A 141,227-nucleotide genomic window follows, 5' to 3' on the forward strand; every position below is an offset into this window, starting at 1 on the left:
CCTTGAACTCAGGTGTTTTTTTCTTGCAGCTTTTTTTGTATTTTCCCACATTTCCATAATACACATAGATTAAGAGAATTGTAACAACCGTTAGAAACATGCCATAGGTATGCAAAGCATTTATATGTCATAATAATACATAGTATTCATGTCGTAATAGGTGTTAAAAACGGTACTACTCTAAAATATTCGTATTTGTGCCATTCTTTTGTCAGACTGTGCTCCTAGAAGCAGGAGTGTTTCGAGGACTTGCTTCTACAGTTTCTCTCTCTGCAGAATCAGGAAAGAATGAAAAGGGATTGCCACCGAATCCCAAGAAGCAAAGTTCACCAAAAAGTAAGATTTTAGTGGTTGTCATAAGGGAGACAGAATACAGAGTAAATCAGTCAGCTTCCCAAGCAGGAAAAGTTTACTAGCTACATAATTGGACTCTTCGTTTCTAGCAGTGTCCAGGTTTTAATCAGACATAGGGTCTGTAACAGGCTTTAGACCAAACACATCAGTAACATAACAGTTAACTCTGTTAAGGCTGAACTCAACGATTAGCCCTGAACTGTTCTGTCTGTATTTTCTAACTGCCAAACTCCACGGGTAGCAACGGGACGCAGAGTATGCAGGCTCTGTGGCATTTAGGTGGCCCTAATACCGATCCCGTACTCCCGTGAAGTAGCTGTGAACCCCACCTTTTTTTTCTTCCCTGATGGTGACTTTTCAGTGTCTCTGGGACTTACCCGTAGTCTCCCAGGCTTTGCTTGGTCATAGCCCAGGATTGCAGGCATCCTTTTATGACCGTGGAGAGAGAGTTAGGAGCAGTCACCGTTTTCCATTATGACTCACTTTGGTGACGCATGATTCTAATCTGCTTCCAGCTCTTTCCACAGTCATTTTGACTTTTTCCCCTGAATCCAATGTAGTGTATCCTCATAGGAGGAAAACAGGAAATGCAGCAGTATAAACCTGATTATAACCCAGGTCTATTGCGTTTAGTCTTAACTGATGAAACCCTAGTTAACTCTTAATATATACATATGATATATACAGTCTCTTTATAAATCTTTGACTGTATGGGGTTTAGAATGATAATTTGAGTTTGTCTTATTTTCATCAAAGTATCATTTCCTCAGTTTGAATGCTTGAAAGTGTGTAGACACTTTTGTTTAGTCCCCCTTCATCCGCCCACGGAGACGTGGGCAGCTTATAAAACATCCGCGCGCTGTTGAGAGAGCCAGCCACCCACTGCCTTTCACACGCCATCCATCCACGCTGAGGAGGCGTAACCCCCCTGTGGTGTCTACGCGCCCCTGTCCGACTTCAACAGGAACGTTATTGTTTTCTGTCCTGTACCTGCTGTGTTTTTAAAGCCAGTATTCCGTTTTCATTTTAATCTGTATGTTTTTAAACAGGTATCTTAAACATAAGGACCCTTCTTCTTTTTTCCAAAGATCCCCCTTTTTACAAACGTGCTTCTGTGTATGAGTAGAAATGGAATACTTCATCCTGTGGCGGTTTTGGGTGCAGTTACGGGAAGGGAACACTGAGCTGGGAGTTGGCCTTGGGCTCATGTAGCTTCTGCCTCTGGGTGTCGCAGGCCCTGCCGCCCTCGGAGTTCCTCCGTGCTGAGTGGGATCAGCGCACCAGTCTTGGCCTAGTCGATGTGAGACTGATGAGCAGCGTGTCACGTGTATGTGCTGTCAGGTGGGAGGACAGTTTTTAGAGCTACACCGTCTTTAATGCACATTATGTTTGTATCTCAGAATTTAAAAAATAATTACAATCCCTCCATGAAGAAAAAGAAATGATGCTTCTAAGTCAATATGTGCAGGCCTCAGTATTTCTCCCGAAGTGTCAGTGATCGGTGAGTGTAAGATACAGAAATGCCTTGGCCCGCCAGTGGCGCATTGCCACTGTGGGTGGCTTTGGAAGCTCTAGGGAAAGTTTCCTGCACGCAGACGGGGCCCTGAGCGCTCACCCTTGGGTTTACATCTAGTCCGGGATCTGCATCCGGGGTGAACACGCTCTCCATTGTTCCACCTGGGGCGCCAGCCCATCGTAGCCACGCTTCCTTCCTGAGGGGAGCCGCCAGCACGGCGAGCACAGACATCAGAAGCCGGGTCTCCAAGCGGGTGCCTCCCCTGCACAGCTGCCTGGCTTGCCAGCTTTGATGTTCTGGTGAATTCCATCACTAGGCTGAATTTGCAATAATCAGTAATAAACCATTGACTGGATAACTCCTATGTCGCTTTTTAAAGACTCTGTCAAGAAGCCAAAGTTAATTATCTACTTCAAGTCCCTGTTCCAGTTTGAGAAATGAGGAATCTCCGGAAATAGGGGTTTGGTGTATTTAATTCTAACCAGCATTGCTAGGCACTGTTTTAAGCACTCCGTATCTCCCCTCCACGCCCTGTGAGAAGGTACCATTAGTATCCCTGGGTTATAGATGAGAAAGTGGGGGGGGGGGGGGACTCCTCAGCTGCCCAGGGTCACACAGACGTCGGTACTGGAGCCCGGTCTGAGCCCAGGCAGTAAGGCCCCACGGCCCGTATTTATAAGCAACGTGCTGTCTTGCCTCTGAAAAAAGTCTCAGTTCTCGCATGTTCATTAAAACCAAAACCAAAACCAAAAAAAAAAAACTTTTTTTAGTAGTAAAAAACATGTAAAAAGAGGTTTTAGTTACCATATAGAATTTGAATAACTGTATTCTTTCACATCTTGTTGAAATGCACCTTTGTTTCTGAATGTGCTTTGTTTCTGAAATTAGTTTTGTGACCCACTGACAAGATGTGGCGGTACTGTAAGGCTGCTGATCTGTTTCAAACACCAAAGTCATTTTTACTTTCAGTAGGGGACTACTAAAAAGTTGAAGGTCATGCCCTCCCTTGCTTTTCAATGAGCAGAAAAGAAACTCAGGAAATTCAAATTGAGAGGAGATAGAGAAGCAATAAGAGAACTCCTGTCTCTGCGCTGTCACTAGTGTTTGTAGACCTTTATTTACGTGTGTTGTGATGGTCTCTGAGGGTTCGAAACCGTCCCTGAAAGCCCTCCTCTTGTGCTGGGAGGGGTGTCTCCATGGCTAGTCTTATTTAAGTAGCTTTGTGTTTTTGTATATTTATCTTTCAAGGAAAGTCACACTGAAACTAAAACGTTTTCAGAGTATGCAGGCATCCCGCCTCTAGAAACGCAAGAGGTTTCATGAAAACAAACAGGTAAAGTCATACTTAATATTCAAAGTGAGAGCCATTGTTCCTGTACCCGATGGTTGTGTCTCCAGGTGACATCATCCTGCACTGTTGAATGCAGGTGTGGTGTCCACACTGGCACTTTGGCACAGAGGTCACTGGTGGCGGCTACAGATCATCGTGGCAGGCTTCCTGCTGAGTCACAGAGGACGCTGGGCCTGTGCTGCAGCAGGGCAGAGGCTGGCTCTTAATAGAAAGCAGATATGCTACTGTGGTTTATTCTGTTAGCCTTTCCATGGAATTGTCCCAATAGCTAAGCCTGAATAAAAGATATTTTAAAACATTAATGTTCTTATTAACATTATATGTTAATGTTAATAAGAACATTAATGTTCTTATAACATTAAATAAGACAAGTTTCCTTTTTCAAACAAAATAAACTATATCATTTGAAATTTTCTTTCTGTTTTCAATAGGTGATAAATCAAACTCTAACGTTTTAATAACTTACTTACGTTTTTTAAAATCTCCACAATAAATTTTAGAAGATTGAGGCATAATAATTAGATAGCAGCCTACCTAAAATAAGCCTTATTTTAAGTTAATTTTTTACACTTGGGAAATTCATGCTCAGCATAAAAGTGGATTAATGATACAGGTGAGCAGGCTAGCAGGGTTTGGAGACCAGCCTATGTTACCCATTGCTTATAGGAATTTCTAGGCTATATCAGGTATAGTTTAGAAAGACAGAGAAAGAGAGAGTTCAAGTGCATGTGCATGCCTTTGCCATGTTTTTATGTTTAACATGATCCTGGAGCTCTGTTCTGCTCCTGCAGTCAGAATGCAGATTCTGGGGTGGCACACGGCCACAGAATCAGACAGGGCGTGGAGGAGGGGGTGGTGATGGGGGTGGAGGTGATGTGGTGATGGTTTTTTTAAACGGTAACCCACTGCTCTAGCTGTTCAGTCGTATCCCCTTACACTGCCCATTAACCTCTCTCTGGCCCATTTCTGATTATTTATGGTTATTCCTCAGTTTTCTTTGACCATTTTCTATCATTCTGTTTTATATATAGAGAGAGAGAGAGAGAGAGTTCCTGAGCTCAGAAAACAATTAGAAACTTTTTTGGATACCAGTAAGATGGTAAGGTTAGAAATACATTTTTTTCCACTTTAAAGAAGTAGTATACTTTTTAGTATAAAATAGACTCCTAGACTTGAAAGTAAGGAGTGCATTTAGAGTTTGCTCATCTGAAATATATTTTTTAAAGTTTTGCTTTAGATTTGAAAAGTAATTTTAATTTATAAAAACTTGTCCTGTATTCTTCTTCTAATCTGTATGGTTAAAAAAGATTTAGCACCTGAGAAAATTGAATGAAATGAGCTCTCATGAATGTACTGTGGTGGGCTTTCATTTTTTTTTGTAACTGACTCTACAAAGTCTAAGACTTTTATATCAGCACCTTTTTGTAACAGCTTAAAACTCATTGTTTCCAATGATATATATGATACTAAATTATTTTAGACTTTTCTGGTCTTGTAATACTTTTCCTTGGCAGAAGAAATCCCCAAATGATACGATTTTGCAGGACTTTTCTTCCTCTCGGGGCACCTTCATTTGAATCACATTATCCCCTCCGTCTGATCTCCCACTCTTCAACTCATGCATATGCTCACCCCAGACCCAAACCAGGCTACTGTCTCTACTTCTGCTTTGCTGTTTTGTTCAGAAAGTTCAAGTTCATACAATACGGGTAATTTTTTAAAATATTTGAGGTGCACCCGTTTTTTTAGGGATTTAAGAAACGATACATTTCTAAAACTTCATCATCTGAAAATATCTTTATATTACAGTTTATCTTAAATTTAGATGAAATAGTAGCTTAAAAAATAATTACCATCCAGAAGCTCTCACTGTGAAAAATGGAGACAAGATTTTTACTTCTACTGGTAAAAATCCCATCTTAAAAAGTTTCAGCTACCAAGAAGAACATCTGCCTTTTTTTGCTGTTCTCTGTCTTGTGTGGCTTGCCTTTCACTTAAGAGTGGGTTTCGACGGAACAGTTCCTAAGATGATTATGTTGAAGATATTATCGATAACAAGGTGATACGTAATGAAATGTCTGTGGCCTTGGTGAATTTTCACTGTTTTACTAAATATTAAAAATAATCTTCCTCTTTATGCCATTTCCTAGATGTAGTGGAACCAAAGGAGAGGGGCCGCCAGCTAGCCGCCCCAGCAGCAGATGAATTGTCTAAAAACGTACCTTCACCCACTTCTTCCCCACCAGTTGTGAACCAAGGCAGGGTGCTAGCTGGCCCTAACCCCGATGCCAGCATGCCGCTCACAGACCGAGGGGTTCTGAAGTTTTTGCCAAGAAAGACTTTGGTAGAGTTTCCTCAGAAAGTTGCACCTCCATTCGGAAAACAGGGTTCTGATTCAGAAGCAACCCAGCAGAGCAGGAAAGGGACAGATGATTCATCTTCGTCTTCATCTTCGTCCAGCTCCTCTGATTCAGAGTCTGACGAGGAGGGTGACAGCTCAGAAGCGGGTCCTCAGGCGAAGAGCAAACGCAGAGGAGGGTTTCCCGTAGCAGAGGCCTCCCGCTCCTCTGCAGACGGGGCCCCCCAAACTGAAATATCTGCACAAGAGAAGAGTGTGTCACAGCAGCTGCATCCGGACCTCGTCTCTGCACAGAGGCCCCACCAGGCAAAGAAGAAAGGGGCCTCCAGTCAACCATCAGAGGACAGAAAAGACCCCAAACCAAAGACCACAGCACCCAAGTCACACGCAGCTGAAAAGTTTATGGAGCAAAATGTAAAGGAAAAACAATGGCAGCAAGTATCTACATCAAATGAAATAGGTAAAGAAAGCCAGAAGCCACTCAAAGTTAAAAAAACCTTATCTGACCGTACGAAATCAGGATTATCCACGCAACCGAATGGCAGCCCAGCGCCCACTCAGTCTGCAGAAACCAGAGCAGGAAGACGGCTGCCAGCGACTCCTGAGACCGAAGAAAGGCTTTTGGGAAAACAAGTACCAGAACCTGATGCGGAGGTGGCTCCTTCCCTGTTCAAAAAAGAAAATCTGGGAAAGCAAGTAGCAGAAGGAATCTTGAAGGCTAAGGAAGAGATTTTGGAAGATCAGTTACCAGTGAAGAATGTGAAGCCAGTCGCTCTTCACAATAAAGACGTTTCTGATGAAAAGACAGCAGTACTAAAGCTTGAGGAGAAGGGCGGAATCATCGAAGACTCAGCGACTCAGATGGAAGGCCAGGACGGCACACAGGGTATACCTTGACTTGTGGCCGAGAGCTCTTGTCCTGTGGTGGTGGGTGAGACTCTGAAGAGCCGTGTGATCTGAGGAAGCATTGCGCTTGATCAGATTCTGTGGTAGGAACATGGCCTGTAGCACTGTCTCAGATAAGCTGAGGGATATATGTTAATTATGGATAAACGTTCCTGAAACATTTAAAATTTATATCACAGTGGAAGAGTATGCCCTCGGCACTCTTGGACTGTCCCTTAGCCAGTATCACTTGTGAAAATAGGCAATTTAACATCATCACCCTTAACTTCTGAGGGTGTTTAAGTGTTCATTTCTTGAACCTGCAGAGCATGTCACCGAGTGGAGGGGGGCTGTCCTATTAAACTCCCACAGGTGAGGAGCGATAGTTACACTTGCAGTGATGGTCTTCAGGTGAGCCAGACAGGCTGTTGCTTTCAGCATCTTTATGCCTAAGGGAAAATCGCATTTTAGGGAGTAAAGCCGTGACATGAAGGCAACCATGAAATGCACGAGTCTAATTTACACTAGACGTTTCCTGCTCCTAAAAAGCACAACGGGCTGCTTTGTTTTTCTATATTGAATTTTTATGAAGTGCTTTTTTGCTACCCTAAATTTTTAAAGGGAAACTTTATTCCTGTTATTTTACCATTTTCTTGCGCTTTGAACTTCATAAAATGCAGTGTGCTTTAGGTGGATCATGGCAAAACGGTAAAGCAGGTGGCCTGTTTTAGGATCTGTGGCTCTTGAAAACGCATCACTGACAAACCCCGCTCCTTCCTGTTTGCTCTCTTCTTTTTAAAGCCCCCCCCTTGCCTAATTTACATTCCCTGTAATTATACTTACTGGTTGCACTATGTTGACAGGATTTATGTGTCTTCTTCCCTCTCCATCTTCTCCCTCTTTCATAAATATGCGAAGTGCCAGCGCCTGCCAGACTTCTCCAGACATCAAGAACCACTTTCCTGATGCTGCTTTTGTAGTCATTCTGCTGTAAATTTGTAAAACCTTCAGGATGATAACAGAGAGAATTGGGTGTTTTCAGACTGCAATCTTTTTGAAAACAATTTGACTCTACTCTTTCATGGTTGTGTTATTTTTCCAGTATTCTCTTTGCCCTTCAGAGGCTAAAGACACTGCCCAGGAGTGCAGCTCACTTGCAGGGGGCAGCGTCTACAGGGGGGCCGACTTCGTAGCTCTCCCAGCCCAGCTGCCTGGCTCCTTGCCCTCCAGGGGGATTGGTGTTGGACAAGAGTTCCCCAAACCCTCGTTCCCTCCAGTCAGCACCTTCCCCACTTGGGCTGTAAGAGTGCATCTGCTTGGGATGTCCCTGCACCACATCGAAGATACTCTGCTTGTTGCGATTGGAGAGATGTCACTTCTTTAAATAAGACATCATTTATTTTAATACAACCAAAAAAATGAAAACCAGAACTTTTGGTATGAATCCAAATAGTGGAAAACTAGTTATTTTTTGTGCCGCATGAGTAGAAGTGGCGCGAGTCCCAATGGCAGTGGTTTAGGGTCAGTAAGAGCTTAACCAGCCTGAGCCGCCATCCCACACCAGCTTTGCTGTGCCTGCGTGTCGCGTGTCGCGTTGCCGGAGAGCCGGGTGTCTTCTGCTTCATCCACGCTCTTAGTTTTAAGATCACCAATTGTGTAGGTGTGTGGATTTTAATTCTTTTTTCCACTTAGAGAAATAAGGCTAAGTATTTCTTAGTCTGTGAATCTGAAGTATACCAACAACTTCTTCAAAAAAAGTTAAACGAGAAACTACACATCTCATTTCCAGTTCCCCTTAACTGTGTCATTATTATTAAAACCGCTGGGCTTTATCTGATTTTCTTGCGTTTAGAGACTTAAAAGGCTCACTTAGTTTCTGCTTTTAAACTTCTCTTCTGTGAATGGTTTATTTCTATTAGAGACAGATTTTTAATAGATCTGCTTTTTTTCTGCACCTTTAAATGACCTGAAAGTCCCTCCATAACTGTTCTTGGCATTTTCAAGTCTAGAGGTATACAAAGTTAAGATGTTAAGACACGTGGTAAAAACTATTCCATTTCTTAACATTATTGAGTCTATATGTTTTAGTATAAATTTTCAGCTCATTTCTTTATTTTGCTTTTGAAGACACTGTTGCTTTATGGGCTTTTCTAAGTAGACAGTGCATTCAGGAAGGGTTCATGTAGAATGCTTGGTATGCGAGTGTGTGTGAGTGTGTGTGTGTGTGTGTGTGGAGAGAGTGTGCGCTGACTCATTCAGAAGCTCCCTCCCTGTCGCAGGTCCTCACGGGCGCTGTGTTTCCCCCGCAGAGTCCCCGCCGGCCGCCACCCTCGCTGAGCCATTTGACAACACCACGTATAAGAATCTCCAGCATCACGACTACAGCACATACACCTTCTTGGACCTAAACCTGGAGCTCACGAAGTTCAGGATGCCTCAGCCGTCTTCAGGACGAGAGTCACCTCGCCACTGAGAACTCAGTTTAAAGATTAACCTTTCGGTGTCTTTCTGCATTCTTGCGTGCGAAAATAAAATCCGCTCAGTGGTCATGAGGCCTGGTGTGTAGGATTGCTTTCCCTTCCACACCTTTCATAGTGAGTTGTGAATTGGCAGCGGTCCTGCTGATGATGTATTCACCATGTGTTTAGACGCATCTATGTGCAGGGAATTTTTCTTTTTTTTTAATTAAAAAAAATTTTTTTAATTTATTTATTTTTGGCTGTGTTGGGTCTTCGTTGCTGCAAGCAGTCTTTCTCTAGTTGCGGCGAGCGGGGGCTACTCTTTGTTGTGGCGCGCTGGCTTCTCATTGTCGTGGCTTCTCTTGTGGCGGAGCACGGGCTCTAGGCGCACGGGCTTCAGTAGTTGTGGCACATGGGCTCAGTAGTTGTGGCTCGTGGGCTCTAGAGCTCAGGCTCAGTAGTTGTGGCGCGTGGGCTTAGTTACTCCACGGCATGTGGGATCTTCCTGGACCAGGGTTTGAACCTATGTCCCCTGCGTTGGCAGGCAGATTCTTAACCACTGTGCCACCAGGGAAGTCCAGGAATTTTTCCTTAATTATAAAGTATGGCTCACTGGACAAATCCACATAATTAGAGAATTGTAGGTGGTTTCCCTCAGTGTGATTCTGCTGTGCTGGGCCCTTGGTCAGTTTAGCGTTTTCTGGTTCACCAGCAAGGTGTTGATAAGGGCAGCAGGACCTTCTGATTTGGTAGACCTAGTTCTTGATGAATTGGAAATAGGAGTTTTACACATTTTAACTAGCTGCTGCATTGCAAAGAAATGATTAAATTATGGCATTTTATTATGAAAAGGATCGGAATTCTTTTGCTCACTTGAATCAGGCATGGGATGTAAACTCGGGGAAGTTTCGAGCGGTGGCATTACAGACAGGAGAAGGTTGTATAGGGTCCAACAGCAGCTGGGTTCCCAGGTGGCCCAGCAGACTGAGCTTGTTTAGCCACGGAGGGTTTCTGGGTTGGCCAAAGAACTCCGTCACTCGCGGGAACCTTACCCAGGCTTGGGGCCGTGCGCCGTGCGAGCAGGGTCCCGTGTGTCACTCGGTGCCTGCACCAGGCCCCTGTGAGGCGGGAGTAAACAGTCCGCTCTGAGAAGTAACAAATCCAGATGACGTGTTGCTGGGATGAGAGACTGCACCCATCTGTCAGGGCCTCGCGTCCCCCACCCCCGAAGCAGAATGTCCATCTGCACACCGGGGACGTTTCCTGGTTTGCCTGTTCTCACACTTCCCTGATGTTTATGTGCCCAAACTCGTGGGCCTTATTTCATTTCAATTCTGGTTCTTGGCCTCTAGTCAATTTATAGCAAACAGTACGGTGTATTATAACTTCTGACTCACATTTCTGTAATCCTGCGTTTCTTAAAATGAGTCCAAGTAAGGATACCAGGACTGAAAACATGGTGTTGAGAAGTAATATTGTGATCGTATGTCTCAGATTTTGTTATCACCCCAGAGGCTTAGCAACTCTGCAAGATTCTTCTAATCACATTTTTTATTATAATAGCACTAAAACCCCATTACCAAAAGAAAGAAAATGGAAAATACTAAGATTACCTAAAATCCCCTCTGCTAACCCAACCATTATTAACACTGAACAGGTTTTCCTGGTGGTGGTGGTTTCGTTTAGATACGACCATATAATGTATGTATGGTTTTCCATCCTTCTGGGGGTTTTTTCATTTGATAGCTTGCTTCTCACACTGGCCCCCAGAAGCCCTGTGCTCTGTGGTGGCGTGGGCGGGGCCATGGACTCTGCTGCCACGGAGTGTGTCTCCCTGGGCTGTTAACACCACGGAGAGTTGTTCTTTTTACATAAAAACCAGTCCAAATATATTTTAAGTTGCATGAAGTTTTCCCTTGGAACCAGTGCTGTTGGGCTCATCTCTCAGTCTCTCTGGGAGTTTGGTGTCCTCTGCCCCGCCGCCTGAAAAGGCTTCACGCAGCCACGATAAACAGCACCGGGCATGGCTCTGCATTTAGACCCCCAGATCCTCCATCTGGGGGCAACACCATGGTTACCCGCCAAGTGCAGCTTTTTGGATTTGTGTAATTTCCCATGTTCTCCTTTAAAGAGTGCTACCAGAAACATCTTGGTGAATGTAACTCATTTTGTATTTTGTATTGTTTCTTGAAGATGAATTTCCAGAAACCGAGCTGATGAATCATAAGTGATCCACGAACACACGTATTGCTCTCATTTCTGTGAGATTTTTAAACCGGCTTAATAATGTTTTTGAGTTCAATAAGGTAATGATTCTGCCTCCTTTTATATTTTTCCCATCACGTCACCTGAACTCTGACATCTTCCTAGATGCTGGTTCTCTTACACCTGTTACAACACGTACCCTGGGACTGCAGGAGGCTGTAGAGAGACCCTCAGTCCAGGCCCTGCTTGTGTGGACCCTGGTTCTCATGCTTACCGGCAGCTGCTTAACCTGAAACTCAGCAGGTTATCGTGTGGCTTTTCTGGTGCTGCTTCCAAGCCCGAGGTTTGTGTTTTGATAGTTTCTATATTCTCCTACTTGTCTCCCAACCCAAGACAGCGCTCGGCGGCTCCCTCGCTCACCCCCAGCGCTGTGTGACCGTGGCCCCGTACCTTGCGTGTAGGATGCAGGCAAAGGTTTGTAAGATGAGTTCGCCGACACCACGATGTGCTACACCCTGCAGGGAGGCTGCATGAGATAGAAACGATGCACACCAATTCAGCCTGTTAAAGCAGGGGTGGCACGCTTTTCCAGAAATGGGCCGGATAGTAAATATTTTTGGCTTTGACACATACAGTCAGTGCGGCTCAGTCATTCTTTTTCTTCAACCCTTTAAAGATGTTGAAAACCATTCTTGCTGTGGGCCTTACAGAAAGAGGCAGCGAGCAGGGTTTGTCTGAGGGCCGCAGTTTTAAGTATTAACACCCCAGTATTACGCGGCGGCCACAGATCGTTTGATTCAATGAAAGGCCAGCCAAGTGGTGTGCTCAGCACCCCAGTTCCACTGCCTTCTCCCCTGCCCTCCTCTGGCCTTTATTCTAGAAGGGATCTGACACGAAGCCTAAGATGTAAAATATTAACCACCAAAGCGATGCTCCTTTCGGAGTAGTTTTCTCTCTCGCGGGCCTGTAATCAACATCAGTCTAGATGCCTACTCCGCGCTGGGCTCGGCTCTGGGCCTTGGGTTCACAGGTGGTAAAGGCCGCTGGCTCCGCCGAGGTCACAGCCTGAGAAGGAAAGGAGGCGTGTGAGGCACGTTGCAGGCCACGTGCCGAGTCTCAGCCACGAGTCAGCTGTCTGGAGAAGAGGTGAGGGTGGGCGTTCATCAGAGAAGGCTCTATGGGGCGTGATGTCGCACCTGCACGCTGGAAGGGGGCCAGGGACCCACCGGGGCAGGTGTAGCTGGTGGAGGGAGCCCTGAAGGTCAGTCTCCTAGGCGCGGGGGCTGGGGGGTGTGATGCACGGGCCTGGATGTTGGAAGATAGTTGTTTTCGGGAAGCTGTAAGTCCTTTGGCATTGCTAATGTGGTAAGTACTGGCGCTGAACCACGCAGCCAGGGCTCCGCCTGCCACGGCAAAATGCAGCAGGTTCAGTGGCTAAACCACACCCATTTACTGTCTCACAGTTCTGGAGGCTGGACGTCTAAGATCAAGGTGCCGGCTGATTCAACGTCTGGTGAGAGCCCTCCTCCTGGCTTGCACGTGTCTGCCTTCTCCCTGTGTCCTCACATGGCAGAGTCAGAGAGCAAGATTTCTGGTGTCTCTTTTTATAAGGGCACTATTCCCATCTTGGGCCCCCTACCTTCCTGGCCTCTCTAGCCCTAATTCCTCCCATCACATCTGGGGTTAGGGCTTCAACAAATGAATTTGAGGGGGACACAAACATTCAGTCCACAACAGGCTCTGTCCTGTAGGAGAAGAATTTCACCGTCTGGTTTTATTTATTTTTTTAACTGGTAATTTGTTTGAAATATTCTGACAAAAAGTATGGGAAGAGGGCTTCCCTGGTGGCGCAGTGGTTAAGAATCCGCCTGCCAATGCAGGGGACATGGGTTCGAGCCCTGGTCCAGGAAGATCCCACATGCCGTGGAGCAACTAAGCCCATGTGCCACAACTACTGAGCCTGCATGCCGCAGCTACTGAAGCCCGTACACCTAGAGCCTGTGCTCCGCAACAAGAGAAGCCACTGCAATGAGAAGCCCACGCACCTCAACGAAGAGTAGCCCCCGCTCGCCGCAACTAGAGAAAGCCCACATGCAGCGACGAAGACCCAACACAGCCAAAAAAAAATAAAATAAATAAATTTATTAAAAAAATAAAATAAAATAACTTAAAAAAAAAAGTATGGGAAGGGCTGAGCTGCAGAGATGATAAAAGAATGGGAAAATGATAATTGCTGAGCCTGGGTGATGGGCACATGGTAGTTGACGATTCTGTTCTCTGCAACTTATTAAGTCCTTGGGAACTTTCATAATAAAAAGACTTTTACAGGGCTTCCCTGGTGGCGCAGTGGTTAAGAATCCGCCTGCCAAGGTAGGGGACATGGGTTTGAGCCCTGGTCCGCGAAGATCCCACATGCCGCGGAGCAACTAAGCCCGTGCGTCACAACTACTGAGCCTACGTGCCACAACTACTGAAGCCCGTGCGCCTAGAGCCCATGCTCCACAACAAGAGAAGCCACCGCAATGAGAAGCCCGCGCACCACAACAAAGAGTAGCCCCTGCTCACCGCAACTAGAGAAAAGCACGCATGCAGCAACGAAGACCCAACATAGCCACAGATAAATAGATTTATTAAAAAATAAATAAATACATTTCCTTTTCTCTTTCTTTTCCATGTGTTTGGACATCTAGCCTTCGGTGATAGCATTTCTGTCTGTCCCCACATCTACCATCTTCTAACTCCTTTCTCCAGAGAGTATATCACCCCGCGCCCTTGGTGGGAAAAAAACTAGGCAGTGAAATCCAGCTGCTCGGACATGAATGAGCTCGTTTCCGACCCAGGGATTGGAGAGCACGGAGCGGGCCGGGCTGACCACACAGCCCCTCTGCACGGAGCTAGGACAGGGCACGGGGTCAGGGTGGCAAGACCACGAAACTGTCACGAACCCCAACTAAGGAAGAATCAAACAAGCCAAGGGGTCTGGAGGAGGCAGGGGGGTCGGGGGGAAGGCTGAGGGGGTGACTTAGCCGGACCTTCAGAGCAAGGTAGCCAGGGCCTCGAGCAGAAACTTGGAGAACAGCCACGGGGCTCTGCAGGGCTCACACGGGCTGTTTCTCGATTCAGTGGGATTTTTAGGAATGAGTGTCTTGAAAAAAAAACGTGTTTCTGACGTTTAGGAATTCCTTCTTTTTTACGTCAATTTCTTTCCATCTGTTAAAATTTAATAATTTAATGCTTTTTAATTTTGAAAGTGTCAGATGAGTTCTTTTATGTCTGACAGATTCTTGTACAGAAGAGACTTTTTAAATTAATACTACACTTTAAAAAATTTTTTTTTAATTTAAACAAATTTTTAAATTTTTTGAAAACATTAAAGTTTTTAAAATCCAGTATTCTTAATAAAAAACTAATTTTTCTTAAAGCATTTTTTTACAAATCTCAGTAACCTACTTATAAAGTCCAATTTTAACAAACACTTCTAAACTTATAAAGTAAGTTTTTACTGGATACGTATTTCTTAGTGATTTGTATTGAAACTATTTTTTTCAATTAGTTCCTATATCCATGAATGACTATTACTTAAGGCTAGAAGAGGTTCAATGAAAATTAACAGAAAAAAAAAAAGAAAGTATAGACCACTCTTGAGGATTGATTCAGGTCTTGTGGGCCTGAATCTGACAGAATATGGAGAGCTCTTTTAAATAAAAATAATGCACAATTATGAATTCAAAATTAGGTATGAAAGTGATATTACTTAGAATGAGAAAAAATAGCTTACAAATTTTAAAATTTGGTAGATACCATAAACCTCACAAAATCCAGAAAAATCAAATGATATTTTGATTAATGGCTTGACATACCTCTTTATGTGTCAAGCAGTTAATAAAAAAATAATTTTTGGTTGCATACTTTTTGATTGCTTCTTCACATAGCATTTTTATAGTACTATTTTGATAGAATAGAAAGATAATTCAGTCCACCTGCAGGGTTGATCAAAATTTGTTTTTGATAGTCTGGATACATAAAAAATGTGACCGCACACAGACATCCTTGCTGTTTGTAGTACTGCTTCAAGCACAGGAATTCTGATAAATATAATTTCACATGATTCCCATCAAAAAAGAGAAAGCAAGGCCTATGTTTAATTGCATGTACTGTATTATGGAGTTCGTTCCCCACGGAGAGAAGTTCTGTTCATCTAGGTATGGAGGGGAACCAAATCCTGATACCATATTTCATGATTTAAAGAATTTTCCATGACTAGTTTCTGGCTCCCTGCATTTCAAAATTTGCTTCTCAGGACTTCCCTCGTGGTCCAGTGGTTGAGGCTCTGCCTTCCAATGCAGGGGACTCGGGTTCAATCCCTGATCCGGGAACTAGGATCCCACATGCCCATGGGGCAACTAACCTGTGCGCTGCAATTACTGAGCTCACGTGCTCTGGAGCCCATGGGCCACAACTGGAGAGAAGCCTGTGTGCCACAAGGAAAGATCATGTGTGCCGCAACTAAGACCCAATGCAGCCAAAAATAAATAAATAAACATTAAAAAAGACAAAAACTTGCTTCTCCTCCTTCCCCACCTACTGCTGCTGCCAAACCTCTCAGGACGTGGTCACAGCTCATGTCACGTCACATGTTTATAAGCATGCTACATGTTCACGGTCATGGGACATGGTCATAGCACGTGTCCGTGATGCTCATACTGCAATCTCCCCTCTGGTCACCACCTTCACATCCGCGTGCCTGGCGGGTCGGCTCGGTGGGAAGCAGGAGCGTCCCCGGAGGCCGTGCCCACGGCAGACAGCTCTCAGTAGCTCGGCCACACGGGAAGTCGGTGTGAACCCACAGACATGTCTCTAAACCTAGACAAAGAGTGCCCCCGCCAGCCACTCCAAGCCGGCCAGGAGGAGAAAGTGATGGGGGACCCTGGAGTGGAAAGAGGCTGTGGTTTGGTTTTGTTTTTTTGGCACATGGGATCTTAGTTCCCTGACCAGGGATGGAACCCGTGCCCCCTGCAGTGTGAGCGCAGAGCCCTAACCACTGGACCTCCAGGGAAGTCCCAAGAGACTGTGGTCTTAAGTGATTGTGGTCAAATACCTTCCTTTTGCAAGTCTGACGCCACCTGACTGTGTGAAGCCTTGGCCGGCCCCTCCACTACTCCCGGGAGGGGCCTGAGGCCTGTCTCCTTAGCCACGGGAGAGCCGCCCCTGGGCTGGGGTCAGCGTCCAGCTTGCACACGTGCCATGATGATGGCCAAGTGCATCTTCACACAAAAGCCTCAGCACTTCCCATTCAGCTCATTTAAATATAACACATACGTGCGGGCAGGAGTGAGTGAGAGCAGGCAAGATTGCCCCATGTCAAAAAGAAAAAAAAAAAAAGAGTATGGATTTATAGTACCCAATTATCTTCTGGCAAAAATCAGTGACTGTTTTCCCAAGTCTGGAGAACACATGAAACATTCCATTTTCTCCAGTATCTGTTTCTTTTACTTGAGGATGTTACCTTTATCTGTCAGAAGTGAGGACTTCTCCCCGCCTCCCTGAAATCATGAAAACTGTGCAGCTGAACCCCAGTTAGTGCGAGCACTCACCACACACTTCCTCGTGGGAAACGTGCAGCAAGCGCCCCTGCATCCTGCAAATACTGAGTATCCCAGCTCCGTGATGGACACACGGCTAGGTGGGATCTCCGACCTGCCAAAGGTTATCGCCTGGATGAAGCCGGGAGTCGTGCCCTCGAGCCAGGGGAGGGAGTCTGACTTTGAGTCTGCTCTGCTCTCTGAGGACCCTTGTCCTTCTTCCCTAATCGGAGGTGGAAGGGGCCCAGCTACATGTGACCACTGTTCTCAAGACCCGCCCCCCCACCCCAAATACCCAACATCCTGACACAGGCCAAAATGTCTGTGTCTGATGCTACATTTTGTTCATAACAGAAATACACATACAAGCCCAGGGAAGATGGGAGCCCCACTTGGGGTCCCGGGGCCTTGATTAGTGGGGCGTCCTCCGACATTGCGAGTTGTTTCTTTGTGGGGTCCCCCGGAGATTTCTTTTTTTTAACATCCCTGGGATGACGTAGCCGAGCAGGCTCCCAGATGAGAGAGAAGCCAGCCTTTCCTCTGTGGGGGGAACAGGGTGCTGGTGAAAGGGGAGATGGACAGGGCAGGCACCCACCACAGGCCTCTCCAGACATCAGGGCACAGGAAGCGCCAGGGGAAGGTGAGGGGTGCAGACTCTGCCCTCCAAACCACCCGTGCCCTGTGCCCCGAGCAGCCCCTGCTGCCCAGCGCATATTAAAATACCTTCCATTCATACCGGGTTCGACGCTTACAAATCAAGTATTAACCTAAGTAATGTTGGGAATGAAACAGTAAAACCGAATCAGCCCCTCGGCCATTGTGGGGCTGGGTGGTGGGGTACCTCGGCCGGGCGGAGGGTGAAGACGGAAATGGGTGTCCCAGAAAGTGGGCTGTTCGGGATCTGGTTAAGCAAGGTCTACCCACACTCAAGGAGCGGACCTTCCACAAAATAGATACTAGGGCAGCATGAATGATTAGGTCCATGTTAGAATTATGCCTGTGACAGATGGAGACGTGGGTTGGAACACAAATTCTCCATGTATGTTCCTTTTATCCATATGGATTTTTGAAGTATGTGAATTTATTACTTACTCAAAAATAAGATTTTAAATCTTTGGGAAAAAATTTTTAAAGAAAGAAAGAAAGAAGCAACTCTTTCTACCAAATGAGGCTGAAGCTATTTCTTCTGTTGACCCTGCCTGCTGAATCCCCAGCTGAGCAGGGATGTAACGGATGGAACAAATCAGGGACAGAATATGGCCAGGCACAGCCGTGTCAGTCTAAAGTCTAAAACAGGCAACCAGGCAAACACATTAAAGGGGCAAACTTGGGCAGCCTGGAGAGAAGCTTCTTTGTGCTTTCTTAGGTGGTCGAGGCCGACCGACCACCTGCATCCCCTTGACAAGAGCTGCCTCCAGGCTCTGAGGGCCACGGAGCGGCTTCCTGGACCACCACGCTCTGTCCTGGGATGCCAGCCCTGCCCCGGGGCGGGACCAGCCCTCGAGGGATGGAGTCCGACCTGTCACCTGGGCTCCCCCAGTCCTTTTTTCTCTCTTTTAAGCACTGGCGTTAAAACCTTACAAAATCCAAACTAATCAGAGCCCAGGTTACAAGAATATCTTGATGTTTTTAGTTCATCAGAAGCCTTGCCAAGGTTTTTAAAGTATGGGGCTTAAAATACATCATCCGCTGCTCCGAGCCAGCTGGGGGAAGCCAAAGGAAGACACCGTCTCCCTCGGAACATATGGCAAGTCGCTGCTGCCGGAATAGGGAGAAATCAGAAAAGAAAGGATGCTCTGGCACAAAAGTAAAATGTGGGTTTATTGCAGGGAAATAGACAAAGCTTCATGCCACCAAATGCTGTTTTCAGAGCGAATTTTTTTTTTTTTAAAGCTGAGATTTCTTTTTTCTTTATTTATTTTTGTCTACACTGGGTCTTTGCTGCACATGGGCTTTCTCTAGTTGCGGCAAGCGGGGGCTACTATTCGTTGCGGTGCATGGTCCTCTCATCGCGGTGGCTTCTCTTGTTGTGGAGCACGGGCTCTAGGGGCGTGGGCTCAGTAGTTGTGGCTCACAGGCTTAGTTGCTCCTCAGCACGTGGGATCTTCCTGGATCAGGGCTCGAACCCGTATCCCCTGCATTGGCAGGCGGATTCTTAACCACTGCGCCACCAGGGAAGCCCTTTCAGAGAGAATTGTTAAATGATAGAGTTGATGAAAAAAAGAAAGGGGGAAAGGCATTGCTGAAACCTCACGTGGGTGCTGGGGACCCGACCGTCCTACCTGAGATGGCGACCGGAAGGGAAGGAGATGGATCTGAATAGAGCTAACATGTGCACACTGCACAGCGAGGTTCGTGGGCAGGACGAGCTCCAGCCTGGGCCTCATGGTCCTCCAAGCAGATCCTTTTCTTTCTTTTTTTTTAAAATGTATTTTATTGAAGTATAGTTGATTTACAATGTTGTGTTAATTTCTGCTGTACAGCAAAGTGACTCAGTTACACTTATATACACATCCTTTTTCATATTCTTTTCCATGATGGTTTATCCCAGGAGATTGGCTATAGTTCCCTGTGCTCTACAGCAGGACCTTGTTGTTTATCCATTTGAAATGTAATAGTTAAGCAGGTCCTTTTCTGGCTCGTGGCTTTCAGTTCCCACCTTCCCCCTTCTCACCGTGCCACCGGGTCCTTTAAAGCATCGTGATGGCATCAGCAGGTGTACTGCTGCAAACGAAGTTCACCTGCACGCAGGGGACAGCTTAAAGAGCTTGTGGTGCTTGAACCATATTTAAGGTTTATTTTTCAGCATCTTTGGATGTCCCCTGTATTTCTGCTCAGTCTTTTGGTTATTTAATCTAAAACGCATAATTCTCTTTTCCACACTTTTAGCATTCCTGGGGTTTCCACCTCGCTCTCCTCCTTTCACTGAATGTTAGACTTGTTATTGTTATTAAGGATTTGACAACAAAGAAGGAGGAAATTTTATGTAGTGTCACTGGGTAGTCAACGTTTTACTACTGGAGTTGGAGCGTCCTTAGGAAAATATGTGTGCAACAAAAGACTGTTGGTGGTGTAACTGTAGAGGTATTAGGTTAATATATAATGCATAAGTCTGTGTCATGGATCGTTTTTATTCATCATAAAATTTTCAAATGACTCGAGGAGGTGTGGCCCTCGCAGCTGTTCCCCCGCGCTAACGGCCTCGGGCTCTGACTCAGAGAGGAGTTCTGTGCCAAAGCACCTGGCAGCCACCACAGTTCTTGGGATACTCCCAGGGAGGCGATGACTCGTTGTCAGCAGGGGTGAGGATGACAAACCAATAAAAGGCTGCGTGGGGAGGACCTGGTGAGGATAGAAGTCTGGGTCCCTGGCGTGTGAAGAGGCTGTTTTGACCCCAAAATGCTTACCGTTGATTTACTTAAATCAGTTTCTATTTACGAAGTCTGATTTTTGCCCCCTGGAGCAGATCGGAGAGGCCTGTGAACACGAGTCCGAGAACAGACCTGCATGTGGAGAGCGGATCCCCCAGCCTGACGCCCGCGTGCCCCTCACCTGGCAGTGCACAGTGTCTGCCTGAGGTCGGACCGTGCAGCCCTCGAGATGCCCTGAGGCTGCTGCCTCTAGGGCCGAGCTGCTCAAACTTGACCCCGTAGGAATCGCCCAAGGGCGCCGGTGACTCCTGGGCCCAGGGTGGGAGCTGCAGGGACAAAACAAACGAGAGCGGATATTGATTTTATTCAGGCTGCTAAGGTAAGGGGATGCCCAAGATCAGAGCGTCTCAGTGGAGGGGGCCTGCCTCGGGCTTTACAGGCAGGGCCGTCGAGAGACGGCTCAGTGCGCTGAACGGAAATGTTTGTCTCTGTGTCCAGCTGGTTTCACAGGGACAATTCTAATCTCAGCTCACCCTTCACAAGACAAAGAACGGGACATTGGAGGGCCTGTGTGTAAAAGGGCCTCTTCTGCGAGTCCTGCGGGAGTCGTGAGGAAGCGTGGACTTATCTAAGTCGTGTGGGGCAGGAGGGTTTCCTGGGGCTCAGCACCAATAATCCGCACTTTAGACAAATGCTCAGTGACTGAGAGGCAGGTGGGACTGGACCAGACTTTGAGAAACTCCGCTCTGGAGCGTCTGAGAGATGCGGGAGGGCCCGTGTTGCCCTGGTATCACCTTCGACATCTTCTGGTCCTGTGATAACCTGAGACACCGGGGTGCAGGTATCGCGGCCTCTCCAGCGTTTGCTGCTGTCAGGCCATGAGGTGGGTCTCCCCCATCTGACACTGGGGGGACCCCAGGCCCACGAAGGAGGAGGGGCCTCCCCGTCCCCGCCGCACAGAAGGTCTGCCAGCCTAGGGTACCTGCCCTCTGCCCTCTGTCCTCAGTGACCTTTGTGGGCCTGTCCCCTCTCACCCCAACCTGGTCGGACCAGAACCACCCGGGCTTCCCCACCATGACCCTCAGTGCTGGGCGGATGGCGGCTGCTCCCACAGGGCGTAGGCTGCTTTCTGCTGCCCCCTCCCTGTTCCCAGCGGGACACAGTCCCAGTCATCTGAGGACACTTCCTGCGGGCACTGGCTGCGAGCTGGGGCCAAGGGACGAGGCACCGCTGGTTCCTCCCATGGGGTCATGGAGAGCTGAGAGCCCCCAGAGGGAGGGCAGGGGAGGGGCGGTCCCAGAACCGGGGAGGCAGGCAAATGCATGGGGCTGTGACAGCGGGCGAGGGGGCGAGGACCCTGCACCCATGGTGACCCAGGCATGACCCCTCGCTCTCCGCAGACCCTCTGCCTTCTGAAGGTGCCCACGTCGGCCAGCCCACCCGGGAGCCAGAGGAGGATCCTGGGGGCAGCCAGTGCGATGGTCCCTCAGGGCACAGAGCAGGAGGGGGCAGGGGGAGGGCTGGGGGCGGGTGCAGCATCCCCGCCTTCCCTGCGGGAACCAGGCCGGCCTTCCTCCTCCCCTGAAAAGGGCACCCCTTCCAGGGCACAGCGAGAGCCCATGCGGACACTGGGGGTGTTTTCATTTATCGGCGTCTACATTTTTGTTTGCTTCTATATGTGAGCTTTCAGCGATGTGTGTTATTCGATAATAAAATCTAATACAACTGGTCCGTTCCCAAACATACACGAAGCGGTGACAGGGGGAAACGTTAGGGCAGCTGGCCCATCCCTGACCCATCCCCGGGCTTGCGTTTGGGCTGGAGGTACTGCCTCCTCTTAGGGGGTGGCCCCCAGGCCCCCGAGGTGCCATGTTGAGACCTGGGGGTGGTCGCCGGACTTATCTGGACCAGGTACCTGGGCCCAAGGTGAGTGGGCTGGGGGTGAGCGGTACGACTCTGACACCAACTCCGGGGTCAGTGCAGACCCTGCAGGTGGAGGACATGGTCCCGCCACAAGACCGTCCTCACTCCTGACACCAGCTGCACTTTGGGGGTTTCAGGCCCCTCGTGCTTCTGACCAACCGGCTACAAATTTGGGGGTTCCCAGCACCCCCTCCAGTTCCATCGGTCGCCAGAATGACTCACGGAACTCAGGAAAGCAGGTCCTGATGACTACAGGTGAGGTCCGGGAGGGCCCTCGGGTGCGCCCTCCGCCCATCAGCACAGCCACGTGAGTCGCTGATCCAGACGCCCATCTGAGTTTCCAGCGCCTGGAGTTCCTAGGGGTTTGTTACATACGCATGATTGAACCACTGATCTTGGGATTGAATCCAGTTTCCAGCCCCCCTCCCCTCCCTGGAGGTCAGAGGTCAGCCTGATGTCACTCGACACCAGGTCCCCACCCTCTAAACCCTTGTCTTTCTGGCACGATGGGCGCCCCCCAACCTGAAGCTCTCAAGGGGCCACGGTTAGTCACCTCATTAGCATAAACTCAGGTGTGGTCTGAGGGGTGGAGCAGGAACCGGAGACAAAGATGCCAAATTCTTGTTGTACAACAGCTGCCCAGGGGGTGCCTCGAGGCGCCAAGGAAATTCCTGAACTGGCCATCTCGCCTCTGGGAGCTGCCCTGGAAGCCCCACCCCTGTGGGGAGGCCAGAGAGGGGGACGCGTCTGGCAATGTTTCCTCGATGCCCCGGCATCCAAAGCTCAACAGAAAACCCCAGACACGCAAGATGTCTTGGCGGGAGATGGTGTTTGCTGTCATTCTCCTCGCAGGAACGTTGGAGCTGCCAGTGCAACAACAAAAATAAGTATTTTTAGGGTTGCAGTTAAACAAAAGGTCACACACATTTATTCTTTATGACTCCATATGTTTGGAATTTAAATAACATTCTTCTGAGTAAATGTAATTCGGGGCATTTAGCTTCCTAGTTATTCCTTAGAGGGACTCTGATTTTTACTTTCAGGAAGTAAGCTCTTAATTTATTTAAATAGTTGTGGGCTGAGATAAATCTATCCATGTGATGGATCTGGTTGAAGACCTCTGTCCCAGCTGACACTGTCCTGGGTGACACGCTCTCTACATGACCGAGTCAATCTGTGTGTGGGATGGCTACGTCAGTTTGCAGGAGCACAGTTAGGATGGAGGGAAGTTGGCTTCTGGTACCTACCTTCCCCCACAGACTCAGTGTATCATTCTGGGTGATACTTTTCAGTGCTTCTATTTTCCCATAAAGTGGAATTATTAACACTTGCATCCTACTGCAGTGAAATAGCATGATGTCTGGGATTTGCTTTAAACTATGTAAGGGGAACAAAGGATGGGAAATAGATGAAACAAGATTGGCAAAATATTGACAGATGAATGAATAAAGAAGATGTGGTGTATATATATAATGGAATACTACTCAGCCATAAAAAAGAATGAAATAATGCCATTTGCAGCAATGTGGATGAACCTAGAGATTATCACACTAAGTGAAGTAAGTCAGAAAAAGAAGGACAAATACCATATGCTATCACTTATATGTGGAATCTAAAAAAATGATACAAGTGAACTTATTTACAAAACAGAAATAGACTCACAGACATAGAAAACAAACTTATGGTTACCAAAGGGGAAAGGGTGGGGAAGGGATAAATTAGGAGGTTGGGATTAACAGATACACACTACTGTATATAAAATAGATAAACAACAAGGGCCTGCTGTACAGCACAGGGAACTATATTCAATAACCTGTGATAAACCATAATGGAAAAGAATCTGAAAGAGAATATATATATATGTATAACTGACTCACTTTCCTGTACACCAGAAACTAACACAACATTGTAAATCAACTATACTTCAGGGAATTCCCTGGTGGTCGGTCCAGTGGTTAACACTCCATGCTTCCACTGCAGGGGGACATGGGTTCGATCCCTGGTCAGGGAACTAAGATCCTGCAAGCTGCATGGAGTGGCCAGAAAAAAAGAAAAGAGAAAAACCTGCAATAAAGAACTGTTTGTTTGGGGGAAAAAAAAAGAAAGTGTTTAAAAAAGATTGGCAAAATGTTGATAATCTTACAGCTGAATGATGAGTCCACACAGGTTCATGATACTCTTCCCTCTACTTTTGTGCATACAAAGAATTTTGTGAATTTTTGTGAAAATTTCCAAAATGAAAAGGTTAAAAAGATAAGAGTAACACCTGCCCCTGTGTACCGCACATGAGCTGTCCTTAGAGCACCTTGTATCCCTTGGAGAAGGATGCCTCCTAAATACAAGACCGAGTCACTACTCCGTGGCCCTCAAATTAATTGCATCACACCTTGAGGTATCGTTGACGAGGAGATAGAAAATAGATTAGATCCCACGGGAAGCATGGCCACGAAAGAGGAAGACAAAACTTTCAAAGCATCGGATGCTACGAGGGAAGAGCTCGTCTTCAACTGACAAACTGGAAGGCCATCTGGGCAAATCGTTGACGTGGGAGGTGCATTTGCAATACATCAAAAATATGTTTCCCGGTCGCTGACAGTTTATTTCTGGAGTTCCATAAGTGTAACATTTCTGATCTCGTAAATGATAAATAATAAATGTTTATTTATAAATCACTGGTTCCCAGAGGCGGATGAGCACACAGAATAAAAACAAGCTGCAGAAGCTGGTTAATTCCCACCAGCCTGACTCACGGTGGGGATTCACGAGCCCGCGGGAGAGGCCAGTATACCCAGGAAACTGTGTTCATCACAACACCAAGGCTACCAAGCGTGGTCGGCGAGGCACGTCCTTGCAGATCAACAAACCTGCCCCTGCTTGGAAAGATGCATGTTTGAGAAGATGTCGTTGGCTTCTTGCAAACCCCTGGGCTTTCTGTGATAGGAGACAGAGCATCAGCTAAAGATTGGTGCAAAAAAAAAACCCTGAAAGGAAAAGAACGCCTCACGGTTCTATCAAGAGCACCCTTCCTCGGTCAGGGTGTGCGTTAGTCTGTGTGAGCTGCCGAACTGGCTGCCGGAGGCGGAAGCAGTTTATTCTTCCAGGCCTGGGTGACAGGGACCCACAGCTGTTTCGAGAAATGATAATCGTGGAGAAAGGTGACGTGGCTCTTGCTGAAAATGAGCCAAAAATGTCCCCCAAATTACTCTGTAACTCAAGGCCTCCCTAATTTTTAAAAACAGCTAACGTGTCTTTGGGAATGCAGGATGGCTGAGGATTGGAACAAGGCAGGAGTGGAAGCTTATCTGAGTTAGCAAACCCTTTGGCCATGAGATAATAAGATGGTGTAGATAAGCTTATAGCGGAATCAGAATAAGTAAGAAATGCTTTTTTAAAGGCTTTGAAAACTTTTACATACAATTGGCAAAAGCTTAGCTAATTTTAAGTGATTCCACCCCATTGTTAAACAAGCCTTCTGAATCCTTACTGGGGAAGCGTTTGTGTTCTTTGTTCACTCTGAAGGCAGTAAAAGAGGACGCCCAGTTAGTTAAGCCCTGAAGAGCACTGGCTGGGATGAGGGCCCGGCCCCGGCTTCGTGGTCCTTCGGGGCTGCTGAGAGCCCTCAACTTGTCCAGACAGTTTTCTTCCCATAAAAGGACCCAGAGTTTCCTTCCAGGTCTCTAATTACATGAGCACTTTCTGTTTTCGGGTAACAAATCTATTCTTTAATCTTTCCCACTGATCCTGACTAATATTTGCATATAAGAAAAGTGCATTGATTTGTATGATCTAAAAGCGCATTTACATAGCGCAGGGAGATCCAGCTTGGTGCTTTGTGACCACCTAGAGGGGTGGGATGGGGAGGGTGGGAGGGAGGCACAAGAGGGAGGAGATATGGGGATATATGTATATGTATAGCTGATTCACTTTGTTATAAAGCAGAAACTAACACACCATTGTAAAGCAATTACACTCCAACAAAGATGTTAAAAAAATAAAGTAAAAATAAATAAATAAAAGTGCATTTAGATAATGTCATACATGGTGACGCGGCCAAACAAGAGGCCACGGGCAGTGAGAGGGCGGCACAGCCCCTGAGGGCGGCGAGCTGTCGGCCAGCCCACCACCCAGCCAGGCTTGGTCCTTTCTTTTCTTCTCATTGAAAATATGTTGTAGAAACAGCAGCTCTGTTCTCTGATGTCTCAAGAGATGGTAAACATTCATTTCAGCAAGATCAGGAAAAGAGCCAAGAATGAGGGGGCAAGAAGAAAAAGAAACATTTTTTCATTTTAATGCTCCTTTTTGTGCTAATTTCGTGCCGCCCCGAGGGCGGGAGGACAGCGTGCCAGCCCCGCCTCCCTCTCCCCTTGAGCCTCCATCATCAGCCTCCCCGGATGAGCCGCAGAGACCCCAGGCCCTGCAAAGGCCAGTGCAGCCGGCCGGCGGGCAGGGGTGGGAGAGGGGCCCGCAGCCAGGCCACCATCTCTCTGTCCCCCCTCATCCTCTCTACCCACCTCCCCCACCGCTCCTTCTCGGCCAGGTGGGCAGCCAGAGCCCCTCCAGGCAGGAGGGCACCCTTCCCAAGGACACTGATGGCTGTGGGCAGAGAGGAAGCAGGACTTGAAAGCATGTCTTCTGAGGCTGAACCTCAGCTGTATCATCCCTGTAGGAAGAACCTGGACCTGAGCCTTCCAGGGTCCTCCCACGGCCGCCTTGCCATCCACGGTAGGGAAGGACGAAATGGTGCAGCAAATAAATGAAGCCTGCCTGTTCTCGTGGTGACCTCAACGTGCCATTCTAAGGGCCTAAATAGAGACAGAAAGGGGTCCTGTCTTACTCAGGGGTCTGCAGAGAATCAGAACCAATAGAATGGAGAGATAGATAGATAGATAGATAGATAGACAGACAGACAGACAGACAGACAGATAGATAGAGACATACAGCCACACACATAGAGAGACAGACACAGAGACAGAGAGAGATTGATTTTAAGGAAGTGGGTCATGCCACGTGGGTACTGGCAAGCCTGAAGTCTGCAGGCAGGTTGGCAGGCTGGAAATTCTGGTAAGCAGTCGGCTGGGAGAATTCCTTCCTCCTCAGGGAAGCTCAGTCTTCTCTCTAAAGGCCTTCAACTGGTCGGATGAGGCCCACCGCATTACGAGGGTGCTCGGCTTTACTCCAAGTCAGCTGATTCAAACGTTACTCACACCTGACAAATACCTTCACAGCAATATCTAGATGGGTATTTGCCCACACAACTGGGCACCCCAGCACAGCCACGCTGACACGGGAAACTAACCACCCCAGGTGCCGAAGCCCAGGAAATCCTGTCCTGACCCAACGCAGCTGAGCCCACGCCCAGTGCCAGCTGCACACACTGGGTCATCTCACAGCTCTTGCCTCTGTCTTCCTCCGGCCTGAGTGCGTTGTCTCTCTCTTTTAAAATAAAGCACAATTGGGCTTCCCTGGTGGCGCGGTGGTTAAGAATCCGCCTGCCAATGCAGGGGACACAGTTCGAGCCCTGGTCCGGGAAGATCCCACATGCCGCGGAGCAACTAAGCCCGTGCGCCACAACTACTGAACCTGCACTCTAGAGCCCGCGAGCCACAACTACTGAGCCCGCGTGCTGCAACTACTGAGCCCGCGTGCCTAGAGCCCGTGCCCTGCAACAAGAGAAGCCACTGCAATGAGAAGCCCGCGCACCGCAACAAAGAGTAGCTCCTGCTTGCCACAACTAGAGAAAGCCCGCGCGTAGCAACGAAGACCCAACGCAGCTAAAAATAAATTTAAAAAAATAATAATAAAGCAAAAGTATTATTCAGCCTTAAAAGGAAGGAATTCTGACCCATGCCACAACACAGATGAACCCTGAGGCCACCATGCCCAGGGACATAAACCAGTCACCAAAAGATGCGTCCACTCAGACGAGGCCCCCGAGAGGCAGCGACAGAAGGCAGAACTGTGACCCCCAGGGGCTGGGGGGTGTGCGGGGAGCTGCCCTTCCAGGGCCCAGAGCCTCAGCTTTGCAAGACGATGGAGCGCTCTGGATGGGCGGTGATGACAGGACTACAGCGCGTGTGTGCCAGGCCACTGACCTGGACGCCTGCAAACAGTTGGAAAGGCAAACCTCGTGTTATGCGTATTCTACCCAAGTGTGTAATACGGTTTCCAAATATTGGGGGTTTCCCATTATCTCTCTGTTACCGATCTGTAGTGTAGTTCCATTGTGGTGGGAGGACGGGCTTTGTACGTCTGGAATCCTTTTAAATTCCTGGACACCTGAGCGCACTTGCTGGCTTGCTCCGCCCTGCTATTGTTGCCATGTTTCCACTGCTCAGTGACCTCCTCAGCAAAGGGCCTCTTACAGGATTACAGAATCCAGTGATTTGCAGAACGATTGCAGCGGACACGATATGACGATATTTGTACGGTTCCCGGCGTGTGGAGGGAGAGGCCCTGGAGGGGTGTATGAAACGTGGGCTCCGCTCAGAATAAAAAGAGGGAGCGTCACACCGACCACTGAACACCCGCACGGGACCTCGCACCCCGTGGGCTCTCAATTACAGGACAACAGCAGGTGAACGATGGAAAGGAGGAAAAGACATTGCTGAAGAGGTCCTGCGGGGAACTAACTAGACATCAGTTTCAAGGACGTCATTCTTCCGTGCGGCACGCATGTCTAATCAGCTTCTCTCAATGTGTGGCCCATGGGCCCCGAGGGCCCCCAGACCCGTTCAGGGTTCAGCAGTTCAGGGTCAAAGCTACTTTTATAAATTAGGAGTTTGGGATTAACAGATACACACTACTATATATAAAATAGGTAAACAACAAGGACCTACTGTATAGCACAAGGGACTATAAATCACTTATAATGGAAAAGAATCTGAGAAAGAGTAGATATTTGTATAAGTGAATCACTTTGCTGTGCAGCAGAAATTAACACAACATTGTAAGTCAACTATACTTTGGTAAATTTTTAAAAATCTGAAAAAGAATATATATATGTATAACTGAATCACTTTGCTGTACACCTGCAACTAACACAACAGTGTAAATCAACTGTACTTCAATTAAAAGATAACTGATACTAAAAAAACTACTTTTCTAATAATACTAAGATAGTCCTTGCCTTTTCGCGGGGACATAATGGTACATACATATATCACCATCTTTATCCATTCACCTGTTGATGGATACCTAGGTTGTTTTCATATCTTGGCTATCGTAAATTATGTTGCTATGAACATTGAGGTGCATCTATCTTTTCAAATTAGTGGTTTTGTATTCCTTGGGTAAATACTCAGATATGGAATAGTTGGATCATATATGGTAGTTCTAGTCTTAATTTTTTGAGGAGTCTCCTCACTGTTTTCCATACTGGCTGCTCCAAGTTACCTTCCACACAACTGTGATTTTTAATATTGTCTAGTGAAATGGGTCAACATTTGGAATAACTGCATAATTCAGTGAATTAATATTTTCCAAATGACCAAATGGCCATGTTACAAAATCATGTGTGGGTAATAGATCCATCCAAAGTGCCAGAGAGACCAGTGGGTTTTAGTCTAACAGCAGGAAGGGTACATTGCAGTGCTGCTGGAGTCCACATTGCAATGAACCTGTAAGGAACATTCATGTGTCAGTTTTGGTGGAGAACCTATATAAACGCTCCTCCATTTTCCTGCTACACATCCCTGCGAGGTCAAATTTTCTTCACAGACATTAACTAAAACAATATATTACAAGAGACTGAACACAGAAGCAGCTATGAGAATCTAGCCGTCTTCTATCAAGCTAGACATTAAAGAGATCTGCAAAAATATGAAACAAGTCCCTTGTTCTCACTAATCATTTTTTGAAAAGAATGATTTTTCATAAAATGTTATTTATTGTTGAGTAACATGGAATCAGTTTCTTATTGTAAGTTTAAATACATGAATAAAAATCTTTTAAAAACAATCTTTTAGTCTTAATTTCTAATATTGTATATGTTTTCATGAACCGAAAGCCAGCTGTGAAGTGGGACAGGGCAGGCTCTGGCTGGGAGAATTCAGGGTGGTAAAAAGGGACTCATTCCAATCCCTCTGGGAAATGTAAGTCTAAACTTCCCAATTCCTCATTTTTAGGAATTTCTTTATCTTATACATTTAACCTCTTAAGTATTTCATAAGGTAGGAGGGGAGGGAAAGACAGCTAAAGAAATTGGGAAGCAAAGGAGTCTTAAAAATCATTGATACCACCTCACACCCACGAGGGTATAGACCCAAAAGAACTGAAAGCAGGAACTCAAACAGATATTTGTACATCCATGTTCACAGCAGCATTACTCACACTAGCCAAGGGGTGGAAACAACCCAACTGTCCACTGAAAGGTGAATGGATGAACAAGATGTGGTCTATCCAGACTATGGAATATTATTCAACCTTAAAAGAGAAGGAAGTCCTGTCACCTGATACAACATGGAGGAACGTTGAGGACATTGTGCTTGGTAAAATAAGCAGGGGCCTTCGAGTAATGTTTAAATCAGACCACTCTTCATAGCAAACAATAAAGAGAAGTTGGATTCTGCTTGTTAGTTCCGTTTCTCCGACCAGGAAGTGGATGCACAGCCCGGCTGGATGCTTCGGGCAGAGGTGGGCTTCATCCACCCACCACCCTGGACCCCCTACGCCGGTGGCAGCGATCAGAACAAAGTGAGCTCGGCCCTGCGAAAGCTCGTGTTGTCATTACTTTTGTAACTCCAACGAGAAACAGATTTTTACATACATGACATCACAGACCATGCCTCTTGACCGTTACCCAATTTAGAAACTGGCCCGATCACAAAGGAAGCTGAAGCAGCAGCTGGTTTGGGAAAGTCGCTGGTTGCAAGCGAGCAGCTGGGTCACTGTGCCACTTGCAGCTGCGTGGCCCGAGGAGGTCTGTTCTGGTCCTTCTCAAAAGTCGCCACCTGGCTCCCCTCGGGAGCAGCCAACTCCAGAGCCTGTGGTCCATCTGAGGGGTGGGCAGCCATCATGGTGTGACCCGCAACGAGACCGGGGAGAGGGGACCGCTGTGAAATGGGAGCTGCGGAACGAAGCTTCGTGCCATCGACACAGCTGCACTGGGGCAGGTGGTTGGAACAAAGCTCTTTCACTGGCAAAGCTGTCCAAAGGCTGTGCAGTCAGAGGAGAGCCAGGAATCGTTGTCCTCTACCACGGTGTTTCGTACTCTTTTTTTTTTTTAACTGGACAATATAGTTTAATGTAGCAAAAATCTAGGGAACGATCCAGTATTTCAGTTAAGGCTCTGGGTGCCTGAAAATGATAAGGAGAAAATTGGTTTCACGGCCTAAAAACATGAGGTTGCATCAGGGAACGTGTTTATGTAAATAAGACTGAGTTTAAAACCTTGGTTAATAAAAGGTCAGGATAAAACCAAGAGGAAGTTGGCTTTTCACTGTAGCATCTGCTGTTTGTTTACTTGTTTTGACTGGTATTTTGTATCCTTGGCTTCATCTCAGGGGAGCATGCCTGGCCAGGAGGCAAGCCTGGGAGACAAGGGCCACCGCAGCGCCCCTGTCCCCAGAATGCCTCCTCAATAAACATTTTCCTGATGAGCAGATTTTCAGTTATTGACAGAGAGTCATCCCAAGTAAGCTGAGTCATTCTGGTGCCAGGGCTGGAGCCCACTGGCCAGGAGAGGCCTTGGTTTGGAGGTGTGGTGACCAATCATAAAACGGCCACGGGACCATGCTGACCTATGGATGGGGAAGGGACCCACACAGCACGGACCTGGTGCGATTTGATGCTGCGACCAGAGCTCAGGCCCTAGTCCCCCTCACAATTCTGCCTGGCCAGCTGTGTTTCCAGGGTAGGATTTCCTGGTGTGAGGGTTGGATTGTATCCCCCCAAAATTCATATGGTGAGTCCTAACACCCAGGACCTCAGAATGTGACTGTATTTGGAGATACAGGGGTCTTTACCAAGTTACAGTGAGGTCACTGGGGTAGGCCCTAATCTGACTGATATCCTTAAAAAAGGGGGGAAACTGGGCACACAGAGGCACACAGGGAGAACACCACGAAGGCAGAAGTCAGGGTGATACTTCTACAAGCCAAGGAATGCCAAAAACTGCCAGCAAGCTACCAGAAGCTAGGGGAGAGCCTGGGACAGATTCTCCCTCACAGCCCTCGGAAGGAACCAACCCTGCTGACACCTTGATCTTGGACTTCTGGCCTCCAGACTGAGAGAGAATAACTCTCTGTTGTTTAAACCACTCAGTCTGTGGCACTTTGTTACGGCCGCCCTAGCAAAGTAATACACCTGGTGTAAGGACACCTGGAATAAGCAAAAACGTTTGCTGGGCGTCTCCAGTGGGCAACTATGCATTCTTTAGAGCTCACCCTTCTGGATTATCTGATTCTAGCTTTTCCTTGCCTTTGAGCTATCTTACACTTGTGGAGAACGGGTGACGATGCAAATTATTTCTGTCTATGGACTCTGTGATGGAGGGACAACCCTCACCCCATGGTCCCCAAATCCTCCCACCCAGAGCCAGATTTGCACAATTTGCAAGTTCACGCCAATATTCCTGCCTATATAGGTGTCTGTTCTTTGCATTTTCCTTTGAACTGGCTGGAATGTCTTCCCAGTTCTCTCACTCAATTAACTAGCTCAGGAAGCTGTTTGCCACCTGCTGATTGCATGTCCGCCTGAGAGTCACAATTCTTTCTTTGGTCAACATTATTTTTTAACATTGGCCATGGCTGCCATTTCCCTGTTGTGTTGTGCTGGGATCCTTGAGGAGGAACTGTCACAGCTGGGGGCAGTGTCTCCCACCCTGATCTTTTAGGGACTTAATTGTTGGAATTGTCCTCTTTAGAAAACCGGGGCTCCGGGTGGGGGGGTGGTGGCGGTGGGATGAACTGGGAGATTGGGATTGACATATATACAACTAATATGTATGAAATAGATAACTAATAAGAGCCTGCTGTATAAAGTGAATAAATAAATTAAATAACCAGTGGCAAAAAACCCCCCCAAAACAAAAAAAAAACCCCAAATTGCTGACACAGGTGAAAGTAAACAAATAAAATTATTGTTAATTTTTAAAAAAAAATTAAAAATACAATAAATAAAAACAAAACCATGAGCCATGAAATAGAGACACAGAGAGAGATAAAGTAGATAGAAAGATAGGAAAGCACCTCTTTCTTCAGCGTTCTAGCGACTGCCCCCTCTCCCTTTCCCTTCAGCCTAAGAGTTCACAGTGGTTTGTTGTTAATTAGTCCCCTGGATACTTAAGTATCTTTTTAAAATAGTACTTTTATTAAACTGCTCTTGAAATCTTCCTGATTGATACAACTCCCAAATTTGTATCTCTACCTATAACCTCTCTCACAAACTCCAGATTTGTTTACAAAACACTCACTTGTTATTCTCAGAAGTCATTGTGAAAATACCTCAAAATCAGCATGCACAAAACTGAACTTTTGAATTTCCCCCAAATACCATCTCTGCCAGAGCCTTCCCCATGTTATTTAATGGCAACTTCATCTGGGAGTTGCTTTAGCCACTCATTACATCTTATGATCTAACAATTCTTTATTAGATGCACACCCCTGAGAAATTCTTGCACGTGTACCCCAGGAGACATGCAAAAGAGTATTAATATCATGTCTATAATTCTTGCAAAGCAAGAACAGTCTAAATCTCATTAAGAGTAGATTGGAGAAAATGCTGGAGAGGGTGTGGAGAAAAGGGAACCCTCCTGCACTGTTGGTGGGAGAACACTGTTGGTGTTCTCTATGGAGAACAGTATGGAGGTTCCTTAAAAAACTAAAGATAGAACTACCATACGACCCAGCAATCCCACTACTGGGCATATACCCTGAGAAAACCATAATTCAAAAAGAGTCATGTACCAGAATGTTCATTGCAGCACTATTTACAACAGCCAGGACATGGAAGCAACCTAAGTGTCCATCGACAGATGAATGGAGAAAGAAGATGTGACACATATATACAATGGAATATTACTCAGCCATAAAAAGAAACGAAATTGAGTTATTTGTAGTCAGGTTGATGGACCTAGAGTCTGTCATACAGAGTGAAGTAAGTCAGAAAGAGAAAAACAGATACTGTATGCTAACACATATATATGGAATCTAAAAAAAAAAAAAGTGTTTCTGATGAACCTAGGGGCAGGACAGGAATAAAGATGCAGATGTACAGAATGGACTTGAGGACACGGGGAGGGGGAAAGGTAAGCTGGGAGAAGTGAGAGAGTGACATGGACATATATACACTACCAAATGTAAAATAGCTAGTGGGAAGCAGCTGCATCGCACAGGGAGATCAGCTCGGTGCCTTGTGACCACCTAGAGGGGTGGGAAAGGGAGGGTGGGAGGGACACGCAAGAGGGAGGAGATATGGGGATATATGTATACATATAGCTGATTCACTTTGTTATACTGCAGAAACTAACACAACATTGTAAAGCAATTATACGCCAATAAAGATGTCAAAAAAAAAAAAGAGTAGATTGGATAAGCAGTGGTTATACAGACGGAATAGTATACAGCCCTAAAAACGAGTGAACCTCAGTACTGTGCAGACTCATAAATGGGTGTCTCAAATCAAAGATTAGGTTAAAAGAACAAGACTCAATAAAATTCAAATATTGTTTTAGAACAGTGAAAAGTAAAATATATTATTTGAGATTTCAAATCTAGATGGTAAAACTATAAGGAAGGGCAAAGGAATTACAAAACAAAAAACAGAAGTCAGGATATGTTTATTTCTGGTTAGAGAAAAAGAAAAGCATTTAAGAAAGGGGACAGTGGGTTTGAAAGGTAATGGCATTGTTCTATTTCCCAAGATTGGTAAGTGTATTTATATTCCTTTTATTATTATATAAATGTACGTATATGCTATCTGCTCCCTTGCAGATAGATAATGTTTCATAATAAAAAAGTTACATAATTAAAAAAAAACGGGGCTCAGGCGTGAAGAACCGTGGGTCCTCCAGTCTCGGCCCTGGGCACCCACTGTGTGCTGGGAGCCTTCCACACGCAGCTCATTGCCTCCTCTGCAGAATCCCCTGAGAGATGTACGACAGTCCCCACTGAAGGCAGGGAGCTGGATCTCAGGGAGGTCAAGTGCCCCCATCCACATTCACATGGCAAGTGGCAAAGCCAGACTCCACCCCCAGCACTGTGGACTGCAAGCCCAGGGCTCTTCTGACTATACCACAGTGCTCTCTTTTACACAGAAAAAGAAATACCACGTGGGTGGGCCCTAAGATGGTCCTGGGGGATCCTCTCTTCCTGGTGTTTGTGTCTTCCTGTGACCCCCTCCCCTTGTGTGTGGGCAGGACCTGAGACTTGCTTCTAACCAATAGAATAGACAAGGGTGATGGGAAGATGCTTCTGGGATTACTTTACATAACACTGTAACTTCTGTCTGCCTAGCAGACTCTATTCCTTGCTGGCTTGGACAAGCAAGCTACTGTGTTCCTCTCTGGACAGGTCCATGTGGCAAGAAACTGAAGGGGCCTCCAGCCAAGAGCCAGCAAGGACCTGAGGCCCTCAGTCCATCTGCCCACAACAATGTGCACTTGGAAATGGATCCTTCCCCAGTCAAGCCTTCAATGAGACCCCAGCCCTGACGGCCACTTGTGACAGGCCCTGAGGCAGAGGACCCAGTCAAGACATGCCCAGATTCCTGACCCACAGAAATTTGAGATAACGTATGTTGTTTTCAGACACTAAGTTTGGGATAATTTGTTATGAAGCAATAGATAACCAATACACCATGCCTTAGAAGTACTCGTTCATGCATTCAACAAATATTTACTTGCCAGGCACTAGTACAGGTGCTCGGCATACATCAGTGAACAAAACAGAGTAAAATTCTTGTTCTCCTGGAGCGTAGATTCTAGTGTTTATGTGTGTGTGTGTTGGGGGTGGGAGTGTTGGACGATAGACATAATAAACAAGTTACATGGTTATACAGTTACATCATATGTTGCGTGTATCTACACGAGTACCACAGAGGAGGAAGCAGGGTGAGGAGGATAGGGAATGGGTTGGGAGTTTGCAATTTTAAACCTCTTTTGAGAAAGTGATGTTGAGAAAGATTTCAGGGAGTGAGGGAGAAAGCCATGCAGATATCTTTGGGAAGAGTGCTTCAAGCACAGGGAATAGGCAGTGCAAAGGCCCTGAGGCTGAATCACACTTGCAGAGAGCAAGGAGCCGCAAGGTGGCAGACTGGAACAGAGTGGGTGACGGGAAGGGTGGTGGGAGCTGAGGTCAGAAGTGCAGAGGGGAGACAGATCCGGGAGATCCTCAGGGGCTCTGCATGGACTTTGCTTTTGCTCTGAATGAGATGGGTAACACTCGGAGGGGTTGAGCACAGCAGTGGTGAGGTCTGACGTATTTTTAAAAGGATCATCCCCTACTCATCGCTGGTGACTTCCTGCTCACCTATGCAAACTGAAGCAGCTTACACATGAGCCACACTGGCCGCCATAACAAGCCAAGAGACTTGCCCTTATTTTTAGGTGTTTTTCTCACTCGTTCTTCTTACCAAAGCCCCAGATCCCAGCCATCCTCTGAGGATGGCCCAAGCCCTGCCTGCCCCCGTCACCTCCTCCAGCCTTCACCCCGTAATCTCCCCCACACAGTGCAGCTCCCTGCACCCCATCCGGGCTGCCACAGGCTTTGTGCACTGGGTCATAAGCTCCGCCAGGCAGGGTCCAGGGCTCACCTTTCTCCTACATTCTCCCCAACCCGCTCCAGCTTGACACAAGGCTGCACAGAGCGGGGCTCTGTCAGGCTGGCCGGCACCTTGGCAGAGTTCTTTCTGCCTTTCCCTGTGGGTCCCTCAAAGCGCTCCTCCGCCTCCCTGCCTGCCCCCACCTACTGCGCCCTCCTCTCATGGCCTCACAGCACCTACTGTCATCTGGATAGTTCTATGAACAATTATACGAGGCTTTTCATTTCACACACCTAGACGTGGTCCTTGGGAAAATAGCAAATCTTTATAAAAAAGAAATTGGAAGGAAAGTAATCAGAAGAGCTGCTTGTGCACAAACGTTCCTTTTCTGCTAGTAAACGGCCCTGGTGCCAATACTAGGGGGCAGGCTGTGGAGGGAGGCAAACGGAAGGAAAGGAAGCCTTGCCCTCTGTGACCCCACTTCTACCTCATTTTGAATTATTTTTCCTAAAGAGGGCCCCCGAATGTGTGAGCCTTAGAGCCGCAAACCTGGAGGGGATCACTGACGGCACTTGCAGCTCTTCCTCTTTTCTGGAGATGGCCCTGTAGAGAGAAGGAAAGGAAGGGCGGGCGGATCATGGGGGGCACGGGTAGAGGAGACTAGGCGCAGAGGCCAGACTGGGGTGCAGGGCCTGGGCCCCATCTGCCTGGTGACTGGTACCTGGCTATCAGGGGGCTGCACACCCCCAGGTCTTCCTGGTCCGAGACCCCTGCTGCGTCACTTGGTGGGAACCAGGTGAAAGCTTCAGCCCTGGGCCAGCACTAGGATGAGGCCAGGGAGGCCAGGGCGGCTGCACCGCGCCTGTGACCAGGGAAGACGGTTGGGCCCGAGCTTCGTCGTATAATGCTCTGCTGTCCCTGCCTTAAAATTCTTAATAAAAAAAAAAAGTTCTTAATAACTTTTGAACAAGGGACTTGCATTTCCATTTTGCACTGGGCCCTGCACATATAGGTAGCCGGTCTGCATCACTGAGATTTTGGGGTCCCCTCCCTCCAACTTTCCACTGGTCAGTGGCTCACTGGCCTCCCCCGAGCCCAGGCGCTGCTACAACCTACTCTCTGGAAAACAGAGCCGTTCTGCAGGGCCACACAGACTGTCTGTGGCTTCCTGGTGTTGGTGGAACCCTGAAGACTTAGAGGAGGGATGTCCTGACGAGCTGTTCACAACTGAACCCACCCCAGGCACCTTCCAGCCACGTGTTCCCGTCCTGGTTCGGCTTCTTCCCGGAGCAGCGCGGGAGCCCTTCTCCAGACAGCGATCCCACACAGGAGGAAGGTTTCTGCAAAAATGGACAGTCGGCCAAGCCCCGTGCCTCTGCACTAGGGAAGGCCTGCCCTTCCCTTAACGTCTAGGAGCGCACGGCCACCGGCGGGGCCCGCGGGCGCAAGGCAGCACCGCCTTTTAAAGTCCACCTTGAAATACGGACCACACTTTTCGGGTCGCTCCAAGGGAGGCCACTTCACCTGCAGACGGGGCCTTGCGTGGATCAGCGGGGGACAGTGCCTGAGGGCAGAGCGCGAGACCAGAGGCGAGCGTGTTGCGGTGGCTGGAGCCCGGACCAGGGCTAAGGCCGCCCGGGGTCAGGCGGGTCTCTGGGCACAGCCGCCGCGCTCGGGACGCACGTGCGCATCCGCGGGGAAGAAAGCGGGGGGCTGCCGCGGGCCTGTACACAAAGAGGGCGCCGCGCAGAGTAGGGGGCTGGGCGCCAAACGCCCGCGCGGCCCGGCCTCCGAGGGCAGCCCGGAGATGGCCGGGCCCCGCGGCGCCCGGGCGCGCGAAGAGGACCCGAAGCTCCTCCCGCGGATGGTACAGCCCGCCCTCCCCGCCGGATCCTCGTGGATGGTCTCGCCCAGCCGAGCCCCACCACACACCTCCCCCGGCCGCTGAGGAGTGAGCGGAGGGGGCGTGGCGCGCGCAGGCCACGCCCCCATCTGCGTAGTAGTGAGGCGGGGCTCGCGGCCAGCGGGGTGGGCCTCTCCTCGCGCCGCGGCGCGGCGGTCGTGGGCGGGGCCCGACTGGGGAGCGAGGCGGGGGTGGGGTCGGCCGCCGCCAGCCCCCGGCTCACTCTCCGCCCCCGGCGCGCAGGCCCCGCCCCCGGTCGCCGCGGCGCCGGGACGGGGCGGGGCCCGGGCCCGGAAGGCCCCGCCCCCTCTGTGAATATTGATGCGGCGCGCGTCGGCGTCGCCCTCCTCCCATTGAGCGAGGCTGTGTCGCGTGGCCCAGCGTCGGCGTGACGGTTGGACGCGGGCGCGGCACTGCGGGTCCCGATTGCTGCAGCCGCTTGTCAGTGTGATGAAGATTGGCACCCAGGTAAGCTGTCACTCAACCGCTCTGCCGCCGCCGCCGCTCCGCCGCCCCGTCACTATCAATCACGCCGGCCTGCAGGCGCCGCGGCCGCCGCCCCGCCGCCGCCGCCCGGGTCTCCGCGGGTTGCCGCCGCCCGAGAGGGCCGCGCCAGACCCGCCGCCCGGGGCAGGGGGCGGGGAGGGGGCGCGGGTGGGGGAGGGGAGCCGCGGCCGCGGGGAGGGGCGCTGTCCGCCGGGCCGGCGCGGGGGCGCGCCCCGCTTGTTTTTCGGTGTGGGCTTAGGGACGCGGAAATTTCTGGAAGGCTCCGCCGCCGCCGCCGCCGCCGCCGCGCGGGGCCAGTGGTGAGGCGCGCGCTCCTAACCGTCCCTCTCGGAGCGCGGCGCGCACCCCTGCGCGGGCGGGGCAGGGGGCGCGGGGGCGCGCGGCGGGGGCGGGGCCCAGGCTGAGGAGGCGCGCGGGGGCGGGGCCGGGAGCGGGCACGCGCGGGGGCGGGGCCGGCGTCGCGGGAGCGGCGGCGGCGGCGGCGGTGCTCCGGGGGTCCCCGAGGCCCTGCGGTGGCCGCCGCCGAGTCCGAGGCTGGGAGGGAGCCGGGTGCCCGGTGTCTGGAATGAGTGACAAATGCGTCGCGAGTAATAAACGGCCGATGTGAAGTAGAGGCCTGGGCGCGTCGGGCACGGTCCGGCCGCTCGCTGGAATTCCACATTCCTTTAGAAAGAGATCGTGAGTCACTTCAGAAAAGGCAGGGAGCGTTAGTCTGCTTTATATCATCGTCGGGGCTGTTGAAACGCTGTTTTGTTAGCGGTTCCGAGCCTCGGCCAGCCAGGTTCTCCTTCGTGAAGTTTGACTCCTAGAATGCGTCTCAGTGCGTGCTGCTGGGGTCGGAGCCCCGGGCGGGGGCGGGGCGGACGGGGGGGGCGGGTAAGGGCAGAAGGCAGATCCTTGCGGGGCGGGGGGGATACCTATACATGCGCGAATATGCATTTGGTAAATTTGATCGCACACCTGCAACCATCCAGGATAGATTTGCCATTCGTAAGGGGGTTGAAATTAATTTTGATTCCAAGACTTAGTTTTTAATAGAAACTACTGGTGTTTCCTTAGGAAGGGAGTGCTTTCTACTTTATGGTAAATGAAACCCTCAGCTTTCGTTGGGTATACTTGTATGATTTTTCCTGACATACTGAAAAGGGATTTATGTATTTATATAATACATAATTTTATATAATGTATTCTGAATATTGTATGGAAGAATCGAAGTGAAATGTAAAAATTTTGCCAGTACAGTTATTGGTGATACTCTCAAATCTAGTTGTACATGCATTTGGAAGATGGCTCACTGACTCAAATCTGCCTTGCATCATTTTTTTTCTTAATTTACCGAGCGTGGAGAATGGTATGTAGATCGTTTACTTACAGTATTTGGTTGAATCAGCAGTGCAGGGTTGTGTGATATTGACTGACACAGGGCTTTCGGAAGGCAGCAGTGGAAGGACCCTTCCTGCTTCAGAGATTTACAAGTGGGAATTGAAATATGGTAGGTGAAGTATGACTCGGAAGATTAACGTTCTGTGCTGGGGATTTAAGTGTCAGCACTAATGGAACTGGGTGTAAACAGCTGTCCTCTAGTGTACTACATTTACATTTCTGTATCAGTGTGTTGTAACTTTAGGAAAGTGTCACTTAGGATTAGTGAAAGGTAACATTCTGGTTGTAACTTTCGCTCTTGTTTCAAACTAACTGAAACTGTTTCGAAGAAAACCTTGAAACTTCTGGACTGATGCAAATCATGCGCCCCAGGGGACATTTCCCTGCGCTCTGCTGGCCTCCAGACTCCTCCTCTCCTCCTCCTACAAACGGTTTAGAAAAAATAAGAGAGGATCAAGAAGAGAACCTATTACACTGAAATACAGTTATCAAAATATTGAACCAAACTGGTGATAAATTTCTTTACATGCTTTTTATTAGCTCACTTAGTAACAGATTGAACACTGGCTCTAATAATTTCTTTTTGAGTATATGATGCTAATGCTTTGTGAAAATACCTGTGGTTTCTGTTGGCGAAGAAGTCACAGGTGCTTTTCAGGATTTCATGTCTACCGGTGGAATTGAATGAGTGTTAAATTGCAGCCAGATGTTATTGCAAATAAAGATGTGATTTTTTTTCTCATTCAGGTTCACAGAGACCAAGTTAAGAACCTCTGCACTGGAAGGCTGTTTACTCTCAGCCCATCCCTTAGGAGGAATATGTATGTGCCTCCTTTTTCCTTCCTCAAATGCTTATACTGATGGCAAGGGTGATGAGGAAGTACAGACAGTGCAGCCGAGGGAACCCAAAGCTTCACAGTATGGGGTCATAGTGGGGTGAGGCCACGTGGGGTTACTGCCTGACACCGGTTGTGATGACTCACAACTGTGATGGGTTACTGTTCTGTCTTGTACAATCTGTTTAGGAAGACGTGGAAAGAGAAATATAGTGTAGAAAAGGTTCAGTTTGGAAATTGTTAGAATAAACATTCAAGGGCCGGGAGGCATGGTTTTTGGTTGGAAAGGCCTGGCTGCAGAGGCCATCAAATGAGGCCCCTCCGGCCGTGTTGTCTGCCCTCCAGCGAGTGGATAGGGTGCCTAGCTGCTGGGTGCCCTCGCCGGCAGCAGTGCCTGGTGTCGGTGTGTCAGCCCCACTGGTCTAGTCACTGTTTCTGGGAGTTTCACTCACAGAGGGCCTGGTACTGACCCAGCAGACCTGCCGTCTGACAAGGTGGTTTCAGGCTCCTGATGCAGAAGCACTGTGGCCCTGAGGATGCGTCTGGGGGACCTGGGGAGGGGACAGAGCAGCTGCTTCATTCCATCTAGGATTCCTTGGGGAAAGGGTCCTACAGCTTTGTCAGAATCTTGAAAAGTACTGATCAGTCAGGTTGCAGGATTGAGGGCCGGGAGTTAGTGAACCTTTCAGATGCCCTTTGCCTTGGGTCTTCCCTTCAGTGTTGGCGTGTGCTCGTCCTGACGGGTCCAGCAGCAGGCCTTGTCATCCCTCCCCTCAGGGTGAGCTGCTAAGTATGCGGTGATGCGCTCCTGTCTGGGGGATTATTTCTGTTCAGGGCGACCCTGCCACCCAAATGGTGTGTGTCCTTTGGTGTAACCTCTGGCCTAGCAGAGCCTTGTTGGGGGCAGGCTGCAGGGCATGTGGTGGGAAATGCCTTTATTGTTTGCGTCTGTCTTTGATGGACGCCTGGCTGTTGTCAGGCCCCAGGACGGCAGGGAGCGGGCTGACTTCAAGTCCAGGGGTTTAGGGTCACACAGGAGTAAGGAAAAAAGGAATCTAGCGGGGTCCAGGGACCAAGGTAGTGCTGGGCCTCGGGACTGATGGAACTGCGGCTTGGGCCCTGGCGGGATCCGGCTGCCACCCTGGTCTTGACCTTCCCCGTTTACTTCCACTGAAGTGGAAGTGCTCTTAACCGTTGGCTGCTTCTGCACACTGTCTGCTGCATGTTCTCCGTTTCCCAGCTCTGCCCACCTCATCCTCTTCCTGTTTCCCAGCGCACATCCTGGAGACAGGGTGACAGCTCTCTCACCTTCCACCGTGTCCCCCAGGTGCCGACCTGGGCGCTAGGGGCTCCTGGTCCCTGAGCTCTCCCCAGGGAGCGGTGGGCTCCTTTCAGCAGGGTCTGCAGTGGTGGGTGGGGTCACTCGGAAGGGACTGTGGATGGTAGGAATTGTGATCGCAGCTTCCTGAACAGTCTGATCGGACTTGCAGAGATAACGCCTTCACGAGAGTTTGGTAAGCCCTCACTATATGTCACACGTTGTCTGAGACATTTTACCAAAGTTTGTATTTTTTTTGCATTAAAAAAAATCAAGAATTTAACTTTGTGATAGTCTAAGTTCAGTCATGTGTTTGTGTTCAGTTTTTTAAAAAACACATACGTGGGCTTCCCTGGGGGCACAGTGGTTAAGAATCCACCTGCCAATGCAGGGGACACGGGTTCGAGCCCTGGTCCGGGAAGATCCCACATGCCGTGGAGCAACTAAGCCCGTGCGCCACAACTACAGAGCCTGCGCACCTAGAGCCTGTGCTCCGCAATGAGAAGCCCGTGCACCGCAACGAAGAGTAGCCCCTGCTCGCAGCAACTAGAGAAGGCCTGCACGCAGCAATGAAGACCCAACGCAGCCAAAAATAAATAAATTACTAAATTAAAAAATAAATAAAAAGGGATATGACTACAGATACGAAAATTTTACAAGTAAGAACATCCATGTACAATTTGATGGCAGTAAATTTGAAAAGCTGTGGTTGGTTTATGAAGAAGATATAAATGATCAGAATTGACCTTGGAGGGACTTCCATGGTGACGCAGTGGATAAGACTCCGAGCTCCCAATGCAGGGGGCCCAGGTTCAATCCCTGGTTAGGGGACTGGATCCCACATGCATGCCGCTACTGAGAGTTTGCATGCCGCAGCTAAGGAGGCTGCCTGCCACAACTAAGACCCGGTGCAACTAAATAAATAAATAAAATAGAATTGAACTTGGAGGAAGAAAACTTGTACAGACCAGCAACTTTAGATGAAATGGAGAAGGTAGTCAAGATTTATCTTTTTTTATTTTTTATTTTTTTTTAGTAATTCTGTTTTAAAATTATTTATTTATTTATTTACGGCTGTGTTGGGTCTTCGTTGCGCACAGGCTTTCTCTAGTTGCGGCAAGTGGGGGCTACTCTTTGTTGTGGTGCGTGGGCTTCTCATTGCGATGGCTTCTCTTGTTGCGGAGCACGGGCTCTAGAGGTGCGGGCTTCAGTAGTTGTGACATGCAGACTCAGTAGTTGTGGCTCGTGGACTGTAGAGCGCAGGCTCAGTAGTTGTGGTGCGTGGGCTTAGTTGCTCCATGGCATATGGGATCTTCCCGGACCAGGATTCGAACCCGTGTCCCTTGCGTTGGCAGGCGGATTCTTAACCACTGTGCCACCAGGGAAGTCCCAAGATTTATCATTTTAGAAAGGCATTGGCGTGAGTTAGATCAGACTTTCATGGAACAGATACTTACTGTGTTAAATGTAACAACCATTCACTAACAAAATTACTGTGCACCTGCTGTGTACCAGACATTGCGATGGTGGTGGGGAGTATAATGGTGAACAAAAACAGACACGGCTCCTTCCTGCCAGGAAGTAGTAAAGGCACAAGTTAATCCAAGACCCATCTGAATAATGTAAGATTACAGCTGTAGGAAGGACTGTAAAAGGGAGGCATGTTTTGCTCTGAGACGTGGGTCAGAGGTCAGGGGCAGCTCTTCTAAGATGGGGATGACTGATGTGAATGGTCCAGGGGAGCAGGAGTGGGCGAGGGGAGGAGGATTAGGGTGACCAGTCCAGAGGGGGGTGGGAACTGTGCTCAGAGGCTTTGTGGGTTGGGGGAAGCCCAGGGCTCTGAAGAACCTGGAAGGGCCTGGAATGCTTGTGGTGCGTGTGGGGAGTGGGGTGATGGGGGCAGGGGAGGGAGGGGCACAGTAAGGACCCAGTCATGCTGCGTTAAAAGTTATGATCTGTATCTTGTAGGCAGTAGGAATCCTCTGAAGGGTTTTAAGTGGGTGTGTCTTGATCAGATTTGGGTTTCCAGAAGATCCCTTTGAAGACTTGGAAACACCCATGTCCACAGAGGGGCTGGAAAATAACTGCATTGAGTCTGCTGCACCTGTAGCACTCACTCTGCAGCTGTAACCAGGAGTGAAGGTGACGACAACCTGCTGTGAAGCATCTTTAGGATATGATAAGTGCGAAAAGGAAGGCTCAGAGCTGAGAAGAGCACGCACTTTGATCTGAGAGAGGTGCATAAATATTTGCTTATGATAAAAAAGCTTAAACCCCAGGCTAGTTAAAATGGGGTTCCTTATTGGAGAGGGAGGGGACAGGGTTATAGATTAGGTTTCTAAACGTGTCTTCTATAGTAAAAGTAAATCAAAAGGAGGGGGGAGGACTACCTAAAAATTAAAGCAGAATGAATCAAAAGAACCTAACTAGGGCTCCCTTGCCTCCTTGCTTCCAAGATGACCAAGAAAAGAAGGAAAAATGGTCATGCCAAAAGGGGCCAAGGCCACGTGCAGCCTTTGGCTGCACCAGCTGTGCCCAGTGCATGCCCAAGAATAAGCCCATTAAGAAGTTCATCATTTGGAACATAGTAGAGGCCGAAGCCATCAGGGACTTTCCCGAAGCAAGTGTTTTCGACACCTGTGTGCTTCCCAAGCTACATGTGAAAGTACGTTACTGTGTGAGCACAGCACGGTAGTCGAGAATGGTTCTCGGGAAGCCGGAAGGATGGAACACTCCCACCCTGACTTAGACCTGCGGGTGCTGCCCCATGGCCTCCACCAAAGCCCAAGTAAGGAGCTAAGTCCTTAAAGACTGAAGAAACACTATTCTCTGAAAACACAATAACATGGAAAGTATACTTTAAAAAAAAAGGGCTTCCCTGGTGGTCCAGTGGTTAAGAATCTGCCTGCCAATGCAGGGGACACGGGTTCGATCTCTGGTCTGGGAAGATCCCACATGTCCCGGAGCAACTAAGCCCGTGCACCACAACTACTGAAACTTGTGCACCTAGACCCCGTGCTCTGCAGCAAGGGAAACCACCACAATGAGAAGCACGCGAGCCACAATGAACGAAGAGTAGCCCCCGCTCGCCGCAACTAGAGAAAGCCCACACGCAGCAACAAAGACCCAGCACAGCCAAAAAAAAAAAGAACAAGAACCTAACTGGGAATTGAATTGGTGGCTTAAGTACACGGAGAATTATTATTTCCAGTGACTTCAAAACAAATTGGATTGTACATCTATCCTAGTGGGATAAATCCTAAAGACAAAGGAACTACAAAGAAATCTTAAACAATTTTTAGTACTTGTATTGTTAGTAGTAATATATTATTTTGAAACTATATATATATATATATATATACACATATACACACATATATAAAATGATAAATAAGTCATTATGTTACTGTCATTTGGAAATTATTTTCAGGGTAAGAAAAGAGATATACAAATATTAATTTGAAGTAAATACCCTGTAATCCCAGATTTGAATTGGAGGTATCAGTGTTAATTTGTTTTTAAAAAATTTTTATGAGAAAACATTTCTTATCCCTGTCCATTGGAAAGGCTAGAAACAGTGACCAACCAGTAGCAACGAGCACACAGCGCCTAGATTGTGGTTTCCACGTATCATTTCCCACTGGAATCAAAGCCCCTTGGATCAGTGGCAAAGTCTGGGTTTGCCACAGAAAATAAACAATGTGAGCCTGGAGTATCTCGCTTTACCTGAAAGCAAGAAAGCTATCAAGAATTACTAGAGTGGGCTTCCCTGGTGGCGCAGTGGTTGAGAATCTGCCTGCCAATGCAGGGGACACGGGTTCGAGCCCTGGTCTGGGAGGATCCCACATGCCGCGGAGCAACTGGGCCCGTGAGCCACAACTACTGAGCCTGAGCGTCTGGAGCCTCTGCTCCGCAACAAGAGAGGCCGCGATAGTGACAGGCCCGCGCACCGCGATGAAGAGTGGCCCCCACTCACCGCAACTGGAGAAAGCCCTCACACAAAAACGAAGACCCAACACAGCCAAAAATAAACATAATAAATAAATAATAAATAAAAATTAAAAAAAAAAAAAAAAAGAATTACTAGAGTGTGTTAAAAGCTGTAGGAGGTAACTGAAGGGGCTTACATTGGAAAAAGATGGGATAATTTGGAACATCAGAAAATATATACATATATAAAAAAGCTGTACTTATTTTTTACATGTTTAAACCCATGGATCACAGCCTCACTGGTCACTATTCAGGAACGCTAGGGAATCAGCACGTTACTCTGAAAATTGATACCAGAGGGAAAGCAGCAAGCCTTAAGAAATCCCATCACTGGGGCTGCAGTGTGGAGAATGGACTTGGGGGTCGGGTGGGGTTGGGAAGAGTGGCCATGGGAGAGAGGTCCGGAGGCATTACTGGGAGCTCAGGGAATGGAGGTGTGACGGTTGGTGATTGTTTCTGTAAGCTTAGTTGTTGAATCAACACAGATGGCTCTTCTCCAAAGTGAAATTCTGGAAAATAAACTTTACGGTTGTATTGGGGTCTTCATCGCCCAGCATTTCAACTCTTACGTGCTCACGGGTAGTATCGTTACCATGTGCTGGCAACATACGGTGGCTGCATCGTGTATTTCTCATACGTGTTGGTCGGGCAGGAAGCAGGAGTTCCTTTCCTTTTCAGTAATTGTTACGATATTTTGGAGATGTCTGACTTGCAAACCTTGGCACCAGGCCGTCATTTTCTTTAGACTCGTTAATGTTTGCAAAGCAGAGTTACCCATGTGTGCAGCGTTGAACGTTACATGACTGAAGGTCATTTGTGGTGTGTACCTACCTGATGGTTCACCTTCTTCATCCATTCTCTTAGTGTTTCCCGTTTTGAATGACACTATAATTCATAGATTGAATTGATGTAATTAACATTTGTAGGCATCAAAGTTGTCAGATTGTCAAACATTCGCCTGATTTCCTTGAGTTCTACAGTTATCTTAGAAACGGTTGCCATAAAACAGACAGACTGCTGGTTATTTCTCCAGCAAAATTGGGTTTATTCGGGACCAACGAAGAATTGCAATCTGGGGTCTGCAACCACGGGGAGCCTGTGCAAGTCCCTGCGTGGCCAGGAGAGGAGAGCTCTTTTAAAGAGCTCTCGACTCTGGAGTCGAGAGTCCGCTGGAGGAATGGGGTCCATCGGCGGCTTTTCACTGCTGGGCTGGGCTGGGACAGTGTCTCTGGCTGAGGCCTTGCCAGGCGGGAAGAAGACTCTGTCCACTTTTTGTCGGGCGGCCCTACCGTCGGGGCGTGGGAGTGCCCCTGCTGGCCTCCCTGCTCTGTTTAATTAAGCTTTCTGTTTATTAATTTTTACAAACAGAGTTCTATTGTGTTCTCTGAAATAGCACATAGAGGGAATGGCGGGGCCTGGGAGCCAGACAGATCGGCTTCTCAGAGGTGCTCAACCTCTTGGTACCTGTCTCCTCGTCAGCAGTAGGAGGACGGGGCTCCAGAGGTTGCCGAGTGTCCGGTCCCTACCGGCGAGGGCACGGAAGGAGGACCACCTCATTCTGCTCACGGGCCTGTACGCCAGGGATCTGGAAAGGGTGCGGTGGAAACGGCCCGTCTCTGCCCCGCAAGGTGGGGTCCTCAGCCAGGAGGACGGCGGGCCGGGGATGGCTTGGTGGCTGAGGGCTGGAGTCTTTTGGAGGGGTTTTCTCAAATCTGGAAGTTGGTGCTGCCTGTTCGCTGGGATGTGAGCTGGGCTGTTGACCAGAGCCCCTCTGAGTGGACTTTCGTTGTGGCCTGGGCTTCCTCACAGTGAGCGCAGGGGGCGCTCTGTTTAGTCAGACTTCTTACTTCTCGGGGCTCCAGAAGTGAGTGTCCCAGTGAACACAGCCCTGGAGTCACACAGCGTTGCTCCGATGCGCTCTCCTGGTCCCCAGCAAGTCATTGAGTGTAGGCCACGTTGGAGAGGAGGGCACAAAGACCCCCATCCCAGGAGGAGTGTCAGAGTTTGGGGATGTGCTCTAAAAGTGCCTCACTTGGGTCTGGACGTATATAGACCCCGGGAAGATATCTTCTCCCTCGTTTTCCTTCCTGCCCTCACTAAGCCCCGCCGTGACGCTGGCAGTGCAGAATGAAGGTGGAGCCTCCTGGACCGGTTCTCTGTGCGTCTCTGCATTAGCGTGGGCCGCGTAAGCAGGACCGTGGTGCGGAGCTCGGCTCCTGCGGGAGCTTCTGCTTTGCCCGCCCAGGTCGCCGGGAGTCCGCGTGGCCGTGGCTAAGCGGGAGCGCGTGGTTGACCACATGCAGCGTGTGGGGGGCAGCACCAAAGCCCCGGGTTCACCAGCACTTTGCAGCAACTGATTGAGTTCAGAGAGGTGTTTGTAAAAGCATCAGAATTCCAAAGCTTTTTGCATCTGTGGTGCTTTTCCTTCCAGCCCTGACGAGTCCAGTGTCTCATTTCTGCTGTTCCATTGGCCTGTTTACCTGTTCTTGTGCCGTTACCCACTTCTTAGTTGTTCCTTGTGGCCTTGTAGGATATTTTGAAATCTTTTGAGTTTTTCAAAAACAGCAGGAATCTTGATTGGGATTGCATCTGCGTGTGCTGAGAAAAACCAGTAGACTCTCCATAAGCTGTTAGAAATGTTGGCGGGTACGAGGTTAGCCTGCACAGACTGGGGGCGTTCTTACCCAGCAGTCCATCAGAAAGTATAGTGACAATGAGATACTTTTGACAGTAGCAAGAAAAACCATGAAGTGTTTCAGGATTAATTAACCGGGACTACAGAAGACCTCCACAGAAAGGACCATCAACTTTTTTTTTTAATAAATTTATTTATTTATTTTTTATTTTTGGTTGCGTTGGGTCTTCGTTGCTGCACGCAGGCTTTCTCTAGTTGCGGCGAGTGGGGGCTGCTCTTCGTTGAAGTGCGTGGGCTTCTCACTGTGGTGGCTTCTCTTGTTGCGGAGCACGGGCTCTAGGCACGCGGGCTTCAGTAGTTGTGGCACGCGGGCTTCAGTAGTTGTGGCTCGAGGGCTCTAGAGCGCAGGCTCAGTAGTTGTGGTGCACGGGCTTAGTTGCTCCGCAGCATGTGAGATCTTTCCGGACCAGGGCTCGAACCCGTGTCCCCTGCATTGGCAGGCGGATTCTTAACCACTGCGCCACCAGGGAAGTCCCTGGACCATCAAACTTAATAAAGGGTGTAGGAGAGGACCCCACGCTCTTGGTCCTAGAGAGCTGTCTCTTCTCCCCACATTAATACCCAGATACTTTTTCAACATTGTTATAAAGTTGTTTCTTGACAGCAGGGACTGTGTTTGGTTTGCTGCTCCATCCCCAGCATTTAGAACAGAGCTTGGCCCAGAGAAGACTTTCAGTAAACATTTGTGGATTGAAAGGCACAGTTACGTGCACAGCAGATTGTGTGCCCTGCTTTTCCACTTGACAGCACCCATGAGCCTTTTTCCTTGGACTTAACCTTCATGTTCGTGATTGATGGTCGGAACCGTAATGGATTTCACCATTCCCCTATGGATGACGTGTAGGTTCTGTTTCTCTTTTCTATCAATGTGGATAAGAAACATTATTTGCCTCTGACTTTCTTGCCATGAGTTTTTTTTTTTTTTTAAACAAATGACTTCATTCTTTTTTTAAAAATTTACTTATTTTACTTTTGGCTGTGTTGGGTCTTCGTTGCTGCGTGTAGGCTTTCTCTAGTTGCGGCAAGCGGGGGCTACTCTTCGTTGCGGTGTGCGGGCTTCTCATCGCGGTGGCTTCTCTTGTTGAGGAGCACGGGCTCTAGGCATGCGGGATTCAGTAGTTGTGGCTCGCGGGCTGTAGAGCACAGGCTCAGCAGATGTGGCGCACGGGCTCAGTTGCTCCGCTTGCCATGAGTTTTTAACGCCCTTTGAAATGAGGCTTTTGAGCTCTTCTCTTTTGAGAAGAGATTATTTGAGGTTATTTTAAAATCAACCTTTATTAAGGCTACAAAGCTACAGGCCTGTTTTTTTCTCTATGCTTTGATGTTAGAATTTGTAGATTTCATTTTTCTCCTTATAAGTTTAGTAAATTTTGATCTTTCACCCATAAGACAGCCTTTGATCAACTCAAGATGATCAGACTACATGTACCATTTTTAATGATCAGTCCCATATACAACTTAAATCTCCTTATGCATTTTGAACCCTAGTTTTAAGTTTAGTAGATACACTTTTCGTTTTAAGCACCTTAAATATGTGACCAAATAAATAAAACCTTCTCAGTAGATCTAGTAACTTAAAATTACACATGTAGTGAATCTCAAGTTCTCAAACTTTCCAAACCTTCTACCAGGAAGTGACATTCATGGGATGAGGAACTTGGTTTTGTTCACTGCTGTACCCTCAGGACCTAGAATAGTCCCTGGCAGTCAGTAAAATTGCATAAATGAAGAAATGTTTACAATCTTAGTAAATTTCTTGTGCCTTTTCACTAAAAAAGAAATGTGTAAAATTAGTAACTCAGTTATACTTTTAAATTGGAATCAAGGCTAAAACCTAAGATTAATTTGCCAAATTTTCTTGCGTACTGCAAACAACTTAAATGTCAAATACATAGATTATTCTGAAGCTAAACACAAAAATATTAAAATCTAAATCTCCCACAGGGCTTAGAGACACCACTAAGGCAGTAAGGAAGTCATCTCAGGCGAATGGGGCTTCTCATCTGGGGGACCGCGTGGGCTGGGATGAGGGGAGCTGGGGTGCTGCTGACCTGGGGCCCCCTCCGCCGTCTGACCCGCATGCTGCACCTCCTCTTCCTGTCTCTGCGGACTGAGCCAACCTGGACCTTCCCGGACTCACCATCTGCTCTGAGCAGGAAGGCCTTCTCCACCTGGTGGGACTCAGCCAGTCTGTCTACCTCTGGTTCTTCCCTGATTTGTCAGTTGTCCTGGACTAGAATGCTTAGAAATATTAAAATGCCTGCCTGTTAGATTTGGCTCACATTTCATTTTTTTGTCTGCCTTTCAGGTCGCAACACTAACGCTGTCTTCTTAGCTGAGTTTGAGAAGAGTGTAACTTTTTTTTATGGGTAACTGTACATATGGTCAAATCGCCTTCCAAACCAGTTAGACGGTTTGTGAGACCTAGGATTCCTTCAGGGTGCCGGGTTTCGCTTCATCTTTGCTAGCAAAGTGGCGCACTGTTGTTTTAAAGTTAATAATTGCTAGCTGAGAAAGGATGTATAATTTTAAATTTTGTATTTCTTTAATTACTTTTAGTTTTAACATTTCTGTACATGAAGATTGGAAAGTTGTGTTTTCTTCATTTGTGTTAGTCTGGCTGGAACTCTTGAAAGGGTACCAAAGTGACAGTTTCCATAAATGTGTTCTTTTTTAACTGGATGAAACTTGTAGAAATAAAATGGACAAAAACCGTGTCTCACCCTTAAACACCATGGTATTGTAAGTCTGTTGGGTTGGCAGTTCTTTTACTTGGATTTTAGAGCCTCGCGTGATGTTAAGAAGTGAGGACAGTTGGAGGAAAGGGAACCCGTGTGCACTGTTGGTGGGGATGTGAAGTGGTGCAGCCACTATGGAGAACAGTATGGAGGGTCCTCCAAAAACTAAATATAGAGCTACCATATGATCCTGCAATCCCACTCCTGGGCGTGTATCCGGAGGAAATGAAAACACTGATTCGAATGTCCACAGCAGCACTGTTTCCAGTAGCGAAGAAATGGAAGCAACCGAGGTGTCCATCAGCACGTGAATGGATAAAGATGTGGTATATATTTACACAATGGAGTACGACTCAGCCATAAAAAAGAGTGAAATCCTGCCATTTGCAACAACATGGAGGGACTTGGGGGGTGTTATGTAAGTGAAATAAGTCAGAGAAAGGCAAATACTGTATGTTTCCCTTATATGTGGAATCTAAGAAATAAAATAAACTAGTGACTATAACAAAACAAAAACAGACTCAGAGATATAGAGAACAAACTAGTGGTTACCAGTGGGGAGAGGGAAAGGGCAGGTAGGGGCAGGGGATTATGAGAAACTACTAGGTATAAAATAAACAAGATACAAGGATATATTTTACAGCACAGGGAATATAGCCAATATTTTTTAATAATTGTAAATGGAGTATAACCTTTAAAAGAAGAAGTGAAACACTGTTGTTGAGTTTGAATATAATAGAAGCTTACTTTTCTGTGTAATGGGGGAGAGAATTAGGGATTAATTGATTGTTCAGAAATCTCAGGTTAACCTTGGTTTTCATATAATGCCTTAAAAGAAGAGTTTTTGCTAAACGAAGATGAGCCTGCTGACCTTTCACCCTTGGGTTGGATGCTTTATTTCCCAGTTAATGGTAGGTTTCCCTTAGTCACTCAGATTCTGTCTTGGGCCTGCCTTGGCCAGCGATGGGAGGGCCTGCAGCTGAGTAGCTGAGGTTGCCAGAGGCCTGGACCAGGGCACACGCTTCCTCCCAAGCCCAAAGCGGCTCTGCGGGATGACCCTTTGAATTCTGCTGGGGGCTGTTTGCCTGCCCGCTTGCAGGTGCCAGGCAGTGTTTCTGCCCCAACATGGAGGATCATTTTGCTGCAGCCTGGAATTGAGCACCTGAGGACTTTGCAGATAGATGGCTGCCTGAGCACCTGAGGACTTTGCAGATAGATGGCTGCCGGCGGGCCTGGGCCACCCTTTCAAGCGGACAGCGCCATCTGCTGGCAGCTTCTTCCGGGCGCCTCCGGTGTCCTGCGGCAGTGGGACCTTGGCACTCTGTCCCCATCTTTTTACTCAACAAAAATGTTAGTCATATGGAGTTGCCTTTTTTTTTTTTCCCCACTTCCTTGCGTGGTGTTCCATTGTAGAGAGAGCATGTATTTTCAAAGCTTTTGACGCAAATTTCAAAATTTTTCCTTTAGAACAGTTGTACCAAGTTATGTCAGATATTGAAGTTTTAACCAGATTGGTAGAGAGAAGGACTACACATCTATATGTTTTTAAAATGAAACGTTGACTTGTCCCCAATATTTATTATGGGCATTTGGAAAGCCCCCAGAGTTGGAAGAGTGATCCGCCACTGCCTAGATCCGGCAGCTGCGGGCTCGGCCGCGGTGTCGTCTCGTGGGGCGGCCCGGCGGAGGCTGGAAAGTAACCGTGGAGAATTGGCCCCGAGCCGAGACCCACTTGACTGCGGCTCTGCCTTCTCGGTCTAGGCCCTTCCGGGGCCTCCGCTGTGCATTTTGTTCAGGTCAGCTGTTGGGAAGCCACTGTCAGGCGGACGCCTGTAGGCGAGCAGCTCGGGCTCCTCCCGGCGCTGGGCTCAGGACCGGCTGGCTCCCGGTGTCCTCGGCCTGTCTCGGCACCACTCCAGTCTGCTTCGGATTCACACAGGTTCACGTGGCCATCCCCTCGGCGCCTCTCAGGGCCTCCCCTCCCCCTCTCGGGAGGACACGCCTCTTGAGACCCCTAACGTGATTACCCCTGTAAAGACCCTGTTTCTAAGTGAGGCCCCACTTGCAGGGCCTGGGGGTTAGGACCTGGGCTATCTTGGCGGACACGTTTACACCTCTGCACGTGCTGGCCTCGCCCTGACAACTACCGGGCTTGTACTGGTGGCCCAGACTCGCTCGTTCAGAATTCCCTTGTGGGTGCCGAGAAGCGCCTGAAACCTTCAGCGTCCCATCTCTTGCTCTCTCCTCCCAGGCCGCAGAAGCCGCTGCCCACCGTCGGCTCCACCTCGGGACATGCGGCTCTGCTCTGCCGGTGGCTCAGGTGGGAACTGCCGACCCTCCCCGGACCCGCCCCCGCCCCATCCCGGGGCCTGTGCGCCCGTCGGGCCCCGTCCACACGGCCTCCGCCCTCCTCGGCCCTACAGGCCCTCACCCGCCCTGCCCACCGTCAGAGGGGCCGTCCCGAGCCGGGAGCCTCAGTGCCCTTCTGGTCAGACCTTCCTGGGGCTTCCCTCCCCACCCCCCGCAAGAAGGCGCACAGTCTTCACGTGGCCCATGAGTGGGTGTGACCTGCTCCCGTGTCCCCCACTGCCCCCCAACTCTGCCGTCCCGCTGCACACGGCTCCGCTGTCCTCCTGCCTGCGGGGGGCACGGGCGGCATCCCCAGCTGGTTTCTCTCGTCTCATTTACCTGTGTGCGTGGTGACAGGTGAATGACAGCGTTCCCACCTTTGCATCGCATGCAGATGTGAGCCGATGCCCGGCAGAGCCCCCCTGAGCTCACCTGTGTCCTTCCTGCCTGAGGTCGGCCTCCCCGGGCTCAGTGTCAGTGCACCTGCCCCGTCACGCAGCCGTGTGACCCGCCAGCTGCGCGCTCACCCTCTGTCGTGTCACCCGGCCCGAGCGCCCCTACCCCCTCCGTGTGCTGCCTGGCCTTCCTCTTATTTGTGGCCCCAGGAAAGCCCCAGGGCCCAGGACAGTGTCCCACACGTGTAGACATTACTAGGTGTTTGCTGGGTGAGTGAAGGAATAAATCCAAATGCCTGAAGACGTGATAACGCGCCTGGGCCCGGGGCAAGTACAAACACGCAATCGCCAGGCAGGTGCGGGGATGCTGAGTGGGATTTGGCTGATACCGTAGTGTGAAGGATGGTTTTTACTCTCCGTGTGAAGATATGTGTTTAAAAAGGTACACGGGTGCTGTGGAATAAGGGGACGAGAAATGCTCTGAGTTATTAACCGATGCTTCTCTGCTTTTGTCTTCCCAGACACCGTTTGCTTTTGACTCAAGATGATTTGATGCTTTATAAAGAACTCGCTCACCATGATGGCTGCACAGACGTTGAGCATAGACAGCTATCAAGATGCGCAACAAGTGAGCGCTGGCGCTCTGCTCCACACCCTAAGCAGTCAGCCAACCTAGTGCTGAAACACGAACAGTGCCTTGTGTGTTCACAAGCTAGTTTCCGTGAGGGTGCAGGTTCAGTGTGGAGCGTTTGGTGCATTTATTATATCTTGGTGCTCAGAAAGATTAGCTGTAGAATTGTTCAAGTTATTTCCTAAATGACACCAAGATTGCCAGTAATTTTGACCCCCCTGAGTCATAGTTTCTTGGGAATTTACCTTTCTAATGTCCGTGTTAGCAAGTATCGTTGCTCTTAAAGGCTGTGGTGATAATCACAGACTCCCGTGTTGCCCAGTTGCTGGCCTGGGCGGGAGCTGTGCGGTTTCGTTCCCCTGCATGTGGGTGGCAGAGGGGACCGTCCGACGGCACGTGGGGCGCAGCTGCGGTGCTGTCTGTACGCCTCCTGCCCCTGCAGGACACGGTCATGACGCCCGGCTCCCTGCTCAAGGGTTTAGGGACCCCCCCCCCCGCCCCAAGCCTGGGGCGCCTCGCCCACCTGTCACTCCCCACTTGGTGAGACTCAGGGGGTGTGTAGGGCCTGGGCTGTGACCCTGTCCCCTTCCCAAGTCGGGTCTTTCCTTGATGGACAGTTTTGTTCCATTCCTGGGATGTTTCCTGTTGCAGTGATTTTGGTTTTGTTGATTTAAAAAAATGTTTTAAGTGCTTTTGCTTCTTAGAGGTAGGGAATTATATTTCAGGCTGCTCTCTTCACCAGGAAGTCCTCTGATATTTCCAAGAGATTTTGTTTCTCAAATGCACATCTAACGATGTCCCCGCTGTCCCTGGGCCCTGCGGTGGCTCCTCGTGGGCTCCCTGCCCCGAGGGCCCTACGACCTCACAGGCTCTCGCCTCTGCCTGCCCCGGGGCCCTGGCTCTGCTCGCCCCTTGGCTCTGCTCCGCTCTGTCCTGCAGGTCTTTGCTTTGCCCCGCTTTCTGCGAGGACCCCCCACCGGCCCTGGTTACCCCCATGGCCTGCTCCCCACCTGCCAGCCGCTTCCCGGTCCCTTCCTCTGATCTTTGTTCTCCATCCGTGGCAGTGATCACCTTCCGACACAGTCTGTTACGTGTCCGTCTCCCTCCCGCTGGTCCCTGCCCTGATGCAGGGAGTCCAGGGCAGGGCTGGGCGCAGCGGGGGAAAGGCCTCGCTTGTAACGGCTCAGCACTTCCCGTGACGTGGAAAACCGCTTGTGAGCATTCCTTTCAGTAAGCATTTGATCTTCTACAGTACAGACAGACCGCATTTACTTAGCCGGTCCTCTGAGCTTGAACATTTAGATTCCTCTTTTTTCACGATCATTTTTTTAAAATCCTGAAATAAATCCTTTAAGGCTTTTTTTTTTATATAATACTGTCAGACTTCTCTCCAGAAGGACTGTGTTTGATTGGGCTTTAGTCAGTCGCTTTTGGGTTTTTTTTTGTTTTTTTTTTGCATTGGGTGTGGGGCGAGCACATTGCGGTGCGCGGGCTTCTCATTGCGGTGGCTTCTCTTGTTGCGGAGCACGGGCTCTAGGTGCACAGGATTCAGTAGTTGCAGCACACAGGCTCAGTAGTTGCAACGCGTGGGCTCAGTAGTTGTGGCACGTGGGCTCTAGGCGCGCGGGCTTCAGTAGTTGTGGCACGCGGGCTCAGTAGTTATGGCTCGTGGGCTCAGTAGTTGTGGCTCGCGGGCTCTAGAGCGCAGGCTCAGTAGTTGTGGCGCACAGGCTTAGTTGCTCCGCGGCATGTGGGATCTTCCCGGACCAGGACTCGAACCTGTGTCTCCTACGTTGGCAGGCGGATTCCTAACCACTGCACACCAGGGAAGTCCCACTCAGTAGTTGTGGTGCACAGGTTTATATTTTTAAGAGAGAAGCAATTCCCAAGTATACTGTTCCATCTAAAGGCAGCAGAATGGAAGTAACCTGCTCACTCTGGCCTGTTGGAGAGTTGAGAACAGGGCCCGAGCCCGGACCTGCAGGGCTGCTCTCTCGGCTGCAGCCCCGAGCACCAGGCTGGGTTCCTGGCAGGATGCAGGCTCTCCCATCTCCGTGGATGAGCTCCCCCACCCCCCACCCCGCCACAGGTTCCCCAACAGGCTGCTTCCTTGAGGGGTAGGGGGTGGCAGTTGCGGGCGGGGCAGGTGGATCCCAGATACCCCAGTCCTGAAGAAGCCGAGGAGGGCGGTGATCTGCTCAGGGATAACGAGAAGTTTACTGTAGCGATTTTGTTTTATTTGTAAACTGAATTCTTTATGTTGAAGGATTTAAATACTTTTCCCCTAAGTTACCAACAACACAGCCAGTTTAAAGCAATTTCAGTGGTAATATCTTTAAGGCTTCCTCTTACGTTTAACACTGTTTCTTTAAACACAGCTGGTCTTTGCTTTCTGGATGCAGTGACTTTCCTTAACATTTAAAAAAAAATTTTATTTATTATTTTCGGTTGCTTTGGGTCTTCGTTGTGTGTGGGCATCTCATTGCGGTGACTTCTCTTGTTGCGGAGCACGGGCTCTAGGCGCGCAGGCTTCAGTAGTTGCAGCACGTGGGCCCTAGAGTGCTCAGGCTTCAGTAGTTGTGGCTCGCGGGCTCTAGCGTGTGCGGGCTTCAGTAGTTGTGGCACGTGGGCTCAGTAATTGTGGCTCGTGGGCTCTAGAGCGCAGGCTCAGTAGTTGTGGTGCACGGGCTTAGTTGCTCCACGGCATGTGGGATCTTCCCGGACCAGGGCTTGAACCCGTGTCTCCTGCATTGGCAGGCAGATTCTTAACCACTGCGCCACCAGGGAAGTCCCCGTAACATTTTTATAGCTTGTGTATTCCTGAGTTTAAGGATAGGTAAGGGAGAATTTCAGCCCTGTCACAAATATGGAGCATCTTGGGTTTGAGTTGTTTTTGTGACAAGATAAGAGAGCTTGGATTATTTGTTTATTCTTCTCTTCCTGCAACGTTACTCAGTGTGAGGACAGATAACAAGGAGAGGCAAACGAGAAAGACTGCATGTGTACCAGTTCCCTTCAGGGATGCAGAGTTATTACGGTTTTGAAAATCATAAGCATTTCACAGATATCGGTCCTCTCAATTTTTAAATGTTTTGGAAATTTGACCTTTGTTTTAGCTATTTAGAAGCACATTAAGTTCAAAGGAGTTTGTTGGTAGTATTCTTTACGTATTATTGCCTGTCACATAACTGTCTTGCAGTTTACCATTCCACTGCATTTCTGTTTGAGAATAGAATACAGTAAGTCCCCTGCATACGAACATGTTCCTTTCCAACAGCGAGTTGTCCAATTTGTTCATAAGTCCAACAAAGTTAGCCTAGGTATCCAACTAACACAATTGGCTATATAGTACTGTACTGTAATAGGTTTATAATCCGTTCGCATCTTTGAAAGTTCACAACTTGAAGGTTCGTACATAGGGGACTTACTGTACTTGGTAGCAGCTTATTTTCTTTTTAGTAACAAAAGTTCTCTTCCTCCTTTCACAGATGCAAGTAGTAACAGAGTTAAAAACGGAGCAAGACCCCACCTGCTCTGAACCAGATGTGGAAGGAGTGAGCCCTCCCCCTGTGGGGTCCCAGACCCCGATGGACGCAGACAAGCAGGCCATTTATAGGTAGCAATGAGATGTGAAGCGTGTGGGTGTTCAGAGGTGTAAAGAGAATGGAAAATCTGGTTAAATGGAACGTGAGCTATTAGCCAGGCCGAGTAGTGAGGCATGATGTGATAACTACTGGGGTGAAAGTTTTCTCAGATTACAATGTTATTCCTAATATCTTTTTAAAAAAGTTTTGGAATGTAAATCTACATTTTAGTCAACCTTACAAAAAGCAATCTTCAGGCCCAGGTAGTTGTACTGGAGAATTCTACCAAAAAGAAGGAAAAGCAGTAAGTCGACACAGTCTCTTCCAGAAAATAGAAGAAGAGGGAGTGTTTCTGAACTCATTTTATGAATTGAACATCACTCTGATACTAAAGCCAGACAAAGACAATATAAAAAAAAACAAAACTAAAGACTAGTATATACCTCATGAACTTTGGCATAAAAATCATTCATAAAATATTAACAAATAAAATCCAGTAACATGTAGAGAGAAGAATATTGAGTGACCAAATGGAGCTTATCCCAGGAATATGAGACTGGTTCACCATTCAGAGATCAACCAATGAGACCCACAACGTGATCATATCAATGATGCCGAAAAGCATTTGACAGAAGTCAACAGCCAGTTATGATTAAAAACTGTCAGTGAAGCAGTAATAGAGGGGGACTTTCTTAGCCTGATGTAGGGAAACTACAAAAGAACCCTGCAGCTCGCATCATACTTAACGGCGGAAGACGGAATGTTTTCCCCCAAGTTTGGGGATAAGGCAGAGGTGTCCACCCTGGCTCCTCCTGTTCAGCTCTGTAATGGACGTTTAGCCAGTTCACTGAGGCAAGACAAAGAAAGAAAAGGAATATCAGGTTAGCAAGGAAGAAATAAAGCTGGCTTTTTGCACAACTGACATGATTGTCCACATATAGAAAATCCCAAAGAGTGTACCAAAGAACTTCCAGAACTAAATAAGTGAGTACAGGTTGTAAGGGCAACACACAGAAACAATCCTGTTTCTCTACCAGTAATGTACAATTAGAAACTGAAATTAAAAAGAAAATACCACTTTTGAGAGCTCCAAAAAATCTTAGGTATAACTCTAATAAAGCACATACAGAACCTTTATGTTGAAAACTATAAAATGCCAATGGAAGCAGTCAAAGGAAACCTAAATAAAGGGCATACCATGTTCATGGATTGGAAGACTCAACATAGTAAAGATGTCATTTCTCCTAAAATTGCTCTATAGCAATTACAATTAAAGTTGTAGCAGGATATTTCTGTACATATAGACAAGTTATTTCTAAATTTTATATGGAAGTCAAAAGAACTAGACCAGCTAAAACAATTTTGAAAAGAAGAATAAAGTTGGAAGAATCAGTCTACCTGACTTTCTCAGTGGAGAAAAGGTGGAGTTTCCAACAAATTGTCCAAGTTGGAACAATTGGACATCAACATGCAGAGAGAAGATCCTTGACCTAATCTCACATCCTTTACAAAAATCTACTCAAAATGGAGTATGGATCTAAAAGTAAAATTTAAAACTGTCCAACTGGTGTTAACCATACAGTGAAATATTATGCAGCCATAAAAAAGAATGAAGTACTGTTACATGTTACAACACTGATGAGCCTAGGAAACATCACGCTAAGTGAAAGAAGCCAGACACCAAAGGTCACATAGTATATGACTCCATTTATATGAAGTGTCTAGAATTGGCAAATCTGTAGAGACAGAAAGTAGATTAGTGGTGGCCTGGTGCTGGGGTTTGGTGGAAAATAGAGAGTGCTAATAGTTACAGGGTTTCTTTGGGGGATGAATATATTATAAAATCGACTGTGGTGATGGTTGCACAACTCTGTGACTATACTAAAATCCGTTGCATTATAAACTGTAAATAGATGAATTGTGTGGCATGTGAATTATATCTCAGCAAAGCTGTTGTATAAAACATTGCATATGTACATACTAAAACATTTTCATGAAAGTGTAGAACACATATTTTAAAATTTTTCCCCCCAGGCATCCACTATTTCCATTATTAGCTTTGTTGTTTGAAAAATGTGAACAATCTACACAGGGCTCGGAAGGCACAACTTCTGCCAGTTTTGATGTGGACATTGAGAACTTTGTAAGGAAGCAAGAGAAGGAAGGAAAGCCCTTCTTTTGTGAAGATCCAGAAACTGACAATTTAGTAAGTAAAATACATGTTTTTAATTTTTACTTCTTCTAAATTTAATCTGTTTGATAAATTTTAAATTTCTAATTAGAACTTCAGATTGTTTGTGGCTCTGCCGAAGGGGAGAACTGTACAATTCATGAGATAATTTTCCGTGTGTGACTTGAATGTCGCCAGGTCTCCAGCCTTCTCTGTTGACCCCTTCCTGTAATAATCCAACAAGATGGCTTGAGCCTGCATCCTGAGTGGACTGGGGGTTCAGTCCCTCCCGGATGTTCAGGAAGGTCCACTGGGGTCAGCGTGCCCTGTGTCTTGCTTCCTGGGAACGTGTCTGGGCCCAGCTTCAGGTGTTGGCTCTTCCCTGATCGTGGACCACAACTTTGTTCTCCAAGACAGCTCTGTCTGGAGGCTGGCACTGGTGGTGGGTGACAGACTGTGTGACGACTTGGAGTGGCCTGTGAGCACAGAGAAGGGATGTGAGTGTGGAGCAGGGACGGGCCTATCAAGGGTCCGACACCCCTCACGGCCTCCCTTAGGCTTTCTGTCTGAAGCCAGCCTGGCTCACGCAGATGCCCCCCTCCCGGGTCCAGTGCTCCAAAACCCTGGGTTCTCTGTGCTTCCCGAAAGCAATGGAGAGTTCCTTGGGCTGACATCGCTGCTGTGCCGAGGGGAGCGGCATCCTTCAGCACCGGGCAGCCCTGGCAACCTGTGTCTGGGGCTGGATTCCCACTAGAGTTGGCCAGCTCTCAGACCAGAACCTTAGGCCCCTCATCAGCAGGAAAGGGTCTTTGGAAAACTTTTCCCTGAATAAATTGCCTTGGTCTTAGGTGTTATTGTTTTTAATTTTTCATTAATATTCAACCCTTACAGCCAAATAGATTCTATAGGTGAGTTGTCTGACTTTGAGTCTGTCTCCTCATCTTCGAAGTGGGACCAGCAGCACCTGCCTTTTGGGGATGAGGGCCAGACGCTCTCTCTGCCTCTGCATCTCCGTTATGCGGCCATCAGCGGGGAGGGAACGGGGGTAGCCAGCGTGCGCCAGGCCGGCAGGGGCCCGGGCTCTCCTGCCTGGTGCCCTAGCACGGGGCCTAGCAGAGCCGGATACTTGGTCATTCTCACTACTGACTGGCTGACTGGTTCATTCCACAGAGATGTGTGAACTGTCACCACCAAGGTCACGGGGAAGGAGCTGACTTTTAGGTCGTTCGTTCACAGGAAGTGGTGTTTACGGTAATGGTTCATCACTAGTGTCAGTTATCTACTGCTGGGAGACGAATTACCCCCAAATTTAGTGACTTTGTATAAAACTGAAGAACTTTTAGAAAAATTGTAAGAGAAAATCTTTAGGATCTGGGGCTAATCTAGGGGCAGGCAGAGTTCTTAGACTTGATGCCAAAAGCAGAATCCATTAAAGGCAGAGTGGGTAAGTTGAACTTCTTCAAAATGAAGAACCACCCGGGAGGTGCGTACGGATTCATCCCCATTTACAGATGAAGGAGGAGGAGCAGGGCGAGGGTGAGTCGCTAGGCGAGGCCCAGGTCGAGGGCCGGCTGGCTCCCGGAGCTGTGACCGCCTCTGTCCCTGCACACCAGATGGAGCCGAAACACCAAGCCACAGGTCAGTGGGGCTGGAATGCTTGGTGGTTCTGCATAACATCTGGTGTCTTTCTCCTCCTGTTACTGGCGGTACAGGTGGCCTTGGCTGGCTCATAACCAAGCTGAGTCATAGCCAAGCTCCTCACCAAGGAGAGTCGTGTGGTGATAATGATAACTTACAGTCATGCTCCCTTTTTCTGGTCTGAAAGTCTTCATTTTCTTGCTTCTAGATGGTAAAAGCAATCCAGGTTCTGCGTATTCATCTTCTTGAGCTGGAAAAGGTTAATGAGCTCTGCAAAGATTTCTGCAGTCGCTATATTGCTTGTCTAAAAACGAAAATGAACAGTGAAACTCTCCTGAGTGGGGAACCTGGCAGCCCGTACTCCCCTGTCCAGTCGCAGGTATTTACGGCGGGCCCTGTGCTCCTGCTTGGTCACTGCAGGATCGGCGAGGGTGAAACGTGCTGATGTCTGAGGCCAGCAGCCCTTTCAGCATCGTGGGGCTGTCCTCGGCTGTTCTGCTCTGAGGATCCTCTAGGTCTCTGAACGTGGCCTGTGCTGGGAATGTGTTCCCTCAGGCCAGAGAGAGAGCCCACCTGGGCTTCGTGCTGTGAAAAAGGGAGGCTTCACTCTGTGTCCTGGACCCTGGAGCGCATGTTTCTGGAGGCCAGAGTACCAGTCATTTCTTTCTAATTCTTTTTTTTTTTTAAATGAATTTTTAAGATTGTGGTAAAATACACAAAACACAAAACTTAACATTTTAACCATTTTAAAGTGCACAGCTCAGTGGCATTAAGCACATTCACATTGTTGTGCAACCATTACCACCGTCCTTTCCAGAATTTTCTCACCTTCCCAAACTGAGACCCTGTCCCCATGAAACACTGACTCCTCATTCTCCCTCCCCCTCCCCCCCAGCCCCTGTCCCCCACTATCCTGCTTTCTGTCTCTGCGACCTTGACTAGTCTAGGTACCTTATGCAAGGGCAGTCATACCATATCTGTCCTTCTGTGTTTGGCTTGTTTTACCTGGCATAATGTCCACAAGTTCATCCATGTTGAAGCACTGTAATATTTAGCCATTCTGAAGGTGTGTAGTGACATTTCATCGTGGTTGTAATTCGCATTTCCCTGATGGCCAGTGATGTTGACCATCTTTTCATGTGCTTATTTCCCATCTGTATATTCTCTTTGGTAGAATGTCTGCTCATGTCTTTTGTCCATTTTCTAATTGGAGTTTTAAAAAATTGTTGACCTTTGAGAGTATTCTAGATGCAAGTCCTCCATTGGATATATGGTTTGCCAATATTTTCTCCAGTCTCTAGCATATCTTTCCATCCTCTTAACAGGGTCTTTTGCAGAGCAAACCTTTTTCATTTTGATAAAATCCCATTTATCAAATTTCCTTTTATGAGTCATACTTTCAGTGTCAAGTCTAAGAACTCTTTGCCTAGCCCTAGGTCCCAAAGATTTTTCTCTTATTTTTTTCCTAAAAATTTTATATTTTACATTTAAATCCATGGCCAATTTTCAGGTTTGTTTTTTTTTGCCTATGTTCGTCCATTTGCTCCAGCACCATTTGTTGAAAGGGCTGTCCTTCCTCTGTGGAATTGCCTTTGCACTATAGTCAAAAACTAGTTGGGCATATTTGTAGGCCCTGTTGCTATGTTCTCTGTTCTGTCCCATTGATCTGTGTATCTAGACCGTATAGTCTTGATTCCTATGGCTATGTAAGTCTCAAAATTGGGTAGACCGATTACTCCTACTTTATTATTTTTCAAGATTATTTTAGTTATTCTAGTTCCGTAGTCTTTCCACATGAATTTTAGAATAATCTTGTCTATATCTGCAAAAAAATGTTACTCAGGTTTTGACAGGAGTTGCGTTAAACCTGTGTGTCATCTTGGGGAGAGTTGACACCTTTACTGTGTTGACTCTCCCAGCCCACAGTCGTGGCACTGTCTCCGCTAATTTACTCTTCTGTGATTTCTTTCATCAGTGTTTTCTCGCTTTTGACATAAAATTCCTGCACACGTGATATTAGAATTATACCTAAGTATTTCACTCTTTTGCACAATCGTAAATTGTATTATATTTTTAACTTCAGAGTCCATGCCAATATGTAGAAATCCAGTTGATTTTTGTATCTTTATCTTGTATTCTGGGACCTTGCTGAACTTCCTTATTAGTCCTAGGAGATCCTTTTTGTAGATTCTTTAGGATTTTCTACCTGTTTAGTCTTGTCATCTGCAAATAGGGACAGTTCTATTTTTTCCCTTCTGATCTATATACTTTGTTTCCTTTTCTTGCCTTATTGCTCTGGCTAGAACATCCAGTACTACCTTGAATGGGATTGAGGGGACATCTTTGCCTTCTTCCCAGTCTCAGGGGGAATAGTGGTAGGTTTTTTTTTTTCTAGATGCTCTTTATCAGGTTGCGTAAGTTCCCTTCTATTCCTATTTTTCTGAGAGTTTTTATTATGCTGAATTTTGACAAATGCTTTCCTGCATAGATTGATATGTGATTTTTCTTCTTTCATCTACTAATATGGTAGATTTACATTACTTGATTTTTTTTGAATATTGAGCAAGCTTTGCATTCCTGAAATAAACTCCACTTGGCCCTGGCACATAATTCTTTTTGTATAGATTCCTGAATTCTGTTTACTAATATTTTGTTAAGCATTTTTTTGTCTATATTGAGGGATAGTCATCTGTAGTTATCTTTTTTGGTACAGTCTTTGGCTAGGTTTGGTATCAGGATAGTATAAGCTTCATAAAATGAATTGGAGAATGTGTTCCCTCCTCTTCTGTTTTCTGGAAGAAATACGTAGAATTGGTTAATTGTGTTAATTCTTCTTTAAATGCTTGATAGAATTCTCCAGCGACACTACCTAGACCTGGAGATTTCTTTTTTGGAAGTTTTAAAATTACTAATTCAGTTTCCTTATTAGTTATAGGGCTATTCAGATTATCTCTTTCATGTTGGATTTTGTCTAAGATGTCAAATTTATGTGTGTCGAGTTGTTTACAGTAGTATTCCTTTTTCATCTTTTGATATCTTCAGGGTCTGTAGTGATCTACCCTGTTTCATTCCTGATATCGGTAATTTGTTTTTCTCTCTTTTTTTTTCTGTCCGTCTTACTAGAGGTTTGTCACTGTATTGATCTTTGCAAAGAACCAGCTCTTATTTCATTGATTTTTCTGTTTTTCTATTTTCAATTTCATTGATTTCTGCTTTAATCTTTATTATTTCCTTCCTTCTGCTTGCTTTGGTTTCATTTTGCTCCTCTTTTTCTAGGTTCTTGATGTGGGAGCTTAGAATACTGATTTGGATTGCTTAATTTTTATTCTGACCAAGTTTATATAGCAAACTTTATATAGACCTACCGAAGCTTATACGTGCAAATGGATGTGATAGCCCACAGAGTAATTGTCTTTGAAGGGTATCTACTTAGGCCATTTAACCACAGATCTCTGGGTGCCTGCTGTGTGCCAGAGCCTGTGCTGGATGCCAGGTGCAGAGGTCCGTCCCTCGCCAACTCCCAGTCCAGCCACCACAGGAAATGGATAAAGTGGCCTACTTGGATCTGACTTCAGATGGGTAGATTCTCCGACATGGTGTTTACGGACGTTTGCATGGAGCCTGCAGTAGGCCAGGCCCAGACCCAGCACCCCACAGGCATGGACACTGGGGCCTCTGGTGTGCTGTGTGCTGTGGGAAGGGCAGGTACAGGCTGTGCCCCTGGGGTGACTCCCCAGCCTGTGGCATCATCATTTGAATAGCTCATCCTGTTCAGGAGGCTTTGATTCTTGGAAAACTCTGAGCCAAGTTGAATGGAGAAGGTGTATGACTCGATCAGGTAATTTTAGTCTTCCTAGTTATACCTCCAGGGCTGTAGGGTGTGTTTAGTATGCTGATGAGGTGAAAGATAATCTTTTGGAAGCTAAATTGAAACTAATATCTCAGTATTGATCATACCATGTTTAACATTCAGTCAGTTTGGCGTCTCTCGCTTCCAGTTGTGCCTGTAGCGCACGCCTTACGAAGGCTGTCCTCTGATGATGCCCTTTGCCTCACGCATCTTTCCTTTACTGATGGCGCCGTTATGCCATGTGTTTTGGACTTTTACACATGAGTTTTCTGTTTTCTGATAACATAACCCGTTCGCTGTGTGTTTGTGACTTACAGCAGACGCAAAGCGCCATCGCAGGCACTCTCAGCCCCCAAGGAATCGTGGTGCCAGCACCCGCTCTGCCACAGGGGAGCGTCACCATGGCAACAGTGGCAGGTATGGCGACGGAAAAAGGGGCACTTGCCTTGAGCTTTTGCAGAAAGAAGCCCTTTATGTTAGAAGGAAGAAGTGCCTAAACGTGGTTTCTAGTTAATGCCAGTTCTCGATACAGGAGTGTCAACGTCTAGAGCTCTTTGAATGCCTGGTTCTTGTTCATTCTCAGTAACAAATATTCTATACAAATTGTGTTTCCCTCTCAAAAAATATTGGCAGGAAAGGTTTTATACGGGAGTTGAAAACATATAGCAAAAACCAACAGAAATTTTCAAATAACATAGTTTTTAATTGTGCTCTTAGCAGCACCTGGAAAAGAGTAGCATCATTCATCGATGATAAGCAAATGAAAATGCAGCCTTAGTGTTAGTATTACTTGTTTTGGATGCACCAGGGAACTCTGGAATCTGTCCTCTTCCTGTGATGGTTTTTCTTATACGTTGCACATACAGAACCATCATGACAATGGAATGGGCACAGGAGGGGGAGAAATTGAACGAAAACCCTCCACATAATCACACAAAGGGAAACCTCCGCAGGAAGATGAAAGCACGTTGGATGAAAAAAATAACTAGAATAAAAATATTTGTTATCTAACACCTTTGGCCAAGTCCTTTAATATGTGCCAGGAAATGGAGGCGAACAAAGGAGGGGGCTCACAGACCGCCCCCCCAGCCGCCCCGCCCTGCGCTGTCTCAGGAGGAGCCATGGCTGCCCGCCCCGCCCCGCCGCCGAAGTGAAAAGTCAACTAGCGAAGTGCTGTTGACCGTTCGAAATGATTTTCAAAGCTCATAAGCTACAGATTTTGTCCTTTCGGCGAGCACGCTGAGAAGAGCGGTTATAATCAGTTGGGACTGGGGAGTGATTAAGCTTTTCGTGTCCCTTTCTAGGGGGCACAGTCTATCAGCCGGTCACGGTCGTCACTCCCCAAGGCCAGGTAGTGACGCAGGCGCTGTCGCCCGGCACGATCCGGATCCAGAACTCCCAGGTGCGTGAGCTGGCCCCGCGGGGTGCTTGGGGGCGTGTCGGCACAGGTGCGGGGGCACAGGCGGCCCGGGCTCCAGCCGTCCCCTCGGCGTGAAGGCCATTCGGGCGGTCTCCAGTTAACCTGAATGTCGGTGTCGTGCATCTTCTTCACGGTTCATCTTCCGCATTGTTGCAGAGTTCAGAGAAGCCTAAGGAAGGAGGAAAAGGTCCCCCAGGATCCCTCCCCGCGAGGGGCCACTGCTGTCCCGTCTAACGTGGGGCTGTGTGGTTGTCTCCACTTCAGGAGGGCGGAGGCTGTGTAGACGCACCCTGCCCGGACCCCCCGAAGTTCACCCCGCCCCAGGCCTCCAGCTGAGGGGGCGGGCTTGGGCCGGCAGAAGCGCCAGTGCTGGCAGTGCCGTGACGTGCCCGACCTGGGGGTCGTCTTACCCTCTCTGTGCCTTTGTGGTAACGTGAGTCCAGTCCCCTCTACGTTCTAGGGATATACACACACATTTTTTTTATTTTGTACGCTTAGCTAGGTTTAAATCGGAAGCAGTGTTTTCGCCATCAGTTCTTATTTAAGACCATTGATTCGTTCTTTATGTTAGTTCTTTGTCTTCGGCCTGCACAGATGCTTTGTACGTCTTCGTTAACCACTTTGAGGCCCGGCCTTGGGGATGTCAGTGTTTTCTTAAATCAGAAGCAGGTGTGAGAGGGCCTGGGGCAGGGGCCGCCTGGGCACACCCGGGGCCAGGACACAGAGTGGCCCCCAGGCCCAGCCACGGGGAGTGAGGGTAGGCGCCCCCAGCGCCGGCCCGCCATCCCCTGGCCAGCCCGCCTTCCCTGAAGTTTTCCATTTACAGTGGCTAGGAACAGAAAGCTGGTTTTCAGAGCGTTTTCTAGTCTCACAGTGAACTGTTTTTAGAGGAAGGAAACACTGTGAAGTCCAGTGCTTACTTGTACAGTGGAGGCTCATTCGTTCTGCTGTTTAAGGAAGAACTTGACCGAGTTTACATAGCAGACGTGCAGAGTTTGGGTCACGTCCGTGGAGCCCCTGCTCCCTGAGGCCAGCTGGCCAGGAGCTGCCTCTGCTCTGGTCCTGGGTGACCCCGCAGCCCACCCCGCACTTGTCCCCTCCCCGTCACAGCCCCGGCGTCTGTCCCTTGCAGAGCGGCAGGGCCGGGGAGCTGGAGAGACAAGCCCCGCATGGGGCGGGTGGGGGGTTTCACGGAAGAGTAAGTAGACCGGCTGGGGCATTCCGTGACCAGGGGGCCCACGCGTGTAGGTACGTGGTCCTGCAGAGCTGTGGTGGCCGCGCTGGGCGTTTTTCCTTCTCACCTGGCCGACGTCTGGGCTCTTGCTGGGCTGCAGGTAGTTAGGGTGAGTCCCTCAGCAGCGACGGCTTCTGTGTCCTAGAGACTGGAGGTCAGGAGAGCGCGTGGTTGTCTCTGACGGCGCACGGCGGTGCCGGCCCCTCCCCGCGCCGGGCGCATGGGCCACGGGGGCATTTTCTGACCTGGCGCTGGTCACACGGAGGAGCCGGACGCTCCTCCTGGGCTGGGCCGTCTCTACGGAAGAGTCCCCCCGTGTGCCCGTAGTACATGCTCGTTGAAAAGCATTCTTTTCCGAGACAGTAAGAGTAGCCAGGGGAGTGGGGTTCCACGGATTTCTCCGCGCTCCGCCCTGCTCCCCTCTCCCGGGATGCCTGTCTTGTACACAACCATTGTGCGTATGGTTCGGGGTTGTGCTGCTGTCTGACGCGTGGCAGGTTTTCGCCTCCTTTTCACGATTTACAGTGATGCTTGACTCGCTGGCATCAGGTCGGCCGGTGCCCACGTTGCTGAGAGGCCTGGACCAGACTCACAGCAGCTCCCGCCCTCACCTTCGCTCCCCTTGGGCGACCACTTTCAGGCCTCCTGGCCACTGCTTCTGCTGTGTCCTCCGTGTTTGAAATAAAATCCCCTCCCCTAACTCACCCGTACAGCCTGTGGCGTGGGCTTTTTGTCCTGCTGGAGGCTGTGCTCTCTCCCGCCCCCTCGCTGGCCGGGATGCCGGTCATGTAGACGCAGTGCAGCTGATGCGTGTTCATCGTGAACATCCTCAGGGGCGTGTAAATGCCGGCTTCTGCTGAGCTGCGTGTATAACCGTGATCACGCTGCCCGAGTTCGCAGCTGGGTTCTCTCCCCTCCGCACAGTTTCCACGGCGTCGGTGGCTGAATCCTCACGGATCCCCCAGCGTGCTTTCTGTGTCCCCGTCAGGTAGCTAGTCGGGGCCGCGTGGCCTCGGGGCTCTCGGCCTCCTGGTCTCCACCTCGGCCGGCCGTCACGCGTCGGGCATCCGGCACGTCACCCTGAGGAGCCCCTTCTCCGCGAGCCCACGTCTTCTACTTTCTAGGCTTTACTGCCCCTTTGCGAACTTGCGGAGAAAACGTGTGTGGGAGGTGCCTCGTGTTGGCACTTAGCAAACCTAAAGGTGACTTAGTCTTGGTCTCATCCTTGACACGCAGCTGGTTTGCATGTACAATTCCAGGTCGGGAAGGGGCTCCCCGGGCGCTGTCAGTGTGTCCTAGCCGCCGCGCTGCCTTTGAGAAGGTCCGTGTGCGCTCCGCTTTCCTGTCTTCTGTGTTTTCTCCTCTGTCAGACACGTCTCTTTTTTTTTTTTTTTAATTTTTATTTTATTTTATTTTATTTTATTTTATTTATTTATTTATGGCTGTGTTGGGTCTTCGTTTCTGTGTGAGGGCTTTCTCCAGTTGTGGCAAGTGGGGGCCACTCTTCATCGTGGTGCGCGGGCCTCTCACTATCGCGGCCTCTCTTGTTGCAGAGCACAGGCTCCAGACGCGCAGGCTCAGTAATTGAGACACGTCTCTTTTCCTTGAGTTTTTGGTGCGGGTCTTGTTTGTCGACTGCGCTGGGCACTGCCGTGGACCTCGTGTCCTTAAGGCTGGGACATTTTCCTGAACTCTCTGTGACAGCCCTGCCCCCGCCCCCAACCTGCACATTCTCTCCTTCCAGAGCCCTTACTGACCGGACGCTAGACCTTCTGAACCGAGTCTCTTGATTTTTCTGTATTTTTATATTTGTATTCCTGTTGTCTACTTTCTGTCTACTTTCCGAGAACTTGCCTTTTATCTTCCAACCCATCGGTTAAGTTTTACATTTCAAGTGTAGCTGTAATTTCTGAGACTCTTCTTTACCCACTGTGCTCTCCTACTCTTGGTTCATGGATGGTTGACATGTGCTTTGCTTTCTGCACTCTCCCTGTTTCCCCCACGTCATACCATTCATTCGTTTTGCTGTTGGCTTTTTGTGATGGAGGCGTTCACGTGTTTGGGGGCAGTTGGCTGCCCTTCTAAATGTAAACATGAGGCCCTAGAATGCTCTTTGGTGCTTGTCAGGTGCTGGGCTTTGGTAGGCCGGCTCACCTGTGGCCTGGCCTCCAAATTATGCCCTCCCTCAGCCTTTTCTTCCTTCTGTTTCCCTGGAGCAGGACTCTGATCTCTTGCTTGGGGCGGAAGCATAGTTGCAGGGGCAGGAGTGGGCGGGGTCTCCCACCTTGTGTGCAGATCTTCCTCACCCTCGTTCTAGCCTTGCCCCTCCTCCCACCCTCCAGCTGTACTGGGTCTTCAGCCTCTGGTCTGTTTCTTTGGGAAAGAGACCCCGAGTCTCTGCAGGGCTGGGGCAGATCAGTCACCTGCAGAGAACGATGGGGAGTGGTATGGGGGCCCCGCTGCTTCTTAAATGGGTTTTCACCCAGTTTCCTAGGCTTTTAAATCCCCCTGCCATGCGCAGGCTCAGGCTTTGCTGGAGGGCGGTGGGCCGGTTGGCCAGTCCCCCCGCAGGCCCTTGGCTTCATTGGCCTCCCCAAGCCCCCTTGGTGGCATCTGTGAGGTCGAGTCACATGGCCAGCTGTCACTTTCCCTGTTCATGAGTCCACATTTGTTTTAACCCTGCACAAAAAAAGCAACACTGAAACGGAAATACATGTCACAGTGCATGAAGAAGGTCATGTATTAAATTGAGGCAAACACAGCAGACAGATTCCATTTTGGCCCTAGTAGAACTAGTTTTAAAAGTCCATTTTTCATTCTTTTTCCTGTGCACACAAACGTAAGCATACAGGCAGTGCTTAATACTGTTCAGTCCTTGGGACTTCCCTGGTGGTCCAGTGGTAGAGAATCCTCCTTCCAATGCAGGGGACGCGGGTTCGATCCCTGGTCGGGGAACTAAGATCCCACATGCCATGGGGCAACTAAGCCTGTGCGCCGCAACTACTGAGCTCGCGTGCTTCAGTGAGAGAGGCTGTGTGCCGCAAACTACAGAGCCCACGCACCCTGGAGCCTGCGCGCCACAACTAGAGAGAGAACCCGAACGCCACAACTAGAGAGAAGCCCGAGCGCTGCAACGGAAGATCCCTCATGCCTCAACTAAGACCCGACGCAGCCAAAAATTAATCAATCTTAAAAAAAAAAATACTGTTCAGTCCTTTAATGAACAAACACATGCATTCCAGAAAACAGTTATGCCCTTAGTAATAATCTTAGGTTTCAAGAAATTTTAGGTATAGTTAGTGGTTGTAATGTCTCCTTTAAGTCATAAATTCTGTCTGTTTAGATGTTGGTGTTCAGTCTTTTAAAGAATTATCCAAAATGATGTAGATCCAGAGGGAGTGCAAATAATTGAAACCTCTCCAAAATAAACTTCCAAATCCTGTAAATTATGTTTATGACTATATTATACTGAAACTGACCTACGGAAGTTGATGCTTATTTATTGATTTTTACTTTTTTTTTTTTAGTACATCTTTATTGGAATGCAGTTGCTTCACAATGCTATGTTAGTTTCTGTTGTACAACAGAGTGAATCAGCCATATGCATACATGTACCCCCATATCTCCTCCGTCTTGAGCCTCCCTCCCACCCTCCCTGTCCCACCCCTCTAGGTGGTCACACAGAAGTTCTAAGGTAAAGCGTGGATCACAGTGGAGAGGCCCCGATGTGTCTGCGTGGAGGCCCCGGCGCGGGGCGTTGGTTTTCTCCCTGGTCTGGGGGGTGAACGACATTGGCACCATCTCTGCAGCCGTGGGGAGTGAGGTGCTGCCCCTGGCTGGGTGCGTGGGGCCTGATGCTCTGTCCTCGTGTTTGTGTGAGCGGACGGACGCTCATCTAAGGGGACTTACACGCGTGTCCTCTCCTTCCGAGATGGAATGAACAGGCTGTATCTCAGGCCCTTCTCAGGGTGAGGGGGGCAGTGTCTTGAGTGGCTGCGGAGCCGTCTGGGCAGAGCTCGCCTTGGCCCCTTTGCTTTGTGGTCCCTCTGTCCGCACTTTCTGTGTTTCTGTTTCTTTCTCTCCTCCTGGCCGGGCTCCTCTAGTTAGTGGCCCTTCCAGCTTCCCCATCCGTCCTTGTCGGTTGTTTGGATCCTGCTCCAGGCCAGGAAACGGGCTGTTGTCGCATCTGTCGCTAGAGGAGACAAGCTGAGGACAAGTGTGCGTGAGGGCGGGGCTCAGCTGCGTGCAGAGTGGGACACTAGGGGCTTCTCAGTGCCCGTCCCACCTGCGTCGCCAGACGGGGGCCCCTGCGCGGCTGAGACGCGAGCGTAAAGGGTTACAGCGCAAGGGGCCACATCCTCGGAAAATCAGCCCGACAGGGTCCCAGTGTTTATGCCTTTCCTGTAAATAAGACGTTTAGCCGTAAGATCCTTGGTTATTCTCTCCATCTGCAGTCGTAAGCTACTTGGATATGTCATCATTGTCTATGCTTTCTAACGTTATTTTTCAATTGTTTAAAAGCTTCAGTTACAGTTAAACCAGGATCTCAGCATCTTGCACCAAGATGACGGCTCATCTAAGAACAAGAGGGGGGTCCTGCCGAAGCACGCCACCAGCGTGATGAGGTCCTGGCTCTTCCAGCACATCGGGGTGAGGACGCACGCTCCGCCATCAGCCAGACCTCCGCCATGCTTGCTTTCTGGCTTATTTTCTAGAAAAAGTGGACTTACGTGGGCCGGTAGGCCTGGTTTTAAGAATCAGTGTTTTGTTGACTGTCCATGATGGGTCAAGCACAGGACAGAAGGGAGGGTTACCCAAAAACTGGTGACGGAATAAGTTCAGCTGATGTTAACGGTACACGCCCCTGAGAGAAACTGCTCATGGAGGGTGCCTGCGGGCAGGTGAGGTTAATTAGAGAAGTGGGCAGAGAAGAGGTGCTCTGGGGCAAAACCTTGGAAAGTAGCGATGTTTGATACATTGGATTTGGGAGGGAGATGAGGAGTTGAGCTGTGGACGGAGGGGTTGGCACATGGGCCTGTGACCGTGAAGGGGAGCTTGGCGTGCCTTGTCTGCGTGCCCCCTTTCCTCACCCTGGACCTCAGCATGTCCTCCTGAAGCCGTCCTGTCTCAGGGTGCATGCTTGCCCACCGATTTCTGGGGAAGGCTCGCTGGTTACCCGCCTGAGCCCCAGTCCCCACGCCCCCGACCTCGAGGGAGGGTGTGACCACGAGTAGCTTCCGGGGGTGACAGCCTTCTCGCTGCTGCCAGGTTGGGAAGGACCAGGCTGGCCCCGGGGGGCGCGGCGGGATGGAGGTGGGAAGGCGGGCGCACCGCTGGGTTACGGCCTGTGCAGGCAGAGGGAGGGGGCCCCGGGGGCGTGCGGGCGGATGCGGAGGGCCGGAGGGCCGGTAGGGAGAAGCCCCTCTCCACGGATCTGTCCATCCGCAGCCCCGGCCCGGCTGCTCCTGAGAGCTGAGCTGGTCGGCCCGGACCTGCCCCTGGGCGTCAGTGCCGCTGTCACCCGCTGCGGCCGCGCCCTCACTTCCCCGGCCTCCTCGCCTCCACCCCGTGCGCCGTGGTGCCCTCTGGTCTCCGCAGCACCCCTTCGCCCCCGGGGGTGCCCCCCGCCCAGGCTGAGGCCGCGTCCGTGCCTGGGCACCCGCCTCTGTCCTCACCCGGCTGTCGCCTCCGGTCCCCCTGGGGTTTGGCCCCGGTCACTGCTGAGCCCCCTTCCTCTGCCCGGAGCGGGCGGGTCACGTGCCGCGGGAGAATGCGGTCGTCATCGGCAGTGTGACCCCGCCTAGAAGCTGGTCCTAGGGAGGGTCACAAGTAATGGAGAAGTTTAGGGACAGAATGTTACAGTGCTGTTCGTTGCGATGATGGGAAATGGGTTGGTGTGTGAGTTAGGACCTGTCAATTTGATGGAAGGTTGTACAGCGAGTTAACACGATAAGCGAGGGCCAAAAGCACTAGGAAACTTTAGGTACGTGGACATAAGTGAAAAAGCAGAACATACATGTTTCTAAATACATTGTGAGTATTACAACCGATAAATGTGTCTGTAATGTAGTGATTGGACTACAACACAAGTAAGTGATGGAATTGGCTGTTTTCCTGTTAAGTTTCCTTTAATGTTTTAATCATTTCTGAAATAGACCCTGCTCAGAGGTTCAATTAAAATGCCTTTTTTTTTTTTTTTTCCTATGAAGCATCTTCTATGTCTTCTTCTTGACCTCATTTCTCTGAAATACTGTCCTCTCCTTGTAGTTTTCCTGATACTCTAGGCAGCACTTATTATTGTTTTGGTGGGTTTTTTGTTTTGTTTTGTTTTCTGGTTTGTGTACTTGCTTCCTGCCCCCTTTTTATTTTATGAGCTTTTCAAAGGACAAGAACAATATTTCTGTTTCCATAAACTCTCCCTTGGGGCCAGATGCTCATCTGTAGAATGGAAGTGAATCACTGTTGGTTAGTGTGAGGAGTTGGACCACTGCTGTTGAGATAAATGTGGTGCTGTCCCGTTATCCCCAGAATGCACAGTGCCTTTCCGGACACACTGAGTGTCCCTTACAAACCAGAACGGACCCCACCTCCTTACTTCGTTGGTGCTAGTCACTCCCTGGGGTCCTGGTCGGTGCAAAACAAGGGCCTTCAGCGCGTGCAAGTTTTAGAGTGAATGTCGTACTGGTTTCTACAGGCAGATGGTAACCGATCTTGGAGAAGTTGTGTATTACTGTAGATAGAAATTGTTTTCCTCCGGTACGTCTGTGAATTTTGGTACAAGCATACTGCACTTTATTGCGCTTCTCAGATGTTCGTTTTTCACAAACTGAAGGTTTGTGGCGACCCTGCATGGATCACATCTATCGGTGCCGTTGTTTCCAACAGCGTTTGCTCACTTCATATCTCTGTGTCACATTTTGGTAATTCTCTCAATATTTCAAACTTTTCCATTATTATTATATTTGATATGATGATCTGTGCTCAGTCATCTTTGACGTGACTTTTGCAAGAAGATGACAGCTGAAGGCTCAGATGATGGTTAGCATTTTTTAGCAATAAAGTATTTTTAAATTAAGGTACATACATTGTTCTATTAGATGTAATGTTACTGCACACTTCGTGGACTACAGTAGAGTGTAAACATAACTTTTATATAACATTTTTGGAAACACAAAAATTCGTGACTCGCTTTATCGCAATATTCGCTTTACTGAGGTGGTCTGGAACTGAACCTGCAGTATTTCCTAGGTGTGTCTGTATTTATTATACTTCTGGCTTTTTCTGAGTGAAATATTTCAGTCATACGTGAAATAAAGAGTAAATAGCAGACACCCCGTCCCCAGCCCTCAGTTCAGTTCTCTGCCGGCCGCACACGCGAGTCTAGCGCCGCCGTAGGTGACGCCCGTGCATCCCGGTGTCAGCTCGTGCTTGCACTTCCCGTGACAGAAACGTGTCGCCTGAATGTGGCGGCCTGGGGCAGCCCCATCCGCTTCCTGCCTCCTCTTGTTCAGCCGGCCCAGGACGCGGGGAGGGTGTGCACGGCCCTGCTCCGTTTCCTCGTCGTAAAATTAAGGTGACGACAACTCTGTGACTGTGAGGAATCAGTGAATCCCTGTAGGATGCGCAGGGGTGATCTACGTGCTCTGTCTTGCTGTGGGTCAAAACTCAGCCATTTATCTGCTTTAAATGGATGCAGTTTATGGTCCTTGAATTACACCTGTGACGTTGATACAAAAGCCGTAGATTGTCTCGGGTGCTTAGAGCAGCACCTGGTGCAGCCCAGGAGCCGCTCTGCGTGCCCTGCGCTCTTCCCTTCGCCGTGGCCTTTGAGCGTGCGGACTCCTGTCTGCGTCACACCTCTGCTGGGCTTTCACCAGCTGCTGCAACACCTGTGTTCTTGGGCAGCTGGGAGAAAGGCTTCATTTGTTTTAGGCATTTCTGGAAAAAATGATGAGACCGAAGTTAGGTTTTAGCTACAAGCACCCTTGACACCAGTTTTTACTAACGATTATTTGTGTGCTTCTGTTTTACCAGGATGATCTTGAGTTCCCTTTTAAAAACTGAAGTTCATGGTGACCCTTCTTTTTATTTTCAGCATCCCTACCCGACAGAAGATGAGAAAAAACAGATTGCTGCTCAGACAAATTTGACACTACTCCAAGTTAACAACTGGTAAGCTGTGCCCGCTTCCTGAAATTGTGCCGTCCGCATAACAGAGCACCTGGCAATCCTGACACCAATAAGTAGTAAATTTTGGTTCAAGTATATGAGTTCTTTTAACTAGCATTCCTGTGTTATCAGAGTCTGGAATTGGTGGCAGCCAGGTAAGCATAAATCACACACACTCTCACCTTAAGTTTTCCATGCTCGATACCCCACTGAGGACCTTTGGCCGACATCCTCCTCTCTCTACTAGAGATGGGCTTCTCCAGGGCGTTAAGCAGCGCCCCTCACCCCAGCCTCCACTCAGAAACACGATGTTTCCATGCACGAGCTCCTCTGGGCGGTGGGCGGCCGGGGTGAGTTCCCCTCACCCCTGGTGGCCCCTCCGCACCCCTCCCACCTTTTGAAACCTGTGTCACTTGTTCAGCCGTGACTGGGGGAGGGAGTCCCATGGCTGGCCGGCCGCGCGGTGGTCCTGCCCCGCAGCAGGCCTCAGGGTCCTGAGAGGGAAGCGTCTCTTTATGAAACACCCTGTTCTGGTTCTTGTGTCACATGTCAGTGTGGACACTTGAACCCTGACCGTGATGGTTTTTCCCTTAAATAAGAGGCGTTCACGTCACGAAGCGGCGTTGAGGTCTAGGTGTGCCCTTGCTTTCTGCTTGGTAGTCATTTGCCTCATTTTTATTTACTTATTATTCAGATGTAGGAACTGATTTCAGGTTAATGAAATTGGCTTGCGTAAAAGAAAAGGAAATACAGATTCTACCACTTGTAAACATTGTTATCTTTTCATTTTAACTGTTTAAATTTAAACTTGAAGGTCAGGTGAGTTCCAATATAAATGATAAAATCTTCCATTTGGGGCAATTGTGTATGCAGGAGGTATGCTTTGGCGTTGCATCAAGTATTTCTAGTACCTTGCATTTGGGCCAGTATTTTTCACTTGGGTAACCATAATAGACCATACTCTGAATTATTTCCTGTTAGATCTTTTAGATAGAGTGTTAACAGGAGTTCAAAGGTTTCGAGTACTGTGCGGCTGTGAGTTGTGTAACGTCTTAGCAGGTTCTCCGTTATTTTCACGCGGTGCCAGGTAGAGACTGTGTCTGGTGTAGCGATGGGTGGGTTGAGGGATGCGAGGCGCGGAGGTGCGTCTCTGGATGTTCTGATGCGATTGTCGCCAATCAGCCTTCTCGTATTTATTCCTCATTTGTGGACTCCCTGCCCTTCCCTAAGTTGCTCCTCTGCTGTGTTAACAGAACTGTCTTATCTAGAAGGTTTGACCTCAACTTTTAATTTTGAAATTCATCACAGTTTAAAACATGACTTTTATAAATTCTAAGCTTTCTAAAGTCGTTTAGTTAATATTTGGAGCTATTTTTACCTTCTGTGACTTTCTTTCCTTTTATATTTGCAAAAATTATATCTTGGAGCGAGATTGGACAACACTCATCATTAGCTTATGCCTCTGCCTCGCAGCAGCTTGACAAAGATGGATAAAGAGACAGATTGAAAGGCAGCAGCGGGGTCCCTTCCCAGGCGGTGCTGGGCCGGCGCTGAGCTGCCGGGGCTGCTGTGACCCTCCCAGTCCTGCTCACGCCCAGCTGCAGGGCCCAGAGATCGACCCTGAACGAAGCTCTGAGACGCCAGCCCGTTCATCTGTATTATTAGAATATGTCCTAGTGCAATTGTAGATGGTTTTGAATCTTAGGACTTTGAAGTTAGGCAGCCTCAGAGCCGGACATCTGTCCACACTCAGGGCTCGGCCGGGTGGGACCCTCAGATAAGAGATGCACAGCCTGCAAGGCCTTGGGCGTCACGAGACTGCAGGGTATGTAGTTTTGCTGCTTTGACCTTGCTCTTCCTCAGAGAAAATCATGCCCCACATTCACAACTTTGACAGTATCATCAGTGTCATTATGAATATCAATTTCACAAACGGAATAAATCAATTGACGTGGAAGAAAGGCACCATGGAAGAGTTGGTCTTTATTCAAATGAATTACTTTAAAAACAGCCCTGTTCTCTGGACATTTAGATAATATGCGTGTCGTTACTCTGAGTGCTTCTTCTAACAGGGAATATGTGTGTCTGCTCGTGTGGTTTGTCAGGCGGGCCTGTTACTGCCCTGGGCGGCCTCGGAAAGGCCGTTTTGACCTGTTTCCTGCGCACAGGTTCATCAATGCAAGAAGACGAATCCTGCAGCCGATGTTGGATTCTAGTTGCTCAGAAACTCCAAAAACAAAGAAGAAAACTGCTCAGAACAGACCCGTCCAGAGGTTTTGGCCCGATTCCATCGCCTCAGGAGCCGCACAGCCAGCCGCCAGCGAGCTGACCGTGTCCGAAGGTGGGGACCGGGCCCGGGCCTGTGCCCTCGCAGCCGGTGGGCGGCCGCCGTCCTGGGGGCTGGGGGTGTGTGAGGCCGCGAACCAAGGGCAGGCAGTGGTCTTTCTGCATGTGACCATGAGAGAGCGCTGGTCCTGGTGCTTGTTAGGGGCGCAGGTGTGCCCGGGAGAGCCGGGTCCAAGGCCAGTCCCCCGAGGTCCCTCCCGTCTCTTTGTGTCCCTCCTGCTTCAGTGCAGGGAGTGGACGTGTCGTGCGCTCACCGCCTGGCGCTGCACCCTTTATGTCCCTGCGGCCCTCATTCGGCTTTTCTTCTTCCCTTTGACCCCCGTCCCCTCATCATGGGCCACTGTTTCTGTGTTTAGTTGACGAGCATCTTCTGTGTGCGTGAGTTCCTCACACTTTAGGTGGTTGTGTGTGTGTATTTTTAAATGTAATAACTTCTGTTATTATTGCATTCTTACCTTCTCATTCTCTTACTTTTTCCGCTCAGCAGTTTACTGTTATTCAGTTGGGAAAGTTTGGGGCCATTATTTCTTCAAATATATTTTCTGACCTCCCCTCCCCCAGGGGCTCCAGTTGCCCATATGATAGGGCATTATAACTCACACAGTTACTGCTGCTTTTCCCAGGATTTTGGATTCTTTTTCTCTGTTTCATCCTGGATAGTTTCTGTTTCTATTTTTAAGCTTCCCCAGTCTTGTGTTCTGTGATGTTTAATCTTCCGCTAATCCTGTCCCTGTGTTTTTCATGTTGGACATTGTCTAGAAACTCCATGTGAGCTTTTGTATCTTTCACGGTCTACTGAAGTTTGGAACAAACAGCACACAGTCGCCAGTAACTGTTTTGATGACCTCCTCTGCTAATTGTAACATCTGTCAGCTCTGGGCTGGTTTCTGTTGACTGAATTCTCATTATGGGTTGTTTTCCTGCCTGTTTGCGTGCCTGGTAATCTTTGACTAGAGGCCAGACGTTGTGGGTGTTAGCTTATCGGGGGATGGGTGTTTCCATGTCGCTCCAGGTCTCCCTGAGCTGTGTTCCAGCAGTTCCGTTACTCGGCATCTCTGATCCTCTTGTGCTGTGCTTTTGCAATTGGTTCTTGCCTGGTGGTCCCAGCAGTGCTGGTTCCCGGCCTGCTTTTCCCCCTCGGCAGAGGCAGGGCCTGTCAGCGCCCGGCCCGGGGCCTGTGCCTCGGGGTGTGTCCAGTCCAGCTCTGCCGGCTCTGGACACTGTGCTCTGTCATCTTTGGGGCTGATTCTTTTCCCGGCCTCAATTGTTTCCTGCACACGTGCGCTCATCTGTCCTCCGCCAATGCTCAGGGTGTCCCAGAGCTGGGCTGGCCCTGGGCTTGGAATGGGCCCCTCATGGTATGTGCGTTTAAAGCTTTGGCTTCTTTATTTGGGTTTTGATAGGCAGTGGTTTTACCTTCATACTTAAATCATTTGTATTTTCCGTTTTTGTTTTCCTTTTTAATTCAAGAATTAGTTGGAAAGGTTTTTTTCCTCTCTGTCTCCCCCTCCCTTGCCCCGCTCCTGGAAAAGGCAATACCTATCTCCTGGGGAGGAAGTTCAGGCAAGGATATGCAGTGAGAAGTAATCTCTCCTCCGCCCTGGCTTCTAATCTTCTCCAGAGACGGCCCTTGGTACCAGTGTCCTGTGGCGGCTCCCAGTGCGTGTCTGCTGCCGTGGTCTGTGCACAGACAAGAATGAATGCATGAATGACTTGTTTCTAAAATCTTCCTAAACATCTTATGCTATATGAATTATATATACCACGGATGACATCCTCTTGCTTTGTTCACCCGTTGGTGCTGTGGAGATTTCTATGGACGGGCACGTGTGACCCACTGTGTGGGCTTCCCTAGTGCCGTGCCGTCCTCGGCCCCGCGTGTTTCATCGGTGTCCCGCTCGCGGGCCCTTGGTGGTCTCCCCTCCTCTGCTGTCGGGCCGGAGGTGCAGGAGCGCGTGTCGCAGGTTCTCCTTCTCCCTCTCAGACCGGCCTGCCTTCCTCTGACCCAGTCCTCCCACCCCGTCTCCCCGCCTGTGTCTTCTCATGGCCTCTCCCCTGTGTCCTGGGTCTCTTGTCCTCCGTGTGGCACTGGCTTTGCGCCCCGGGCGTCTGTGCCCTTTACCGTCCTCACCCTCGGACCCTCTGTAGACTGAGAGCTTAGCCGCGCAGGGTCTGGGGCCTGTCCTAGAGACGGGTCCTTAACTCCCTGCAGATGGTCCCAGGGACGTGCAGGGGGCTTCGCGGGAGGTCGGGCAGCCCGGCCCCACGGGTCGAGGGGTAACGGTTTGCATCCGAGCGCCGATGGCGTGGTGACAGCCGCCTTGTGCCGCAGGAGCCGTCGTGACCATCACCGCGCCCGTGAGCATGAACGTGGACAGCCTGCAGTCCCTGTCGTCGGACGGGGCCACGCTGGCGGTGCAGCAGGTGATGATGGCTGAGCAGAGCGAGGACGACTCGGTGGACAGCACGGGGGACGGCGGGGCGGCGCTGGCGCCCGGCCACCTGGGCGGGCTGGTGCTGGAGAACAGCGACTCCCTGCAGTAGGGCCGCCCGCCCCACGTTTTATAGTTTGCACAGCAAACATTTTACACAGTTTTATTTCTAATATGTTTTATATGTAGGCATAGAAGAGTGCACTTTTGTATTTCCTAGTAAGCTTCCAGGGCGTCTTTGCTGGTGCAGCAACTTCTTTCAAGGTGTGTGTGTGTGCGTGTGTGTGTGTGCGTGTGTGTGTGTTTTTAAGGAGATTCTTTCAAGGTTTAATGCTAAAAATATGATGAATGACAGACCCCCTCCCCCCCACCCCCGAACCCCTGACTAGGTTAAGGAATAGTGCTGCCGTTTTCTAAAAAATGATGCAGTTTCAATTTAGTTCTGTGGTGGAAGCAGGTCTCAGTGGGCTGGTTTACTTGTGGAGCCCGTGGATTAGGAAGAAGCTTCTGCCCCTGAAAACTGCCAGTGCGAGGCGATGACAGCACACAGCGATAAACCGCGTGTGAGCTGGTGGCGAGTGTACGGCGAGTTAAGTGTGGTTCCACTCTCTCGTGTTCCGTGAGCCTGTGTCATTTGCTATATGTGAAAAGAAACTCCTATTTTTACCTTGCTGGAATTATTGGATAAAAAGCTATTTTTATAAATTCGCTATGAATTGGGTTATGACTATATCGAGGATAAAATTTCTGGAGGAGAAACAGTACATGCTTACTCTCTCGATTTGGAACGTTCTGAATTGACCAAATTTCACGAACCTGCCCAAAGTTAGCTAGCATTCCATGGTTCTCTGCTATCCCAGGGTAGCAATTTACGTTTACTCCTATAAAAGAAACACCTATTTAATGAAGTTTTGATATCTTCAAATTTTAGTCTAGACGTAAATGCTCAGATTGCATCCTACACTTAATCTTAAACATACATCTAAAGGTACTTGCTAAGTAGAGCTTAGGTAAGTTAAGAAATGGTAGCCAGTGGTCAGTTAAAAGCTCTTACTGACATATTTCAGTCTAATTTAAATTTGACCACAGTTAAATGGTTAGCGTACCATGTTAGCTGGGTGTTGTTTTAGAATTTTTTAGTCAGCCAGATGTTACGTGTAGAATGTTTATGATAAACGAATATAAAGTGTCCTCTATCCCGCTGGCTCAGAGCTGGGGTAAAGAGCAAACCCTCGGCTTTGTTACACGATTAACAAACATCCACTGTGGGAGGGGAACGAGCGGGGCCCGGAGGATGGGGTGACGGGGGCCCTCCTGCCGCCGTGTCTCACGCTGGTCCTGGGGTCGGTGTTCTCTCCTGCACGTGGTTCTTCCCTCTGACTTGATCACGTCAGATCTGGAGTAGTGTTGGGACTTCAGTTCCTGGTGACCAGATGAACCACGAGAGCAGACTGGGTTTGTTTCCTTGGGTTTTGATTTGTTTCCGTTGGTTTGCTTTCAAGTGGGGCTTTTTCTGAGAGGAAACAGAGCCCCTGGTTTCACGGAGGAAATCTTGGTGTAACCGTCAAGCTCAGCGCACTTCTCAAGGACAGTCTTACGGTCGGGGAGGTCGCCAGTTCCTGAGAAGCAGTGACAGTGAGTGGTGTGGACCAAGGCTACATGGCGGGTGTTTTGAGCTGGTGCAGGTTGTTTTCTGGAACTGACTTTCCCCCCCGAAATTGTTAATAATTAAAGTTACTCACAGGAGAGCACTTCCTAGGTAACGCAGAAGGAAGCAAGAAACACACAGAAATTTCTTTTAAAATATTTCAGGAGATTTAAAAGAAAAACTTGATTCTCGACTCTTTTGGGGGAGAAAATAACATTTTAAAGCAGCTATTGTGTTCCTCATTTGTAAGCAATTTCAAATATTTTAAGTCAAGTCTACACCAGTTTAAAAGATCATTTGAAGTCCAACGAAGTTAGAATTTAAGACGAGGCCCTGTGGAAGCCGGCCGGCCCCTCCCTCCTCCCTCCCTCCCTCGCCTCCCCCCGCCCCCCCTTCCCTCTGCCCTTGGGCTCAGATCAGTGACCGCGGCAGGTGGTCGCTCCGGGTCAGCGTTTCCCCGCAGCAGAAATCCTGTCCCGGGGTTCGTGCTGCACAGGCCGCGGCAGCGCTTACGCGGGGCCGCGTGGGGGTCCAGCCGTCGGTGCCCGGGGTCTCGGCCACACTCCCTCCAGCCGAAGTCTGCGTCCTGCTCGCCACATTCAGAGGACAAGGATGAAGATCATTTGAGAGAGGGCGCTCTGGACACAGCCTGAGGTTCCCTTAAGCTCTTCCCATGAGTAACTAAGGGGATTTTAAACAACCCGACAGGCAGACCGTTCACCGCCGCCTGGCGTATTGGTGGTCAGTTGGTACCTAATAAATACCCGTTTTCCAGCCCTCGGATTTTTGAGAGCATCTGTGAGAGCACGACCCCGTTGAGCTTTCATTTTAAATGAACAAAGTCGGTCCTGACTTTGCTTTTGTTAAATTCTTTCCCTGTGAAGGATGCTTTTGATGGTGGTTTGAGACCCAGGTTAAGCGTGATGTGTCACCTGCTGCTCAGCTCGTGAGCCGGTAGCGGACGGCTGGGCCGTGCCCCGGGCGCGCTCCAGCTGCCGCACTAACAGAGCTTTCCGTGGTTCGACTCCAGAAATAAGACAGTGTAAGCATTTATCCAGCGTGCAAAGTGCGATGGGCCCCGGCCCCAGCTCGCTCACAGACCACAGAGCCCTGATGCTGGAACTCAGCCCCGAGGGTTCCGGGAGTAATCTCTGCATAACCTGCCCGTGACCCGACTCTTACCTGGGCGAGAAAGTGTTGGAGCACTTTTTCTTTTAGACAAGCTCAGACATCCCCGGAAGGTGAGAACGGCCCACCTCTGGCAGTTAGGGACAGAAATAACTCCGCCATCCTCCCCTGTTTTAGTTCTCTTTGGTCTATGAACTGACAATCTTTAAATGTGAATACTGTAACAATTGTTTTCTTGGATTGTTGTCTTTGAAAGGGATTTTTGTGAAGCAACTGATTTATCAAAGCAAAAAAATTAAAAACAGAAACATGCTTCATGGACGTTTTATTTTCTAAAGCTCGTGTCACCGCAGCTGCTTTTCCATTTTAAGAACAACATTCAGATGTTGACATGTTTGCTGGTGGCACTTGGGGTCCGTCGTGACCCCCGCACATTCTTAAAATTAGGATTGCACTGCCCTGGTGCATTCAGGCCCATTTACATTTTCAAGAATCTTTTCTAAGTTTCTTCAGGTCGTTATTGGTTTTCCAGGAGAAAAATTGCAAAGTTTTTATTTGTTTTTTATTGTAGTTCACCACAAATCTGATTATTTTGATAGTAATGAGAAAAGGATTCATTAGTAAGGTACTGCCTTCGATAGTTCATGTTGTCACATTACCCGCCAGAGCAGTTCCCAGACATACTGAAGGGGGGGGGGGCGTCCATTAAAACACTGTCAGAGAGTTTTAACTCCCAAACCGTTTATACTTACAAGCTAAAGCCAGCAGACTTCAGTAATTTTTTAAAGTGCATCTGAAATCGTGAACTTGGCTGGAATGAGGAGTGACAGCTATGAAATGTGTTGCGCCAAGACCTTGTTCTGATCTATTTGACAGAAAAAGGGAGTCACCCTCTTCTCTCTCCAGCTCTTTTTCAGTCAGAGGTGAGAGGGTAGGCGTGAAACTTCACCAGGTGAGACCTTGGCTCAGCCCTGGGCCCCTCTAGGCTTCAAGTGCTTCATTTGTAAATGGGAAGAAGTTGGTTTATAAAAGGAAGAAATTGGTTTATAAGATTTGGTCTAGGGGGCTTCCCTGGTGGCGCAGTGGTTGAGAGTCTGCCTGCCAATGCAGGGGACACGGGTTCGAGCCCTGGTCTGGGAAGATCCCACATGCCGCGGAGCAACTAGGCCCGTGAGCCACAATTGCTGAGCCTGCGCGTCTGGAGCCTGTGCTCCGCAACAAGAGAGGCCGTGATAGTGAGAGGCCCGCGCACCGCGATGAAGAGTGGCCCCCGCTTGCCGCAACTAGAGAAAGCCCTCGCACAGAAACGAAGACCCAACACAGCCAAAAATAAATAAATAAAAATAAAGGAATTCCTTTAAAAAAAAAAAAGATTTGGTCTAGCTCAAAGTAATACTTGATGAATAAAATTCTATCTAGAGAAAGGTGAGTGAATAAGTAATGAGCTAGCAAATCGTGAAAATAAGAACTGAATTTGGACCAAATATTCAGTGTTTTGCATTTTGTTGCATTATGAGATGTCCTAAATAATGTATGTATTACGTTTAGCCCACGTGCTGTGTTATATATACGCTTAAGAAGGAATTCTTAGCACAAGTTAGTTTTGCCCTTTTACAAACAGATTCTCTTATTTTCACTAAGACCTAAGGTCTCCGTACCATTTTAAAATGTGAATTTGCAAAACAGTAGAGCTATAGCTTAATCACTTAATGAATGCTGGCCTAGGGGGCGGGCCCCTCAGCCCCCGGCTGTGAGCCTGCTCTGCTCGTCACACTGACCCTCAGCCCAGGCCCGGCCTCTGCAGAGGAGGGTCCAGGACCATCTCAGCTCAGCAAGATCTCCCAGCTCTTCCCTGTTAGTCTATAAAGGACTAGTTAGTGTTGCTTAATGAAATAATTTGGTCAGTATTTTACATACAAATAGTATTGAGAAGGCATTTCTCGCACAGATGTTTCCATTTTTTATATCACTGTTTAAACGAACCCAAGAGTGCAGCCTATAAAAGCCAACAATGGCTTTAATATACAGGGATAAATCAGGAATTCTTTTATCCCAGTGTCTTTGAAAAGGAACATTTTAGTGATGTTGATGGCTCTAGGTGCTTACACATTTTTAGAAAATGGTTGGTAGAAAAAAATCAGGTATATTTTTAAAATATTTTGCTTTATGTTAACTCAGTTTTTTTTCTTTTTTTTTTGATATTAACACCGCAGTCAATCCAAGTAAGTGGTGAAGCCCTTCGTAGTTTATGCTCTCAGTGTAGACCTGAGTTTTCCAGCCAGAGAGTTCTTTTGCAGGAGGACAGACCTGAAGCTGCAGGAAATGCTCCCCGGCCTCGAGCCAGAGAAGCCAAGGAAGGGGTGTTTCCAGGAGGAGCCGAGTGTGGAGGACGTGGGACAGGGCCCCTGGCGCTTTGATGAGAGCAGCCTCAGGGACGCGGGGCCAAACCAGGTGGCCGGGCTCCCGGGGCCGGTGGCCACGAAGCCAGCGGAAGCTAATGGAGGAGCTCACCGTCATTACCACAGGGCGAGGAGGACCTACGAGGCCGAATGCATGAGTCAGAGAACGAGCCCTGGTGGATGTGGCCAAATCAAAAGGGCGACAGCCTGGACCGCCGACAGGCGACACTCGGGGAGAAGCGCTTCTCCCTCGCTTGCTTTGTTAACATCTAAAGCTGACAAGGAGTTCATATTGAGGGTAAAGGGAGAATTCTTGGAAATCAAAAGAAAATGGCAGAGGATCTTAAGTCAGTTCCCTGAAAGGAAAACCCGTGCAGCCAACAAGCATGTGAAGACGTTGTGGGCCTCACCCCCATCAGAGGCTAAATCAGGACCACGACGAGACTGCCCCTTGCCCGGCAGAAGTCAGGAAGGTGGCACCGAGTGTGGCAGCATCGCTGGGACAGCCGTCGCGGAGCCCTGGCGGTCCCCAAGGAGATGGGGCTGGACTCTGGTCCTACAGGCTCCGCCGGAATTCCTCTGCGGGGTCACGTGAGGACCTGCCGAGGTGCCCGCGGGCAGGAGTCACGGAAGCGCCCCGGGGGTCCCTGCCGAGTGGAGCGGCCGTGCGGTCCGGGCTCGGGCAGCGACGGGCGGCACGTGGACACTCTCGGGGCTGGTTCTGAGGACGAGGGGTTGTCTTCTCTTTGCCGTGTGTCTCATGATACGTGACCGAATGCCGGACACTTTTTGTAGAACAGCAGAGACCAAAGCCGAGAGGCCTCACGCGCGGAAGTGGGCGCAGCCAGCGGCGGGCTCGCGGCGCGGGGCAGAGTCCGTCTGTTGGGCCCTCGTGCTGGGTTTGGGGTTTAGTTCTGTCGCTGCTTCCGTGGCCTTCAGACTCCTGCCAGAGGCTCTCCGTCCGTGTTCCTGCCCGGCCTCCAGCTTTCTGCCGGCGCTGGGGCGGGGTGGGGCGGGGTGGGGAGGGTGGGGGGGGGCGTGCCTCTCGTCTCTGTCCCCCCCCCCGCCCCGCCCCCCAGGTGGAGGCAGGTGTTCTCCTGGTCCAGACTCGGTCGCAGGCAGGTCCTGCGTCCTGGGGCCCAGGGGTCAGCCTTTCCAGCCATCCTGCCCCCCTCCCGCCTCTGCCGCAGCCTCTGCCTCGTGTCTGGGTGGGGTTTGGGGTTTGGGGGCGTGTCCCTGGGGCTGAGAGGCTCCCTGCTCCTCCCCAGAAGCGGCAGCCTTCACCTGGGTGGGGTCGGGGGGTTGTCCCTCCCCCGCTGGATTAAGGCTTTGCTTCGAAGGAGGGGAGGGTCAGGGTGGTGGGCAGCGTTTCACGCCTGCTCCCCCGGGGCACCGGGCTGGGTTGGGGGGGAGGTCTCCAGCCCCTGCCCTGCTCCCCGGCACATGTGGGAGGGAGAGAACGCTCGCCGGCCGAGGCGGTGCCCTTCGCGGCTGGGCTGCCAGCTATGCCAAAGGGGAACCAGGCTGCAGCCCCGCCTCCCGCCTTGGGGGGCTTGTCTCTCTTTGGGATTCAGTCAGCTGCTCGCCTTGCAACCGCAGCTCTCTGAGCTCAAGCAGGATTAAAGATGTTGTAGATTATCCACTTTTTCTCCTTGACAGGCTGTGAAGTGTTCTCATGGCCGCTACATCCAAAATGCAACTGGGGCCCCAAAGTGATTACTGAAGACAAGATTCTACGATCGGTTTGAGTGGAGAAAAAGGAAGTGGAACCAGACCTATTTCACCATTTAGGCACATGGGAAATGTACAAAACGCTGTTTTTCAAGGATACGTATCTTTCCAAATGTCCCAGGGAGGACGCCTGGGAGGGAGGGGGGAGGGCAGGCGTTAGGAGTGGGTCCTGAGGATGAGCCCATCTCAGATGAGGTGGAACCTTGTCCAAACGGGGGCGGAGTGCACAACGAGCTCTCTGCACCGCAGGTCAGGAATTAAAAGTGGGAATCGGGAGTGGGAAGAACTGTGCCTAGAGACTGTTTTTACTGGGAATTTGAGGGGCCGTTCGGTCGCCTCCCACCTTACTGTTGAGCGACCTAAAGCCGTTCCCGTCCTGATTCTTTTCCCGGCAGTGTTTGTTCGCAGCAAGCCTTGGGGTCTCCACAGGTTAATTTCCCCACAGTGGCTACAGCAGTCTTTCCGGGCCCATGTGCTCTTCTAGAACTTTGTCCATCAAGCAAGTCCCCTTCTCTAGAACCTGGGTGAGGTCTGGCTCCGCCCTGACGTCAGGCAGGATGCGTGTCTGTGACGCTGGTGACTGAGGTTAGAACAAAAGTGGACAGCGTCCTCTCGGCGCGGTACCACTCGGGACGCGTGCCCTTGTAAGGAAGCCCAGGCCACGTGCAGAGTTTCCAGCCACGGCATCAGCCTCCTGCCACGCACAGGCGGGTGGCCTCGCAGACGCTGGGAGCTGCGCTGTGAGGTGGGGCAGCTGCTTGACGTGGGAAGTGTGAGCAGATAGGTGTTGTCGCTGCCCGATGCTGCTGGGGGTGCCTACCTGGGCAGCCTTGGTGCCCGCGCTCCGCGGTGCCCTGCCTTTGCGGGGCCCCTTCTCCCTCACCATGTCCGGCACTGTGGACCCAGGAGGAGACAGTGAGCCATGTCGATTTTGATGCCGGTCTGGATCCAATCACTAACCTTCCCCCCGCTTTGATACTGGGCCCAAGAAGAGGCACTGAGAGAGGCTCGAAGGGCCCATCTTGCCAGGGACGCCGCCCTCCAGCCAGCCACCTGCCTCGCCCAGGGTGCGGAGCTTACGTTTGGCCTTGCGGTGGTGTCTTCAGCGGGGACAGGCATCCGGGGCTGTGCGGCGAGGGGCTCTGCTTCCCACCCGCTCCCCTCCCGACTGGTGTGCTTGTCACTCAACCCTGCCTGCTGAGAGCCTCCCGGCCACGCCCTGCCTGGGACACTCCTGACCTGATGGAGGAGGTGGATGTGGCGATCCCCACGTGGGCCGGCCCGGTCCCACCGGGGCACATGGCTGGGCTAGATCACGGAAGCCGGAGGCGTTCATGAGAAGGCTGAGCCATAGACTGCAGAGATAGACCAGTCCTGTCACTAACACGCACAAGAAACGCGCCAGCTGCAAATCAGGTGTCCCTAGGACGAAGGCTTTAGGGCCTTGTTTAAATAACGGCCCGTCTGTAACGAGCAGCCTGTGCGTCCTGGTGATTAAGTGCCGCTGCGTTTCTGAAGCAATGATGCGTGTTCTCGAACAGCCGACGGCTCCACAAATGCGCACGCGGCCGCCCTCCACGGACCCCCCAGTGCCTGCCTTGCCCCGGAGGCTCCACCTGCTGCAGTGGCGGCCGCAGCGACCGGGGCTGCGGGCTGCCCGTCCCGCGAGGTCACGTGCCCGGCCCGGGACGCAGGCACCGAGGGCTTGGCTGAGCCAAGGCCCCTCCCCGGGTGGGGGAGTCACTGCCGCCCCCATCCCCAACGTCATGGCTGCAGGGAGGGGATGGAGGCTGGGAGAGCCCCTCAGCAGCGTCCAGGACCCCGGCTTCCTCCTCCTGTCCTGCCCTGGGGGCTCCCGCAAGACCCCGGGCAGGAAGCAAGGAGACGCGGTGCCTCCGCGGGGGCCCACCCGGCATGTGTTCCGCTTGCTGCGGCATCGCACGTGGAGAGGGTGGAGCTGACTGTCCCACAGCGCTTCCTCGTCTCCCCCCAGCTGCTGCCCTTCGGAGTGTGTTCGTCCCCTCGGGGCTCATCAACGGGCCTTTGACGGTTCTGATAGTCTTCCAGTGTCAACACGTGGTTCATCCATCTCTCCCTTTCTTTACAGTTGTAAACCTTTAAGTACATACGTGTTCCAAAAAACTGCACTCTTCACTTTTACCCACCCAGTTAAGTTAAAAATAGCTGACGTGTGTTTGTTATTATTACACAATACTGAAATTCTAACTTAATTTTAAATTTCAAAAAAATTAGAGAACTTAAAAAGTTCTGAGGAGATCGACTCACAAACACACACCGCACGCCCGCCTTGCCCACGGTGCTGGTCTTCGTAACTCAAGGGCGGGGCTCCTGGACTCGAGGGAGGCGTGTCCACTGGCAGAGCCCACGCGAGCGTCCTGCCTGGGGGACCCTGGGGGGCACACTGAGCCGTCTGAGCAAAGCTCCAGATCCACGGCCAGCTTTTAGGGACCCCGGGGGGGACCAGGCTCTGCGGCAGGGCCAGGCTTCATACAGAAGCGACCCCATCACGCCCACTGGCTCTCCCCAGCGCCCAGACGCCGGGCTGTCTCTCCCTGCCTGGCCTTGCTGACGGCCCTGCCTCCCTCTCTGCTCCCCTGCTGTCCTCCCGGCCATTCTGGTAAAGCAGCGGTCCCCAACCTTTTTGGCACCAGGGACCGGTTTCGCGGAAGACAGTTTTCCCACTGATGTGGGGTGGGGGATGGTCCAGGTGGTGATGCCAGTGACGGGGAGCGATGGGGAGAGGCAGACGAAGCTTCGCTCGCATGCCCGCCGCTCACCTCCTGCTGTGCGGCCCGGTTCCTAACAGGCTGCGGACCAGTAGCGGTCCGTGGCCCAGGGGCTGGGGACCCCGGTGGTAAAGGACTGAGGAGGAGCTGGCGATGCTGCTCTGACCACGCCCGCCGGCCGGGACGCCTCCTCTATTCTCGTGGTTTCACGGCCTCTACTGTAAGAACAGCATCAGGAGATGCTCGCCAAGACCTCTGCGCACCGTGGACGTGCCCTGTCCAGAGCACCGGCGCACACATGCCACACGGGGCTTCCGTTCACCAAAGAGCCGATGTGAACTCCACCAAAACCAGCCTCTGGTGGGTGCACGGCTCAGAGCAGGGCAGACGTGCTCCTGCAGGAAACAGAGCACCGAGCCAGAAACGACGGGCCACCTCAGCTGCGGGGCTACCCTCTGACTAGGCTCTGAACCTGCTCCCTCTGCGCATCTGGTCCCTCGGCCCATCCCCTGACTTGGCGAGCATCTCCTGCCCCAGGGCCTTTGCACATTCTGTACCTTCAGCTTGCTGGGCTCTTCCCCTGCTGTCCACTGGGCAGCCCCGCCAGTCTGTTGGGAAACGTGGCCACACTGCCTCCCAGAGATCTCCAACCCTTTCCTTGCTTTTTCTTTCTTTTTAAAATTGCGGTGAGGGCCTCCCTGGTGGCGTGGTGGTGAAGAATCCACCTGCCAACGCAGGGGACAGGGTTTCAAGCCCTGGTCTGGGACGATCCCACATGCCACGGAGCAACTGGGCCCGTGCGCCACAACTGCTGCGCCTGCGCTCTAGAGTCCGTGAGCCACAACTACTGAGCCCGCGTGCCACAACTGCTGAGTCCATGAGCCACAACTGCTGAGTCCATGAGCCACAACTACAGAGCCCGTGAGCCACAACTACTGAGCCCACATGCCACAACTACTGAGCCAGTGCTCTAGAGCCTGCAAGCCACAGCTACTGAGCCCGTGAGCCACAACTCTAAGCCCGCGCTCTAGAGCCTGCAAGCCACAACCACCAAGCCCGTGCTCTAGAGCCCATGAGCCACAACTACTGAGCCTCTGCTCGAGAGGCTGTGAGCCACAACTACTGAGCCTGCGCTCTAGAGCCTGCAAGCCACAACTACTGAGCTTGTGTGCCACAACTACTGAGCCCACATGCCACAACTACTGAGCCTGCACTGTAGAGCCCACGAGCCACAACTACTGAGTCTGTGAGCCACAACTCCTGAGCCCATGTGCCACAACTACTGAGCCCACGAGCCACAACTACTGAGCCCACTCTCTAGAGCCTGCAAGCCACAACTACTGAGCCTATGAGCCACAACTACTGAGCCCACAAGCCACAATTACTGAGACTGCGAGCCACAATTACTGAGCCTGCGCTCTAGAGCCTGCAAGCCACAACCACTGAAGCCTGCGCGCCTAGAGCCCATGCTCTGCAACAAGAGAAGACACCGGAATGAGAAGCCCGCGCACCGCAACAAAGAGTAGCCCCCACTTGCCACAACTAGAGAAAGCCCGTGCACAGCAACCAAGACCCAACACAGCCAAAAATAAATTAATTAATTTTAAAAAATTGTGGTAAAATACACATATCATAACATTTACCATCTTAACTATTTTTAAGTGCACAGTTTATTTCATCTTCCCAAACGGGAACTCTGTCCCCATTAAATACTCGCTCCCCGTCACCCGCCCCAGCCCTGGGCCCCCACTATTCTCACTTTCTGTCCCTATGAATCTGACTCCTCTAGGGACCTCTGTGAGTTAGGGACCGTACAGTAGTGTCCTTCTGTGACCAGCTGATTTCACTCGGCATAACGTCCTGCAGGCTCATCCACGTTGTGGCACGTGTCCGAATGCCCCTTTTCGAGGCCGAATACTATTCCACCATGTGTACAGATGGTACTTTTTAATCCACTGTCCCTAGGTCTCTTGCTTTTTCCTGGCGGCACAGATCACCTTTGCAGTTGTTTTGTTTCTTCGATTCCTCCCACGAGCAGGGAAGCCCCGGTGCCTGATGAGTGGTGGGAGCTCAGTGGCTGTCTGCTGAGTGAGTGAGTGAATGAGAGCGCATTTTAAGGCTCCTGCTGTCAAGCCGCCCTCCCCAGGGGTCGTCCCGATTTGATTTCCCCTCATCGGGAGCTGGTGGAGGCCCACGCCGGGCGGGCAGGGATACCCAGCACCCCCCACCCCCCACCCCCGCTTCCTCTCTAACACTGACCAATTTGGTAGATAAAAAAGAGCCTCGCTGTGAGCCTGCAGGTCTCTGTGTACACGTGGAGGCACGTTACCAGCCTCCTAAGGAATGGAGGGCCGCTGACAGTATTTCAAGCCGAGGAGGCAAAGATGGGGACTTCAAATCCCTCCCGTCTCTGTCTCCACGGCCACATCCTCCTCCTCTCGTCCATGTGTCTCAGGTCTCCCCTCGCCTCTCCCCTAGACGGACCCTTGTTGGCACACACGTGAGGGCCTTTAGGCCCACCTGGATGACCCAGGATAATCGCCCCATCTCGAGAGCCTTACCTTCATCACACCTGCAAACACTTCCAAAGAGGGGAACATTCTCAGGTTCCAGGCATTAGGACCTGATATCTCTTATTTGTCCTACCACAGTTCTCCTGAAAAATAATTTTTTGAAGAAACCTCCCCATCCTCAGTCAAATCATCAAATGAGTCCCCCCCAAGGTCAGAGCACATCTCCTGCCAGCTCTGTGCAGTCCCAGGCCCTCCTCGGACCTGGTGGGGAAGGCCTCCACCTGCCGGGTTGTCTGTGGGGACCGGGACGGCTTCCTGCACAGCCCCCGGGGGGACAGTGGTGTGTGGCCTGCTCGCGGCTGCTGGGGGCCCAGAGCTGCAGGACACCCGGGAGGAGCCTCGGTCTTAGAGACAAATAGCTGACAACTAAGGAACTGGCCATTCCCCAAAGGCACACCCAGCTGTACCTGGGGCTCTTTACAGAGCAGTGAAGCCGCGTCCACGACAGGAGGAGTTTCCCGGAAGATGGATGGAGCGCGGTGGCTGGGACAGGGTCAGGCAGCTGTGAGCACCCCTTCCACACAGCCCAGCCCCGCCAGAAAGCTCCCGAGGGACGGTGGCCTCTCCCGTCGAATCTTCGGCCTGCCCATGTGGTCTGAGGCCTTGGAAGGGGCCGTCTCCGGCGTGTAGGAAACAAGAGCGGGCCCTCAGGGCTGCGTCTTCAGCATGTCCTGCACGCTGTGTCCGTCTATTGAAATCTATGGCTGCCCATACCCGTCTTGATGGCCTGCTGGGGCCCTTGTTTTCCCCCTTCACTTTGGTGGAGTGCATCTTCCAGTGCTCCCCTGGGCCCGGAGGCCACCTGCCTCGGGGGAAACGTCTACATCCTCCCTCCAGGGTTAAGGGAGAGCGTGCTTGCATCCAGGATTCTGGCCCACGTCCCTTCTTTCAGATGTTTTGAGGCTTCGCTCCCTTGTCTCCCAGGCTCCACATGCTAGAGATGGAGAAGCTGGATCCCTTTCTCATTCCCTAGACTCTCTCTGTGAGCTGGGTTTCCCCACCCCTAACTGGAAACTTTTTCTGATTTCTTGTCCCAAGTGATCTAACATTTCACGATGATGTACCCTGGGTGGGTCTTTCTCCATCCATTGCGCTGGGTACTAGGTGGAACCTTTCAATCTACAAACTTGTGTCTTTCAGTCTGGGACAGTTTCTTGAATTATTTCACTGGTGACTTCCTTCTCTCTTGTCTCCTCTTTTCTGGAACTCCTACAAGCCAGATGTTGGAACCCAAGAAGCTCAAAGAATTCCAAGCACAAGAAACATGAAGAAAGATACATCACGATTTCCAAAACAATACTGAACATAAACAAAGCCAGAGGACTCACACTTCTTGATATCAAAACTTACTACAAAGCTACAGTAATTAAAACAGTGTGGTACTGGCATAAGGACAGACATAGAGACCAGTGGAACAGAACCAAAAGTTCAGAAATAAACCCATACATCTATGGCCAATTGATTTTCCACAAGAGTGCCAAGACCATTCAATGGAGAAAGAATGTCTGTTCCCCAAATGGATAGCCATATACGAAAGAATGAATTTGGACCCCTGCCCACACCATGTACAAATATTAACTCAAAATGGATCAATGAGGGGTCTTCCCTGGTGGCGCAGTGGTTGAAAATCTGCCTGCCAATGCAGGGGACACGGGTTCGAGCCCTGGTCTGGGAAGATCCCACATGCTGCGGAGCAACTAGGCCCGTGAGCCACAACTACTGAGCCTGTGCGTCAGGAGCCTGCGCTCCACAACAAGAGAGGCCGCAACAGTGAGAGGCCCGTGCACCGCGATGAAGAGTGGCCCCTGCTTGCCACAACTAGAGAAAGCCCTCGCACAGAAACGAAGACCCAACACAGCCAAAAATAAATAAATAAATTAATTAATTTAAAAAAAAATGGATCAATGAACTAAACGTAAAAGCTAAAACTATAAAACTCTTAGAGGAAAACACGACCTTGGACTGGCAAGGATATAATACCAAAAGCGAAACAAAAGAAAAAACAGATAAATTGAACATCATCAAAAACAAAACACTGTTGTACACCAAAGGTCATCATCAAGAGAGAGGACAGATACCCCACAGAATGGGAGAAAATATTTGCAAATCACATGTCTGATAAGGCTCTAGTATCCAGAATATATAAAGAACTTCTACAACTGAACAACAAAAGGCAAACAACTCAATTTTAAAATGGGCAAAGGACTTGAATAGACATTTCTCCAAAGAAGATACACATATGACCAAACAAGCACATAAAAAGATGCTCAATATCATTAGTCATTAAGGAAATGCAAATCAAAACCACAGTGAGGTAACACTTTACACCCACTATCATGGCTATAAAAAACAAAACCCAGAAAGTAAGTGTTGGTGAGGATGTGCAGCAACTGGAACCTTCATGCACTGCTGGTGGGGATGTAAAATGGTGCGACCGTGGAACACAATTTGGTGGCTCCCCAAAAAATTAATCATAGAATTATCACGTGGCCCAGCAATTCCAGTCCTGGGTACATAACCAAAAGAACTGAAAACAGGTGTTCAAACAAATCCCTGTACACGAAGGTGCATAGCACTACTAGTCACAACAGCCCAAGAGTGGAAACAACCCAAATGTCCATCAACTGATGATGGATAAACAAAATGTGGTCTATCCATATAAGGAATACTGTTCAGCCACAAAAATGAAGTACTGATTCATGCTACAGTGTGAATGAATCTCAAAAACATCAGGCAAAGTGAAATAAGCCAGACACGAAAGGTCATAGATTGTATGATTCTTTTTATATGAAATATCCAAAACAGGTAAATCCATGGGGATGGAAAGCAGAGTAGTGGGTGCCAGGAGAGGAGGGGAGAGGGGAGTGACTGCTTAATGGGGGGATGAAATGTTCTGGAACTCGACAGAGGTGGTGGCTGGACGACGTCTAATAAACTCTACTGAATTACACATTTAAAAATTGATCATTTTAGGTTAAGTGGATTTCACCTCAATTAAAAAACCCCAAACACTCAAGCCACTCCAACCAACCCATCCCCAAGTGGACCACGCTGCTGAGAGAAGGGCCACGGCACTGACCCACGCTTCCTGGGCCCCATTCTTCTGCTCCCGCCTCTGGACTCCCGGGAAAGGCACTGGCCTCGGCCTTCAGTCCCCCTACCCCAGTCATGGCAGGGGTCCATCCGCCTGGCTGAGTTCTCTTTTAAAAGATTTGCTTGCTGAAACATCTTAAGAGAAAGTTAGTTAAAGAAAAACACATCTAATCGAATAAATCATAAATAGATTCATTTTGGTGGCCAAGTGTTAATGACGGGGAACTATAACATCTCTGCCGGGCCTGGGCTAAGCAGTAAGCATCCTTGCTACCCATTGTGACAGTGATGCCCAGTGCCAGGTGGCTAAAAATCACGTGTTTGTTGTTTAGTGTTTATGAAAGCAAAAGAGAACAGCCGCGCAACCTCGGGGGGTAGTCAGGGCTGGGCTGCGGCCCCGGCACCTCCGCTTGCTGACTTTGTCTTCTGGTTCCGCTCGCGGGCGGCCACGAAGTTCAGCAAGTCGATGGCAGTGACGACTCCGAACACCATCTGCCTCTTACTGGACTCCCCGTGGCTGTGGTCTGAGGGGGGACAAGGCCGCGGGTTCAGAGGGGCCTCCACGCGGAGCGGGCCTGAGGCAGCCATGCCCCCAGGCACAGGGTAGCGGGGGTGTGCGGGGAGGAGGCCCCGTGTCCACCAGCACCTGTGTGCCCTGGCAGCCCAAGCACAAGTGCCGTCCCCTCCCAACGCAAGCCACTTGGGCAAAGCCGCAGAGAGCAGGGCCCTGACCCCTCTGAGCCACGCCCACCGGGGATACCCGAGGGTCGCATTCATTCAGAACAGCCGGTGGTCGCCCCCGGGGCCCAAGGCCCGAGTCATGGCATGAAATTCCAATCCTACTCACACCCAACACCACCGGCTCACATCTCTGGCCTACAGTTCTGTGTTCAAACCCACGCCTTTCTCTCAGGCTTAGAATGAACGCAGGCCCCTGGCCCCCTGCCCTGCCGCCCAAGGACAGAGAGGGTGATGGAGATGGTTAATTTTACATTTCAACTTGACTGGGCCATGGAGTGCCCCAATACTGGGGCGAACATCATTCTGGGTGTCTTTGGATGAGATCAACTCTTGATTGGATGGACCTAGTAAAGCAGATTGCACTCCCCAGTGTGGGTGGGCCTCATCCAGTCAGTTGAAGGCCCGAATAGAACAAAAGGGCTGACCCACCACGAGTAAGATGGAAATGTCCGGCCTTTGGACTCGGAAACATTGACTCCTGGGGTCGTGAGCCTGGCCACTAGCCCCGCGGGTCTTGGGACTTGCCGGCCTATAAGCCATTCCTTACAGCAAATCTCTGTATACACACATCCTACTAGTTCTGCTTCTTGGGAGAACCCTGACTGACAGCTGTGGTGAAGCACACAGCGGGCTGGGCAGAGCAGAGCAGCAGGCGGTAAATGCCCAGGTAGCGTCCCATTCCACCAGACCCCGCTGCCCTGCCTGTCCCTCACGCCTCTGAGGGCAGAGGTCACAGGGTAGGCTGCTGGGGACACAGAGAGGCCAGGCATCCTACTGGCTGGCTCGGAGCACCTCAGGAAAAAGCAAGGGGCACCCAGAAGAGATGAGGGGCTTCTAGGCAAAGGGGCAGCTTTGGAGAAGCACTGAGCCCCACGGGGGCGGGCAGTCGGAGCGGTCTCCAGGTCCCCCGGGAGACGCTGGCCAGAGCCCGGTCGGCAAACTTTCTGTAAAGGGCGGTACGGTCTCTGTTATGACTCCTCAGCCCCGCCCACACAGCGCAAAAGCAGCTGCTGACCGTGCTTTCTGGCAGGGTGGTGTCAAAGGAAACTTTATTTACAGACCCTGAAACCGGATCCCACGTCAGGGTGTGTAGACGTTCAAACACGAGTGTGTGACACAAGAAGGGGAGCCTCCCTCCCAAGCTCGGGGTCCGGGGCCTGGACGCCCTCCTTGTCACTCGGAGGCTGCGATGCTGATCACACACAGCTCCCCAGCTCGAGGGGTGGGCAGGGCGTACACACCTGCAGGTCCCCCCCACCCCCAAGGCTAGGCCCCGCGCTGAGGAGCCAAGGACGGGAGAGGGTTAGATGGGGGGGCCCAGGCCCCGGGACCAGCCCTCGGTGGGCGGGAGGGCGGGCTCCAAGGCCCCCCCCAATTCTCAGGATTTCTATAACCCTCGTCCTCGCCCGGCACCAGAACGACATCCCTGGCCTCTGGAGATGCGGTCAGGAGGCCCGGGAAAGGCTTTGTGAGCAGGTTATAAAGCCCTGTGATCTCACCGGGAGCCGGTACCCAGGTTGGCCCACAGCGGGGTCCCTCTGAGATCTGCACTCAAGGCTGGGGATCAGCACCTCCAGCTCCCAGATGCCCTGTGAGCTCACGGCAGGAAAGCGCGCACACACAAGCCTGGGGCGGGGGGCCCGGTGGCCAGCACCCCACAGGGCTCCTGCTCCCGCCCCCCAGTCCCCAGCCCACAGAGGGCCCCACTTACACTGGATCTGCTCGTGGACCACCAGGGCGAAGTGGTCCATCTCCAGGATGTGCGAGAGCTTGCCCAGAGGGTCCGTCAGGTGGATCTGGAAGAGAAGCCGTGGTCAGTGCTCACCAGGGCAGCCCAGCTTGGCCGGAGCCCGAGGAAAGGAGCACAGGGCAGCAGGAGAGGCTAGCGTCCCTCCAGAAGGTTCTTCTGGAGTCTTGCTGACTTAGAAACTGAACGAGACTCGACACACGTGAAAGGACATTTGGATGACGTGGAAGAGTCCGTACGTATCACTCAGTGCAAAGAGCCAGTAGGACGGCTTCCCACAGTATGATTCCACCTCTATGAATTTCTGGAAAAGGCAAAACTAGGCAGATTGGCGGTCGCAGGGTTCACGGAGTGGGGAATGGGTGCAGGGATCCAGGGCACGTGGGGCACATACACTACTCTGTGTGATGCTGTAATGGGTACAGGTCACTGTACATTTGTCAAAACCCACAGAGCTGCAGAACCCAAAGACTGAACCCTCAGTAAACTAGTGACTTTAGTTACGAACAGCATAATATTCACCATCCATCGGAACAAATCCTACGTCAGTGCAAGATGTAACAGTACAGGGCGTGGTGAGGCGAGGGGGTATGGGGCGTGGCGAGGGGAGGGGGTAAAGGGCGTGGTGAGGGGGCGGGGGTAAGGGGCGTGGCGAGGGGAGAGGTAAAGGGCGTGGCGAGGGGCGGGGGCAAGGGGCGTGGCGAGGGGCGGGGGTACGGGGCGTGGCGAGGGGAGAGGGTAAGGGGCGTGGCGAGGGGCGGGGGTACGGGGCGTGGCGAGGGGCGGGGGTCTAGGGCGTGGCGAGGGGCGGGGGTATGGGGCGTGGTGAGGGGCGGGGGTATGGGGCGTGGTGAGGGGCGGGGGTACGGGGCGTGGCGAGGGGCGGGGGTATGGGGTGTGGCGAGGGGCGGGGGTACGGGGCGTGGCGATGGGAGGGGAACGTGAGCGCCCAGTCTGGGCCATCTGCTCAATAGACACATCATGAGAGCTTCCAAGAAAAAGAAAAAAAGGACACTTAGGTCCATCTTTCAAACCCCAAGGTGATCTCCAAAGCTGTTAGCCCCACTGGAACCCTTTCTAGTTCGGCTCTGGCAATGGAGGCAAGTTCCCTGTGAGAGGACACAAGCTCCGGGGTGAGTGGAAAAGCGCCAGCGGTGCCTTCACCTGTGTGAGGAGGGTTGGGCACCACCTGCCTGCCAAGCACTAGTGCACGCGGAGCCGTACACAACACAGCGGCCCTGGGCTGTGGAAGCAACTTCCCCCAACGCTTGCCTTTATGAGGTCAGACGCTGGGCGTGGTCAGTAGACCACGGGGGTCAGGATTTCTCCTCTCCGCCGGGAGAATAGGGTGGAAAGGGGCGCCACAGCTCCATGGGGACCTCCCCGTGCTGCTCACTGCCGGCGGCCAGACCCCCGTGGCAGCAGGAAGGGGCAGCCCTGGATGCGGAGGGTGTACCCAGGAGACAGGACCCACCCAGGTTTCCTCGGGGCCGCATTCTCCTTGGGACACTATCTGGACCAGGCATGCCGGGGACCCTGCTGAAGGACGTCCTGTGTCTGCTTACACCCACGGCTTGGTGCCTGGAGTAGAGCAGGCACACACGGCCCCACCCAACATCTCGGTGGCAGGGCATCGAGACCCCCGAGGGTCTGGATGGCACTAGAGCCCAGGGAACTGGGGCTCGGCTACACCCCAGGGGAAGGCTGCGGCTGGAGGTCAGCCTCGGCGCTAAGGGGGGTGACCTAGTGGAACAGGGAAGAGCCAATCCTGACTACATGCTGGATCTGTTTCTTTTACTTTAACCTTTGCTTCCCGTTGCTTTTGTTCGCTAAAAGGATACTGTCTCTACAGAACAGCCTGCCTCGGGGAACGCCGCCCCTCTGCCTGAAGGCTAAACCCAAGTGCCTTTGTTCAGGGAAGCATCCTGACGCTGTCCACCTGTGGATGGCTGCAAGAAAGAAGACATTAACACGTCCCCTCCCCGAGGCTGGCCATTCCAGGGGATATTTGCAAATCTTAGGGCCTTTTTACTTTACTTCCTCACCTCCTCTCCCTCTCTGTTCTATGAAAGAAACTGGCATCCAGACCCCGAGAAGATGGTTCTTTGACACATCAATCTGCTATCTTCTGGGTCTGCTGGCTTTCCAAATAAAGTCGTATTCCTAGCCTCAGCACCTCGTCTCCCGATTTACTGGCCCGTCGTGCGGCGAGCAGAGCGCGCTTGGACTCGGTAACATTAGAGCGCTCAGCTCTTCCCCGGGGGAGGGAAGGGCGCGCACAGCAGAGAATCAGCAGGAAAGGCCAGAGACACAAGAGAACCGGACTCAGGCACGGGAAGGGGTGGACGGCATGCACACCACACCTCGGAGGGACCTCAAAACACTCTGCTGGGCTTCCCTGGTGGCGCCGTGGTTAGAATCCGCCTACCAATGTAGGAGACACGGGTTCCAGCCCTGGTCCGGGAAGATCCCACATGCCATGGAGCAACTAAGCCCGTGCACCACAACTACTGAGCCTGCGCTCTAGAGCCCGTGAGCCACAACTACTGAGCCCGTGTGCCACAACTACTGAAGCCCTCGCGCCTAGAGCCCGTGCTCTGCAACAAGAGAAGCCACCGCAATGAGAAGCCCTCGCACCGCAACAAAGAGTAGCCCCCGCTCGCCGCAACTAGAGAAAACCTGCGCGCAGCAATGGGGACCCAACGCAGCCAAAAATAAAATAAAATAAAATAAAAAAGTTTATATATATAAAAAAAAAAACCACTCTGCTGCATGAAAGAAGCCAGACAAGGGTACACACGGTGGGGCTGCGTATGCACACGAGCCCGGGAAGGGCGCACAGTCTACGGGACAGGATAGACGTGCGGGGAGGGGAGAGGAAGCCGGGGTAGAAGGGGGGGAGGGGATGGATACGCTCACTCTCGACTGTGGTTTCGCGGGTGTGTGTTCATTACAAAATCATCAAATGGGACATGCTATGTTCAGCTCAACGCAGGGAAGAGGAGGGGCAGAAACTTCCAGAAATGCTGGTGGGCAATGGCATGGGCGGAAAGGTTGCCCCTGCTCAGCCTGGCTGGCCACCCACATGCATGTGACACCGGGCCCTGTGCTCCCCACTCAGGGGCCACGGGGGCCAGGATAGCCTCGTGGAGCTTCCATTGGACTGGGGGGCAATAAGTGCTCCAAGAACACACCCTGTGTGCTAGGTGCTCGGGGCCCGGGCGTCAGAGAGGCCGAGAGGAGGGGACGGGGGGTGGGGGGCAGGAGAGCAGAGACAGCTGGTGCAAAGGCAGCAGGAAGGGACCGGCCCGTCTGAGAACCAGGGCAGGAGGACGGGAGGAGCGGAGGGAGCTGGGGGTCACAGGGCCCAGACCCTCTCGGCTGGGCTTGGCAGGGAGGGACAAGACCCCACCCACGTCTCCTGTGGTCTCTCCAGCCACAGAGAGTTAGGGCCAGGAGTGAGGGGCCGTGCAGGGACCACGCTAGAGGCGATGGCAGGGGGGTGGATATGGGGAGAAACACACAGATTCTGGTGACATTTCAGCTACGTGTGGGGTGGGGAAAAAGGAAAATCAAATCCATTCCTAGATTTGGGCTCCACCCGCTAGCCTCTCAAGCTTGAGACAGCCTGCGACCCACCACTCCCACTCACTGGGGGTCCGAGGAGAAAGGGGTTGTGGAATGTCAGGAGACCAGGGAGAGGGGCTGCCCTGACCTCAGGCACCCTCGGGGACACAGTCGGCTCTGTCCTGGCCCATCACAGGGTGGCCATCATCTCAGGATGACCATGGGGTCTGACCAGCCCCGGCTCAGCCCCCAGAACGTTCTAGTTCTTATTAAATACTTAGGCGTGCCAGGTGATCTTAAATGACGTGTGCACAGGACAAAGTCAGGGCCCGGTGCTCTGGGAATGGTCATGCTGCCAGATGCCCGGCTCGGCTGGGATGACGGTCCCTGGGCTTGCCAGTGACCACAGGCATTGCCAAAGTACGGGCGTGGGTGAGCCCTCACCAATGCTGGCCTTTCCCCACCTGGGGCTTCTCGCTTTGTGAAGCTGGGGCGAATTCTCCGATTTAGGGGTCTGATGGGGTCTGGGGTGGTGTCAAGAGTCGGGGCAAGGGACGCGCGGCCCCGCCTCCCGGGACAGAGCTGGTCTCAGCACTGACTGCTCAGGCCTCGCAGGGCTCGTACCTGTTTGAACTGCTTGTAGATGACTTTTCGAACTTGGTCCGATGGCTGAACCTTCCCTGCGAGCAGGGACGACAGCATGTTCCCCAGGGTCACCATCCCCAGGATCACCCTGGGGAAGCGGGGACGGGGCAGGAGTCAGCACTGGTGCCTCTCCCGCGCTCTCCACACCCCACCCCACCCCCCGCCAAGACAGCAGAATCCAGCACAGCCACCCTCAGGGTCAAACCCAGAACTCCTCTTAGAATCAACCACTATCTGCCCAGGGTCTCTGTGTGGCAGGAGCACAGCAGTGACCAAACACCCCGCCCTTGGAGCTGACCGTCCAGTGCAGGGAACGGTAAACCAGTGAGCCCTCTGGGCATCTCCATTCTGACAGGTGTCAAGGGTGACCAGCTGGCCAGTGTCCTGGGACATGGGACTTTTGGTGCTAGAATTGGGACAGTCCCGGGAGAGCCCTGATGGTGGGTCACTGTCACCAGGGCACGTCTGTCACGGCCTTCCGCTGTCAGGCACATGCCCAGAGCCAGGGCAGGACCCTACACTGGCCTCCTGTGCACATGCTGGGTGCAGTGGGCTGGGACCCAGGCATTAAAGCCCAAAGGGTTAATACGAGCAGCCCCCATCCTGGCCGGTGCTCAGGGACCAGCCGTCCAATGCTCTGAGCATCTGAGTGCAAAGTGACCAAGGCCAGCCGGCCAGCTGTGGGGTCCACTGGGCTGCCCCGTCCGGCACCGCCGACACAGAGCAGCGTGGGGCACAGGCTGGAGGCGCCCAGCAGGGCCCAGAGGGCAGAGCTCTGGATGGAGGCTGAGACTGACCCCGACTCGTCCACCACGGGCGCCTGGTCGAAGCCCTTCTCCCGGAGGATCTCGATGGTGTGCTCGCAGGTGACTGTGGGCAGCACCGTCAGCGGGGCCGACAGGCTCAGCTCCTGAACTCGGAGGTGCCACCACCTGCAGGGAGAGGGTGGGGCAGGGAGGCCGTGAACCGGGAGGCTGAGTCCAGGACAGGGAGACCGCGGGGGCACCCAGCCAGGTGCAGGACAGCACACGTGCCCTGGGTACCAGGCACGCAAATCCCGAGCCACACGCGTGTGGTCGGGGAGAGATCTCTGCTCAGAGGCGTCCTCACCATGGCTTCTTCACCAAGAGGTCCTCCTCCTTCATAAAGCCCTTCTGCAGCATCCACCTGTCGCTCAGGAACTTGGACCTGCGGCACCAGAAATCACCAGGGTCTCACCACCACCCCTGCCCACACTGAGGGCGGAGGTTCTCAGAAAGAGAAAGCCCAGCATCCCTCCCCAGACCCCATGGTCCAGCAGAGACCCCAAAGGGGCTGGCTGGAGGCTCCACGAAGAGGCCTGAGAGCCAGATTCCAGAAAGTCCCCCTAGGGAACTGTGGTCGACGGGGGCATCTGGTCAACCAGGACTGAATGAGCTCAGAGCACAGCAGAAGGTTCTGTGGTACGCTGGGACCTGGGACCCTTTGCTGCAGTGCTTGTACCTGGACAACCGTCTTCTCAAGCAACAGATACAAAGAAACTATGAGGGACTAAAAATAACAGCATGCATGCACAGTTGGGGCAAATTAAGGATAAAACAAGATACAAAAAGACCAAAAACCTAACTGCCACTTCTGAGTTGCTGCAAGCAAAAGCAGGGTACTGCAAATGCCCCATGTACACAGCACCACAAAGGGGTGGGCAGACCACCTAAGGCACCCCTCCAGCCCTGACCCCTGGACCGACCCCTACCCTCACCCCACTTAAGGGACCAGCTCACCCCCTCCTCAGCGAGTGAGCAAGGGAACCTGTTACTTGTTTTCACTCCCGCCTGCTGCAGAATGAGTCCCAATAAAGCCTTGCCTGAATTTCTTGTCTCGCCTCTTATTAATTCTATTGATTAAAGAGTCCAAGAACCCAGGTGGGTAACAGTTCTGTCCCGGATCCTGTGCCATCATGTCCCCTCGGGGCTCCTGGGTGGCCTCTTCCCTGGCTGTCCTCATGTCTGCTCTGGCAGAGGGGGATGAGGGACCCCATCCCACCTGGGGTCAGAGGACACCAGACCAGGCCTTGGGGTCTGCCAGAGACCTGCCCTAAAAAGGCAGATGAGAAAGCACCTGACAAATAGCAGCTTAGGCCTGGAGCTAGAGGGGCAGGCTTGGAGGGAAGACCTGTTGAAAGCCCAGTGTGACTCTGGTTTATGGGTGAGGAAACTAAAGCCCAGAGGGCAAGCAGAGTTGTTGACCCTCACCAGCCATGTGGCTGACAGGGTCTTGGTGCTCCGGCCGAGTGTCAGGCCTGAGCCTCTGAGGTGGGAGAACCAAGTTCAGAACAGTGGTCCATCAGAGACCTCCCGGCCCTTCGTAATATCAATCGGTGAGAGCTCTCCCAGAGATATCTGTCTCAACACTAAGACCCAGCTCCACTCAATGACCAGCAAGCTTCAGTGCTGCACACCACATACCAAACAACTAGCAACACAGGAAAACAACCCCATCCATTAGCAGAGAGGCTGCCTAAAATCATAAGTTAACAGACACCCCAAAACACACCGCCAGACACAGTCCTGCCCACCAGAAACACAAGATCCAGCCTCATCCACCAGAACACAGGCACCAGTCCCCTCCACCAGGAAGCCTACATGACCCACTGAACCAACCTTAGCCACTGGGGGCAGACACCAAAAACAACAGGAACTACGAACCTGCAGCCTGCGAAAAGGAGACCCCAAACACAGTAAGTTCAGCAAAATGAGAAGACAGAGAAATACGCAGCAGATGAAGGAGCAAGGTAAAAACCCACCAGACCAAACAAATGAAGAGGAAATAGGCAGTCTATCTGAAAAAGAATTCAGAGTAATGAGAGTAAAGATGATCCAAAATCTTGGAAATAGAATGGAGAAAATACAAGTAATGTTTAATAAGGACCTAGAAGAACTAAAGAGCAAACAAACAGTGATGAACAACACAATAAACGAAATTAAAAATTCTCTAGAAGGGATCAATAGCAGAATAACTGAGGCTAAAGAATGGATAAGTGACCTGGAAGATAAAATACTGGAAATAACTACCACAGAGCAGAATAAAGAAAAAAGAATGAAAGGAATGGAGGACAGTCTCAGAGACTTCTGAGACAACATTAAACGCACCAACATTCGAATTGTAGGGGTCCCAGAAGAAGAGAAAAAGAAAGGGATTGAGAAAATATTTGAAGAGATTATAATTGAAAACTTCCCTAATATGGGAAGGGAAATAGTCAATCAAGTCCAGGAAGCACAGAGAGTCCCATACAGGATAAATCCAAGGAGAAACACACCAAGACACATATGAATCAAACTATCAAAAATTAAATACAAAGAAAAAATATTAAAAGCTGCAAGGGAAAAACAACAAATAACATACAAGGGAATCCCCATAAAGTTAACAGCTGATCTTTCAGCAGAAACTCTGCAAGCCAGAAGGGAGTGGCAGGACATATTTAAAGTGATGAAAGGGAAAAACCTACAACCAAGATTACTCTACCCAGCAAGGATCTCATTCAGATTCGACAGAGACATTACAACCTTTACACACAAGCAAAAGCTAAGAGAATTCAGCACCACCAAACCAGCTTTACAACAAATGCTAAAGGAGCTTCTTTAGGCAGGAAACACAAGAGAAGGGAAAGACCTACAATAACAAACCCAAAACAAATAAGAAAATGGTAATAGGAACATACATATTGATAATTACCTTAAATGTAAATGGATTAAATTTTCCAACCAAAAGACACAGACTGGCTGAATGGATCCATAAACAAGACCCGTATATATGCTGTCTACAAGAGACCCACTTCAGACCCAGGGACACATATAGACTGAAAGTGAGGGGATGGAAAAAGATATTCCATGCAAACAGAAATCAAAAGAAAGCTGGAGTAGCAATTCTCATATCAGACAAAATAGACTTTGAAATAAAGACTATTACAAGAGACAAATAAGGACACTACATAATGATCAAGGGATCAATCCAACAAGAAGATAAAACAATTGTAAATATTTATGCACCCAACACAGGAGCACCTCAATACGTAAGGCAAATGCTAACAGCCATAAAACGGGAAATCAACGGTAACACAATCACAGTAGGGGACTTAACACCCCACTTTCACCAATGGACAGATCATCCAAAATGAAAATCAATAAGGAAACACAAGCTTTAAATGCTACATTAAACAAGATGGACTTAATCGATCTTTATAGGACATTCCATCCAAAAACAACAGAATACACTTTCTTCTCAAGTGTTCATGGAACATTCTCCAGCATAGATCATATCTTGGGTCACAAATCAAGCCTTGGTAAATTTAAGAAAATTGAAATCGTATCAAGTATCTTTTCTGACCACAATGCTATAAGACTAGATATCAACTACAGGGAAAACACTGTAAAAAATACAAACACATGGAGGCTAAACAATACACTACTTAATAACCAAGAAATCACTGAAGAAATCAAAGAGGAAATCAAAAAATACCTAGAAACAAATGACAATGAAAACACGATGACCCAAAACCTATGGGATGCAGCAAAAGCAGTTCTAAGGGGGAAATTTATAGCAATACAATCCTACCTCAAGAAACAAGAAAAATCTCAAATAAACAACCTAACCTTACACCTAAAGCAATTAGAGAAAGAAGAACAAAAAAAACCCCGAAGTTAGCAGAAGGAAAGAAATCATAAAGATCAGATCAGAAATAAATGAAAAAGAAATGAAGGAAATGAAAGCAAAAATCGATAAAACTAAAAGCTGGTTCTTTGTGAAGATAAACAAAATTGTTAAACCATTATCCAGACTCATCAAGAAAAAAAGGGAGAAGACTCAAATCAACAGAATTAGAAATGAAAAAGGAGAAGTAACAACTGACATTGACGAAATACAAAGGATCATGAGAGATTACTACAAGCAACTATATGCCAATAAAATGGACAACCTGGAAGAAATGGACAAATTCTTAGAAAAGCACAACCTTCCGAGACTGAACCAGGAAGAAATAGAAAATATAAACAGACCAATCACAAGCACTGAAATTGAAACTGTGATTAAAAATCTTCCAACAAACAAAAGCCCAGGACCAGATGGCTTCACAGGTGAATTCTATCAAACATTTAGAGAAGAGCTAACACTTATCCTTCTCAAACTCTTCCAAAATATAGCAGAAGGAGGAACACTCCCAAACTCATTCTACGAGGCCACCATCACCCTGATACCAAAACCAGACAAAGATGTCACAAAGAAGGAAAAGTACAGGCCAAGATCACTGATGAACATAGATGCAAAAATCCTCAACAAAATACTAGCAGACAGAATCCAACAGCACATTAAAAGGATCAAACACCATGATCAAGTGGGGTTTATCCCAGGAATGCAAGTATTCTTCAATATACGCAAATCAAACCATGTGATACACCATATTAACAAATTGAAGAATAAAAACCATATGAAAATCTCAATAGATGCAGAAAAAGCTTTTGACAAAACTCAACAGCCATATATGATAAAAACTCTCCAGAAAGTAGCCACAGAGGGAACTTACCTCAACATAATAAAGGCCATATATGACAAACCCACAGCCAACATCGTTCTCAATGGTGAAAAACTGAAACCATTTCCACTAAGATCAGGAACAAGACAAGGTTGCCCCACTCTCACCACTATTATGCAACATAGTTTTGGAAGTTTTAGCCACAGCAATCAGAGACAAAAAAGAAAGAAAAGGAATCCAAATCAGAAAAGAGGACGTAAAACTGTCACTGTTTATAGATGACATGATACTATACATAGGGAATCCTAAAGATGCTACCAGAAAACTACTAGCGCTAATTAATGAATCTGGTAAACTAGCAGGATACAAAATTAATGCACAGAAATCTCTTGCATTCCTACACACTAACGATGAAAAATCCGAAAGAGAAATTAAGGAAACACTCCCGTTTACCATTGCAACAAAAAGAATTAAATACCTAGGAATAAACCTACCTAAGGAGACAGAAGACCTGTATGCAGAAAACTATAAGCCACTGATGAAAGAAATTAAGGATGATAAAACAGATGGAGAGATATACCATATTCTTGGATTGGAAGAATCAACATTGTGAAAATGACTATACTGCCCAAAGCAATCTACAGATTCTGTGCAATCGCTATCAAATTACCAATGGCATTTTTCACAGAATTAGAACAAAAAATTTCACAATTTGTATGGAAACACAAAAGACCCTGAAGAGCCAAAGCAATCTTGAGAAAGAAAAACGGAGCTGGAGGAATCAGGCTCCCGGACTTCAGACTATACTGCAAAGCTACAGTCATCAAGACAGTATGGTACTGGCACAAAAACAGAAATATAGATCAATGGAACAGGACAGAAAGCCCAGAGATAAACCCACGCACACATGGTCACCTTATCTTTGATAAAGGAGGCAAGAATATACAATGGAGAAAAGACAGCCTCTTCAATAAGTGGTGATGGGAAAACTGGACAGCTACATGTGAAAGAATGAAATTAGAACACTCCCTAACACCATATACAAAAATAAACTCAAAATGGATTAAAGACCTAAATGTAAGGCCAGACACTATCAAACTCTTAGAGGAAAACATAGGCAGAACACTCTATGACATAAATCACAGCAAGATGCTTTTTGACCCACCTCCTAGAGAAATTGAAATAAAAACAAAAATAAACAAATTGGACCTAATGAAACTTAAAAGCTTTTGCACAGCAAAGGAAACGAAAAACAAGACGCAAAGACAATCCTCAGAATGGGAGAAAATGTTTGCAAACGAAGCAACTGACAAAGGATTAATCTCCAAAATATACAAGCAGCTCATGCAGCTTAATATGAAAAAAACAAACAACCCAAACCAAAAATGGGCAGAAGACCTAAACAGACATTTCTCCAAAGAAGATATACAGATTGCCAACAAACATGAAAGGAGGCTCAACATCACTAATCATTAGAGAAATGCAAATCAAAACTACAATTAAATATCACCTCACACTGGTTAGGATGGCCATCATCAAAAAATCTACAAACAACAAATACTGGAGAGGGTGTGGAGAAAAGGGAACCCTCTTGCACTGTTGGTGGGAATATAAATGGATACAGCTACTATTGAGAACAGTATGGAGGTCCTTAAAAAACTAAAAACAGAACTACCATATGACCCAGCAATCCCACTATTGGGCATATACCCTGAGAAAAGCATAATTCAAAAAGAGTCATGTACCACAATCTTCATTGCAGCGCTATTTACAATGGCCAGGACATGGAAGCAACCTAAGTGTCCATCGACAGACGAATGGATAAAGAAGATGTGGCACATATATACAATGGAATATTACTCAGCCATCAAAAGAAAGGAAATTGAGTTATTTGTAGTGAGGTGGAAGGACCTAGAGTCTGTCATACAGAGTGAAGTAAGTCAGAAAGAGAAAAACAAATACTGTATGCTAACACATATATACGGAATCTAAAAAAAAAAAAAAAAGTTTCTGAAGAACCTAGGAGCAGGACAGGAATAAAGATGCAGACGTAGAGAATGGACTTGAGGACACAGGGAGGGGGAAGGGTAAGCTGGGACGAAGTGAGAGAGTGGCATGGACAGATATACACTACCAAACATAAAATAGATAGCTAGTGGGAAGCAGCCGCATAGCACAGGGAGATCAGCTCGGTGCTTTGTGACCACCTAGAGGGGTGGGATAGGGAGGGTGGGAGGGAGATGCAAGAGGGAGGAGATATGGGGATATATGTATGTGTATAGCTGATTCATTTTGGTATACAGCAGAAACTAACACACCATTGTGAAGCAATTATACTCCAATAAAGATGTTAAAAAAAAAAAAAAAAGGCAGACAAGGACCAACAAAGTGGGAAGCAGAGAGGATCCACAGCCCCCCAGCCTAGACGTGTATGCCCGAGACATGATCATTCACTCACACTCTCGCCATTTCTCTCTCACACACGCAGGCAGGCGTGTGCACACACAGCAGGCCGGCCCGGCACACGGGGAGATGGCTGTCCTCACGCACTCTGTGGTGTGAGCGTACGGCCATGCTTAGGGCAACCTGGCAGTGGACGCCCAGACGTGACTCACCCTCTGCTGGAACGGGCGCCCACCAGGGGCGGCTGAGCTCACCCGAGGGATGTTACCTGCCACTCCTGGGCCAGGGAGGAAGCCCGCGGGTCCGTGGGGGAGGTCTCTAGCCCCCTGTGCCCTTGTTCCCGTACAGCAACCCTGGCTCTTTCGGCCAGTGGCCCCAGACAGGGGCCGTCGGCCCAGAGGATGGGAATTGGAAGCAGGAGGCTGCAAGCTGCCGCCTGGGCAGGTGTGCAGATACTCAGCACCATTGGACTCGAAGGGGCCTCGGAGGCCGCCAGGCAGACATCGCACAGCCCGTCCCCGGGCCACCGACCCCAGCCTGGGTCTCGCCAGGTTGGGGCTGGAGTGTGAGTGAAGCAGCAGAGCCGGTGCTCCCTGCAGCCGGGGGTGGGGAGGCGTTCTTAGGGCGGCTACGTCCTCCTCCTCCTCGTCCCCCGCGGCCTCACAGAGCCCCACGCTCCCTCCCTCCCGCTGCTGGGCCTCAGGGCAGGCCTGGCGGGGAGCAGGGCCGGCACAGGCGCTTGGGAGGCGGAGCGCGGGAAGCCGAGGGGCCGGGCGGAGTGCTCCTTACATGTAGTTCCGCACAGAGTCCGGCAGGATCACCACGCAGCGCTGCTCCTCCCTCAGCTCCTGGGCGGCCTTCACGGCCACCGACATGGCACTGCCGGCACTGCCGCCTGCCGGGAGGGTCAGGGTCAGACCCGCCGGGGGCGGGGGCGTGCGATGCGCATGCGCATGCGAGTGTGTGTGCACGCCCGAACACGCTCTGGGGGGTCCTCGGGGGAGGGGCCGGGCTCGGGGTGCTGGGAGGACCCCCGCTTCTCTCTGTCCACCCGCATTCTCCTCGTTACCACCGAGTGTCACGACCAAACCCTCACACAGAACCTCCAAGCCCTGCAGCAGGTGGGGTGCAGGTGGGCCGGGCAGCCCCAGAGCGGGAGTGTCCTTCAGGCGCCGGACCAGCAGCAGGCAGAGGGCGAGCGCCCGGCGCCCCACTCACCGCACAGCAGCCCCTCCTGCGCGATCAGCATGCGGGCGAAGGCGAAGGCATCCTCGTCGTTGCTCTTGAACCACCTGTCTACCACCTGCGGGGGGCCGAGGGCGGGCGGTCAGGCCGGGCAGTGCCGGGTGCTGGGCAGCGGGCGTGTGGCAGGCGTGGGGACCACCGCCCAGGTTGCAGCCTCACAGAGGACCTCAGTCCAGGAGGCCGTGACCCTGCAGGGATGCGGCCCAGCCCCTCGCCTGGGATCCGGGACTCATCTGCAGACCTAGATCGCGCCCCAGCCCCTCCCCCCGGGTCCAGCACACTGTGCACGTGGCCAGTAAAGCCGCCCACCAGCCCCTCTGCAGGGCCACACTTCTAGTCCAGGTCCCCGACCGAAGCATCCTTTAGGGTCCTTAAAAGGAGCCTTCTCTGGAGTCCTTAGCTCTCCCACGTTGGCTTGCTTACCCGCTCCAGCCACCCGGCTCCCTCCCTCTGCGGGGGCGGTCTGTGCCACCCGCCACCCCGCAACGGCCTCCACCCCCCAACGGCCTCCACCCCCCAACGGCCTCCACCCCCCCAACGGCCTCCACCCCGCAACGGCCTCCACCCCGCAACGGCCTCCACCCCCCAACGGCCTCCACCCCGCAACGGCCTCCACCCCCCAACGGCCTCCGCGTCCGCCCAACAGGGCCGTGGCACACGCTCGTCAGGTAAAGTACCGCGAGTCACCCCGTCATGACCCCCGAGACTACCGCCCCCTGTGCAGCGCGGAGCTCGCGTCTCCGTTCCCGCTCAGCCAGGCAAGGGTGTGGCCTGAGGGCTGGGCTCGTCACTGCCGCCCCGCCTACCGTCCGGTCCAGCACGGTGGGGATGAAGTCGTAGCCGATCCCTTCCACCTCGTAGGCCAGCTGCTCCGTCTGGTTCAGCTCCTCGGGCTCTGCGAGGATGGAGCCTTCGGGGTCCACCCCGATGATCTGCAGAGTGGGCAGCCTTAGGGCTCAAGTCTCACCTGGACGCACCCGGCTGTCATCAGGGCGTGGGCCCCGTTCCCGGACCTCAGGCACGAGGCTCGAAACCCACAAACCCAGGCCCGGGTGCTGGGAGATCACAAGGTAAATAAATGTCCAGCTCAGGGCACTCAAGGGGGCAGCACGAGGCTGGGGGAAGTGGCGTCCTGGAAAGCTCCTCCTGCGCAGGGTGCCCCAGGACAGCCCCAAGAGACGCCCTGGGACAGCGGGAGCCTGGGGCGAGGGGGGTGCTAGGACTGACCTCTCCTGGACGGCGGAGAAATGGGCAGAGAGGAAGGGTGCGCTCGGCACCTCCAGTGGGGGTCTCTCTGAGCCCCTCCCCAGGCTCAGGTGCCCCTCCCTTACTCTCAGAGCCCCGGTGGGGCAGCGGTAGGACCTGAACCTGAGAGCTCTCGGCTTCTGGAATGACCCTTGGAGGCCACCCAAATGGACTCTCCCACCCCCAGCTCATCTGGGCGTCCAGGTTGCTGGGTCCTTTATCTCCCGGGCAGGCACAGGTATACCCCCCCTATATAAGGTGCAAGGCCGTCTACGCAGAAGTGTCAGAAATGGGAACTTCCAGCTCTAAAGCAGAGGCCACTCTGTGGGCCCAAGGCCAAGGAGCCCGACAGTTAAGCCTCCAGCTGCAGTTCAGGCTGCAGGTGGGAAACGCGCACACGTCCAGGCCCACCTCTCCTGGGTGGGGCAGGGTGGCGCCCTCGCAGCCCCTCACCTGGCATCCAGGGCACTTCTCCTTCAGCTTCCTGGCGATGCCCGTGATGGTGCCCCCCGTGCCCGCTGACGCCACCAGCATGTCCAGCCTCCCTGACAGGGGAGAAGGCATGTCAGGGAGTGCATCCTCAGGCAGGAGCGGCCGACCCCCACTCTTTTTTTTTTTTGAGCATCTTTATTGGAGTATAATTGCTTTACAATGGTGTGTTAGTTTCTGCTCGGCCCTCCACTCTTAATAAGAAGCAAGAAGGTCCTCAACCACAACGAAGGCAAGTTATCAAAAAGGGCAAAAGCAAACCTGTTCTCAAATTTAAAGCCTCTCATCGCAGTCCTTCATCTTTAAGGCACAGTCACAGTAACAGGGCCCCAGGGAGCCCCATTTAAGGCTGAACGGCAGCCAGTCCCTGAAATCCCTATTTGTCGTGAATCGTGCACGAGGTGACTTCCTGCAGGAGGTGGGCCCCAGGTGGCTGAGGGCTGAGCCCAGGGAGGCTCTTCACACTTTCTTAAGCTGTTTGGTTCAGACGGCGTGGATAAGTGAACTGAATTATCAAAGGAACCAGAATAAGCCGCTCAGCTTGGCTCAGCTTGGCTCAGACGTCGTCCGGGCTCTCTCAGTGCCCGGTGGCCAGCTCAGGCACCTGCAGACAAGTCAGTGCGGGCACCCGTGCCGAGGCAGAAAGGCTGTTTTTACCAAATGAGAGGATTCTCACACATAAAACCTGGGCGAGCAAATGCCTGGACTTTGCTGCCTGGCTCCCGGGCACGGAACGAGGGCACTGAAGCTAACGCCAGGCTCCAAACAGGAAGCCATGGGTGCCAAGCCCCTGGCAACTCTTCCCGAAGACCTCTTAGGGAAACAGCCCGTCAGAAAACATCGCAACCCCCTTGGCCTTGGCACCAACTGTGCGGAGAGGTTCCAAGCAGCCTCATGTCTGTACAGAGTAAGCTAATTGCAGATCCACCACCCCAGTTCTGCAGGTGAGAAAACCCCAATGTTGAATTCAGTGCCCAGGCTGGGGCTTGAGGCCAAGTGCCGTTCAGCAACGTGAAGCCCCAGCTGTGAGCCCAGCACCAGCCTGGGACACCCTTGTTCCCTGCACTCAAGAGCTCCTACAGGTCTGGAGGAAAGGCTGCTAGGTAAACAAATACACCACATGATATGTTTGGTGCTATAGGAGAGGCACGGGCAAAGTCCAAGAGGGCACAACAGAGGGAGGAAACCGCTCTGGGGAAATGCTCTAGAAAGCACTTCACGGAGAGGGGACATTTGAGCTGGGTTTTGAAGGATTAATAGGAGTTTACGAAGGAGCGGGTAAGTGACTTGTACACTCCCAGTCAAGATGGAAAGCAGGGTTAGAAGTATACACCGTCACACTGCTGCAGGATCTCCTCGGCCGTGATGTCGTAGTGAGCGAGAGGGTTGCTGGCATTGCGATACTGCAAGGAAAGAGAGCAAAGGAGTCGTGTTGAAGTCAAGGCACAGAACCGGCAGCAGCCACAGGGCACCAGGCAAGCAGCTCAGTGCAAGCCAGAGAGGATCCCCGCAGCTCAGGGAATGGCCCGGGCACCTCAACAGACACCAAGCATGAAAACCAGCTCTCCAGAAGATGCGATTTCTGAATTAACCCAGATGGGGAGTGAGTGACAAAGAAGAGCTTCCAGTCAAAAGGTCTGCATGTATTTTATGCCTGCAGAGAGCTTCCAGGGTCCTCTGCAAAGGGCATTCCAGCGCGCTGAGCTGAGCCCTCGAAGGCGGCACACAGACAGCAGAGCCAAAGGCTTGGCCGACCCTGCCGGCCACACACTGGGCTGGGAGGAGCCAGTGACCGCGTCCCAGTGCGTCGGTCACTCTGCAGCCTCTGATCCTGCTGCAGATGTGACACCACCCCCAAGCCCCCGACAGACATCCCCCAGGGAAGGCCCCACTTGGTCCCAAGCCTCTGGGCACACACTGGCCCCCAGGGCCCGGCCCTCACCTGGTCCAGGATGTGAGAATTGGGGATCTCATTCCTCAGCCTCCAGGCCACGCCCACATGTGACTCAGGGGAGTCGAATCTGGCGTTGGTGGGCGTCCTCACGATCTCAGCCCCCAGGGCACGCAGGACGTCCACCTGCAGAGGTACGTGGTGGCCTTCACCTCCCCACCGGGCCTATAGCGCAGGGGCAGTGGGCCGGGGAGATGCCCCACCCCTGCCCACCCACCTACCTTCTCAGTGCTCATCTTCTCGGGCATCACGATGATGCAGTGGTAGCCCTTCACCGCGGCGGCCAGGGCCAGCCCGATCCCTGGGGACAGCACATGCAGTGAGAGGGGCCACGGTGCCCCCGAGACCCTGCTTCCAGCCCCAAAGGCCCAGGGGAGAGGGCGCTGCAAAAATGCCCTACGTCATCCCCTTCTGCCCTCAAACGAGGGGATAAGAGGAGAATGTGGAGGCAGAGATAAAAAGGCAAGTGTGCCCAGAGAAAAAAGCAGGGTGCCCACCATGAACCCCAATTCCTCCAGCTCTTACTGGGCGCCTGGGAGGTGACAATAGCAGCAGACGTTGTGGAGCCCGCGTGTTCCCGTCCCCAGCCCCACCACGGGCCCGGGGCACAGGCCCGGGCCAGACGCCTCCTCCCTGGTTCCAAAGGGGTCAGGGCCGCTGCCCAGGGCTGAGGGGAGGGGCCACCCCAGTTAGTCTGAAGACAGAACGTGGAGCCAGAGAGGAGGGTTCTGGAGCCTCAAGATCTCCCGTAGTTTGCCCCACTCGGCTTCGGACCTGCTTGGGACCCACGACCCCTTTCTGGGTTTGGATGGGAATGTCTGTCCTGTGCCTGGCCTGCCACTGTGCTTTGGAAACACATAACTTGTCCGGTTTGAAGATTCACAGCTGGAGAGGAATTTTGCTTCAGGAGGAATCGAGCCTCAGGTCTCATCCACCTCTAATTTAGGTGATCCTTAGATGAGACTTAACGTCGGTGCTGGAATGGGTTCAGACTTTGGGGGGCTGTTGGGATGGGGGTGAATATACTTTGCCTTCGAGAAGGACATGAATTCTGGGGGCCAGAGGGTGGACTGTTATGGGCAGAACTGTGTCTCTCCAAAATTCATAAGTCCCACCCTGCAGCCCCCCTCAGAATGTGACTCTAACTGGAGATGGGTCTTTGAAGAGGAGATTAAGGTTAACCGAGGTCATATGGGTGGGCCCTAACCCCGTATGTCTGGTGTCCTCATAAGAGAGGAGATCAGGACACAGACACACACAGAGGGACGCGTGTGAGGACACAGGGAGAAGATCCCGGGAGAGAGGCCTCAGGAGGAACCAGCCCTGCTCACACCTGGTCTCAGTTGTCCAGCCTCCAGACTGTGAGATAATAAACGTCTGTTGATTAAGCCGCCCGGGCTGTGGGATTTATTACCGCAGCCATAGGAAACTAGGACAGATTTTCACTACAAGGTGTAGTTGTCCGCATAACAGACTCCAACATCACCAATGCAGCTGGGACGGCAAGACATCAGAGAAAGCCGGGCTCAGTCACACACCTGCACACAGGCATCAGGTGCCGAGCAAAGTGCGTGGAGGGAAGGGAAGGGCCAGCCGGACAGGGCAGCGCGTGCAGCCATGGGTCACCCGGGCCGGCAGCTCTGGCCCGCGGCAGCGCCCACCTGTGTTCCCTGACGTGGGCTCGATGATGGTGTCCCCAGGCTTCAGGGTCCCCTCGCGCTCAGCATCCTCAATCATTCGCAGGCTGATGCGGTCCTTCACGCTCCCGCCCGCGTTGAAGAACTCACACTTGGCCACTGGAGCCAGAGACGCATCGTGAGAGAGGAAGAGGCCCCCGACCGCTAAGGGATGCCGGCCGTGCCGTCCCCTCCCCAGCACCCGATACGCCCAGGATGCAGGGACAAGCTTCAGTGGTCCTGAAAATCATCGCCTGTCCATTGCCACCTCCCACACCTGACGTGGGTGCAGGTGCTCGCCCACGGGAGCTTCTGCCACCTGCCCATCCCACCCCCCATGGACCACGTGGCAACTCCAAGTGTATGAGACAGAGGAGCCTAAAGAGCCCTGCCAACTGGATGGACGGAGCAGAGCCACCCCCGTGAGGCAGCACAGTCCCAAAGAGACTTGCTGGGCGTGCGGGGGGCGGCCGACTGAAGCCCAGGCTTAAATCAGGGCGGACAGCCCCGCCGTACCCAGCGGACCATGACAGACGACCTGATGTCCTGAAGCCACAGCTCGCCCGTCACACCCCCAGACCAGGACCCGCACACCTTCCACACCCGCCTCCCACCATCTTCCCCACCTGGCAGATACGATGTCCTCTCCTGTGCCTAAGCCTCTGCGTCTGCTCTTCTTTCCTTGGGGGAGGGCTCCCTCCCACCTCTTAAAAATATGCTGTGTTCGTAAAAGGGGGAGAGATGGCACAAATGTGACTGGAGGACCAGGCCGGCCTGCAGCACCCACAAAACGAGCTCCTCCTGCTTGGCCCTGGTTTCTGAAATCCACAGCCATAGACAGGCTTTCTCCCCTAAGACCCAGGGAGGCCCCTGCCGGGACAGTGAAGGAGGGGCTCGTGAAAGTCTGACTGCTGAGGAGCCCTGCACCCCAGACTCTTGTAGGCCACACACTTGAATTACTTGTTAGAAAATTCTAATGAGCCCATGGGAAAGCCAACAGAGATGCAGGGATTCAAGCTGATCAGCCGTGGGCAAGCCAAGTGACCAATCTGAGGCTCAGTTTTTCCATCTGTAAAATGGACACAGTAAAACCTACTTCAGGGGCTCCTGCCAAGTTGAAGCGCATGCAGCAGGCCCATGCCTACGGGGTACTAGTTACTGGTCTCTATTATCTGACGGAGGAGCACAGAGCAGACGATAGCTCTCCTGGGCTGTTCTGATACACCCCCAGCAGCGCCTGGGAGTGTGTACTGCTCGTTGCTTATGAGAGAATTCTTCACCAGAGGGGTGCGCGGGAAGCCTCTGATGGTGACGCCTCTGGGGTGAATCGACCACGTGGCCTCGGACCCTCCCCTAGGAGGTGTTGACCCCCAAGGACCCCCACGCTCTCCCCTCCCCAGCTCTCTCTGCCCCAGCAGCACCGGGCCTGGTCCCCGCCAGGGCCTCTGCACCTGTCACTTCCTCTGGGACAAGGCTGACATCTACCTGGGCTCCGAGCCTGGGAGAACAGTGGAGGTGAAGAAAGTCCCCCACCCTCTTGTGTTCCTGGGAACAGCCTCCTGCAAAGAAGCCCCTTCTCCATAGGACTTGGATAAGACTCTCAGGTGATCCCCCTGTGTACCAGACACAGCCCCCAAATCCCCACTCTGTGTCTCATAAGTGAGACGCGAACTGTCTGAGCACCGGGGCAGCCAGTTCCTGCCGGGCTGATGGCTGGGACCCTCATCACAAAAACCGCCCCGGCTCTCACGTCAGCCCACCCCACCCACAGCATGTCTGCTCCTCCCTACGAGAGTCCGAGACCGAAGGGCGCCGTTCTGCTCCCGGGATCAGGCCTCCCACTCCTGCAGTGGCCGGGTCAGAGCACCCTCCTTCCTGGCTCGGGTTCTGCCCCCGACATCTGCCCGGACACGCTTCCTTCCACAATTCAGGCCTCGGCTCACAGGCCACGGCCTCCCTTCCAGCTGCTCCGGAGAGGGCTCGCTCACCCTCCAGCACCCCGCCCTGTCCTGTGTGCTTCCCGACCTCACCTGATGGGGTCCAACACCCCTCCCCCAGGGTCTGAGGGGCCCACCTGCACCCCAGGCCTGCGAGCCGCGCAGGAAGCCGGTACTCACGGAGCTCACACTTCAGGCCGAAGTTCCTCCCGATCTTGTTGACCCTCACCATCGGGGTATCCCCAATTTTCTTCAGGATGTCTGGCAAGATTTTGGGAGATTTTGCCCTAAAACAGAGGAGTCCACGATTACTCAGAGAAACAAAATGGTATCAGCCTTGGCAGTCCAGCACATTCTTTTAAATAAATCAAGAAGTAAATCAAAGAACTGCCTTTCATGAGGATCTGGGTGGCAATTACACAAATCTACATTTGGTAAAAGGTCACACACATGTGCACGGGCAAGTACACCTCAAAACCTATGAAAATGAATGCAATTTAGTGAACAGCTGCACCAATGTTTCCGGGGTTTGAAAACGCACTGTGGTAACAGACGGTATCAGTGGGCAGCTGGGCGAACGTCCCCACGACCTCTCTGTATGATTTTTGCAACTTCATTTGAGTGTTATTTCCAAATAAAAAAGTTAAAACAAACAAACACTGACTTCAAAACAACATCACGTCCTGGTCCACCTTTTTAGGTTTTTTTGTTTTTTTTTGGCATACGGGATCAAACCCATGCCCCCTGCATTGGAAGGCGGAGTCATAGCCACTGGACCACCAGGGAAGTCCTGATCTTTTTAGGTTTTTGATCTTCAATTCACCTCCTCTCTCAGCACCTGCCTCCTGGGATACCTCCCTTCCTTTTCTTCGATGAAAAAACTGGTGGGGACCCCTGGACAGAGACCCCCTCAGACGGTCTGGCCACCGGGCAGTGACAGTGACTGCAAAGAGCCCACCCAGGCACCTGGCATCACTCAGAGCATCTGGCACAGGTGGCAGGAAGCCTGATACTCAGACCAAAGAACAAAGGCCTCTGGCTGGTCATCTCTTGTGCTTGGGGCTAAGGTCAGGCGAATTCCCAGGTGGGCGTCCAGGCTCAGAACGGGATTTGCTTCTCATGGGCCAACTGTCCCCCTTCACATTTGAGTGACTGGCCCCCTCCCAGTGGTTCTTCCAGCTGAGAAGCCGGTGACAGGTGACAGGAAGGTGTGGGACAGCCCAGCCGCTGCTCAGCCGTGTGCACGCCGTGATGCCTGCGTTTCCTGAGTGGCCCCCACGATGTTGCCTCCATCCTCATCCTCAGGGACCAACTATTCATCCCGGAATATGCAAAACTGACGTGAGCTCCAAGAAACTCAATGGCTTCCTACACCCTGGATTTCTCAGGCGCCATCCCCACGGCTCTCACGCTTGCGTGAGCCGCGGTCCCCACTGCAGGGACCCATTAACCATGTAGATTCCTCTCCTCTCCCAAGTTGGTGAGCCAGCTCCCCAGGAATGCTGCCTTCCGCGCCGGGGCCCAGACAGGCAGCAACATGGCCTGGCTGGAGCCCAACTGCACCCTCCAAGGTGACACGGACGCCCCGAGCCACCCCAGAGGCAGGCTTGGCCAAGAGACGTGCGGAAGTCCGGGTGAGGGGAGAGCCCGGGCGGGGGCAAAGGGCTCCTGACCCCAGACTTGGAGGGAGACCAAGCTCTAGGGGCGACCTCGGGGTTGACTTATTAACTAGTTAAAGCCAAGGCAGGAGGGGTAAACACCTGGGAAGGACCGGAGGGCGGCTGAGTCATCCACCCCCAGCAGAGGTTGCAGCAGCCTGAGAAGGGGGAGGCCCGGCCCGCCCCCCGCCCCCGGGCAGGGGATGGTGGGCCAGCGGAGAACTCAGGGTTCCTGACTCAGTACCAGGCCCTGGGGGGCCAGAAAGTCACCTGGGAAGCTTGCCTGAGGTGATCGGGGCGGGGCCTGGGGAGGGGATTTAACACCTTATCTCAGCTGCTTTCCCTGTGACAGCCCAGGAGGCTTCTGGGAGCAGCGCCCTATAGCCCCCTGGAATAACCCGAAAGCCCTCGCCTGGCAGGGTGCCTGGCTCTGCTTCCCCTCCGCAGCCCCTCCCTCCCTCTGCTGCTCCCACTCTGTTCCTCGTTCTAAGCCCACCCTGCCTGGGAACCGTCTGGAACCCCTTCCCCAGATACCCACAGGGCTGGCACCTCCTGCCCATCCAGGTACCGGCTCTGAGGTCTCCCCAGGCCGCCCGGCCACGTCACCTGTCTCATCAGCCCTGTGCTCTCACCACCGGGATCGCCTAGGCTGCCTCGTCCCGGGACCCGGGTCCAGTGTCCTGACAGCGGGGGAGCCCCGGAGCCTCAGGCCCGAGCCCAGCTCCTCAGAACCTGAACTGGGACAAGCGGTTTCAGGATGGGACAGCAACCCCGCCAGGGCGTTTTAGGAGGGTTAGGCCACCACGTGAAGCGCACGTGTGATGCCAGGTTGCAGCCTGGATGGGATGGTGTCCCAGCCACCCCAGGCCCAGTGAGAAGCTCACGGAGCCATTTCACCCCCTGCTCTGCTTTGTTCTGGAAGCAGGGGCTCATGCCCTATGGCCGGCGGCCAACTTGGCCTCCTGAGCTCCCAGAATCGAGGTATGTTTAATGCTGGGAGCTTCTGGGTTTGTAAATGTTACTTCGGTCCATTGGCCCCAGTGAGGAGCGCACCCCCTCCCCCTCCCCAGTTCTGAATCGGAAATCAATAATCATAAACGTTGGTACAGCAGTGTATGAGGAATAAGAACCGAACATCCAAAAGGCATGTTCTTCTGACTCATTTGCTGTACTTCTGGGAGATAACGCTAAGGAAATAAAGATAATCCTAAGATTCAGTGAACTCAGTTTGAGTTTCATGATGGGTCAGGGATTGTTCCCTTTCTTTTTTTCTTTTTTTTCCTTTCCCACTGATTGATCTCCTGCACCTAGAACAGGGCACAAATGTAGTAGGTGCTGTGACTAAATGAATTGCATTTTCCACTGCAGTTATTCATAATGAGATCATTGCAGACACATGAATACCCAAGAGAGGGCTTAAAGTCGTGGTTTATTCATCCAACAGCCTCAGTCCAACCACAAAGACCCCACTACAGAAAAATATTTCGTGGCCTGGAGTTAAGCAGAGAAGGGCAGGCATGGTCCTAATTACAAGAGTGTGCACCCGGACGGATCTGGATCAGAAACGTACCCCCTACCTGTCACTCAGAGCGTGGGACCTGGGCACATCCCTTTATTTATTGAGCATCTGCTCTTGGGAGGCACTGAACTAGGTGCTGCATTACAGCACAAACAAGCCTTGGCCTCTCTGAGCCTTGGGGGACTCAGCTATAAAATACCTCCCACCCCAGCTCACCATCCATCCAGAGTGACTGCAAGGGAAGGCGGGGATGGGGTGGTGGTTCACACCCCAGGTTCGTATGGCTACCTGGCTTCAGGTAACAAACTCTCCCCCCCACCTTATGATCATAAAGGGGACTCACAGAGCAGTGTGGTGATGCGGAGAGTTGGTGGCAGGCCTGCCCAGCTGCCAGGAGCACCTGCTCGGGGCATCGGGACGGATCCACAGGACCTCCTTGTCCTCCTTGTCTCCCGGAGGCTCCTTTTCCAGGCTCCCTTTCCCCAGGCGTGCCCCTGAGAGGTGGGGGCACCCTGCAGACCTCTCTTCTGCTTGGGGTGTCTCAGAAGGCATGGTGGGATCTGTCAAAGGCAAGGGGAAGAGATGCCGTCAGTTTGGGCCGTTTCCAAACACCTGCAGGAGAGCCTGCTTCTCTGTTGCCTGTCCTGGGAATCCTGCTCGCCCAGCCCCCTCTGGGTGTGGAGCTCCATTCACTCAAGTAGCTTGGCAGGAAAAGGCATAACGACGCAGGCAGCAGCTGCTGTGGACAACATCTGGACAGTTTCTCAGAGGTTAAGCATACAACTACCGTGTGACCCAGCAATTCCACCCCTATGCATATAGCCAAAAAAAATGGAAACATACAGTATTTGCCCACCGCATTCATAAACCGCAATAGCAAAAACCTGGAAACAAACCAAGTGTCCATCAGCGGATGAATGGATAAACAAAATGTGGTTTACCCATACAGTGGAATAGTATTTGGCCATGAAAAAAGAATGAAGTTTTAAAATCTTCTCAACATGTGAGCACATGCACACACACAGAGACACACACACACACAGAAACTATGTAGAGGTGATGAATGTTATTCATCTTGATAGCTTGATTGTGGTGTCTTTTCATAATGTATACATAAATCAAAACATCAAGTTGTACACCTTAAATATATATACGACTTTTATATATCAAAGATATCTCAATAAAGTTGTTTTAAGAAGACTACATTTAGGGACTCCCCTGGTGGTCCAGGGGTTAAGACTCTGCGCTTCCAATGCAGGGGGCCCAGGTTCGATACCTGGTCAGGGAACTAGATCCCGCATTCCACAATGAAGATCCTGCATGCTGCAACTAAGACCTGGAGCAGCCAAATAAATAAATATATATATTTTAAAAGACTACATTTATATGATGGAAATAATAAGAGGAAGATGAAGATGATAATAAATATATTTTTACCCTAAAAAAAAAGGAATGAAACATTCTGCTAAGTCAAATAAGCCAGACCAAGAAGAATATTGCATGACTCTACCTATATGAGGTACCTAGAATAGGCAAATCAGAGAGACATGAAGCGGAATAGAGATTCCCAAGAGCAGGGGGAGGGGAGTCACTGTTTAATGGGTACAGAGTTATGATGAAAAAGTTTGGGGTACAGATAATAGTGATGGTTGCACAACATTGTGAATGTGTGTATTGCTACTGAATTTTACACTTATGAATGGTTAAAATAAACAGTATATTACGTGTATTTTATCAAATTTTAAAAATCTCATGGAACCTTAAAATAGATGACAAAAAAAAAAAAAAGAAAGAAAGAAAGAAAGAAAGAAAGAAAGGAAAGGAAAGGGAATGGGCACACTCAAAGAAGAGGCTGCAGCCCTGCCCGGCTCCTTCTGGTGACAATGAGCGGACGCCCACCTCTCATCTTCAGAAACCAGGACTGAACTCAGCCGCTCGGCTGCCTCCCTGCGATTTCCCACACTGAACAGAGGACCGGTCCACGGCCGGCGCGGAGCCATCACTCACCAGGCTGATGACCGAACACTCACCACGGCTCCAACTCCGTAAGGAGCAGTGAAAACTAAATGGAATGAGGTCTCCTGGATGGAATCCCAGAACAGAAAAGGGTATTAGGGGAAACTAAGGAAATCTGAATAAGTAGGGACTTTAGTTAACCATAATGTTCATTAACTGTAAAAATCGTTAAGATGGTAATAACAGGGGGAACGGTGTGTGAGGGGGGAGGTACGTGAGAACTCTGCTCTCTTCTCAATTTTTCTGCAAATCTAAAGCTCCCCCCCCCCGCCCCCACCAAGTCTCTGGAGCCCTGTGGGTTTGGAAGGTCCCTGCGAGGAGCTCAAGGTAGGGGATGTGGCTCGGGGTGACCTCTGAGTGCAGCCCTCACCACTCCTCCGGGAAGCTGGAGGGACCCCAGCCCCCAGCCTTGCTCCTCTGCTCCGCAGGACATTTCGGAAGGCAGTTTGCTGTGAAAAGGTCGGGTGGCCCAGGCGGAACTGGGCTGAAGGTGCAAAGGGCCCCTCACTTGGAGGTGCACATGGAGGCTCGTGGACCCGCTGGATTTCTCCTCGGGAGCGGCCCCATCCGGGTACCGCCGCCATCAGCAAGGGCAGAGGGCGCCCCAGCTGGTTCCCTGTCTCCCAGCGCAGGGCCAGGTGCAGACCAGCACCCAGCAGGTCGCCCCAGATGCCCAGGCCGGAGCCTGCGCGCAAGGGAAGCGGAGACCCACCCCCACCCTTGGCAATCACATCCGTTTCAAATCCACGAGGCCCGCGGCGCACGGCTTTCCGGGAGAAACCAGCCTCCCAGCCGATCTGCCCCCAAACGTGCCTAGAGCAGAGGTTCCTTCAAGTCTTTGGATCAGCAAGTACTTTTTCAGGCTCTCAGTTCCCCTCGTGAAACCACGCAGGGACGTCCCGCGTCCTTCTTCCACCTTTCAAAAAGCCCCCGAGGTAAGCGGAACACTGCCTTCGCTCCGCGGTGCGCCCGCGGTAGGTGGTTCTTCCGTCGTGCAGAAGCGCCCCTGTCGTAGACCTCTCTCCCCATCAGAGGCCGACAGGCCGGCAGCCCCCTGGCCAGGACACCCCGCAGACCGGCCCGGCAGACGCAGGCAGCCCTGCGCCTCCTATGTGGCGACTTGCCTCGCCTGTAGCGACCTCCCGAAAGGTAAGGGGCTGCTGGGAACTCAAATCGAGACCGACAGAGTCTCCGTAGAACCCACAGGCACTCGGCGGGACCCTCGCTGGGCGACCCGGGTTCGAACCCGCGGATTCAGTCCAGCGCAGCCCGTCTCAGCTCCCGGCGGGCACAGCGCCCCGCGGGCACAGCGCCCCGCGCGCCGACGCACGTGCGTGCTGGGAAGGCGGGCTCCCCTGGCGCGGTCCTGCTGGCTCCTGCCGCACCTCAAACCACAAGACCCTCCTGGGGTCACGCCCCCCGCACCCCCCCCCCCAGCACCCTGCACGCGCGCAACACTCGGCCCAAGGGGGCCAGTTAGGGCCAAGGGTGCGGAAGGTAGTAAACTCCCATTTCAAAGGGAGACTTTTCAGGCGGGAAATTGAGACCCTACAGAGGATCTGGAGACCGCCCGGTCACCCGGCCTTTGGGAGGGGCTTTTGGGGATACCGTCTGGGATAAACACCCCCAGGTAACCCCTGGGAGGCTAAGTTTTGCGCTCCCGCTCCTTCCCCACTACCCCTCCCCATTCTCCAGCTCAGCCATCCGCCTTGCCTAGGGCTCGAAGTCGGGGTCTCAGGGCACCCTCCCCCATCCCCTTAGTACGTGCTGGAGGCAGGGCCCTGTTTGCCCTGCGCGCCCGGCGCTCCCTCCCCTCGCGGGCAGCCACCTCCCGTGCAGCCTACGCAACTACATCAATATTTTACACCCCGCCCCCCCCCCAATCCACAGAACTGGCAGAAAAGAGCAATTTTCGAGACAACCATTTCCCATCCAAATTGCAGCGAAAAATCAATGATGGCACCATTAGAGCGTATCTTCCGCAAGTCTCAGCTCGACGCCCCCCGGCTCGCGCCCCCTGCCGTCCCCTCCGCAGCCGCAGGAGTTGGAGTGGAGGCCCTGGGCCACGTGGGCGCGGAACCCCCAGCTTCAGGACAGTCTGGACTCGCGATAAGGGGAGGGTCCGGGACGCGGGGGGCGCGAGACCAGCTCCGCGGCTGGCAGATGTAGATGATGCAACGCCGGCCCAGCGGTTGACGAGGCGGGGACCCCGACCCAGACCCCGGCCAGATCCCTCCGCCTAGGGGTGGGGCGAGTCTCGGTCCGGCAAGTGCTCACCTGGACCGAGACCGGGAAAAAGCGGCGGGCTGGGCGCGTCCGGGAGCGGCGAGCGGTGACCCGGAAAGCGCAACCCCGGGGCTGGGTGGCACCCCGGGGACCGGGCGGCCAAAGTGGAAGGAAGGCGATTGGCCGAGAGGAGGGGGCGGGGGCCGGCTTCCGGCCAATCCCGAGTTGCGGATCGCGGGGCACCACCTCTCTCGTACCCGCCTCTCGCCACGCCCACCCCGCCACGCCCCCATCCCTCCCCCACTGCCGCACCTTGGGTCAAGACCCCACCCCCATCACCTACCCTCTTTTGACGCAGCCGTGGGCCGGTGGCCTCTGTCCCCTCTTCCCCCCTCACTCCCGGGACCCCCGCACGCTCCGCCTACCCCTACCCTCTCCCCACGCCCCGCCCCGGGACCCCAACCAGAACCGCGCATCCAGGGGTGTGCGAATACTCTGTATCCAATGTCCCGATTCTGTTTTACTTGGGTAAATCCTTGCTCTGCGGGAGTGTAATAAATAAATATTGACTGGTGAGTTTAAAACGTGCGGTCTGGAGAAAGGAAGGACTTGGAAGGCCCTGAGGATAAGCCTCAGCACGCATCCCGCCTGCTGTGTCCCCTCACGCAGGCCCCGGTCCCGCGACCACTGGACACGGTCTGTCTGGTCGCGGGACCCCAGGGGGCTGAAAGCTGCGGGCGGGCCCAGCGCGCAGACAGTAGGCGCTCTGCACCTGGGCTTCGGATCCACCCCGGCGGGTTTGTCCCGACTTATTTCCTGCCCCTCACGGTCCAAGGGCCCAGCATACACAGTGCTTCGCCGGCCGAGGCCCGCTGTCTGCCCAGCCCGGTGACCGCTCCCATCAGGGAGGGAACCTGAGCGCACGTGGACATGGCCAGAAGCCACAAAGCCGCTGCGAGCCGGGCTGCCGGCAGGCTCTCACCAGTCACGGGCGCCAAAGGCTGACGGCCAGGACGGCCCTGGCCGCTGGGAAGGCCACCGCTAATAACAATATTCCAGACTGGGTGCTCTCGACTTTTAAAGAGCCTGGCTGCCTCTTGAGGTTCCCGAGCTGAATGGAGAATCCCTGAACCTTGAGTTTCTCCTGCACTGTGGTGACTAAGTGAAAGGCGGAGCCGCCAGGCTTGGGCAGACATACAGGATGGAGTTACTTGGCCCAGCACCCAAGTGTTTAGTGCGCTGGCCACGTGCCCGCATTGCTCCCAGCACTGCATGGAAAACAGAGGAAGCTCAGACAAAAGCTCTGCGCCTGTGGGGCTGCTGTTCTAGGGGAGGGGGCTCAACAGACATCACTTCATAAAAAAACTTCCACTAATGAGACTGATAATAAAGAATGATACAGCGGGGAATGGAGAAAGACAGGAGTGGGAGAGTCCTAGATCAGGTGGTCAGAAGTCTCTGCGGACAGGTGACCCTTGAGCAGAGAGCTTAGGAACCACATCTTGTCCTGGAGAAGGATGTCCCCGGCTGAAGTTAGCCAGTGCAAAGGCCTGGGGCAGGAACAAGGCGGGGTGTCCGGGGAAGCAGGGAAGGTCACTGTGGCCGGAGCGGAAGCAGGTGCGGTCAGAGGTGGGAGGGGAGGCGGAGTCCAGGCCACGATCCGGACTTTAGCCTCAATGACCTGGGGCGCTTGGGAGGGTTTCCAGTGGGGAGTTTTTGATTATGCTCCGAATTATTTTATCTTGGCATAATTTCAGACTGCCATAAAAGTGGCAAGAATAGTATAAGAATTCCCAGATACTCACAGATTCCCAGATGTTAAACTTTTACTAACCCCTGAATCTTTGAGTGTGATCTTACTTGGAAATAGGGTCTTTGAGGATATAATCAACTTAAGATGAGGTCATAGTGAATAAAGAGGGGAGCTCTAAGTCCAATATGACTGGTGTCCTTATAAGAGGGAAATCTCCCACAGAGGGGAGATGGCATGTGAAGACAGAGGCAGAGACCAGAGTCATCCAGGCACAAGACAAGAACACAAGAACACAGGCAACCACCAGGAGCTAGAGAGGCAGGAATGACCCCCCGCCAGAGCCCTCAGAGGGAGCAAGGCCCTGCGACACCTTGATTTTGGACTTCTGGCCTCCAGAACTGTGAGAGACAATGAATTTGTGTTGTTTTAAAAGGCAAGCAAAAAAATTTTTTTTTAAATTTTGATGTAATTTCAGAATGTCAGAAAAGTGGCAAAAATAGTATAAAGAATTTCCAGGTGCCCTTCATCCAGATTTTCCAAATGTTAAATTTTTATTATGTTTGGTTTATACTTCTCTCTCTGTGTCTCTCTCTCTTAGATTCTTACATATAAAATATGTATCTAAGTCTCTGTCATCAATTTATCTACCATCTATCTATCTGGTTTTTCTGAATGGTTGAGAGTAAGTTGGAGATACAATGTCCCTTTACCCCCAACTACTTCAGTGTGTATTTCCCAGAAACAAAGAATTGTTTCCTATAACCATAATTCAACTGTCAAAATCAAGAAGTTAAGCTAAAACTGCTTTTAAAAAATTAAATAAAGACTTTAAAAAACAAACAAAAAGTTAACGTCGATACAAAACTATGATCTAACCAACAGACCTTACTCAGTTTGCCAATCATTCCAACAGTGTCCTGCACAGCCAGTCCCTGACCATATGCCACATTCAGTGGCTGAGTCTCTTTAGCTATTCTTTGTATTAAGACATTGACATTTTTTCTTCCTTCCTTCCTTCCTCCTTTTTTTTTTTTTTTTTTTTTTGGCTGCGCTGTGCAGCTTTCGGGATCTTAGTTCCCTGACCAGCGATTGAACAGTGAAAGAGTGGAGTCCTAACCACTGGACTGCCAGGGAATCCCCAGGACACTGACATTTTTGAAGTGTACAGGCCAGGGATTTTGTAGAATGTCCTTGGTTTGGTCTAATTCCACCCAGGGGATGCACTCTGGATGGAGACCACAGGAGTGGTGCTGAGTCAGTGTCTGTGATGTGACAGGGGCACCTGCTGTCTGAGTGTCCCATCACTGGCAAGGTTAACTTTGCCCACTTGCTTGCTCCACTGTAAAGTTACCATTTTCACTCTTGTAATTAGTAAGCATCTTATGGGGAGATGCTTTGAAACTATGTAAGTACCTTGTGACTTGTCAAATCTCATCCTCTAATTATAGCTTCCATTGATGATTTCTGTCTGAGTCAATTTCAATTAAAATGGTTGCCCAGGGGTGGTTTTCTAATTCTATCATTCCTTCTACATTTATTATTTGGCATTCCACTATAAGAGTTTTTCTTCTCCTGCATTCATGCATTCATTCATTTATTTACACCAGTGTGGATTCATAGATTCCTGTTTTTAAAAAACCATACATTCTACCATTGAAAGTGAACAGACCAATGGGTTTTTGCACACAAGCACTAATATTTAGTATTCACAGAGTTGTGCAACCATCACACAATTTTAACATTTGTGTCACTCCAAAAAGAAACCCTGTACCCGTTAGCAGCCATATCCCCATCAACGCAGCAGCCACAGGTAAACCACTACTTTGTTTTTATTTATATAAGGTAAACTCATGGATTCTAGCCATACTATATAGGTTATAATCTTTCACTAGCACCTTTTGATGGAAAATGGTCCCAGATCAAGAATCAAGCTGGATCCTGTTGTTACCTGAAAACAGGGTGTGCCTCTTGGTGGGTGTCAAGCCAAAAGACACAACCAAGCCAAAGAGTGGGAGAAGGAAGGATGTATTATTTGCAGCAAGTAAGGAGAACACCGGGGATCCTTCCCAAAGCACTGTATCCCCAAACAGCAAAACTGGGTAAGTTTTAAGCTAAGGGTACATGCATACTCATGAGGGGCTTGGGTGGTATATGCATGTTCATGAGGGGGCTTGGGCAGAGGAGAATTCAGCATAGAATTGGGGCCAAGGTCGACAGAATCCAATCTTTAGTTGATTGAAGCCAGGAGGGTCAACATCATTATCCCATCCTGTACCTGGTGGGGGTCTCAGTTCCTGCAGAACTCAAAGACTGTATCAGACTGTGATGTACATTCCTTGAGGAGGAACGAGGACTCAGTTTTACCAATGAACTATTGTTTCTTTCTTTAAAAAAAAAATTAATTAATTAATTAATTTATTTATCTATTTTTGGCTGCATTGGGTCTTCGTTGCTTCGCGTGGGCTTTCTCTAGTTGCAGTGAGTGGGGGCTACTCTTCGCTGCGGTGTGCGGGCTTCTCATTGCGGTGACTTCTCTTGTTGCGAAGCATGGGCTCTAGGTGCGTGGGCTTCAGTAGTTGTGGCTCGCAGGCTCTAGAACGCAGTGTCAGTAGTTGTGGCGCACTGGCTTAGTTGCTCTGCAGCATGTGGGATCTTCCCAGACCAGGGCTTGAACCCGCATCTCCTGCATTGGCAGGTGGATTCTTAACCACTGTTCCACCAGGGAAGCTTGGAACTATTGTTTCTTGACTGCTTTTCCTGTGTTCCTGCATTCCCTCACTTCCCCAAAGATCATTAATTACTGAGACCTGTTTAAAGGCAAGCACTGTGGCCAAGCTTAGATCACAAAGGTGGCTTAGGGGACTTCCCGGGTGGCACGGTGGTTGAGAATCTGCCTGCTAATGCAGGGGACATGGGTTCGATCCCTGGTCAGGGAGGATTCCACGTGCCATGGAGCAACTACGCCTGTGCACCACAACTACTGAGCCTGCACTCTAGAGCCCGCGAGCCACAACTACTGAGCCTGTACGCCACAACTACTGAAGCCCGTGTGCCCTAGAGCCTGCGCGCTGCAACTACTGAGCCCATGTGCTGCAACTACTGAAGCCCGAGCACCTAGAGTCCGTGCTCCTCAACAAGAGAAGCCACCACAATGAGAAGCCTGCGCACCGCAATGAAGAGTAGCCCCCACTCGCCACAACTAGAGAAAGCCCGTGTGCAGCAATGAAGACCCAACGCAGCCAAAAAACAAATAAATAAAAGTTTAAAACAAAAACAAAAACAAACAAGCAGAAAAAAACACAGTGGCTTAGGCCAAAAATGGCTTCTCTTGTGTTGAGAAGGCCATGCCTGGTTCTCTTTCTCCGGGGACCCCCTACCCTATCTGCTTGCACAATGGGTCCTTGTTATGGGCTGAACTGTGACCTCCCAAATTCATATGTCAAGGGCCACCCCCCAACACACACCTAAGAATGTAACTATATTTGTGGATAAAGTCTTTGAAGAGGTGATTAAGTGAAAAAGAGGCCTTTAGGGTAACTAAGACTCCTTGCCCAAACCTTGGTCAGGGTCCTCTGAGCCCTCTTCTCCACTAGCATCCCCCCAAAACACACCCTGTCTTGGGCCCGCCTAGGCCAGTTTTAGCAGGAATCCTGCTAAGTCAGTTTAAAGAGACTGCCCCACCCCATATCTGATCACCCTTGACATCCAATCAAGGTCCCCCCTCCTTTGATGTAGAAGTCCCTGGCCTGCCTTTAGCAAGAACTCTACAAGGTCTGTTTATCAAGAATCTCCCCGCCTTAGGGCTTCCCTGGTGGCGCAGTGGTTAAGAATCTGCCTGCCAGTGCAGGGGACACGGGTTCGATCCCTGGTCCTGGAAGATCCCACATGCTGCGGAGTAACTAAGCACATGCACCGCAACTACTGAGCCTGCGTGCTGCAACTACTGAAGCCCGTGTGCCTAGAGCCCATGCTCTGCAACAAGAGAAGCCACCGCAATAAGAAGCCCGCACACTGCAACGAAGAGTAGCCCCCGCTCGCTGCAACTAGAGAAAGCCCATGTGCAGCAACAAAGACCCAATGCACCCAAAAATAAATTAAAAAAAAAAAAAAGAATCTCCCTGCCTTAATGTCTCCTAGTAGTTTTCCATCCACTGAGCCCTCACTCTGCTCCTCGGCTGCAAATCCCCGGCTTCCTCCTTGTACTTGGAGTTGAGCCCCATCTCTCTCTCCTATTACAATAGTCTCAAATAACGTCTTCTTTACCCTTTTAACAAGTGTCAGAATAATTTTCTTTAACAAGAGTAGGGGCTTGGCTTAAACAACAAACCTTTATTTCTCATAGTTCTGGAGACTAGAAGTGCAAGATCAAGGCACCAGCCTGGTGAGGCCTCTCTTCCTGGCTTGTAGATGTTGGGGGAAGGAGCAGGGGACAAGCTCACTTGCGTCTCTTCTTATAAGGGCACTAACCCCATCATGAGGGCTCCACCTTCACGACCTCATCACCTCCCAAAGGCCCCACCTCCAAATACCGTCACATTGGGGTTTTTTTGGTTGGGGCACGGGGGCACAAATATTCAGTCCATAGCAGGCTGGAACCCAATCTGACTGGTGTCCTTATAAGACGGGGAAGAGACACCAGGGATGCACTCACACAGAGGGGAGACCATGTGAGGACACGGGGAGAAAGTGGTCATCTACAAACCAAGGAGAGAGAAACCAATCTTGCGACAACCTGATCTTGAACTTCCAGACAGTGAAAAAATAAATGTCTGTTGTGGAGGAGTTTGCTGTCCCTGCACTCGAGGTCCCTAGGGCCCAGCAAAAGGGCTTGCAGCTCAGGAAGAGGCAGGAGATTGAGGCAGATGAGGGACGTGTGAACTCTCCTGGGGAGGCATGTCTGGGTGGCAGATGGCCGGCTGGCCCCTCCAGTTACAGGGCAGCAGGAGGAAACGGTTCTCATCCACAGGGTGACAAAGCAAACGCAGGAGAAGAGTTAATGGTAGAAGCATTACACAACAATGTAAATCAACTATACTCCAGTAAAATTGGAGTCTCTTTCCACCCCCAGTTCCAGGTCTCAGAGACAATTTGGCCATTTTCATTTTATTTTATTTTATTTATTTATTTACTTTTGGCTGCGTTGGGTCTTCGTTGCTGCGCACGGGCTTTCTCTAGTTGTGGCGAATGGGGGCTACCCTTTGTTGTGGCACGCGGGCTTCTCATTGCGGTGGCTTCTCTTGTTGTGGAGCACGGGCTCTAGGTGCGTGGGCTTCAGTAGTTGTGGCACGCAGGCTCAGCTGTTGTGGCTCGCGGGCTCTAGAGCACAGGCGCACGGGCTTAGTTGCTCCATGGTATGTGGGAACTTCCTGGACCAGGGCACGAACCCAAGTCCCCTGCATTGGTAGGCGGATTCTTAACCACTATGCCACCAGGGAAGCCCTGGCCATTTTTAAAATGGTATTCATCACCATAATGTAGACGATACCCTGTATTTCTTTTTCTTGATTTATGAACTTCAGGCCATACCTATTTTAACAATAAAAATAAATGATCTTTCTTATGCCAGTAACGTTTTATATTTGCGACAGTTTTATTGATACAATTTGCATACCATACAATTCACCCATTTAAAGTGTACAATTCAATGGCTTTTCGTGTATTCACAGAGTTGTGCAGCCATCACCACACACTCAATTTCAGAGCATTCTCATCACCATAGAGAGAAACCCCAACCCCTTAGCCATCACCCCCACACCAATCCTTCCATACCTCCCCCAGTGTTTGTCCCTGGCCACTACTAATCTACTTTCTGTCTCTCTAGATTTGCCTACTCTGGACATTTCATATAAATGGAATCGTATAGCTTGTGGTCACTTGTGACTGGCTTCCTTCATGTAGCATGCTTTTCAACGTTCATCCATGTTGTCACATGTATCAGTACTTTTCTTTTTATTGTCCAATAAAATGCTGTTGTATGGCTATACAATGTTTTATTTATCTATTCATCAGTTGATGGACATTTATGTTGTTTCCACCTTTTGGTTATTATGACTAATGTTGCTATGAATACTCATGTACAACTTTTTGTATGGATGTATGTTTTCATTTCTCTTGGATATATACCTAAAAATAGAGTTGCTCAGTCATATGATAATTCTGTGTTTAACCTTTTGAGAAATTGCCAAACTGTTTTCCACACAGCTGCACCATGTTACACTCCCACCGGCAATGTAGGAGGGTTCCAATTTGTTCACCCACTCACCAACACTTCCCATCATTCCTTGTTTTGATCCTAGCCATCCTAGGGGGTGTGAAGTGCTATCTGATTGTGGTTTTGATTTGCGTTTCCCTAAGGACAAGTGATGTTGAGCATTTTTCATGTGCTTGTTGGTCATTTGTATATCTTCTTTGGAAAAGTGTCTATTCAGATCCTTTGCCCATTCTTACTTGGGTTGTCTGACTTTTTGTTGTTGAGTTGTGAGAACTCTTTTTATATTCTGGATACTGGACCTTTTATCAGATATATAATTTGCAGATATTTTCTCCCATTCTGTGAGGCATATTTTTCACTTTCTTGATAGTGTCTTTCAATGCACAAAAGTGTTCAGTTTTGATGAACTCCAGTTTATCTATTTTTTCTCCTTTTGTGACTTGCACTTTTGCTGTCATACCTAAGAAACCACTGCCTAATCCAAGCTTGTGAAGATTTACCATGTTGAGTTTTATGGGTTTATATTTAGAGTTTTGATCTACTTTAATTTTTTGCATATGGTGTGAGGTAAGAATCCAACTTCATTCTTTTGCATGTGGATAACTGGTTGTCCCAGCACCATTTGTTAAAGAGATTATTCTTTCCCCATTGACTGGTCTTGACACTCTTGTCAAAACCAATTGACCAGAGATGTTAGGGTTTACTTATGGACCCTCAATTCTAAATATTTCGTTGATCTATACATCTATCCTTATGCCAGTACCACACCATTTTCATTACTGTAACTTTGTACTAACTTTTGAAATCAGGAAGTGCAAGTCTTCCAACTTTGTTCTTCTTTTTCAAGATTGCCTTGGCTATTTGGATTTCCTTGCAATTCCATAAAATTTTAGGATCAGCTTTTCCATTTGCACAAAGAGGCTGTTAGGATTGTGAGAGGGACTGAACTGAATCTGTAGATTGTTTTGGGGGAGTACTGCCATCTTAACAATGTTAAACCTTCCAACCTGTGAACAAAGGATAACTTTCCACTTACTTAGTTTTTCTTTCATTTCTTTGCAATTTTTTTGTAATTTTCAGTGTACAAATCTGGCACTTCCTTGATTAAATTTATTCCTAAGTATTTTATTCTTTTTGATTTGGGGAATAAGTTTTCTAGTTCATGAATGAACATGGGAGGTCTATTTATTTAGCTCTACTCTAGTTTTCCCAGCAATGTTTTGTCAATTTCAGAGTATGTTTTGTACTTAGTAACGGCTTTTTGAAAATTTTTATTTATTTTTTATTTTTAAAAAAAATTTATTGGAGTATAGTTGATTTACATTGTTGTGTTCGTTTCAGGTGTACAGCAAAGTGAATCAGTTATACAAATACATATGTCCACTCTTTTTTAGATTTTTTTCCCATATAGGCCTGTCCTCAGTAACTTCTTACACCACCTGTCAAGTCCTCACCTTGTAAAACAAGCCTATTAGGGCTCCTGGTTATTCCTCTGCTTGTCCTTCTCCACACCACCATGTCCTACCTTCAGCTACTAATAGTGTTACCCCTAATAACAACAACTATCCCTGCTTGAGCACTTACTATGTACATGCCACTCACTGTTCGAGGAACTTTACCTAACTTTAACTAATGGAATCTTCATAACTATCCTAGGAGGAGAGGTTGGGTGACTTGCCCAAGGTCTGCAGCTAAAGGGGAGCAGAACCAGGATTCGACCCAGGCAGTCGGACGCCTGCATCTCTGCTTTTCTTGCCCGTCTTGCAATGGCAATCAACCCAGCCTTGGGATATGTTAGGTTGACCCACATGAAACTGCTGATGTTTGGCAATTTTTAACCTACAAAAAAATGGCAATTTCATTTGATTCAACTTGTTAAACAAACAAAAAAAAGACCTGGGATTTGAAGCAGGTGCCTGAATGTCTGTTCACCAGATGCAGGTGGGAATTTTCTGAGTTTAAGGCTCTGCTGTGTCAGGTTTGAACACGCTCGCCAAGGAAGCTCCAGCTGGGAGTGAGCCAAGTTCACCTGGATGAGCCTGGCATCTTCTGAGCAAAAGACTGCAGTCTGTCCTGCGATGGGGGCCCCGTTTCAGAGGTGAGAGCTCCTGAGCTCACTCTAACAGTAAGTGCCAAGCGGGGTGGGGCGGCATGGTAGTTCCCCCGAGACCCATACTCTGCCATCCACGTGCGTCATCCGGCCACCAGGAACCCGCCACCAGGGGCGCGTGCAGCTCTTACGTCCCGGGCAGGGAGCTCTCCTGACGGGCCACGTGGACTTGCAGGGCCCGTCCTGCTGCTCCTGGAACAGGTGCACGGGAAGGCAGCCACCTGGTGGCCTCAGGACTGTTTGGCTGAGAAGCTTCCATTACATAAGATGCCATAGGAGGAAGAGACCTTGAGCTTCAATGTCTTTGAACTTTATGGGGGCAGGTGATCTCGGCTTTGGACTACCCTCTCTTAGGGATTTGATGTGGGAGGAGGGCTACACTTTCTCAATTCCGGCAGTTTCAGATTGCTGGCTTTGTTCTCATTCGGTCTCCTGCACAGGTGCTGGGAAGCCTCCCTGGAAAGTGGGACCGAGGCTCAGGGGAGACAGGTGCTCGGGGAGTGAAGTTTCAGCCTTGACCTCAGGGCGGCCCTTGATTACTGCACGGTTCTCACCTGTTCGAAACTTTCTTGGGATGAAGCCAACCGCCCATCCGTGGAACAGGATGGGTAGGGGTATTGGGGACGTGGCCCGTGCGTGACGGAGGGCAGCCTTGAGGGATGAGCCCTCCCCAGCCCACTCTGGACCCCATCCGCCTCCGCCCAGGGAGCTGGGAGAGAGCACTGAGGAATCCTGGGGTGGGGAGTGACGCCCCTTTAGCTCAGTACTGTGTTTCCACAAGGAAGCAGCACCCATCACAGTGCCGCCCCCTCCCCTCTCCTCCCACGCCCCCTCCTTCCCAGGAGAGGAGAATGGCGGCCTGCTCGGCGGAGGCCCTTGACTTGTCCGTTCTCTCCTGACTGCAGGACATTGATCAGTTTAAAAGGTGCGAACCCTGGGGACCAACTCTCCTGGCCCCTCCCCAGGTTGGCACCGGCAGCATCCTGGAGACTGTGCATGTCCTGCGGACATAGGCTGCCCCTCAGGTGGGCTGCCCCAAGGTCAAACCGTGGATGGAGGTGGTAGGACGAGTTCTACGGGCCTTAAAACCCACATTCATGTTCTCCAATCAGTTTTATCAGTAATGAAATTGATAAAGAAAAAAAAAAAATCTGCTGAGGTTAAAGCCCGTGGAGGCGACCTAGAACCTTCTCTCTGACCACATCTGACCACCAGCAGGTCCTGTGGGCTCTCCTTCATTCTGACTATATGTGAGGCACAGGAGGTACACGGGACTGGAGAACCTGGAAACGGACCCATCTACATGTGTGGTCACCTGATTCAACAGAGGCCCCCTCAGCTCTGCAGGGGAGGTTGCGGCTCTTTCCACAATAAGTTGCTGAAGCGATGGGCTAACCCTGTAGAAAAACAAGCACCCCTACACCATACACACAAAACGATCGGAGAGCAATCCTGCGTGTACCCTAAGTGTGCACGCTAAGACAATAAGCTTATGGCGAAGGCAGAATATCAGCAGGAACTCGGGAGCAAAGGTGTGTTAAACAGGACCCAGAAAGCACTGTCCACAGAAGAAATATTGCTGAACTGGACTAGTTACATTGGAAGACATGCGTTCATCCCACCACTGAGAGGGAAAAGGAAGCCCTAGACCGGGATAGGTATTTGCAACCTTCAACAAAGGACTCCGACTGTGTAAAGAAGTGCTAGAAATACACAGGAAAAAGACAAATGACTTGATTTTAAAATGGGCAGAGACTTGAGCAGGTGCTTCACAGAGACATGCAAATGGCCAATGGCACGAAAAGGCACCAACCTCATCCGTCCATTGGGGACGTGCCAGGTGAAGCCAGGGACCTGCCAACCTGCCACTGCAGCCGCTGGAAGAGCTAGAAGACAAAGGGGACGGAGACCGTCTGTCCCAGACTCAACGGCCCCCAACACCTGCCACAGTCCGAGCTGCCCTCCTGCCTGCCTGGACCACAGCAGAAGCTTCCACTCTGGTCCCCTTCCAACCCCCTGCGGTGAGACACTACTTCAGAAACATGAATCAGAACGTATAATCCTCCTGCTCAAACCCTTCCCACCACTCAGAACGAGCTCCAGGTCCTTCCCGAGCTCACGAGGCCCTGTACAATGCCGCCCTGACTCTCTTTCCCGTGTGCTATGCCTTGAATGCGCTTTGCAGGATACTGCTGTGCACCCAGCACCCCAGGACCCCTCCCTCTGGCGCCCCTCCCACTGCAGTGCTGAGTGGCCTTGTGACTCGCTTTGACCCATGAAGTGTGGAAGTTCATGCGTCTCTCTGATCAGAGTTGAAGAACCGGCAAAGGGTTTTCCTTTCTTTCTGCGCCGGCGGGCTGGCCACGCTCCATCCAGGTGGGGCTGCCCCACCAGCCGCCCCAGGGAAGATGACAGTGCTGGGAGTCAGAGCAGCTGGCCCTCGGCCGACATGTGGGGTGAGGGCCACGTGTTTCCACAGCACAGCCTAGCGCCAGTCCTTCCTGATCCACGCATGTCCAAGCTCATTCCTGCCTCAGAGAACGTGTCCCCACTGACCCCTCCTCCTCTTCCTCCTTCTGTTCCTCCAGCTGGTCCGTTGTGCCAGTAACATGTATTAATTACTCGATTCATATGCCTCGAGCTGCAAATTTCAAGTCAGCGGCGTCCAAAAACATATTGAATGTTGCAGACAAGCTGAGTCAAAGCAAGGCAAGGCGAAACGCAATGATTCCATTTATATAAAATTCAAAAACAGGCAAAACTGTAATGTTTGGTGAAGCCTATGTAGATTTTTTAATCATTATTATTGGAGTATAGTTGCTTTACAATATTGTGTTAGTTTCTACTGTACAGCAAATTGAATCAGCTGTACGCATACATATATCCCCTCTTTTTTGGATTTCCTTCTCATTTAGGTCACCACAGAGCACTGGGTAGAGTTCCCTGTGCTATACAGTAGCACATTAGTTATCTATT

General features: G+C 50.7%; 3 protein-coding genes, 1 long non-coding RNA gene and 1 pseudogene across 21 annotated transcripts in view; 3 read left to right on the forward strand and 2 right to left on the reverse strand.

The window, feature by feature from the left end:
• The window catches only part of NDUFV3 (NADH:ubiquinone oxidoreductase subunit V3), a 10,162-nt gene extending 1,145 nt beyond the window's left edge, over positions 1 to 9,017 (forward strand). The window contains exons 2-4 of one of the 3 annotated variants that reach the window (XR_009008175.1): positions 216 to 336; positions 5,372 to 6,569; positions 8,775 to 8,903. Coding sequence is in view for 2 of the 3 variants with exons in the window: in XM_007172684.2 (XP_007172746.2) it covers positions 216 to 336; positions 5,372 to 6,466; positions 8,775 to 8,938 (1,380 nt within the window). In the remaining variant the exon portion in view is untranslated. Of the gene's footprint in view, positions 1 to 215; positions 337 to 5,371; positions 6,570 to 8,774 lie in introns of all 3 variants that reach the window. The other 2 variants (XM_007172684.2, XM_007172685.2) reach the window with 2 other exon arrangements.
• Positions 9,018 to 18,513: 9,496 nt separating this feature from the next.
• On the reverse strand, positions 18,514 to 38,629 carry LOC103012747 (uncharacterized). Of its 7 annotated transcripts, none has more exons than XR_009008074.1 (9): positions 38,227 to 38,629; positions 37,940 to 38,042; positions 37,252 to 37,305; positions 30,453 to 31,299; positions 22,559 to 22,868; positions 22,228 to 22,361; positions 20,264 to 20,408; positions 18,994 to 19,124; positions 18,514 to 18,892 (listed from the first exon to the last, which is right to left on the reverse strand). It is a non-coding gene; the product is annotated as an uncharacterized LOC103012747 (long non-coding RNA). The 7 variants fall into 7 exon arrangements; XR_009008076.1 differs by adding an exon at positions 37,424 to 37,633 and having other exon boundaries at positions 37,940 to 38,629; XR_009008073.1 differs by having other exon boundaries at positions 37,949 to 38,629.
• A 278-nt stretch (positions 38,630 to 38,907) lies between these two features.
• Positions 38,908 to 85,379, forward strand: PKNOX1 (PBX/knotted 1 homeobox 1). 6 transcript variants are annotated; one of them, XM_057544864.1, is made up of 12 exons: positions 38,908 to 39,073; positions 54,324 to 54,392; positions 55,338 to 55,444; positions 58,936 to 59,063; positions 61,066 to 61,237; positions 63,048 to 63,218; positions 67,007 to 67,106; positions 67,994 to 68,091; positions 73,865 to 73,993; positions 77,439 to 77,515; positions 79,681 to 79,853; positions 82,191 to 85,379. In XM_057544864.1, the coding sequence occupies exons 3-12, from the start codon at positions 55,394 to 55,396 to the stop codon at positions 82,400 to 82,402; spliced, it is 1,311 nt and encodes a 436-aa protein (XP_057400847.1). In that variant the 5' UTR covers positions 38,908 to 39,073; positions 54,324 to 54,392; positions 55,338 to 55,393; the 3' UTR covers positions 82,403 to 85,379. The 6 variants fall into 6 exon arrangements, with proteins under 6 accessions (XP_057400847.1, XP_057400846.1, XP_028019895.2 ...); XM_028164094.2 differs by lacking the exon at positions 38,908 to 39,073 and adding an exon at positions 40,029 to 42,845; XM_007172680.3 differs by lacking the exon at positions 38,908 to 39,073 and adding an exon at positions 52,355 to 52,490.
• Positions 44,899 to 46,476, forward strand: LOC130708062 (40S ribosomal protein S26-like; annotated as a pseudogene).
• Positions 85,380 to 97,278: 11,899 nt separating the features above from the next.
• On the reverse strand, positions 97,279 to 128,374 carry CBS (cystathionine beta-synthase). Of its 5 annotated transcripts, none has more exons than XM_057545663.1 (16): positions 128,229 to 128,373; positions 124,279 to 124,495; positions 120,939 to 121,045; positions 118,807 to 118,941; positions 117,367 to 117,446; positions 117,137 to 117,271; positions 116,528 to 116,597; positions 115,159 to 115,250; positions 114,267 to 114,392; positions 113,434 to 113,518; positions 113,005 to 113,110; positions 105,420 to 105,497; positions 105,107 to 105,241; positions 104,289 to 104,397; positions 100,062 to 100,146; positions 97,279 to 98,133 (listed from the first exon to the last, which is right to left on the reverse strand). In XM_057545663.1, the coding sequence occupies exons 2-16, from the start codon at positions 124,485 to 124,487 to the stop codon at positions 97,988 to 97,990; spliced, it is 1,698 nt and encodes a 565-aa protein (XP_057401646.1). In that variant the 5' UTR covers positions 124,488 to 124,495; positions 128,229 to 128,373; the 3' UTR covers positions 97,279 to 97,987. The 5 variants fall into 5 exon arrangements, with proteins under 5 accessions (XP_057401646.1, XP_057401647.1, XP_007172740.1 ...); XM_057545664.1 differs by lacking the exon at positions 128,229 to 128,373 and adding an exon at positions 127,915 to 128,165; XM_007172678.2 differs by lacking the exon at positions 128,229 to 128,373 and adding an exon at positions 127,076 to 127,314.
• Between the last annotated feature and the right edge of the window lie 12,853 nt (positions 128,375 to 141,227).

This window comes from Balaenoptera acutorostrata, chromosome 4 (assembly GCF_949987535.1).
Source record: "Balaenoptera acutorostrata chromosome 4, mBalAcu1.1, whole genome shotgun sequence".
NCBI lineage: Eukaryota > Metazoa > Chordata > Mammalia > Artiodactyla > Balaenopteridae > Balaenoptera > Balaenoptera acutorostrata.

Coding starts and splice junctions, on each gene's coding strand:
- CBS (XM_057545663.1), bottom strand. CDS start 124,487: ATGCCTTCTGAGACACCCCAAGCAGAAGAGAGGTCTGCAGGGTGCCCC. Junction 121,046..124,278: donor CCGCATCACCACACTGCTCT/GTGAGTCCCCTT, acceptor CCTCTGTTTTAG/GGCAAAATCTCCCAAAATCT. Junction 105,242..105,419: donor CTCTTGGTGAAGAAGCCATG/GTGAGGACGCCT, acceptor CTCTCCCTGCAG/GTGGTGGCACCTCCGAGTTC.
- PKNOX1 (XM_057544864.1), top strand. CDS start 55,394: ATGATGGCTGCACAGACGTTGAGCATAGACAGCTATCAAGATGCGCAA. Junction 55,445..58,935: donor GCTATCAAGATGCGCAACAA/GTGAGCGCTGGC, acceptor CTCCTTTCACAG/ATGCAAGTAGTAACAGAGTT. Junction 63,219..67,006: donor ACTCCCCTGTCCAGTCGCAG/GTATTTACGGCG, acceptor TGTGACTTACAG/CAGACGCAAAGCGCCATCGC.